The following is a 144,179-nucleotide window of genomic DNA, read 5'->3' on the forward strand; positions in this document are numbered from 1 at the left end:
AGGAGTGGGGGATGTAGCCTTACCTCACCATTGCATATACAATGGCAAACAGGGCAGACAGTCATGCATGTGATGATGAAGTATGGGACAACATTAATGTAGAAAATAAACAGATGGCCATCCAAGACAGATGACAACACATGTTGCAAACTGGTCATGGAGGCTGCATGACAACATGCTGCAACACTGAAGGACTTGCAGAAATTTCTAGCAAGTACTGACTGTGCAGTACCTGTGTCGACAATTGCATGGAGTCTGCATAAGGGTGGGCTATGGATTAGGGTAATCAGATGGAAGAGTTGTTCCACAGGAAACACCATCCAGGTCTCTCTAGAGGTAGTATATGCATAACATCAAAAGTCTCCCAAAGGCATGTGTTGCAATGTGTAATGGTGTACCGAGAACAAGACTGAAACCTTCAGATAGTATTAATAAAGATACATGTGCAGCACAAGCAGCACCTCACTCCCCCTCAGGCCCACCCTCCCCATCTTTACCTTGCTGGTGCCAGTGTACATCTTTAGGTTTGCTGTTGATTAGCAGGAACTAGGCCGGTAGACATGGTATTGTGAATTTGGGACACTTCAAACTGACACTCATATGTGGCACAAAGTTGTCAAGCATCTGCCAAAAGGCTGAGGATGGGAAAGGGTGTCATCCTGAAACACAACAGTGAACTGAAGCATATGTTCAAAGCTTGCCAAGAATGGCTGTATCTGAACACAGTCAATGTCATGAATTGTGCCTGACATAACCTTGACTCCACAGCAATAGTGAAGGCATTGTGTGACCTCCAAGGGCTGGTCACATGAGTTGACCTTGCAATCTGGCACAGTTGGGGGACATTTTGTAGTGCAGAGTGACCAAATAATGGCAAGTGCAGATGGGCCATGCTAGTATATCCCTTCCAGGAATAGTGACTGCTGTAGTTCACTTAACAGGTGCTGCAACAAACCATTGTGTTAAGGGTGTACACACTTATGCAACCCACATGTTGTATGCATCTCAATCAGCATCTGCACAGCTAACACATTTGTTTGATACTGCATTGGATTGCACAGTTCATATGTCACATATCAGGTGTATGTAATGCTAGCATAGTCAGTATTGTGGCCCCATGGCATATCAGGGAAGAGGGTGGCATACCAATAAGGGTGTGTATACTCCTCATAGCCACAGTAAGCTTTGAAGGTTGTCAGTATAATTGTATTTTATTGCTCATACATGCACTGCTGATGATGAGATCTGCAAATCAGACATCAGGCATTCAGTATTGACATCTGTCCTCATATCCCAGGTATGTGTCAGACAAACACACAAGGGCTGAGACCAACAGAGCAAACATAACTGCCACACATATACACATTCAGCAATGGTGTGTACACCCCTGAGGTATGGTGCACAGTATGTGCTAGGGTGCTGAACAGGTACACAGCAATACTGTGTACATGGGTGCAGTGTGTTCCAGGGGAAGGGGCATCACCTCCTAACACAGCTCATGCATCACAGAGATGTATACTTTTAGTAACAGGGATTGAGTATAGCTGCAGTGCACTCTGTTGAGTGCCATATGTCATGCATGTTGACAGTTGGGTAATGAGAGGTCTGTGTAATATCTTTGTGCCCCATCATCTGTAAGTATGTGAGTGTGTGTGTGTGTGTGTGTGTGTGTGTGTGTGTGTGTGTGTGTGTGTGTGTGTGTGTGTGTGTGTGTATGTGTGAAAGTGTGTAGAGGTAAGCAATGACGTACAGATCTTAAAATTATGTATTTTGTTTTCCCTTTACAGGTGGCGAGGTGGGTCAGGGACCCCCCTGCAGGCAAAATGATGTTAGTATACTCTGATAAAGGCATATTTAGCCAAGGCGATAGAATAGATAGAGATAAGAAGTTCTATGGATTTGTTTTATTAGATATTCTACAAAATCGCTTTGAGACTGGTCTGCATGTTTGTGGTTCATCATATTTTCGTGTACTAGAAGTGGTTAACATAAACTGATGTTAGTGTCCATACAGACTCTGACAATGATGATAGGTATGGTGAGGCACAGGCAAGGTTGTCAGGAGCTGAAGCTGTGCTATCGGTTGACATCCCACTGTTATCCTCCCCATCCCTGTCCTGCACACAGTCACATTGCCTATACATACACCATCACCAGTGGCCATAGATGAGGGACAGCTGGCAGCTGGTGGCATGGGACAGGACAGTGTGGTGACTATGGCAAGTGTGCCTGGACACAGCAGCCATAGCCAGATGCCTGGTGAGCTACCACACAGGCAGATGTACAGGAGTGCTCATAGGAGGGCTGCTGGCCATCATGCCTCTGGCATGTTTCGGGCCATCAGGCATGTATGGAACATTATACCAGAAAGAATCTCAGGCTCCAGAGGGCTACTCATTCTGCTGTTATTGACAATATCTGTGATCTTGCAAGTGCCCACCGTTATTTTGCAGAGGTCCTGGATAGACGGTTGGGTGAGATGGTGGGACTCCTTGATCATTCAATGTCTGTATTCGAGCATATGGTGGGAGTAGGGAGACAGCCATGTGGATGTAGGTCAGCAACACCAACAGGTGGAGGTCTATGTGGATGTGCAACAAGTCACAGCCACTACCATAGTGGCAGTACCAGCACCAGCACTGCAGGGGGGCTGGTGTCCACATCACAACATAGCAGGCCATGTGCACATGGCCCTAGCCAGTCCCAATAGGGACCCGCATCCAGCGGACATTTGTCATCCTCAGGGGAGAGTGCCATATCTGGCCTTGTACCTGGTAGTGCCCATGGAACCCCTGGCAGACACAGTTCTCATGTTCATGGCCAGAGATGGTGAACTGCACACCCTGCCATGTACAGTCTGCAGCTGTTCAAAAAAACCCTGTATAGGGCAGCCACATGACAGAACTGTGTGCATGCATACACACACACACATCACCAACACAGCTAGGGCAACCCCATACCTACACACACCAGATCTGCACAGCCCACTAAATAATGAAATCCCCTAACACGCACACATGATGTCAACCAAACTGCTTAGCATAGATCTCTGGCAAACCCACAACACACCCTCTGCATATGATACCTGTGCCACATCCCTGTCATCCATAACATTGATGCAGGGGCAGGCTAATATGGCTCTGATGCACAGGGTGAATGTAGTAAGGTGTACCAATTTAATGCTGTGTAACAATTTCAGCAGGAAAGTTTAATGCTAACATGTCAGGATGTGTAACTGTCCAGCCATGATGCATTATAGCTGTTATTAACAATGACTGATTGTGGTCTACATAATGTATTCAGTTTGTGTTATAGGTGTCTATGTGTCAGCAGGGTGTAGGTCTGCTGTTGTTTCCTACAATGGGTATGGCACTGTGATGACACCTTGACTGTGCCATATCCTGGGTACAGCTGAACACAAGTAACAGGTCTATATAACAGTTTCTGCATGTGCAAGATAGCTGATAGGTTTGAGGGGTGTATACAGGTGAGTGCATAGTGGCTGATGTCAGGGCAGCCCTTCTACAGTTGACAATGGTAAGTGTATTACTGGGTGGCACACACCACATGTTTGTGTTTAACACACACACACACACACACACACACACACACACACACACAGAGGCTTTGGTGTTGATGCAATACACAGAGAATACTGTACACATGGATGTACTTACTTTTGCAGTGAACCCATTTTAGCCTATGTAATTCCACCAACACAAAATAGGCAAAACATCACATCACTAAATAATCAGTTGCTAGTTTAATGTCATTGACGATGGTACTGGGGGGTATATGTCCCCTTCCCCAATGTAGTGCAATCCCTGGAGTTGATAAACATGGGTGTGTCAGTGTGGGTCGCACAGCCCTTCACTTTGGAGGGTGTGGGGTGGTGTAGAACTGCACATAGTGTGACTGACTACTTAACCTGTTAACATAAACTGTACAGTATTACAGCCGACTAAGCAGGGGGCTACACACAACAATAACCCCAATGAGGGTGGCTGTGTCCACAACATCCACACCCAACTATATATACCAACTCCAGTATTGCTGTACAGCTATACAATGATGAAGATGGCATTTACACATATACGACTAGTTTTGATGGAATGAATTTCCACTAGATGATACCTTTGAAATGTTAACAATTGCCAGTCACTTCTCAGACAGATGACCTCCTGAGACATGTATTTTCTGAAAACTGAAGTGGATCCCTTCACATACACACACACTTATTTGGCAACACTGAGAGTAGAACCCCTACCTAGGTACTTATTGCTACTACTGTGTTTGGCCTTAATTGCACACACCACACAGCTTTTAGGATGAGGTATGTACCGAGCTTCTTGTTAAGTGAAAAACATCACCAGGCCTTGTATAGTATGGTAATGGGGGATGTACTGGTTGTTAATGAACAATACATAATGTGACATACTGCCATATACACATTGTCAAACACATAGCAGTCATAGACACATCTGAGAGACCTGGGTTTATCAGTGCTAAATACCTTGTCATTGAGTCCATTTTGTTACAGATAATTTGCACACAGCACATGCATCATTGGGCTGGATAGTGTAATCAGTTACATGGATGGTTGATGGTGGCAGTGGTCCTCACACAGTGGACCTTGGGACATGTACTGAGGGTACCATGGTGTAAAGACAGTATACCTAGCACCCACACCCCACATTGGATATTTTACTTACTGAAACCCATGATAATACTCTGACATACCCATAATCACACATTGACAAAGACTGCAATACAACCCCTGGTCTCGCTCATCACTGCTACTACAGGGATATGCATCTATTGCACATGCCACAGGGATAGTAGGGTGATGGTTTGTCATGGCTCTCCTACTGTCAGCAATATCACTATCCCTTATACTGTATGGCAAGGTGCATTGTATTTGGAGAATGTGGCCTCAGAATGCTGTATCCTACAAATATACACACTTGCACACATACACACACTTGCCAGGACTCAGAGGGTAACCCATGCCTATCTACCCATTTGTACAACAGTGTTGTGCTGGTACTGCAAGCTTCAGGTAGCCCATAGGGTGAAGAGTGTGACACGGTACACTTAATGTCCATTACAGCAGCAGCCATTTCTAACTATGGCAAGGGGGGTAGTGTGTGAGAAGCATACCTCTCAACATGGAAAAATCAAAAATCTGCACAAAGGCTCTTGAAAATAGGTATAAATCTCTACACTGATTAACATACAATTTGCCTACATAATTATGTAACCCCGCCTGCTTCAATGGAATTGTGGGATGCCAACTTTCAAATGCAAACTGAAGAAAAGACAACCAAAATATGGCCCTAGAGTCTCCCTGCAGCCTTGCTGCCATTCCAATGTACCATTACCTGGCTATTTCACCCCATTTACCATAAATACTAATGTGCATACTGCTTTACTTCTACAATGATTATTTGGATTTTATTTTACATTTCATAGCACAAACACTAATAGACATCTGCTAATCAAAACAATACAGTCTCACAATGAAAATCGACTTAGCATTAAAACTTCTCGCCCTTGAAACTCACATTCATTGAAACAGCATTGAAACCCACATCCAAAGTAAATGCATCTACCCAGTGGTGGATAAAAATTACCTTTGGACTGTTTTCATATCATAGATCCCTTGCACATGAAACAAGAAACATGCATGTGTTCTTTGATACACCTTCCTGACTTTATTAAATTATATTCCTTGTATAATACAGCACACTTGTTAGAGCACATATTAAATTTATTGTTTGAACATTTTTTCCAGTAAGCAATGAAACAAAAAGCATGAACCAATAATGACAAAACTGCCCAATTCAGAACATTTCCATCCTAAAAGTCTACTCAAACTTCTAAAATCCACCAATATCAGTAAATATGCACAATCTCTGCAGAAGTAAAAGTCATCTAAATTCCATGTTAGAGAGATCTGTAACTAGGTTGCTGCTAGTAAACAACTTTATATTTCATTATTTCATCTACAAGTAAAGTGCTGTTCTTGAAGAATAAATTGCCTATGTTACAATAAAAAAATGATAAGCTAGTAATATTTCAATATGGAATGGATGGCAAATGGATAACAGGTTCATAGTTAATAGGTATCTCTGCCAAAGGAGAACATTCCAGGACTGCAGCATCCACCCCCTTTAAAAGTATAACACAATACAGTATCAACAATCCTACAGACTATGGGAGTAGAATCCACAGTCTTCTGCAGCAAAAGCAAGTATACTACCTGTTGTGCTACTAACAATGCAAGTAGACTTTGCATAAGCAGCACTAAACTTATCTTTACATGAAGAACTGTGCAGCACAAGAAATTAGGAAAGAGACAACATTTATTGGAGGGAGGGCAAAGGTCCAAAACTGGGGACACATTTTAAACATTGCTTGTATAATCTTAAAAAGTTGCTAGAAGAAAACCTGTTACCATGTGTTTCTTAAAAGATAGGAAGACAAATGTAAATGGCTATCATTATTTAGTGAATTCAGTTCTCACTGATTTGCCTGAATAAAATAAAATTTATGTTTTTTAATTTGTTTACTGGGAAAGTCTGACTAGAACTAAGCTCATTTTCAGCAGAGGCCTGGGGAGAAATGCTTCAGAAACATATCTTTGTATTGTGGGAGGAAACCGGAGCACTCAGAGGAAACCCACACAAAGACAGGGAGAACATGCTGACTCTACATAGAAAACATTTCAGTCAAGAGTTGAAGCAACTACTGTGAGGCAACAACACTGCCACTGCACCATCCAAATTTTAAGAGACACAGAGCAAATGTATGAGCCAAACACATTCCAACCAGACATTATGTAAAATGTTGTAAAGTTGAGAGCTATAACTCCTTCAGTCAGAAGGGTAGGGAACTCAGGCTCTTGCTTTTTGTACCTAAGGTACAGGATTTCAGCTTGAGTAACACTAATCACCAGGTATATCTATCTAGGGAATTTTACACACTCCACTTCTGAAATCTATCCTGAATAGGGATAAAGCAGTTTCGATAAGACCTGAATCTACATAACTGCAGGCATCCACCTTTACTTTCAGTGAACATGTATACTTAATCAATGCACATACTCAAAAAATCAGTGACATGGCACTCAGCCATCAAAAATATACATCAAAGAGGACAGCACCCTGTTTTCCATGCAGTGGTAGACAACTTCAGCCATCTTGTTTTCAAAATCAACTCCTTCTTCTGTTAAAGCCACATTAAACTGTATTATCCTTTGATCAGCACATTTGTATGAAGTTTCATTTTCCTGTATGTTTTCATTGATGAATGCTGTAGGTTCAATTTGCATACAGTTTACTCAAGTATAAATACATCTGTAGCAATTATATTCACTGTGTTGACCTCTGTTCTATGGGTTCCTCCACCTTCTGTCAGTTTATATCTACAAGTTTTGCCAGTATACACCTCCATGTATTTTAATTTATAGATTAATTGATTGATTACTTTTCTTTACTGTGAAAGTCTGACTGGGTTCGACTCCCATTTTCAGGGAGAAAAGCTCCCATTATGAAAAAAATAAGACATGCACATGAAATTGTTATGAGGAAAGAAACTTTAGTTACAAAAATTATACATAAGAGCTCTATATTTACAGGAAAATATTTCCGGCATTTGCAGTCTTTTAATAACAAAGTATAGTAATAATTAAAAATCAGCAGCAGAACAAAAAAAAATTCCATGAAAGGCATAGAGGAAAATTAGAGGGAAGAAAGAGAAAATGTGCCATCCAGGTGCAATGCTAGAAGTTGGATAAATGAGATATTGGCTGTATTTTAAAGGACTGCAATGAATGTTCTTGCTTTATTGTTATTGGGATATAATTCCAGGTTCTGGATACATAGAATAAAGGGAAGTCTTGCTGGATTTGAATATGAGCAGTAAGAGATTATCAGGGAAGTAAAAGGGCTTACAGGGAATATATAGCTGTGTATGATTCACAAAAGATGGACAATGGTTTGTGGATGAGATTGTGGCTAATAATAAGTTATTTCTTAAGATGATTTTAGTGACACATTTACTTTTCATATTTTTCCCTTTCCCAAGAAGTCCAGTCTATCCATCATGCAGTCTTAGTGAAGTGTTTCTTCTGCAGAACATATTCTGTTTTTGATACTAAATGTATGCCCTAGAATACATAAAATAATCCTGAATCTTATGACATGACTTTGAGCTACATGCACACATGTCATGGAGTCTGCTGTTTTCAGCTTTGTACATACTGTCTGTACATTACAGTCCTTCATAAATGCATATGTCTTTGTTACTGGAGAGAAGCAAGTGGCTTTGAATGAAAGAATGGCATGAAGAAATAGTGGACACTGACGTAATTGGGTAAGCAGGTCATTACTGTAATCTTACTGGGGGGGTGTTATTGATGAATAAGTGAAGAAATTAGTCATTTCCCACACTTGGGGTACATATAGTATTGGTAGATATCATTTGTGTGATGTTTAATTGTGACAGGAATGTTCACATTTGATTTTCTTTAATTTAAAGAGCATTGATTTTAGATTCAATTTCTCCCAGAATTATGACTTTTTTGCATAACTGACATGCATTTGTTAATGTGTCTTGCAATTGGACAAAGGGAGCTGAAGGAGGAAAGTACAGCACTTCTGATAAAATACATGCACGCAGTGAACACAATTCAAATTGCGAGCTCGTACTCATTCCACTTCTGAATGGCAGGCAACGGGTCGGAAATTAATGCATGTTTATTGTGTATAAAACCTATTCTGTTGTCTTATTTAATAAAATTTGTATATTCTTGTTGTTTTTAGGACAAAATAATGTTGATCCCCTACCACTCATAACATACTTTGATAAGAAAAATATGTTCTTCAATTCTTGTGCAAATTTAACTTAATATGCTTATGATCAGGATTGTACCTTAATATCATAGCTTTTGCAAGGTCTCCCATGCAGGTGTTACTGTATTTAAAATAAATGCAGCAGCTGCAGGTCAGTGCTTTACCTGGAAATATATAAATGTAGCAGACGCAGTGCATCTTCTGGAAGAACAGAATGTGTAAACCACTCAGTGTTCTGGTTTCGTTCTTGTCTATAAAGCTGCTCACTGTTCATGTGCAGGCTTTCATCTGTCCCGCCCCTCTTGTAGATGGGTCCAGAATAATTCCAACAGGCTGAACGAAGCTGACATCACTGCACATGACCCCGCATGATGTCAGGTTGAAAACATTTTGGAAAAAGAATTAAACAGAAAAAAACCCCGGGAAATTCGGAAATTAAGGGGTGCCACTCGGGAATCGTGGCACCCATTATCTGACCTCAAAACCGGGGAAAACCAAGAGATTCAGTATGGTTGAGAGGTATGGTGAGAAGACCCTCAGGGCATTATTCAACTACAAGTTTACAAACACATAGACACTGTTATTCTCAGTAATGCACACTGACACATTTGTCAGTACTGGGGTCCATAGATGCAGCTGTTCCTAGGTGTGTACCAGGATATTGTCCATGGAGATAAGAGAAGAGTAGGGGATGTGGGTACAGTGGTATCATGCCATCTGACATTTGTCAGCAGGCCATCTATCAGCTGATGCCATGTGAGTGCTCCTCAGGGTGAGAGTTAAATGCAACATCCAATCATCTGGTTGCCTCTTGCAGAGGCCAGTGAGGTGCTACAATTGACATGTATGTAACATATATTACATATCATGGCCAGTGTCTATGTTGGAGAACTGTACCCAAGCATGTTTTGTTGACTGTGGTAATGTAGTTAAGGTATCCATGGCATGTGGTCCATACAGGGTGGGATTTCCTAGCTGTGGAATTCATAACACAGCTGTGCAGGCATGTCAGCGTCAGTCAAGTATAGATTGTCTGTAAGCAGTGAAGATGGATACCTGACATCTGCACATCTGTACAGAAGACAGACAGATATCAGTTAGCCAACACGTTATGCATTAGGATGAATGTTTGGACAGATAGACGTCTGACACTGATAAGTATGCCATTACTACATGACAGCAGTCCTCAATGACATGTCCTAAACATATAGTAGTCTACAGTTAATATCCACATATCAGATCAATATCCAGTAGCAAATACTTAATAACATACAGCTCACACACCAAGAAGATGATAGTCAGTACTCAGAGTCCTTCTTTGCATGCAGGGGTGTTTGGTTCCAGTACTACAATCTGCTCTTACTTGGGAAAGCACTGTTAACAGTAGTGACGTACTGATACACTACATGCCAGTGTTACTGCATATAACCTGGGATACTAACCATGTATGAAACACATTCAAACAGAAAAGATTGTTGTACCAGCCATATGTACTCAGGTGTCCTAGACAGTAGACTCACACTCCTTGTTACTGTAATGACAGCACATAAAAGCATGTTATGTACATGGAGTTAAATACACTTATTAAAGATGCCATTACCCTACTGTTTCATCAGACTGGAATGTGATCACTGCTTACCAAGGCTGAGCCATGCTTAGCAGGTTCAGCATTGCTTAAATGTAAATGCTAAGCAGATTTGCACAGTGGTAAGCAAAGCTTACATGGTTTAAGAGCCTTTTCGTTTAACCATGCATTAGCAGCGCTTACCATCAGGCAAACCCACTTAAAGCTGCTCAAAACTGCCTTAACCACTCTGTAGCCAACAGTTCTTGTCCTGCCTAGCAACACAACAAGCAGCCCTTGCAGGTTTTGAACCCAGAACCCTGTATACTATAGTCAGAGCAGTTAACCACTAAGCCATCACAGCTGTGAAAATGCTTGTTGTTTTTTCTAGTATATCTGTCAGTACACATACTAAATAGTGGTGAACAACTGCTTTGACTTCTACAATTGTGTAGTACTTGTTAGTGAAAATAGTGTTGAATCAGTATGTTGTTATATCTATATAAACACATATCAGATAAATATGGTGGGATACGTCTGGGAAGGTATATACAACACTCATGTTTGCACATAACAAGGATATGGATATATATATATATATATATATATATATATATATATATATATATATATATATGTATATGCATTTACATACACATATATATTTATATATGTATTTATATATGTCTGTGTATTGCTTTGTGTATATATATATATATATATATATATATATATATATATATATATATATATACATATATACAGATCTATCTGTATATATATATATATATATATATATATATGTAGATATATATGTGTGTGTGCGTCTGTATATATATATATATACATTTACATACACATATATATTTATATATGTATCTATATACATCTGTGCATTGCTTTTTATATATATATATATATATATATATATATATTCATATACAGATCTATCTGTATATCTATCTATATATGTGTGTGTGTGTGTGTGTGTGTGTGTGTGTGTGTGTTGTGTGTATATGTATATATATATATATATATATATATATGTATATATATATATATATATATATATATATATATATATATATATATATATATATATATATATATATATATATATATATATATATATATATATATATATATATATATATATATATATATATATATATATATATACATACACATATATGTATAACATATGTCCATAGCATGTAGTGGAGTCATACCTCAGCACCAATAGTCACAACCTCTTAGTGCAAGGGGATGTCATGTAAGTATTGCAGGTATACATGTAGAATGTTGCTACAGTAACAGGGGTTGTTTTAACAGAAATGTTGTGTGGGAAGCCATATTTGATACTGACATGTACGCCATCAGTTACTGACAGACATCATAAGATCATCATAGTGCAGTACCACAGATATCACAGTAATGATGCTGTGGAATACAGCAGAGATATTACCAATAAATGTGGACAATCTGACAAACTCTGGTCAGTCCAGAGGTATAGAACTCCTTAGTGCATGACGTGTAGACCAAGCCTGACAAATTGGATGTTTACAGCCATGTAAATGGGAGTATCACAAAAATACTGGAATAGATATGCTCACACAGTTTATGCATTCACACACTCCTGTCTGTCCTGACACATATTAACTGGAGAAGCAGAGATCACAAGCCCACATACTACCCACCAGTTAGTGACATACATCTGTACAGCATCCCACTGCTTTGTCAGAAATAGACAACAGTTTTGGTGGCACGGCAACAGTACATCTGACAAATATCTGGACATAACATCTTACTAGGTAAATACACTGAGCTGCTAGGCATGTCACAAAACACTGTGCAAACTACAGGCAGACTGCCACAACACTGGCCTATGTTTCTTATTGGGGAATACACATGTACTTGAAAATATAGCAGGCACTACAGGCATGTAACAACATGAAGTAACAGACGCCAGTGTGAAAGTGCATATCCACAACCAATCTGAACACAGCCACAGTCACATATGGTAAGCCTAATTAATATTACAGTATATGGACTGTGTGAACAACACCATCCTCATATGTGCCACTCACACATTAACCCTACATATACTGGGTCAAAACACAGTGTAGTCTGATGCCTGACTGTGGTATGGGAGATGTGTCAATCTGGCCCTAAAAACATGTATGTCGATAGGGTACCATACACTGGAGCAGCATGCAACATCAGATAGAATAAGACCAAGAACAATGACATCTACCACAGTCTGTACACAGGCCAAGTTACATATTCAGAATACACACTCTGTCAACAATCACCATTAAGTACACATACCTCACTACTGTACACACTACAACAGAATGTCCAGGTTTTGTCCTCAAATATAAGGCCTACTATACATAACATGTCTAGCAGTCTGATATCTCACTGGCTTGTTATTAGGTATGATGTCAATAAATAATGATGTACTGAACATATGCACTTCTTACTGCATGACATATGGACAAAGGTTGACAGACTTGGGGTTTGAGGCACAAACACAGGGCCAATATTGACATGTTGCTGTGATAAACTCATACATTTACTGGTGTAACAGGGTTTGTTGTGACATATGTCTTCTGAGGGATATGAAGTCAGTAACTCACATGGACATCACCATGTACTGACTGCAATCATCAGAGTATGCTACTGTATTTCTAAAGATAGGAAATGTGTGAGTAACACAACACATGTAAGACTCCAAACTCTGGCCAATATGCAGATAGCCCTATAGGTGAGAATTTCCTCAACCACATAACACTGTCATGCCAGATATTAAATCATTTAGAACAGCCATATCCACGCAAACCCTCTTAAACCAGCATTACTTCAAATGTAGAAGAGGAATACTTACATTCTGTCCCCATGTCTGGGACATCCCCCTCCTGTTTGTTGGCCTGTCTCCACAGTGCATGTTGTAAGAGGTATTTCCAGCTACCCTCTGTGATGCTGTTTGTCAAACACCCACATGATGGCCTGCTCACAGTGAAGGAAAAGGGCCAACACCCACATGAAGTGCTTAGTTATATTAGTGTGTTTCCATGTAATTGGCTATAGGAATGATACCACAGCTGTTCCACATGCAATTAGCAAGTGGGGGACTGCAATTCGTGCACAGGCCGTCAGCTGATCATGAGCATCACTTACGAAACTCAAGCTGCTGCCTAAGCAAAGCAGATGTACTTTTCCACATCCACCAGAGAGAGAGTGAGGGAGAGAGACAGAGACAGAGACAAAGACAGAGACAATGTAAGAAAGGAAGAGAGTAGGAGAGTAAAAGTCAAGTGTGTTTGTGTATGATCCATGGGTGGGGAGTGGTATCTAGGCATTATAATGGTTGCCTATATTGTGTACTAATCCATACTGTCACATGGTAATTGCACATGGCTATACACATTTATGGCTGAGGATTGTCTACAACAATCTCTACAGTGTTTGGAAAATGTTAGCCTTGTAATGTGGACAATGGGACATGTAGCTCCTGAATATAAAGATGTAGCAAAACTCACACTGCAATGGATCCTGTCATTACACAATCACCCCAACACCCAAACAGGACACTGATGACACACACTTACCAGTACTGAGTTTCAAACCCCTACCTATGTATTGCTATTACATTGTTATGCACTGGCCTGTGTTTCTTATTGGGGAATACACATGTACTTGAAAATATAGCAGGCACTACAGGCATGTAACAACATGAAGTAACAGACGCCAGTGTGAAAGTGCATATCCACAACCAATCTGAACACAGCCACAGTCACATATGGTAAGCCTAATTAATATTACAGTATATGGACTGTGTGAACAACACCATCCTCATATGTGCCACTCACACATTAACCCTACATATACTGGGTCAAAACACAGTGTAGTCTGATGCCTGACTGTGGTATGGGACATGTGTCAATCTGACCCTAAAAACATGTATGTCGATAGGGTACCATACACTGGAGCAGCATGCAACATCAGATAGAATAAGACCAAGAACAATGACATCTACCACAGTCTGTACACAGGCCAAGTTACATATTCAGAATACACACTCTGTCAACAATCACCATTAAGTACACATACCTCACTACTGTACACACTACAACAGAATGTCCAGGTTTTGTCCTCAAATATAAGGCCTACTATACATAACACGTCTAGCAGTCTGATATCTCACTGGCTTGTTATTAGGTATGATGTCAATAAATAATGATGTACTGAACATATGCACTTCTTACTGCATGACATATGGACAAATGTTGACAGACTTGGGGTTTGAGGCACAAACACAGGGCCAATATTGACATGTTGCTGTGATAAACTCATACATTTACTGGTGTAACAGGGTTTGTTGTGACATATGTCTTCTGAGGGATATGAAGTCAGTAACTCACGTGGACGTCACCATGTACTGACTGCAATCATCAGAGTATGCTACTGTATTTCTAAAGATAGGAAATGTGTGAGTAACACAACACATGTAAGACTCCAAACTCTGGCCAATATGCAGATAGCCCTATAGGTGAGAATTTCCTCAACCACATAACACTGTCATGCCAGATATTAAATCATGTAGAACAGCCATATCCACGCAAACCCTGTTAAACCAGCATTACTTCAAATGTAGAAGAGCAATACTTACATTCTGTCCCCATGTCTGGGACATCCCCCTCCTGTTTGTTGGCCTGTCTCCACAGTGCATGTTGTAAGAGGTATTTCCAGCTACCCTCTGTGATGCTGTTTGTCAAACACCCACATGATGGCCTGCTCACAGTGAAGGAAAAGGGCCAACACCCACATGAAGTGCTTAGTTATATTAGTGTGTTTCCATGTAATTGGCTATAGGAATGATACCACAGCTGTTCCACATGCAATTAGCAAGTGGTGGACTGCAATTCGTGCACAGGCCATCAGCTGATCATGAGCATCACTTACAAAACTCAAGCTGCTGCCTAAGCAAAGCAGATGTACTTTTCCACATCCACCAGAGAGAAAGTGAGGGAGAGAGACAGAGACAAAGACAGAGACAATGTAAGAAAGGAAGAGAGTAGGAGAGTAAAAGTCAAGTGTGTTTGTGTATGATCCATGGGTGGGGAGTGGTATCTAGGCATTATAATGGTTGCCTATATTGTGTACTAATCCATACTGTCACATGGTAATTGCACATGGCTATACACATTTATGGCTGAGGATTGTCTACAACAATCTCTACAGTGTTTGGAAAATGTTAGCCTTGTAATGTGGACAATTGGACATGTAGCTCCTGAATATAAAGATGTAGCAAAACTCACACTGCAATGGATCCTGTCATTACACAATCACCCCAACACCCAAACAGGACACTGATGACACACACTTACCAGTACTGAGTTTCAAACCCCTACCTATGTATTGCTATTACATTGTTATGCAGTTATTGCATGTGCCATGGAACTTACATAGGTTCATAGGTTCATAGGTAGGTACTAGGCTATTGGCTGTAGGGCCTATATAAGCTTATCCAAAAAGGTACCCTGGTTTTTGCCACCCAAGAACATTATTTTCCTGTGCCCCTGTCGAGCAGAGTCACAGAAGTGATCCCCGGGGTGAGTTTCCTATCTCCCATCCAATCATCAAGTTGGACAGCTGTCCAAAGGTATCTTTAAAGGTGAGTGACATCAGCAACAGTGATAAAAGAGGGATAAGGGAAGTGTAGTACATGTGGCTGTCCGCAAAAGCAGATGTCAAGGAAGACACACCCACAGTCTTTCCAGGAATCACACACAGTAGAACAGTTTACAGGATTAGGATTAGAACTCTTACCTAACTAGTTTGTTACATTACAGTATTACGCAGTTCTCACAGTCGCCACAGAGCTTATCTGGATGAGATATGGCCAAAGGGTTATTTCAAGGTGACTGACATCAGCAGGTGTGCTACAGTAGGGCAATGGGAGGTGTAGTGAGTATGAATGGCTTCAAAATCATTAATCTTGACACACACACACACACACACACACACACACACACACACACACACACACACACACACACACACACACACACACACTTACCAGTACTGAGATGCATGGGTTCATTGCTTCACAGGTGTGTAGTAGGTGACTATGCTTGAAGGCTGTACAAGGCTAGGCAAAGGGAATACCTTGGCATCAGGCCACATGACAATGGTCTCCAGTGTGGCTCAGGGGTGTAGTTCCTGGATTGGCCCCCACAGGTGGGTATTGTATTCACCATCCACTCATCTAGGTTACTATTGTGGGTGGCCAATGCTGTGCAATGCTTGCCATGTATGTGATCTATATTACATAACATGGACAGTGTTGGAGTTGTGCACATGTCCCACATGCATGTTCTGTGATGTGTGGAAGTGTACTTGTGGTCTCTGGGGCATGTTGTGTGGACAGATTGTTATCTTCTGATGTGGCATTCCTGACCTCATTTGGTGAGACCTGGCTATGGAACTGAGGTCATGCTTGCACCTACATTGACAGCATGGTACAGGTATTCAGTGGAGTTAGAGGCATCTGTCCATACAGGGTATGTATATAAGGCCTGGTATTCCCTTTGTGGGTTACATTTGCAGACTGTACAGTTGTTGCAGGTGTCCAATGGGAAACATAGCAAAAGGACCACTGTAAGCATTTATTTGCCTACTGTAGGGATGGAACAGGGTGCCATGTCCTTCTACTTGCTGGATAACACACACTCAAGTCAGGAGATATAACACATCACAGTACTTTCTGCTGTCATTGGCACTGTTATGGCCAACAGGCATGTAGTGCACTGCAACCACACCATGGTTACTATCTGTGAGGCCAAGGAACTATCAATATAGTGGTTGTTGGCTAGCCAAGTGTGTTTGTGTATGAGACTTGGGTGGAGAATGTCATCTGAGTAATACAAGGGTTGCCTATATTGTTAATCAATCAATAATGTCACATGTAGGGCTATGGATTGTCTACACCAGCTTCTCTGGTGTTTGACATCTGCTGTCCTTGTAAGATGGACATTGTGACATATACTAGGTCCTCAACATAATAATTTAACAAATCCCACCACATAATGCATCCTATTATTACACAGTCACAGAGACACACACTTGCCAGTACTGAGGTTCAAACTCCCTACCTAGCAATGTATTGCTACTACAGTGTACCACATTTATTGCATGTACCATGGAGCTTATGGGATGGGTGTTGTTCCAAGGTACTTCTACAGTGAGGAACATCACCAGCCCTTGTAAATACTGGCATTGAGTGATGTAGTGGGTGAGAGATCCCAAACATAATTCCATCCTACACACACATTTGCATTTGCCAGGGGTGAGGTTAAACCTCTACCGAACAATCTTTATGGACCATTATGTTACACATTTACCACATGCACCACTGACCTCACACAGTTTAGGGTTGGCAACAGGTACTTCTCAGGTGCATGATGTCTGCAGGACTGCTAAAGTGAGGCTCTCAGATATGTACTGGGTGCAGATGGGGCCAGAATGTTTGGGATACACACAAACACTTGCCACAGATGAGATTCAAACCCATACCTGTGTAGCTACTGCTATTACATGGAGCTGTATTTATGACACATGCCACAGAATTTACAGGGTTGACCCTTGTCCAAAGAGGTATTTCAAGGTGATTGACATCAGCAGGCTTGCTAAAGTAGGCAATGGGAGATGTAGTGACTGTGAATGGCTTCAAAATCATTGATCCATACAAACACAAACACCCACACACACAGTTTCAATGTCTGGGGTTAGCACTCCTAACTAGTATGTCACACTATAGCATTATGCAATTATCACATGTGCCACGGAGCTTACGGGGCTGAACATTCTCCAAAGAAGTATTTCAAGGTGACTGACATCAGCAGGCTGGCTAAGTAGGCAATGGGAGGTGTAGTGACCATGACTGGCCTCAAAATCATTGATCCCTACACACACAAACACAGTTTCAGTGTTTGGGATTAGAACTCCTCCCTAACTAGCATATCACATTTTAGCATTATGCAGTTATCGCATGCACCACGGAGCTTACAGTGCTGAGCCTTCTCCAAAGAGGAATTTCAAGGTGACTGACATCATCAGGCTTGCTAAAATAGGACAATGGTTTCTGGGATTAGAACTCCTACCTAATTAGTATGTTACATTATAGCATTATGCAGTTATCACAGGCACCACAGAGCTTACAGGGCAGAACTTTCTCCAAAGAGGTATTTCAAGGTGACTGACATCAGCAGGGTTGCTAAAGTAGGGTAATGGGAGGTGTAGTGACTGTAAATGGCCTCAAAATAATTGATCCCTACACACACAAACACCCATGCACAGCTTCACAGTTGCCATGTCTGGGATTAGAACTCCTACCTAACTAGTATGTTATACGAAAGCATTACGCAGTTACTGCATGCACCACAGAGCTTATAGGGTTTAGCCTTCTCCAAAGGGGCATTTCAAGGTGACTGACATCAGCAGGCTTGCTAAAGTAGATTAATGAGAAATGCAGTGTGTGAATGGGCCATAAACCATTCCTCTGGAAACACACAGACAACATTCAGTCACACACAACTTTACATTTGACAGGACTGGGTATACACATGGTAGATGACTACTGATTTGTACTGTCATGTTACACAGTTATCACAAGCACCACAGACACTATAGTGTTGAGGGCTACCAGAATCAAATGTTTACAGTGATAGACATCGGCACATCATGTGATACTGGCCAGCTGGATGTGTGGTGGGTGGGACAGGCCTCATGATGGGAAGCTCTTTGTCACTGTCTGTCTCTCTCTTCCCCACATCTCTGTTTGTGTATGTTTGACCTATTATAGTGTGTTGTCCTTGGATATATGTGTGTATTCCTATCCGATGTGTGTGCAAAGCATGAATAGTGTGCAATGTGGTGTGTGTGCACAGAAATCTGCAACTGACAGATATGCATAGTCCACTGTTGTTGTCAGACATGGGCTTCATTTATCTAAGTGTGGGAGCATGCCCAGTATGACCTTCTGTATTGGTTATGAGAATCCATTCTAGGTAGGTTGTACTCCAGTGCAAGATTCTGTGTTTCACACCTGCAGCTAGAAACCTGTTTCTGCAGGATATATGTAGATAGATTGTCAATATGGAGTCACAATGGGCAAAGGATAGTAAGATATTGTAACTACTGTGTCTGTGCTGCTTGTGTTACATGGTTTTGGTGTTAGCAGAGATATTCAGACATATGTACTGTTTTACACTGTGATGCATTATGTCATCAACTACTGACAGATATACTTATTTGCTCACAGTTATTTCCTGGGGAATACAAGATGAATGAAGTTATTGTGGTCTGCAGCCTACATATTCTTGCACACTCATGCCATTATGGAGGGGGAACTGCAGATACTTGCTGATGGGTCTGTGTAAATGTTGCAGCACCTTGGTACTGTGGTGGCTGAGGATCCCCTGCTTGTACATGTATTGATGTAACAAAATAGCCATATCATGATGTGGCCATACCTCTCGGCTGTACAGATTCACCCAGGTTACCCAGAGGCAGGGCTCATATATCTGATCAGTTCCCCTTCACACTGTGGTTTACAAGCAGATTTATCACCACCCATTACTGGGTTTGCAGACAGGGGTAGTATGGGCACACATCAGAGTTTCAGACTGCACACACTCCATGGTGTCCATGCTTATACACCCCCCATTATTCTATCCTCTTCCTAACATTATGCAAGCAAAATCTGGGATATATCCCTATAGTTGTCCCTTCATCCCAGCAGTATTTAGGGATTGGTCCACAGTTCATGCAGTAGGACATGGTGGGCATGCTACTGGGATTTGTCAGTATGGTCTTGCATTTGTGTTCTGTGGACTGTGTTATGTTGTTAGTTGGCACCCCATGAGATAACATACATTGGCAGTACAGGTGAGGCACAGGTCTTTGAAAGAGGACTGTAGAGCATTTGGTAGTGATGCAGGCCATCTGTAGCAGGCCAATGCATTCTTTCACTCCTACAGTCCCAGGCTGCAAGCCACTGGATTCCCCTGGGGTGACAGGGTAAGTGTGCAAGGTGTTAATGGCAATAGTTCCTGTCCATATTAATCCATTGTTCTGGATGCTGGTAGGGTGCTGCCTACAGCTAGGGACACACCTGCATGGGTCACCTCTTCAGCGTACTGCATTCTGTGGGTATTCCCATACAGAAGTGGGGGGTCATACTCTACTCATTCCCAACAGCAGGGATATGATCTTTGTTAAACCTGTGTCTGATGGTGGTGTTAGCTGAGTGCATGTGTGACATGGAAGCTTCTTGCAGCTGACTCACAGATATACCTGGGACATTCTCTTTATGCTGCCTTGTGCAGGGACATCGGCAGTCTCTCATTACTTCATAACTGTGCCTTTTGTGGTCTGCCAGTGATTGGCCAGACTACATCAGTATTCCATACTACACAGACAACTAATGTGCTGCTAACCTGTATGTACAGTTCCAAAGTTGTGTGCAGTTGACAGTTTCATTTTATTTACTCTGTCTAGGGTACTTCCACCTGAGTACTGTGTGTATGTCTGTGCCCACATTCATGGCATGTCCATCTTTCAGATGGTTACAGATATTACACCAAACAATGAGTATGGATGACTGCTGAATTGGGTCTTGCTGAGATGCATTGTAGTTGCCACTGCAGTTGTCAAAACATGGCTCTGTCATCAACAGTACTGGCCATAGGACACCAAGACACAACCCTCCATGCCTACATGTTGACCACTTCCACACAATATACAACACACAACAACCTAACATATAGAGCCCTGCATATTGTACACATGCAACAATCTATCCTGTAAATTGGACCAGCTCAGTTAATCTATACTCCACTGTTATTAAACTCACACGTACATGTTACAGCAATTCTACATAGGATTGTGGGGGGGCACACCTGACAACTGTGAACATTTGCTATGACTGTACTGGTATTTCAGGTAAACTGTTGGCTTCTCTTTCATTTTGTATTCTGACCTATCATGCAGACTAGAGGCATATCAGTGTAGTACAGATCTTAGGTTTTATTGACCTACATTTCAGTTTCAGATGTCTTACCCTCCAGAACTAACATCCAACTGCCTGACCTGTTGTAGTCTGGCTGTATAGGTCTGAAGGGGGGCTGTTCTCCATTGTCATCAACTGGAGGCCTTAGCACAGCTTTTCTTTGTGGTCATCTACACCTGTCTTGCTGGCTGAGACTGTTGTTAGGTATGTGAGCCTCACTGACATGCATGTGTGTGTCCTATGGACAGACATTTGAGCCACCACATTTACTGCAGTATGATTTGTCACCTTGTGTAGTACTGCCTACTTTGCTGACACCAGTATTTGTTATGGATTTCATGCTGCCCATATAGGTGTCCTTTATCTGCTGCCATCCCATTCAGCCACCCGATTCCCCTGTATACTCACATCCATACCATAAATACAACTATTGCATTAGTAGTATTTCTTAGTAGTTCTCAGCTTGCTAATAAAACTGACTGTTGTAGTCTTGTGTCCCTCCCCCCGCTAGTACAGTAATCCTAACTGTCCAATAGACAGCATACATTTAATTCACATCCCTGTGACTAAATTAACCATCAAGCAGCCCTCTCAGTGCTTTCTGTCTTAGTTTGTGTCACTTGGAGGCCCACCTGTTTATTTGCATCTCTATATATTCCCCTTCATTGCTAATGTATCTCCCTACTCTAATCTGTGCACAAACTGGTTACTAATCAGCAAGTCAATGTGAAGACACACTCCCAACCTTAATAAACTTTGCTGTCTCTTCTCTCCTTCACTTTACAGTTAGTTTGAATTATTACTTACCCCCTCTGAGGCCTTCACTGATTTCAACTGATTCCCTCTCTGGTTTCTTTGCATTCCACCTGGTTTATACCCCTTGTGCTATCACCCTCCCCCAGTACAAAGTCTATTTTAAAATCCTGCTGAGCATGGAGCCATCTTTAAATTTCTAGTCTCCCACCAGGACACAAGTGCTCTTCAGCAATTACATTCTGCTTGCCGGTAAGCCATTAAACCTCAGGAATTTGTTTAAAGTGTTCAGATTTGTAAAGTAATACTTTTTTCTCTTGTCTTGGTTGGCCTTGCCCCGCTCCGTTTGCCCTCGCTAATGCTCGGGCTCTCTCTGCTCCCCTGCCCCCTATTTCCTCCCGCCCCCACTACCTCTACATTTATAGTAATCACAGCCACACCCACAGCTCGCCCTCACATCACCTCCACCAATCACAGCTCTTGAAGTCATATCACATTATACCACACCAACTTGCTTCACACAAAATACTCCCAATCACTCTCATTCCCACTAGGCATTTTTTACATCACCCACACTATCTCCCCATCCACATATAGTGCAACCCTATAATTCCTATTCAGAACCCCCCCCCACCTAGAAACAACTTAAACTTTATAACCAAGACTATCACACAACTAAGTCTAGTCTGTCTTCTCATAATTCTTTATAACACCACAAGTTATCACTCTAGCAATATCCCTAAACTTAGTAGCACAACACTACATTATCCACTCTCGTATACAGACACCACACATTATAATAATATCTGCCCATAGTTATTCAAGAACTACATAATGGACCAATTCAGAACTAAACACATATGCTCTCATTCCTACTCTAAAAAAACACAATACTTTCTCACACTCCTCACCAAACTCCAACATCTGTATAACCATTTTAACTCCAGGCTCACCATAAGTGGGGATATCCACCCCAACCCAGGCCCAAATCCATCCTGTCCAACACAAACTGCTCCAACACAAATGTCAGAACATAACACCCCCACTTTCTTCATCCCTGGGCAAATCAACAACAGCAGCAAAACCAATCATCTTTTAATGCTAAATATTAATATTAGAAGTATCAAAAATAAAATACCTGAACTCCAGGCCACAATAGCACACTACTCCCCAGACATAGTTGCTTTAACAGAAACCTGGCTAAATAAACACATAGCTAACTCAGAAGTTCTCCCTACTGGCTAAATATCATTAGACAAAACGGACCACTTCGTAAAGGGGTGGAACTGCCTTACTGTACAAGTCCAACTTAATTGTCCGTCAGTTACCAAACTCCTACCCCTCCCTCAATAATTGGGACATACTTATCTCACAACATCAACTTCACCCTAAAAAGGTTATCACCACAGTTGTGATCTATATTCCACCTGGTAATACACCTGCTAGATTTGAAGACTTCTTATCCTGGTGTTCTTCCACATACTCAAAAGAAATCCTTATTCTGGGGGACTTCAACCTAGATTGGTTCACCTGTACATCAGAACCACCATGTAATCTAATAAACCTCCATGGCTACCAGCAGCTAGTCCAAATTCCAACTACATGTGATAAAAAATCTAAAAGGGAATCCATCCTTGACTGGGTCCTAACTAACAACCCTACATTGTACCCTCACACAGGCAGTCTCCCAGACACCTTAGGTGACCACAACATAATATACTTTATACGTAGCAGAACAAGCATATGCAAAACCCCTAACTATATATCCATTAGAAACACAGAAACATTTTCTCCTGAGGTCGTCAACACTTTACTCTGTAACTGTGACTGGACCCCCCTAAAAAACCTCCCACTTGATCAGGATGTGTATATTTCAACAAAACATTTCTACAACACCTAGACACTGTCGCTCCATTGCGCAAAATCAAGGTTAGAACCTCTACAAACCCCTGGCTCAGTAAAGAAGCCAAACAAATCCGCAAGTCCAGAGACACTGCCTGGCTTTACTATCAAAAAAACAAAGAAACACAAAGCCTAAGTACCAAGATCTGCACAACCGTGCAAAAAATGCATTAGGCTGGACAAAAAATCCTTCTACACAACATTACAAACTAAATACTAACACAACCCGGAAAAATTTTGGAAAAATGTAAACCAGCTACTAAAATCCACCCAAAAGGCTACCCCCAAACCAGCCACCCCTGACACTAAGTACCCATCGAAACACAATTCAACTCCCACTTTGTGAACTCAGTTCTATTCTTAGTATCACAGGACAGTTCCTTCCTCACTATCCCCCCAACACAAATAACACTAATACAAGCTTTACCCTCAAAACAGTTTCCACCACATCAATCAAAAGCATGCTCTCCAAACTATAAACCTCTTCAACAGCAGCCGACCTACTCCCCAGCTATTTCTTGAAACTCACAGCAGATGCTATTGCTATCCCAGTCTCCACTCTCATAAACAGATCAATTGTTGAAAACTATGTGCCAAACTCTGGAAAATATCCTATGTTACACCCATACATAAAGGCGGGACCTCCACTGAACTTAATAACTACAGACCCATTGCTTTACTCTCCCCCCTGGCCAAAATCCTAGAAAAATGCATCCATACCCAGATGCTAAACTATCTCCTAGACAGCAACATCCTGTCACCTACTCAGCATGGTTTCAGACCTGCCAATAGTACCACTACAGCCCTCCTCTGCTTCACAGACACAGTAAACCATCTCAAAAATGAAGGCATACAAGTGTCAACTCTTTTTTTTGGATATGTCCAAAGCATTTGACACAGTCTCACACCAAATCCTGCTAAACAAACTAAACCAATATCATCCATCAAATTCCACTCTTACCTGGTTCCAAAGCTACTTAACTGACAGGTACCAAGCTGTGAAATGGAAAAATTCTGTCTCTCCTCAGCTGCCCATAACTATAGGAGTCCCACAGGGTTCTATCTTAGGACCACTACTATTCACAATCTTCACAAATGACCTCCATACCTCCACACAGCATGCATCTATTATTCAGTATGCAGATGACACTACCTTAATCTGTGCTGCACAAAACATTCCCACCCTCCTGCAAACAACTCAACTAGCATTCTCTGATGTTGAAAACTACCTTACCAAAGCCCAACTTATCCTCAGTCCAAAGAAAACTCAGCTTATGATTATAACCAGTTCTAAAAGAAACAGTCAATTCACTATCTACTCCACAAATGCTACTCCAATTGCTCCAGTGGCACATTCTAAGCTATTGGGAATAACCATAGACTCCCACCTAAAATTTGATAGTCATCTCAACTTAACTATTAAAAAAGTACATGCCAAACTGGGGTCACTCTACCGAATCAAACTATTTCTTACCAACAACACAAGATCAGTCATTGCTCGCTCCCAACTTCTATCCACCCTACTCTGTGCATCTTCCATTCTGACTAATCTCAACAAAACTGAAATAAGCAAAATGGAAGCCTGCTATAACAGAATTGCCTGCTTTGCTGCAAATTGCTGATATAGAACTCATCACTGTACTGCTTTGAGACAGCTCCACTGGCTTGAACTGCCCAACCTCCTAACCTACAATCAGCTCTGCTTCTGTCATTCTATCTATTACCTCCCCAATAAGTGTTCTGCCCTCAAAAACCTAGTACATCACTCAGCCAAAATGTCTCTTAGATCACCAAACAAACTACTACTAGAAGTCACCAACAGCTACAATAGCTTTGGAGATGCACTATATAGTAGTTCAGTGGCTAAAAAATGGAACTCTGTCCCTACTAGCATTCAAAACACATCATCCAAAGCCTCCTTTAAAGACCTCATCAGGCAACATCTCAAGCAAAGTTGGCAGTGCCATGATTGCTCCCCAGACTAGTGAAAGTGGATAAGGTACACATACTACACCTAGAGTACTTGATTAAGATTGAAAACTATTCTCACAAACACTGGCTAATCAACAATGTATGTACTGCACCTGTGTACTATGTATGTATTCTACCTATGTTCCAAATTTCAGCTGTACACCACAAATCTATTAATTACCTTTATTTTTAAAATTAATATTTTTTTGTTTGTTCTCTCCACTGTAACTGTTTATGTGCCGCATACCACTGTAAAAACATGTCTCTTGTAATTTGTGTGTATACTGATCATGTCTAAATAACTAAATGTGTCTGTAATTTTTCTTTGTGGAGCTTTTCTCCCCAGGCCTCTGCTGAAAAAGGACCTTTTCGGCACAGTCAGACACCCCTGGTTAACAAATGTAAAATAAATAAATAAATAAATAAAACTAGCAGAACATACTACTCCATTCAGCAATTGAAAGGAAGAGTGAGCTACTTGTGGCTGTGCCAGTATTGAGAATGATGCTGGAGAGCTGACTATGTCAGATGCACATAGTACACTCCCTATACATGGTAAAGCACAGGTAGTGTCATGTTTGGCATCCCTTTTACTGTATGTGCGAGTCAGAGAGATAGAGCTGTCATTCCCTGGATTCCTATCATGTCAGTGTATGTGCTATGCATTGCCTCTTTGTCAAAGTCTGGACATACTGGGCATGCCTTCTTCTGCCTACATGGAGAGGCTCAGGTTGTTCCTCCTCTGAGTCACTCTGTGCCTATGCTGGCCTTGGAAATGGTGGGGGGCTGTGTGGCCCTGCCCCGTGCTGTTCCTGCTGCAGTTGTTTTCACAGGATCATATTGTGTAGCATGGCACATGCAATGAAAATATGGGTACATGTAGCTGGAGATTACCACAAGGCTCCACCGGAAATGTCCAGGGACCGGAACCATGACTTGAGCATCCCAAACTTATGCTCTATTATGATTCTCGTTTGTGCGTGTGCCTCATTATGGAGTTCTAGTTCGTGTGTGTGTGCATTTCTGATGGGTGTCTTCAGTCATGGCTCCAGTGCGTAACCAGCATCCCCCACTAGCTGGCCATATGGGATGTCCCCACTGGCAAATCTCTGGTACAGCTGTGTCATATGCCAGACGTGGGAGTGGTGATAGCTATCAGGGCTGCCAGCACACACATTCATTATAATGCCCTCAGCATCGCACATGACTTGGCAGTTGATGGAGAGGAAGCATTTGCGGTTTATGTAGACCCTACCCCGCTCGCCAGTTGGTGCTTTGATGTGTATGTGCGTGCAGTCTATAGCACCCACTACCTCAGGGTATTCTGCTATTTTGTGGAAGAGATGCATATTGCTGGTCAACACCTCATGGGTGTTGAGGAAATATATGTGCTGACTGGCATGTGCTGACATGGCATCCAGGAACTGGTGGAGTACCCTGGATGCTGATGCTGTGAGATCCCCATGATATCCCCAGTTGGCCTTTGGATGGTACTTGTGGCTAGTATTCTTAAGCCTGCACATACCTTGGTATCCACTGGGATGTGTTCCCCTCATTTGTTTCTGTGTGTGAGGTGTGGCTGGCACAGCTCAACAATTTGCTGTAGGATGTCCCTGTCCACCCTAAAGTGCTCCACAATCTCCAGCTCATGTAGTCCCTGGTAGGTTACCCTTGGTCTGTTCACTCTTCTCCTTCTCCTCACTGTGGGTTGGTCGTCAACATTCTCATCCTCACCACCCTCAGCCTCTTCCACACTTGATTTATGTGAGCAACAGCAGCCCCTATCATTTTGTTAATTTTGTCTGGTAAAATTTCCCTGTCTGTATACACCGGTGGTGTAGAGTTTGTGGGAAAAAACAGAGTGAAAGGTGTTTGCATAGTTTATAGTAGTGTGCTGGGCTGGGCTGCTGCCTGTGTAATTGGCTGATTCTGATACAGTTCACCTGCCAGCTATGCTAGTTCGCCTTGATTGCCTTGCTACTGCTGTTTTCCCTTCATATTTCTTTCCTGTTTAAGCCCTGAGGCATGCTGCACAAACCCAGTGCTCAGATGTGAACAGAGCTGCAATTTCCTGTTTTTGTTTTCAGCACACCATGCACACCCGTTTAGGCAATATAAACCCCATTTAGCAGAAACTGCCCCTCCCAGGACACAAACACCCTCTGCATTTCTTGGTATAAGACAATACAGCCTTAGACACACCCTCTGCCTTAGCTGTACTTAGCTAAGCGCAAACACAGGCCAAAGAGCTCCATTCAGCTTACAGCAAGCATGACACACTCCCTAATGAGGTAATCTAGCCCTTAGGTTTACACCATGGTCTTGCTGCACCTACACGGTTGGGTGCAAGCTAGCACTTAGGGAAAATCTGTGATTCAGTGTCATTCCCCTCATTTGCATAGAACTGACTGCTAATGCATGGTTACAAAACTGACAGCCTTCCCACTTAGCAACCACTATTCCATGGTCTTGTTGTCTTATGCATGCCATTGACTATAATTGCAAAATGCATAATCACCTTAAAATTGACTTTTCTCATTTTTTTTATTTTTGGGCCGATCCCTTTTACGCACTGCTGCGCTACGCTTAAAAGGCAGAAATTGGCCAAAAAAAAAAAGTTATTTTTTATAATTTTGCAACTATTTTCCATGCCAGTGGCCATCTATTTGGCCATTGGCATGCCTATTACATTGAATACATGCTTTCTTTCGAGCTGTCATGTCTCCATTTTGTAATTTGCAGAAATGTATTCTGTTAGTCAACGAATACATTTCTGCAGGTTACACTATTCCTGCATGGATGCCTGCCTGCTTCCTGGATCGCTAATTCATCTCATTTGCATGGTTTTCACCAGCAAATGGGGTAATTAGCATATGGGAGCTGTGTCCATGCAGGAATAGTGTAGGAGCACTCATGCACATCCCGGGAGCTTGTTCCTGGATCGCACGTCGGCCATATTGCCTGCAGCAGCTCTTGCACTATTCCTGCACACCTTGCAGAGCTTGCTGAATCCTGGGAATTATTTAAGAAAAAAGTTACTTACTTTTCTTAAATAATGTCTTTGTTGAAGGGCAGCTTGCTGCTCGTTCATATTTTTCCCTCAGTATCCTGGAGCTTCCTTGATGTACTGCGCATGTGTATGGGCTTTTGTATCTTCCACTGTATAACTAAGAGAAACTACACTCAGCAGATATGATTAGGCTATCATTGTGTATGTGTGTGTGTGTGTGTGTGTGTGTGTGTGTGTGTATATATATATATATATATATATATATATATATATATATATATATATATATATGTATATATATATATATATATATATATATATACATATATAGGTCTAGGATGTCCAAAATCCAAAAAGCCGGGCATACTGATGCGAAAGTGCTTTTCACCGAAGAAGCACTTTCGCATAAGTATGCCTGTTGCCGAGGCCGTACTACAGTGTGAATAAGGGAAAATTCCCTTTTCCCCACTGTAGTGTGGTCTTGGAGGGAGAATATTAAAGTAGGGGGGTGTGGGGGGCACAGCCACCAACATGGGGGTGCATGGGGGTGAAGCCCCCCTGCTAAAATGTTAATGTAGTGTTTTTTTTTTTTTTTTTAACGAAAGCGCTTTTTCGATAAAAGCGCTTTTGTTAAAGTGTGTTCGATGGTTATGGATTCGGACGTTTGCTCATTTGAGCAAACATCCTAGATCTATATATATATATATATATATATATATATATATATATATATATATATATATATATGTATAGTTTCACTATCATAATCTTGAAGTGGATTTGGTCGAATCCAGTTTGCATGAAGTCTGAAAGTTGAACGGTGAGAATGTCGAATTCCGATATTGTTGAAGTACAAATCTCACCCCTATCTTGACCCATGTTAACGTTTGTTTCTAGGTCGAATTTGGGATGTAATTTGACAATATTGGAATTTAGCATTGTGACTTTTCACGGACGTGGGTTAATGATGTGCTCATTCAGCTGAGTCCACTTCAATATTATGATAGTAAACTATATATATATATATATATATATATATATATATATATATATATATATATCTTAGTAGTCCGGTTTATGTAACCGTAAATCTAGTTTATGCTAGTTGAGTGAGAACTGGGTATGTGATTATTACTATCGCTCATAGCTCTCAACTAATCGGGGACAAATCTCAACAGAATCAGGGACAAATCCAGAAATAAGCAGGATCACTTTTAAAACGTGTTCTATTAGCTCAAGATTCACAGAATAAGAAAATGTGAATTAATATTCATTAAAAAAATGAAATCAGGAGAGATGGGACAGGAAAAATATAAGGATAATCAGGTACATTTCTCTAGTTGTGCATAACAAACCTGATTATCCTTGTATTTTTCTCTGTCCCGTCTCTCTTACTGTTTTGAAGTCTCTGGTTTTTGTAAGTTTATTTAAAATAAATAAATAAAAAAGTAGACTTTCTGTAGCATATATTTACAGAAAAAAGTCCAGGGACTGAACTTTTTTCCACTGGTATATGCTCGATTTACAACGGGCACGCTGGTTGGGCTAACCAATCAGCATGCTCATTTTTAAATGTTAATGGCCAGTCATTGTATAATGCAAAATATAAACTTAAACATGATAAAAATATTTCTTAAATTTCCAGAATACAAACAAACATAACCCAAAGCTTGTCTGGTATGTTATAAATAACCTGTTACTCTTCGATTGATCCTCGCCAGATAACCAAACCTCCACCTCTCAAACCTCAAATATAGTAGTAGCTCATCTCTCACTTCAGTCATACAGAAGTATCCCCTCTTAAGATCTCAACCTCTACTTCTAACTCCATGGATGATGCTTACCTCTACGCTACTGAAGAACGTAGCATGTCTTTTGCCCAACACATGAAAAATATGTACCCAGTGTCGGAAAAAAAATCATACATCCTCCCAACCAACAAAGGTTGAAACTCCACAGAACTTTCTAACTACAGATGTGTTGCTATCTTGTCTCCACCAGCCAAGGTGCTTGAGAAGTGTATCCAAGCTCAGCTCCTTAATTACATCACTGACAATAATCTAATAACTTCCTTGTGTCATGGCATTCATCTCTACTAGAGCACCACTACACCACTTTTAGGTTTCATTTCCACTTTAAACAAAAACAGAAATGAGGGAAACCTTGTCTCTGCTGTTTTCTTAGACTTTTCAAAGGCATTTGATGTGGTCTCCCATCAGATCCTCTAACAAAGACTCTCTAGGTTAGGACTTGGTATATCTCTAGTTTCCTGGTTTCACACCCATCTTTCTAGTAGAGCTCAAGTCATGAAATATTTTAAATCCTATTTTTCCTTTCCTCCTGTTACAGTAGGTGTACCCCAAGGTTCAATACTTGGACCTTTTTTCTTTAACATCTATATAAAAGATTTCTAAAGGAAAAAAAAAACATGCTACCCTGTTCAGTATGCTGATGACTCAGCATTAATCTTCACTGGTACCAACCTCCACTTCCTCAAGCAAAAAACACAAGACGCACTGTTGTCCATTGAAGCTTAGTTAACCAACTCTCAACTCTTTCTAATCCTCAAAAAGCAAACTAATGCTATTCACCTCTAATCACAGCACAAATGACAAAACTCAGTTCTCTGTCACCTCCTTTATTCACCTCTAATCACAGCACACCTGACAAAACCCAATTCTCTGTCACCCCCTCTATTCACTTCTAATCACAGCACACCTGACAAAACCCAATTCTCTGTCACCTCCTCTGTTCACCTCTAATCACAGCACACCTGACAAAACTCAATTCTCTGTCACCTCCTCTATTCACCTCTAATCACAGCACACCTGACAAAACCCAATTCTCTGTCACCTCTAATCACAGCACACCTGACAAAACTCAATTCTCTGTCACCTCCTCTATTCACCTCTAATCACAGCACACCTGACAAAACCCAATTCTCTGTCACCTCCTCTGTTCACCTCTAATCACAACACACCTGACAAAACCCAATTCTCTGTCACCTCCTCTATTCACCTCTAATCACAGTACACCTGACAAAACCCAATTCTCTGTCACCTCCTCTATTCACCTCTAATCACAGCACACCTGACAAAACTCAGTTCTCTGTCACCTCCTCTATTCACCTCTAATCACAACACACCTGACAAAACCCAATTCTCTGTCACCTCCTCTATTCACCTCTAATCACAGCACACCTGACAAAACCCAATTCTCTGTCACCTCCTCTATTCACCTCTAATCACAGTACACCTGACAAAACCCAATTCTCTGTCACCTCCTCTATTCACCTCTAATCACAGCACACCTGACAAAACCCAATCTCTAGCACCTCCTCAAACAATACTAACATTGACGTCATGTATATCATCTACTTAGCTATGGGGGTAATCATTGATGGAAACATGAAATTTAATATGCATATTAATGAGGAGGTCAAGAAAACCTATCAAAAACTACAAGTTCTATATAGAGCTGTGTCTGCTTTACAAATTACACTAGGAAACATGTTGCATCAACTTTCCTTATTCCTACCTTGTTCTATGCTGTTCTCATTCTGACTAACGTACATGCAGCCTAAACCAGCTTACTAGAGCAATGCTACAACATAGCAAAATTTGCACCAACAAGTCTTACAAAGCCCATCATTGCTGGGCATGTAAGCAACGTTCATGGCTAGAGCTTCCTCCCCAGGTAGCCTTAGCCCAAAATATCATAGTTCATAATTTAATTGGCTATCCAACACTTTGCTCTAGCCTAAATAAAATCCTGCAATTGTAATCTCCCAAAAGAGCTCTTTGCTCCACCGATAAGCTTCTTCTGGTAATGACCAAGTTTAATAATCATCCCGGTGACAGCCTTTACTCCTCTTATGCCCTATACTTTGGAAACCCTTTACCTTTACCTGAACAAAAACAAATCCTTTAGAGACCATCCCAAAATCTGCCTTAAAAGCAAGTGGCTATGTTCTTCCTCCACCCCTGACTAACTAAGCTACACTATACCTTCTCCTTCTTGCCTGTTCCTGCCACAACTCTTAACTTTTCCTTACTGTACATTTACCCTACAAATGATCACTTTGGTTGCACCATCATAGGACTGATAATCTTAACTGTACTTCACTACCTCTATCTCATATTTGATTTTGTCTTACTCCACTCTATCTCAGCTTACTAGGAACTGCTAATTATTTTTTCTTTTCTTCTTTTCTCTTCATATCTTTTATATGAAAACATTTATATATAAATTTCCAACATCTGCCTGTAAATTGATACTACTTGATATAAATGAAACATTTTCTCTGTAACTGCACCTTAGACTTTTATGCAAAAGTTTTGTTACTTGATGTATGTGAAAATGTTTCACTCTAATTGCACCATATATTTAGTGTATAGTGTTTTTAGATATTATGCTCCCTGGGCATCCACTGATGTATCTGATAATGTTCTCTGTAATTGTATTTGTGAACTTATATGTAAATGTATTTTTTGGAGCTTTTCTACCTGGAGCTCCGAAGAAATGGTGTCTTTTTGTGCCCAGGTGGACCATCCTGGTAATCAAATAAATAAATACATAAATAAAACAAAGAATTTGAACTGCCCTTGTGTGAATTAAGCCTGATTCAGCCTGCTGTATGAATTGGTTTTAAGGTGTTTTTGAACTGTTCAATTGTCTGGTTGAACAAATAACAACTGAATGATTACTATATTAGGAATGTATCATGTTTATTGCAAAAACTTGAAAACTGTGAGTGTAAATAAATGTATTTTTTGGTTGCTACATACATTTCCATCCTATCTATCTATCTATCTATCTATCTATCTATCTATCTATCTATCTATCTAAATCGTGCAGTTAGTGGCTGGCCTTAACAGGTCTTGTGAATTCTCTTCATGAAGGGGAATAACCAAAGTGGGTATTTACTTAATTATGGGAGTACTGATGTTTGATCCATTGAAGAACAAAATACTGTTCATGCAGTCATCCGTTGTAGTGTTAACACTCTTCATTGGTGATATATGCATTAAGGACCACTTCAAAAAGACAATAAAGATCAGTTGAACAGCTTGTGTCAGAGAATACATCAAAGTCTCAGTTCAGTACCATCCTTAATATGAAGACATGATTTACAGGACAAATGACATCAACAGACTTCATTTTAATAGTATTTTTATTCATTGTTACAAAAATCTGCTAATTAAACAATAAATAGTTGAATAAATATAAGAACATCAATAAATACATATATATCATCACATTGCATAAAAGCTGCACTCACATACTTCAGTGTTTAAGCCTTATTGCTGCTATTCTTTAGTAAGCTGTCTCCTTTGTATGAACGTATACAATAACCATAACATTAGTCAGCACAGATGTGCAGCTAACAAGTAGTGCTTTCAGAGGGCTCTGTTAGGCATCAGCTTCCCAACAATCTCATAGACATTTTAGAACCTTGCTTAATGCCATTTATCGACACCACTCAGCTTATAAGTAGATGCACAGACCAATGTAAGTGCACAGAAGAAAACACATAGCTCAAATGATTCCGGTGCTTAATACCTTACAACATACTCCTCTATTGTATAAACTAAAGCAAGCCACAGTTTTGCCCGTCAGTCTCATTACTGCTCTAGCTCTTAGACAGGGAAAAGTGTAGGCTTAATACATAACACTCTTCATCTTCTTTTGGTTCAGTGTATGTCTTTCCGGCAAGAAGGCAAAAATACCACCATTGATCTGGGTGTACAGAATACCAATTCAACATATATTTAGAAGTCTAGAACACAGATTCTCAGATTTGTCAAAGGAAGTCCATTAAACCACACAAATAAGTCCTTCATCTCCACTGTTTATCAAAAGAACAGTTGTGGACCTCCCCATATATAAACACATATGCTGCACTAAAACAGCAGACTGATCCACAAGTCAAGCTCCACTCGAGTAACCCGCATGTGCGGCCTCAATCTGGTCTGTGACATCAACAGGACTTGTTGGCAGGACAGATTTGTGTCCCAGAGACTCCCCCATCTGAGCAATAGACTCCCTCTCCACATCAAGCAGAGTACCTCTTTACCCCTTTTTTAAGCGGAACATGGATAACTGGATGGGAAACAAAAAATACACCCCTGGGATTCTACCTGTGTCCATGCTGGACAGGGGCATCGGGTGCTGACTTGTCTAAACATGGGCTAAACTCTTGGCAAGGCTTATAAGGGCCTCAGTGCTAATAGCCTAGTAAACTCCAATGATCCTTCTAGACACACACACACACACACACACACACACACACACACACACACACACACACACACACACACACACACCACAACACGCACATACACTTAAACCCATAACATAGACATTGACTTGAAATAACTAAGATTGTGGGAGCCATTTATCCAGTGAAATGTTTAAGATGCTGAGACAGCAGTTGTCAAAAATGAGCCCTTTTTCTCCATATTAGTATCACCTTGGAGGTAGTTTATATGAGAAAGATGGTGGGGGGGGGGCATCCATGTTAGCATTAAGGAAGTACAGCAACATGAAAAATCATTTTATTTTTGTAGGCTTCGGCATGGCTAAATCTTACTGGATGTTGTTTTGATGAATTCTGTTACGGTGAGATGTCATGAATGCATAAATTCCAGCAATTGTCATAGTGCATTTTTCTTTTTTTACTAATGATACACAGTCAAATACACATATTAACTATTAGATGCCCAGCTTTAGCCTGATCCTATATGAAAACAGTTCCAAGTGCTAAACTTCTGGAGTGCACATATTTTTAGGAGCAGTAGTTTTACCTTTTAAGAAAGACCGATCTACAAGATGGATAACAGGGATGCCCAATGGATGACTGAAGAACAGCTTCTAATCATATGTTGTATCATCACAGAGACAAATCCACATGCAATAAATAAGGTTTCTCAAAATATATAAAGCATATACCACAGTTTTTAAATAAGAGGTTTTGAAAAACCTATTCTAACATACTGTATTTATAAATATACTTAAGTTAATCTTGATATGAACATAAAACATTCAGTAACAACACTGCAAGTATTCTCCCAGAAAGTGTTAACAAAATAAAAATTATGATATAAAAATTCAGCTTATATGCATCACCATAAACCCATTTAAGATGAACCTACTTAATTTTGTTCCTACGACAAGAGGGGCAAGCATCATAACACATTCTTAATCTATGATCCCTGGAAGACCATGCTTCAGAAGAAGAGTTGCTGTAATCATGTTCTTCATGGGTGCATTTTGATGATAATTAATGGAGAATTTTTATTCAGATGTGAGGTAATTCATCACCCTGTTAATAGTAATTATACGCACTCTGAAGGATTGCAGTGTTTGGCAGAGCGTGAGCCGGTTTTCAAATGTAGACAATGGAGATCTGGCGGCTGATGGCAGAGGAAATTTTGTAGTTTTTGTAGGATTTGTAGCCTGTTAACATAAAATCAAATCCATTATTGCACTTGAAAACTCATTCTTTTTTATTTTGTCTTATCTGCCACTATTTCAGTTCTGATATTAAAAGCAACATAATCTAATATGGTATTTTCAATACCTTATATGCTAAATAAAAAGAAGTTAACTGAAATCTGGGCTTTAGAATCTGCCAAATGTCTGGTATTAGGAAATGACAAGAAAGAAAATTAATGCATCTTTCATGTGACCTGATTTCCTGAGCAAAATGAATTAGAAGTTCTTCTAAATCCTTCCTCAATCTACTCTGGCTATAGACATTGTATTATTGCATCTATATCACGTTATCGAAATCTTACTACATTGAATCACTAAAGGTCGACCTCTAGTGATCGATGTAGTAAAACATCGAATAACGTTTAAAAAAAAAAAAAAACAAACAAAAATAAAAACTAACTAGCACCCCCCCCACTTAAATATTCCAACTCCGAGACCGCACTACATTGAGGTAAACGGAAATATCCCCCTATTCCATTTACCTGCAAGATGTTCTGCGCTTTTGATGTTCTGGTGCTGACAATATCAGCTTCGATATTGTCGGCTTTCAACATCGTGAAGTAGAACCATATTACTGGTGCACCCTTCTAATGAAATACGCAAAAGCATGAAATGTTGGAAATGTGATGTGGGTTCCCTTTGTGTTAAAGGTATAAATGACAAAATGTCTAGAACTATCCACTTTATAGAATGTTCCAAAATTATATTAAGTAGCATCAGGGTCTTATGCTATGCTCTACAGAATTGTCAAGCTTCTAAACAAACTCCAGAGAATGCAACAACAACTGAATAGATTCCTTTATTTACCACAAGAATGAACAAAGGGAATAACTAAATGTCATGCTCAAAACTTTCTAGTTTATTGCCTTTGTGATTAGTTAGGTAAGGTCTAATTTGTTGATCAAGTCACTGATTTATCTTAAGGCTTTAGAAAAGCTGCTATAAAAAGTTGGTTTTATTTGCCACTTGGAATCAGTATGACAACATCAGGGACACGTTATAACAATTCTTTTGATGCTGTTGCAGCTTTTACTGTGACAGAGGCCAAGTTTATAATCTGCAATTCCCAACCAATAACTGAAATTGAAGTAATAAGCTCTGCTGGTCATACTTATTTTACTATTCTGAATTCAGTACCTTGCCTATAACAAACTGAATTGAGAAGGAAAAATTAAACTACATAAAGATATAAAACATACAATAAAATAGTATATAATAATTAATAGTATACTATAATAATCAATAATACCATAATAATATTTTATTATGCATTATTATTGTAATATAATATCATTAATAATATCATAATTGTATATCTTGATATAATAATATATATATATATATATATATATATATATATATATATATATATAAAATAAAACAATATAAATATAGGATTAGTATAAAAGTTATATAATAAAATATGGAAGCAGAGGCAGTCAGCAGTAGCAAGTACTCTTAAAACTGACAGATGATAGATAAGATGGGTTGAAGATGTAGGAAAGAAAAGTTTTCTCACAATAAGTCAAAACTTTGACCAGTGCTAATTAATTTGACTTCTACCAATATTGTCATGCATAAGGAAAGGATTCAACCTACATAAAAGGCAACTGCAATCATTTACCGTTTGTATATTCTGTGTAAGTTTAATAATATATTTTTGTCAATATTAGGAGGAGCAAGACTTATCCATGTTTCTTTAACTGTCATAGTTACTAGAAAAGAATATTAGGAAATTTATATGTTTGTTTATATATATATATATATATATATATATATATATATATATATATATATATATATAGGTCTACTTGTAAATTTAGAACTTTCAAAACGTCGACTTTTTTATGACCATAAGATCGAAGTTTTGACACTTCGAACCATTTAAGTGGAGATCGCCATACAGCGTGGAATAGTATATTTACTGTTTTCCTCACTGTAGTATGATCTTGGAGTTGGTATATTTAATTAGTAGGGGATGTGGGGGGTGCAGGAGGGCTTGCCCCCTGGAAAAACATAAAAAAATATTTTTTTTGTTTTTATTTATTTTTTTTTTATTTAAATTTCTAAGTTTCAAAACTTTGATCTTATGGTCTTAACTATAGGAAAGTAGACTTTTTGAAAGTTCTAAATTTATATATATGTGTACATGTGTGCAAGCGCGTGTGTGTGTGTGTGTGTGTGTGTGTGTGTCACTCTCTTTTTTGTTGTGGATGTCCAGGGCTATGTTTCTGAGTCATGGCTAACCTCTACAACTGATTCAGTAACAGAAATATCTTCCCTGAGGTCTTGAATTGCTTGAATCCTTTAGACCATGGCTATACATTACCCTTTTAGCTATCACCATTTTATAGGTGGCTACTAGAAGAAGGAAGGAGTGGGCATTTGGTATATCAGTAGGATGTCATCCATAGAACAGAAAATGAGAATTTCTTATTTATAGTGAGGAGGTGGGAGGTAAAGGGATATCAAGCTCCAGCTCGGTCTCTTGTAAACCTAATACTTCTAGCGAGTGGAGGCCACAGTTGTATGCCAGTGACCTTTTTCACTCTATCAGCTATCACTGCACCACTATGTCATCTCAGAAAGGAAAGAAGGGAAAGTCATTGTTAGATATTTTATACTCTCAGCCTAAACTTAAGATGCCTAAGCATTTTGACCATGGAGATTCTGCATGTGCAAACAAAAAAACAAACAAACAATTTTATTAGTAGACTATTTTAATGAGTATTTTTAGCAACAGCTGAGAACAGAAGAAAAACTAAAAAATGAAAGTCAGTATCTTCTGGTGGTAGAGTTCACACTAAAAGATGTTGTTTTTTCCTGGTGTGTGTGTGTGTGTGTGTGTGTGTGTGTGTGTGTGTGTGTGTGTGTGTGTGTGTGTGTGTGCGCGCGCCCATGTGTGCGCTTAATCCAGAACAATTATGATTAACAGAGTCTGATAATGACAGTGGAGAAAGTCACAACAGCATAGAAACAACATAAGACCTTGTGAGGGATCACAGTGGCAGCAAGCTGGAAATGGTTGACTAGACGTCCATATGCCCAGCAGCAGTCTTCTGCTCTTGCTGTAGAATCCCAAGCATTCTTATACAAACTGAGAGAAATAATCCCTCCAGTGTGCTCAGGGTTTGCCTAAGGTTCTTTTCTCAGTGGACTTGGTTTGGCATTCAAAGGGCATCTTCACATGATGCCTGACCTACCTTGACTGATTTCTTTTTAGATATAGAAGCAGAAGCTACTCCCTGAGAGACTCCTGGATTGCCAGACTCCTCATACTGTCACGTAGGGTCTATATTACAATGTCAAAAGATGAGTTCACTGAACACGTCTTTATTCACACGTAAATATTGACCTTTTGAAATGCCAAATGGCTGCTTCAGCAGATTTTTTTCCCAGGGGGGAAAAAAATCACTTGGCCGTCATCGGGGATTTGCCTTTTCCCCCACTGTAGTGCGATCTCAGAGTTGGTATATTTAGTTAGGGAGGTGTGGCAGCACAGCCCCCCCACTATGTAGGGTTTGAAAGTTTGGTTTGTTTGTGTATGGCTGAGCAATTTTTTCCCTAGGAAAAAATTTGCTGAAGCACCCATTCAGCATTTGAAAAGGTCAATATTTACATGTCGATTAAGACGTGTTTGGTGAACTTGACTTTTGACATCGTAATATAGTCCTGTCAAGTAGACTAAGCCCAGCTAATCTACAACGAAACATAATTTCTTCTGCTTGTTTCTGTGATCTCATCCTCTCAGCCACTATCTGATGCTCATGACCACAGGGGAAGATGGAGGCAGAGAATAAATACTTTCCATGACATTAAAATGTCTCCAGTTCCTTTCTGCATTTCTCCCAAACTTAAAATGAAATGAGAAAAAATAATGTATAATAAAGAATAATATCCAGTATAAAAATTTGCAGGAAGTTATGCATCTTAAGGTCTGTGTAAATTATTATTTTCTTTCAAGCTTTGCTCTTGAGTTCACAGTCATAGATTCACAGGTTCATAAGTTTATAATAGGCTAACAACCATTGGGGCCTTTATAAGCGTAGCCATGCAACTCAAATGTATCCCACAAGTTATTCTGCCTTTGAGGCTATTTTAAGGACTATGCCTTCTGTGTGGAGTCTGCATGTCCTCCCCGCGGGTCGAGTGGCGTTCTGAAACACATGCGTGAATGGGAGTGCCTTCACTGAAGGTTGGGTGTTGAGCTGGCAACTCGGCACCATGAAAATCTACTGCCAATCATTAGCAGACCGGAGTTCCACTGTGGCGACACCTAACTGAGAAAAGCCGAAAGACAACATGTTAATTAGGGAATGATTTAACAACTGCCACTGTCAATCAGAGACATAGGTCTTGGACCAGGGATGAATTTCTGGTTTCCCATCCACTAGTCCAGGTTGCACTTCAACTGGCGTTCATTTACATGAGACAAAAATAGCAAAAAGATGAAATACCCGAATGGAGAAATTTTCCCAGGGTAAGTAAACATTTGCCAAAATATAAATGAAATGCACACCGAGGTAGGTAAAATCCAGATAGGTGGAGGGCTATGACCCCCACACATTCCCAATGTGGGGGGCTGCACCCCTACACCTCCTAACCATATATATATATATATATATATATATATATATATATATATATTTACCAACTCCAGGAGTACACTACAGAGGAGAAAAAGGCAGGTTGGGCAAGTGTTTACTTACCCTGGGAAAATTTCACCATTCGGGTATTTCATCTTTTGCTATTTTTGTCTTGTGTAAATGAATGTCGATTATATGGGCATCGAGATTTTGAAGTAGACCTATACATATATATATATATATATATATATATATATATATATATATATATATATATATATATATATATCAGTACCTGTGTACAAAAACATATGAGAGGGTGTGTGTGTGTGTGTGTGTGTGTGTGTGTGTGTGTAGTGTATAATGGAGAACTAGATTATATGCCTGTGTATGTTCTTTAAAGAATAACAAATCAAAATGGAAATTTTGTGTAACTGTATATGTGTGCCTCTCTCTATATATCTGCGTGTGTGTGTGTGTGTGTGTGTGTGTGTGTGTGTGTGTGTGTGTGTGTGTGTGTGTGTGTGTGTGTGTGTGCATTTAAACACAGTCAAGTACTTCTGGTTTCATTTTCTTAACGTTTTTAATGCAAGAGCACATAGTAAACGTATGTTAAAGTAAATTCATCTGTATATTATGGTTGCCATCAATGGTCACATTTCCTTTGTGGACTACAAAATGCTCATGTACTCTAACAATGTAAGAACTGTCTCAAAGTCCATGGGAATCTCTTACCATCGATCTGCATGTACCAGATATACATCCTCCTCTGGGGGGATGTCACAAAAAAGCATAAAAGACCTTTTTATGAACATTATCAGTGCCCTTAGTTGATAAGGTTACCACCTGTCTCTCTTTCTGCAGTTCTGTCTTGTGTGTGTGTGTGTGTGTGTGTGGGGGGGGGGGGGGGGGCTTGAAAATGGTAAATGTGTTGATACTTTACAAGAAAAATTATTTTCTGACTTTTTTCTAAAATGGGATAGAAGTCTTTGATGCTACATTTAAGTCATAGGTTCATAGGTTGGCATTAGGCTATTCGCCTTAGGGCATATACAACCCTAGCCATAACAATTCCCTGGCTATTACTTCCCTGGTCCCCTGTCTAACAGGGTGATTGACGTGATCCCTGGGGTGAATTTCCTATCTCCCATCCAGTCGTCAAGGTTCTTTTTGAAGAGGGCCAAAGAGGCGCTCAGCTTGATATGTATGGGCAGTCTATTCTAGAGTATGGGGAGTCTCTGCATCATCAACCTATCCCTTCAGCATGTTTTGTTCATTGTGATGACCAGGTTTAGATCTCTGGAGCATGTGGCTCTGAGGGATTGAGATTTCTTTAAGTGCAGCATGTCCAACAGCTTTGGGTTTGACATGGCCTCATATGTTAAGCATAGATCGCCTCTGAGCAGGTGATATGCAACAGAGTATAGCTGGAGTTTTTAGATGGTCAGCATAGGGCATCTGCTTTAGGCTTATGGTTCTTTTAGTGAGGTATTTCTATGGCCTTTCCAGTTGTTGCAGATGTCTTGTGAGGTACATACCAAACAGGGAGTTGTACTCTATAATGGGTCTAATGAGGGATGAGTACAGTGGGACAATGACCTTGTTTCTGGATGAAAAGCCCTTAATGATGAGGTGTGCTACATAGAAGGATTTCCTGACTGTTGTGGCAGTGTGGTTATCGAAGGTGAGACTGCTGTCCACTTGTGTCCCTAAGTCCCTTATCACACTTTTGGTGTTTAGTGTACTGCCACTTATTTGGTAATTCATGGGTACATGTTTTTTTCCCAGAGGGGATAACTGTACATTTCTTGGCATTGGGCTTGAGCCCATGGCACTGGCACCAAGCTTCTGTTTCTGTAAGGCCCTTTTGTAGAATATCCACATTATTTGGGGATTCAATAATGGCTCCCAGTTTGCAGTCATCTGTGAACTTTGTTAGCCCGAGTCCATTAGTGCTGGCCTGTACTTCAGAGAAGTAGATGCCAAACAAGCGCTGTCCCAGGACTGAACCCTGAGGTACTCCGCTTGTCACTTGTCTGGAGCTGGATTTTGAGTCGGCTACTTTTACAGTGTGGATTCTGTCATCTTAACATACAAACTATTATAAATAACCAACATTTAAAACTTAGCATTTCAATAGTGTGTTTCTGCTTATGTAAATTTGTCAGAGGAGGTGACAATTGCCTTTAAACCCCTTACTGACCTAATTGCTTTGTTTTTCAATGAAAGAGTAGTGCTAAGTTCTCCTCCTTTCTGCATTAAAAACAGTGAAGAACAGTTCCACAGCTTTCTGTCTTTTTTTATATCAGCTGGTGTGTTCCTGATATTAGCAGGATTAATTACCTATCTAAAAATGACAAGATAAACTGCAGATTAACTGTGTCTATGATGTTACTCAGGTGGAGATGAATTTCTCTGCAAAGTATGTGAAAAGTTAAGCTTAAAAAAGTAGATAGGCTTTCCTTTCTATTGATTCCAATGCAAGGAAATAAAAGTTGTAAAAACTACAAGCAGGTTTCTGGTACCTACACAGCATTAGAACCATATTGTAGGGAGAAAACAAAAACTAAGACTTGAGTTAAACTGTAGGAGAAGGCAGAGTTTTCCTTTAATAAAAGACCTCACAAACATAGAAGCCATGTACTAGATTGAATTTATTAATGTGCATAATAGTATTAGCAGACTGCAATGAAAAAAAAAATCAGTTCATATTATGTTTAGAAGTATTTTCTAGATATATGCATAAGTACCATTGTTTATGTATATCAGGACTTGCAACATACATCATCCAGTCTTCTTCAGGATCATAACCGGAGCCATAGACGAGGGCAAAGCCATGCATACAGCCTATCTTGACTTGGCCAAGGCCTTCGACACTATCCCACTATTAGGCATCATTGACAAACTAACTCAGTTGAACATCAACCTCTGTGTTGTCAGGTGGGTTGCAAACTGGCTCACAGATTGACAACACTTAGTCAAAGTGGGAGACTTTACCTCTAACAGCAGACCTGTCATCAGTAAAGTCCCACAATGGTCAGTGCTGGGCTGCCCTCTTGTTTGGTATATACTTTTCAGAAGTCCAGGTTAAAAAAAATGGAAGGGCTGTGGTTAACCAAGTTTGTGGATGACTACAAATTAAGTGCTATCACTGCATCCCCTTTAAACCCCTTGCTGATACAAATTAAGTGCTATCACTGCATCCCCTTGCAGCGTACATCAAAAGGGGCTTACACAAACCAATGAATGGTGCCAAAGCCATGTTCTTAAACTAAATGGTAAAAATGCAACATCATTCCTTCTGATAAAAACAATGTCCCTACTGATTATAAAATAATAATACCCTATGTGACAATTCATTAATGAGAGACCTGGGAACACAAGTTGACTGTGACCTCAACTTTGACCACTATGTGTCTACTGTGGTGAGGAAGGCATTCTACATTGCTCATCTGATTAGCAAAGGCATCTCCTCAAGAGCCAAAGAGGTTATAACTCCCCTGTACTCATCCCTCATCAGGCTTATTACTCAATATAGTGCTCCATTTGGTATGTACTGTACCAGACACCTGCAGCAACTTGAGAGACCTCAAAGATTTCTAACTAAGAAAATTCAGGGTCTCCAGCACATGTCTTATATGGATAGACTGGAGTCACTGTCACTGTACTCAGCAGCGTATAGACTACTCAGAGGTGACTTATGTCTGGTTTACAGGACTATCGCTGACCCAAATCTAATGGAAATGCTGCACATTTGTAAGTCAAATGGGACTAGAGTCACCCATTCAAGGACCTCAATCTAGCCTGCGACATAAATAAGGCCTGTTGGAGAGACAGATATATCTCTCAGAGGTTGTCACTTCTCTGGAATAGGCTTCCAATCCATATCAAGCAGAACACCTCCATGACACTGTTTAAGCACAAACTGGACAACTGGATAGGAAACAATACATTTTTTCCAGGGATTGCCCTGGTTTCCCTCTTGCACATGGGTAGTCATTGCTAGAAAAATCTTGGGCATAGACGATATCTCTCAAATAGTATTATATTGGGATTTAATGGCTAGGCTTGTAAAGACTCTCGGGTCAAAAGCCTAGTAACATCCTAGGAACCTAGGAAGCTATTATATTGCATTTTTATAACAGCTTGAGTCTTCAGTTGGTTATATCAGTTAGAGAAATATACTGTTGTGATGCTATTTCTCTTACATGTGTGATCTGACCGTTCTACTTTCTAGAGAAAGGGAGAGTAAGACTTTACACTTACTGCTAGTGATCATATTGACTCAAATGCAGCAAATTTATAGTGAGATTAATAAAATAACTGGAGGGAACAGAGGGTTTGCCCTTGCAAAAATGTTTTTTGTCTAATGCTACATTTACTCATGTTATTCAAAAGTTGATTGCAATCCAAGGTAGTGAACACATGAGCTCCTGCACAATGAGTCACTTTTATGGAGCTTTTGTGTTCCAAACTCAATGAGTTGAGTAAACATACTCATTTCCATAACTTCTCCTTTCAAATCTCTCTTATCATTTTTAAGCTACGTTCTACTTTTCTGTCTGTAAATTATTGCTACATTCAAAAACAACCCAATCCGATCTTTTCCATGCAGCAATCATGCTATAAATAAATTAATTATTGTATGTTATTTCTCTACTCAGTAATTAAATAATTTATGTTAATTTCTCTCCTGTTTTTTGTGTTAAAATGCTATGTTCACATAAGAAATATCTAAAAAGATTTAAAAATCATGTAAATAAGCTAATATATAGATGTTTTTACTCTGTAACTATAAATGAACATCATATTTAACTTAAATGTACAGCTGTTCTCCCCGAGTCTCCTCTGAAAATGGGTTTTGCCCAGTCGGACTTTTCCTGGCCAATAAAGACAAACAAATAAATAAATAATACCAGAACTGTATGCTAGGTATATTAAATTGCTTGGTCTGGGGTCTTTCTTGTCTGTATCCCCACTGATATCATTACTCATTTGATAATTAAAAATGAACGTGGTACACAAAGCAACAAGACGTGCCCCCTGGTAGTAATTACAAGACAAAGATGATGAGGCTTACCTCCAGCAGCTGCTTAATGGTTTCAGTAAGGTCACTCAGGCTGGACTCCTCAGAAGAGCTCTCCGAGATACTGTCAAGCTTTGCCTTGTATATTTGTAGATCTCTTGAAATATTTCCTAAGCATAACATCTAATAAGAAAAATAATATATCTTACAAACATTGCCAAAGTAGGAGAAATACCTAGTATGAAAATATAACATTAGCTTGAAGGAATTTCATTGTTGAGGGTAAGATTTAGCTAAAGGGTTTAATTGTTGAGGAAAATACATCTTATCAGTTTTGCTCCTTCAACTTAATTATTTTTGTATTTCCTTATATTTTAACTATTATGTTTGCTCCACTATTAAACATTGAGCTACAAAAATATGTCAGTCTTGAATAGAGTTTAATGACTATCTTATTCTCTTCTTATACTTGTGATCCTTTAGTTGGTACTATACAAGTTTGCCAGTTTTGGCAGAATACCCACATTCTATTAACTGTGGTAATATAGAGAGGGACTTCTGAGTCCTTCCCTGCATTACACTGTATTTTTGATGATACAGACAATTAGCCCATATAGTCTGCCCTTTTACTGAATTTAACATATTATATCCCCTTCCACTCCTATTTCCTTTTCACCTTTCTCTGCCTATCACATGCTTTCTTGAGTACCTTCATGTATTCTATTTCAACCAAATATTCTGGTGGATTGTTCTATGGCTCTACAACCTTCTTCATGAAGACAAGCTTTCAGAGATGTTGTAAGTAGTTAATCGCCATAGTTTGCAGCCTATGCCCCCTCCTTTGCAGGTTTTCTTTTCATAATAACCCTTCATATCTCTGAGACATAATTTTGAGCAGATGTATCATCGCTCCCTGATCCTTCTGTTCTTTAGTAATGTGAGTTCCAGGTCTTGTAATCAATGGTCAGTCTTATTTTTTATTAATTTGTTAATCATGTACCCCTGTAGGCACAAATCTCTTTTTAGGGATGATCAAGGAGAACTGTCTGCTTAAGTGGTTTGTTCAGGATCATACTGTAAGCAAATGTACTTAATTTCATCCCACATGCCTTTATAGAGTGGAATGTAAAACTGATGGCACATGGGATAAAACTGAGTACAGATATACAGTTGTTATTACAGCAAATGTAGGAAATCAGAAGAAGCAGAGAACTGAGACAGAAGGGAAAATGGTGGAACAAGTTAACAGCTTCATGTACATGGGAGGGGTGATTGAGGAGAAGGGAAGTCTGAATGAGGAGGTCAAAACTAGAATCAGAGAGGCTGCAGCCAACTGGCTCAGAGTGTCAGGAGTAGTGTATGTCAGAAGAATGCCAAAAATTCTGAAAAGTAAGGTGTACAAAACAGTGGCAAAACCAGTACTACTGCATGGTGCAGAAACTTGGGTAGTGAAGACAGAGCAGTTGAGGAAGATAGAGGTGATGGAGATTAAGTGTTTGAGATGGGTGTTAGTATGCACACTGGGATAGATGAAGAAGTGAAGCCATCAGACTAAGAAGTGAGGCCATCAGACCAGAATCCCAAGTAGCTTGAGTGGCATAAAAGGTCAAAGAGAACAGATTATGGTTGTTTGGGCACATGAACCAAAAGACAATCTGGTGAAGAAGATATGGGACAGATAGGAAGAAGGCAAGAGGAAAAAAGGATACCCATCAAAGAGATGAATGGATTGTGTTCGAGAGAACCTGTATCAGACGGGCAATAGTATCAAAGAAGGTAAGAGAGTGGCATTGAATCGATTGAGATGGCAAGAGTTTCATGACACACCAACCCCATGTACAAAATGGGAAAAAGAGGTTTGATGATGATGATGATGATGATGATGACACAGTGGGCAAATGGAGGTTTAGGGAATAAATATCACTCAGATATTCCCTAGTGTGGAGATAAGATCTAACTGGTGGAGGGCTTCACCCAGGCAACCATGGAGGTTTTTGTGCCCTGACTTGTATCTAACAGTGCCAACAATGAGGATATTTTTAAGTAGGCCATAACCACACCTGTTAAGGTTGACAAGAGTATTCACATCATTGTGTGGGCATGCTATGACCTCACCATGAATATGAATGCTTACACCTTCATCTCAGTGAGAACTACTGTTACCAGCTTGGTAAGCCAAGTCCACATCCTCATTTAACAGCTGCAGCTTAGCTGCTTGCAAGCCTCCTTTTTCATGTGGCAAAGCAGCCCGCCAGACCACTATTCCCTCTTCACCTGGGAGAGATAAGCCAGCACTACCTGCTCATTCCTGTCTCTTCCAGTACTTGAGCAGATCATTACAGGAATAGCCAGGGGATTTATCATTCTAGGCCATGAAACCAGGGTACATGCAATCACATATTAACAAATATATGTGTGCCTATATGTGAGCACACACATATGAATGTGGGCATGTATGGATATATTGGTCTGCACACACATTTAGGATGCTGTATCTTGAATGGAACCAACCATTAGTTATGTCTGTAAGCACTTAATGACATTGTTAAAATGTGGCAGTATTACTGAGTAACTACAATCCTAGGAGTATGCAGAGTTCTTAGGTAGAGTGGTATACTATGATCCATTCAAAGTACTCACTCTCTTTTTATTGTTCTCTTGTAGGTCTACGCTCCATGGCTAAGACATGGGATGTTTGGGGCGGTTGCCAGTATCATATGGGAAAGTAAGTTTGATTGCCTAAAGCTTTGTTTTCTGTTATGGCAGATGCAACCTTAGAGTAGTAGGATGAAAGTGCAGACAATGAGTTCACTATGTAAGTACTAGGATACATTGTGTAGCATGATACATTAACATTCACATCCTATGAGACTGGCCCAGAGAAATGAAATCTTATAAGAAATAGATGCTGAACTGCTGACAGCCCTAGTTCCATTAAGTTTTTGCATGCTTGGAATGTATAACATGTTCTTTATTTGTTTATCAATGTTAGTGTTGCTTGTTCTAGTTAAATAATTTGCTGTCTGTGAAAAAAATTATGTATAGGGAGCCTGTGGGGATCAAATTCTGGCTTATAGAACAGGCTTCACTATTTAACTAGTAGAAGTATCCATGCATAATTGGTTTTAAGTAGCCGGTAATTGGCACAAATAACAGCAACCCACTTTTGATACTGGGAGATGAACAGTATGAATATTTAAGAATATATACAAAAGAAGAATGAATTAATGAATGTTTGTGTGTGTGTGTGTGTGTGTGTGTGTGTGTGTGTGTGTGTGTGTGTGTTGTATTCAGCACATCAGTTTATAGAAGGCTCATCAGTGCCTTTAAACTGCAGTCATGGGATCATAAGAAATGAACATTGTTGAATGAGAATCATAAGTGGGGTATGTAATGTGTGTTGAATTCCCAGAAAAAAAAGATTCATTTGGACTAAAGAAAATCCATAGCACCTGTTCAGATGATGTACAGTGTTCTAGAGTACCTTTTGAAGCCTCATTGTTCTTGAGTGGGTGTGGGTGAGTGAGTGGTTAGATGGGTGACCAAGTAAGCAAGCTGTGACTTGGGGCTCTCCAGTTTGAATATTGACTGATTAGCAGCAGGGAAATATGGTGGACAAGGTATGAATCCACTCCATCTGATGAAGAAAGTTAAACTTAGAGGACACTTCCAGCTTCTTCTTCCTTTTGGTTCATCTAACAGTTGTTTTTTCATATGCAGTAAGAATTTTGTCAAATAAACCATGATAAAACACACTAACTCTTAAATCATCTCTTTCCCACCACAGATATCAGCAAATACACATATCACCTTGTTTCATTTAACTAAAATGTTATGATATTAACTGTAGGAATTTGTCTTTGCCGACATGAAATGTATGGGTCACTAGTTCAGAATGGATGCTGGAGATCTGAAGAAAGCCAGCCTGAGCAGGTTTCTGAAGTATGAAACAGTAGCCACAGATAACTGAGAAGGTTATATAGAGAAATGAGGTAGCCTCACCTTTGTCAGGAAGAAGTTTTAAATCTACCTTGAAAGGCAGATTCCATTAGGTTTTTGCATGCCTGGAATGTATACCATTATCTACTTTATCAATGCTAACTACGGATGGCCATATGGGCAGAAGTACTGTATCTGTTACTACAGGTGACTCATGTTGTTTGGTTTAGCACAATAAATCAGTCAACAGAGGCGCCAACTATTTACTACTGCCATTGCAAGCAAATACAGAGACAGAGCTTCTGAATTTGTGTTGTTTAGGTCTTGTTATGTTATTGAGACACAAAGTACTTTCTGGGAGAAAGAAGTACAAAGTGAAAGATGAAATTACATCAATATGGCACTACTATTAGGGCATTTTAGGGTGCAAAAAATTACAAAATAATAACCACTTAGAATGAAGCATATAGATTAGCAATGCTTAAAAGCTCAATATATAATTAAATATATCTTTTTTGGGGGGGCGGGGTCTGGGGACAGTTGTCTTTTAAGATTATAAGAATGTCTCTGAAGATAAATGTTAAAGAACTTGCCAGAATTATTTTTAAGTGGCGAATATGCTGAAATGTGTCTTAGTGAAATAACTTTACAACAAATCAGGTCATGGTTTTCCCCTTCTGTTTGACAAAAAAAATATTAATTTCTTTTCATGTAACATTTAAACTGCTGTCCTTTTACCCTGTCATAAGAAAAACACAGAAACAAACCACTATCTAACTTATAAGCATATATTTTTATACTCAGAATCAATGATATGAAAGTTAGGAAATCATCTGCTTGAAAATATTTTAATAGCAGATATATTGCCAGATTTTCGGTGATGTCCATGCAGGTTTCTGGAGGTTTGTCAAAAATGTTCCTACAGATCACACTCACTTTATTTCCACAAATGCAACTGCACCTTGGTTTTGTTCCTTTTTCCCCTTCTGTTTACTTTGTGTTTGAAAATAAAAATAACTTGTCAGCTTACAACATTGGTAAGATTTACAAACAATGCTTACATTTGCTAGTTGAAGTTTCTGGTTATATGAAAAATCAGTAATATAACCAGTAACTGAAATAAAAAATGTTTTTCCTATCATTGTAGCACATTTAAACATAAACATTCTAATACAGCATTGGCATTAACATGACATACATGTTCACATAACAATATCAGGAAACAGGCTGTATTGAATGTATTCCATGCTTTATGGAAAATTGTGTCAGCAATGTTGAGCAAGCCCTGAGTAAATATTCATAAATTTATCTTAATTTAGACTACAACATACAGGCCTGCCACGTGATAATCATTCAGTAAGACAGAGAAGCCTTGGTGCATCATATAATTGCTGTTTTTAAAGTCAGAGGCAGTTTCCAACTATCCACACTTATGACTTGCAGCTGAATTCAATAGACACCCCATAAACAGCCCCCACCAGCTACAGAGTTTACTAAGTTACAGTAAAGAAGCAGATTGCCAGGCATTGCTTCTGTATCACACATGTATTTGCACACACACTTATGAACAATTTAGAGCGTGCCAGTTGACCCACTGCATGTCTTTGGAATATAGGAGGAATCTTAAGTGCCTGGAGAAAACCCCACAAGCACAATGAGGATATGCCTACTGTGCACAAAATATGCCATAGCTGAGCACTGAATTGGAAAACCTTTAGTGATGTGATGAAGTAGTGTAGCTGCTTTTAAAAGTGAGCTCAGCCTTAGGTTACATCTATCTAAGGCTTCTTTGATTTCTCAAACTATGGTTAACCAGAGCTTGGAAATCCTTCCATTCATCCATTTATCTGCATTCACCCTCTTATACATCTATCTGTCTAACTATCTATCTATCTATCTATCTATCTATCTACCTATCTATCTATCTATCTATCTATCCATCTATCCATCCATCCATCCATCCATTTATCCATCACATTTCCAAGCATCTTGTCCTGGTGAAGGATGTGGCAGTAGCAGGGCAGACCAGAATTCCAAATCCCCAGCTACATTTCCAAGTTTATCCTGCAGAGTCTACATATGCATACTGACTGACAATCTCTCCAGTCTGTCTTGGGTTTGCCATGGGGTCTCTTTCCAGTTGGATGTGCCTCTTCTAACTGCAATGGAAGCTGCTGAGGGGTATCCTCATGAACTGACCACGTATCCACAAGTAACTCCACTCATCCCAGTCAAGTGGCTGCTGCACTTTGAGATACATGCAATGTCTTCAGTACTGTCCCTATTGCACTCATTTACTGGTCAGTTTCCCCAATCCTCTCGACCCACATTCATGAACAAGGTCTCAAGGTACTTAAACTTCTCACTTGGAGTAGCTCCTCTCATCTAAACTTGCAGGGCTCCTTTCTGGGACAAAACTTTGGCCTCTAAATTGGAGTTGCTAATTTTCACTTCAGCTGCTTCATGCTCAGCTTCAAAATGCTTGAGGAAAAGATGCCAACTTTGCATATACCCAACACAGATGCAGCCCTTGTGCAACCAAACAGGAAACCCCTGAAGCCTTAGATATGCCTTGATATCCTGTATTTGAAAATCATTATGAGGAGGGAAGATGAGCTGTATTCTTGGCAGAGGCCAACTAATACCATGAATGTATTTGATTTATTGCTGAGAATGCAGATATAATACTGACTGAATGGAATTCAGTAGCCTACATGGAGCCCCATACTATTTTAGCACCTCCCACAAGACACTCTGGTGTACATGGTTATATGCCTTCTTCAGGTTCACAAAACACATGTATATAATACTGTTGAGCTCTCATGACCCCCTATATCCACACAAAGCCAAACAGTTGATCTACTAGGGAAAGGATGGAATTGGAATTGCTTCTCCTGAATCACAGGTTCTGTTAGTAAATAAAGTTTATTTTCCACATTATTGCATAGACTTTTCTAGACAGCTTGATGATTGTGATCCCTATATAATCTAAATACATCCTCCAGTTCTCATTGTTCAAAATGAGGATCATCATCTTAGGTAGCCAGTACAGAGGTATGGTTCCACAATGTCACAACACTGCAGCTATAAATATTTGAACTTATGGCTTGATCACAACCTTTCTTTTGATTTGTATATAGAAACAATTGCAGATAGTTGACAGTTAACAGTTGCTATAAGCTAGTTATACATCTAACATCTGAGACAGGGAGAACAAGAAGTATAAATGTATTAAAAGGTGGACTGAAATAATGGCTGCCACTGTTCTCCTTACATTTTCCACATAATGCCATCCTTCTCCAAGCCACGCTTCATAAAATGTGTCATTCAGTTCCTTTCAGATGCAATAAGACATTATTGTCTAGCCTTCAGAAATGAATGGTGGTTACCTATCACAGACCAAGCTGCCTTGCTTTTCAATACAGTGACATTCAAATTATTGCTTGTGCAGTAGTAGTGCCTGTTCTTGCTGCAAAACTGACATCATCTACTCCCCACCTCTGTCTTCTGAGAAGCCCTGCTCAAATTGCCTTTTCTCTGAGAAGGTTCACCTTCACGCAGGCCCTGGGGAAATGTATTAAAGTTCCACACATCCACTGGAACAACATGCCTGCATAACCTGGACGTGAGCAAAACCTATTTGCATTAAAAAATAAAAAAAGATTATCTGCTTGATGTATATATGGGTCAGTGTTTTATAGATTAGCTTAATGAACTCTTAACTGTTACTACACTGTATCATATTGTTTTCAACACTGTTAATCATATTTACATGTGCAAATGATTTTTTTGAGCATGAACACAGGATTTGAATTGACTAGACACAATAAGGCTTTGTTAAGTTTAATTCAATTAGCTACCATAAAGCAATTACTTGAAAATCAAAATCAGAATCTAAACTGTTTTTGAAATACTGAATATTGTTAAAGATATGAAAGAAATGGAAGTAGGATCTATAGAAAAGGGATGCAGCACATTACACAGAAAGAAATGGAATTTGTGGGAGCAATACATGCAGAATAATACTGAGGAGGAGTGAGGTTTATGAGAGGGCAGGAACTGAGCAATTTATGTAATGTTGTAATGAATGACAATTGTTATAAAGAAAGAAGACATATATGCAACGCGCAATGCATAAAAAATGTTAATATGGTTTGTTTTTCACTTTCTGTTAATGCATATTTGCCGATGTCTTAAGTGATAATTTAATAAAGGTGTTTAAACAACTGTTAATCTAGGATGCCCTGCAGTGGAGATACTAATCACTGTCATTTATTTCTATTTTTGTACTTTCATTCATATGTTTATAGTTGTGAGAGCTACGTGTTATTGAGGGGCATAATGTGAAATGTTATGGTTGCAGACAGAGAACTACATCATCACTGCCCACATATAATACACTAAACTTGAAATATTGCTAGCTGTGTTTTAGTAATTATGAAGATATGCATCATTCTATTATCTACATTAAAATTTCGAAAAGAAAGTGAAATTATTGCATGGCGTCAGGTATGACCTTAGATGTTATTGAAGAAAACTGCCATTGATACTTGAATATAAATTGTACACCTTGAGAGATATTTAGTCATTAAACTGTTAATTATGCAAGTTAACAGATTATTATGTATTTCTGCAAATAAATCATATATCAAATGATCAAGTCAGACTTAACAAAAATGCTCTGATTCTATATATTTCGGCTGTATGATTTCCAATATATGAAAACTAAGAGCTAATTATAATTCAAGGTTTATGTTGTCATAATACATTACAGCATTGATGGAAAAATGCTTCCATTATGACTCATCAGGTTACAACTCCATGAGCAGCCAGCTCGCTCAATATAACTGGTTGAGCAATCAACTTCATGAAAAAAAAATTAACTGCAAGCATTTTCTTTTTTGGGGTGGCAAATGACATTACATCCCATGAGAAGGTTAAGCTCCCTATAACCCAAACTTATACATTCAACTCCACAGTCACAGAAAAGTGAATCCCCTCAAAACTGGCATATGTCTGCAGACTACACTGGCAGTGACTTTATTTATCTTTGTTTACTGGGAACATCCCACTGGGATAAAACTAATTTTCAGCAGAAGCCTGGGGAGAAAAGCTCCACATTTAACACCAGTTTTAATATATACATACAATACAGTTTCAAGATATCAGAATGAATACAAAATATAAGTGCACATACATGAGAGAAAAAGCTTTACAATAGCTTACATAAACATCATTTAGAAACAGAGCACATGCATAGCTTGCACAGGCATATACAGTGTTAAACATTCATTAGAAACAGACACAGGCTTACATATAGGTTCATCATTTCAGAGATGTATACTAGGCTACTGACCACTGGTGCCTTTACAAACCTATCCATGCAACCCAAATGTATCCCATGAGTTATGTGCCTTAGAGATTGCTTTAAGGAGCGTGTATTAGTTAGGGCATGATTTACTGGCAAAGAGAGATATATATTGCAAAAGATACTGTAATATTATCTTATTTCTATTGAAAAGAGCAATCAGGGTGTTCAACTTTACCGAGTTGTAATTGATGAATTGACTCCTCATGCACGTTGCATTTAAGAAGCAGTACAGCAGACATAAAGACTGTGAGTGTAGTGAATATTACCACTGTAAAGAATACGTTTACTGATAAGGTAAGTGATTATACCTTTCTAATAGCATTTACTGTTCACAGGGTATTAACTATTCTTTGGGATACGCTTTTGCCATTATTTTTCAGTAAATGCTCTGGTATATAAGGATATGTGTAGGCTGTTAAGAGGTATGACATTCCATATTCATTGTACTCCCCTTAAAACAACACCAAGTTAGTCTTTTAAAAGTTTGAACAGAGACAGAGTCCCTATCTCTAAACTGACTGCTCATACTTTCATATTATTAACAGAGTTTAATGAGTAAAAGAAATGTGTACCACCCAAATGTCTACTAATCCACACTGTTCTAATACTGGTTCTAAAAAGTCACACAGTTCGAAACATATATGTATTGATATATCCATGCCAATGAAGCATATTTTTACCTACCATATTAAATGGTATTTTCTGCATCTTCTTGCAGTTATCACTCTGTGGAAGAAACATTAAGAGATTATGACTCCTGTTTTGGGCTGCAAGTTTAGTTCATGAACAAGTATTTTTTTATGTATCACTTACTCCTTTTTCAATATGTGAGACACACGAAGCAACTGTATTAGTGTCAGTGATGTCTTTCACAGAGATTTCATCCAGAGTGCAGTTAAATCCATGTGTCAAATTTTTCTGTTAGAAAAAAATAAAGAGAAGGCCTAGTTCAATAGATTGCATTCGGAAAAGGGGTACAAATGCATTAAGCATACAGTAATAAGTTTTGCAGGGCTTTGAACCAGGAATTAATATCACTAGATTGTTTTATTTTTTTGTACTATACACGTTTCCAGAGTTTGAAAATGTACTACTATCCCAGAATATTATGTTAAGAAAGCAAAAGAAAGCACTGCATTTTTGAATCTAATACTCCATATCAGACGAGAAGGTATTTCCCTGCCAAGATTACACCTTCCTACATTTCTGTCGTAGAACTGTATTTTCTTTCAAGATAAGAATGTGAGGCTTTATTGAAATTACCACTAGCTTGATTGACATCATGTATCTGACAGTGAGAGACACAGAGGAGAAGAATGTTGCTCTTCTTTCTAGATTAAACTGGTGGTACCAAAGCATTACAATTGCTGTACCACTGTATACATACAATAGCTAAAAAAGCTACAATTTCCCTTAATGGTATTACTAAGACAGTCTTTTTATGCACTTTCTAATTTATGCCATTGTCTCCTGTTTTCTCACGTCCTATGTTAATGGTATAATAGTTGCAGTGCAAGGTCTGTACACATCCATTATCACTGCAGCTAGTGTTATTTTTATTTATTTATTTTTTTTGCCTGTGCCACTGGTCTCCCTAAACCACTGCAAGGTATCTGACTTGGTGTTTTAGCCCTTTCTGTTCTTCTGATTCCTCCATGACCTCAGGCACCAGACATGCCTTTCCACTCATCAGTAGGGAGATCCTGTGGGTCATGCAACTATTAGGAAGTAGAACTGTGAATGAATGAGGAGCAGCAGACAGGAGCTAACATCAGCTGTAAAGAACTCTAACCAGAGGGAGGAGACGTTCTGATGTCATCGTATGCTTGTACATACTATGGCACATTAACAGCTGCATGGCTTATTTTTACCCCTTTTGTCTATGCTAGTGTGCCTACTTGTGTAGCTCCTGGTATTCAACAGAAATCCCCTCCAGTGGTGCTGGGCACCACACTAACTCCTTCGGATAGGACAACTGACACTCAGCCACATTATCCATGCCTCACCAGCATGGAAAATGGAAGCCTTACTTCTGAGCCACTAGACCAGCATGGGTGATGTGTTGATTCAGGTAACAATAAGGAATATATACCTTCTAGGCTGAAAACCTCTAGTGGCAGGTAATGTTGTAATTGCAAAGTGGTTTCATTTAGTTGGTGTCCCATATAAGTTTATTACTACATTTTTTTCAGTCAGTAGACTTGTGTATAAAGACTGCAGTTCATCTGACTTCTGTTACAAATAACCAACGTGATGCAGTGGTTGTCCCTACTGCATGAATCTGTAATGGTATACTGCATCTCTGCAGCATGGCCTAGCATTTAATCAAGGGCGACATCCATTTATTGTAACTAACAAACAGAAATGCTCTCAGAGTGTCCTATCAGCAGTGGCCAGTAAACAGGTATCACAATATATTTAATATTGCCTTACCATAGTAGAGAAACATTTTGCTCATAAAATGGGCTTCTGAAATAAATAAATCAATTTGTGTAAAACACATCACGTTGTAAGGTGCTTAAATCTTTGTAAGGACAAAGTTATCCTGCTCTTAAACCACATAGGTTCATAGGTTCATAGGTTGGTACTCGGCTATCGGCCCTAGGGTCTATACAAGCCTAGCCATAACAATTCCCTGGCTACTTCTTCCCACAGTATTTACTTCCCTGGACCCCTGTCTAGCAGGGTGACTGACGTGATCTCTGGGGTGAATTTCCTATTTCCCATCCAATCATCAAGGTTCCTTTTGAAGAGGGCCAAAGAGGCACTCTGCTTGACATGTATGGGCAGTCTATTCCAGAGTCTGTGAAGTCTCTGGGTGAGGAACCTATCCCTCCAGCATGTTTTGTTCATTGTGTAGGGACATCGGCCTTGCTTCATCTGCTACTACATTATGCAACCAGTGCGTGTCAGACATTGCAAACAAGGCGTCTGCCTTTACTTGTGATAAAAATCTTCAGCTGTGACCTAACATTAAAGCTGAACCAGTAATAACTAAAACAAAGCAATCAAGGGTTGTTTCTTTGATCATCACATTCCCTTCGCATCCATAACTGTATCAGAAAACATAGTAGTATGCACAATTTTTTTATTGCAGATGTTTCTCTGCTTTTTAAATGAAGCTGATTAACACTTTATGATTCAACAGTAAAATTTAACAACAAGTGCGACTATAACGAAAAAGATTGAGCAAATGGAGGCAAAGCAGTACAGAAAAGGAGGAAAGTGAGAATAATGCTACCAAAGCTAACACAAGCATCTTGACTTATACTGATACTGGAATAAAAAAGGAATATAGCTGCATTATTCAAAACATGTCAGGCTCTATTCATGAACATTTGGTGCACTCTACAACCCATATGCCATGCCTGTAAAATTCATAAATGCCCCTTAGGCGCCACTGAATGGTACGGACTCAGAAGTTTACTATCAAAATTTAGATGATTGGCACTTAAGCAAAGCTGGGAAGGTCGAAAGGCTGTTTTCAAGTTTTCATAATCCAGAAAATGTTGAAATCCACATTAGTGAATGGTAGTGTGCATTCACTAATGTGGAATCGACGTTTTGATAACAGATCGCACTACAGTGGCAATCAGGAAAAGTACCCTTTTCTCACTGTAGTGCAATCCCAGAGTTGGAATATATAATATGCAAGGAGTGTGGGATGTGCAGGGGGCTTGCCCCCCTGAAAAAACATTACTGGTAACACAGACTTTCAACACTGGAACTTCCGGTGTTCAAATGTCGATTACGGGTTACCATTTCTGAAATTTTGGTCATTCATTATTACCAATCTTGGCAAACTGGTTCGATCAAAAGGTGGAGAATTATTTTGATTTTCCACATTTTGATAGTAAACCAGACTGAGGGCATACTAAGTCACATACCTGGAGGAGTCCAAGTATGAAATTGGTATGCAAATGGGAATCCACAGATTAGTGTGTCATTCACAAATCTGTGAGTGGCATATTATGGAAAAGAGATAGGGATTTACTGGATTACATCTACAGATCTAATTCTTGCTTCATAGCTGCCCAATTTCTAATGATAAACAAATGTGATGTGTTTCCCAGCATAATATAACTGTGCATCACCACTTCATTGTATAACACTCCACATAACATAGAGAGTAAATAACAAGACACTAGCACACATTCTGACACTGTCTACAGTGCACACAAGCACACTGCCACAATAACACACTGCCTACCCCAACGCAGTGTCAGCAACAAGCTCCCACCAATAGGAGCACCGTCAACACCAGATCTTTTCATTATAATAATAATATCCAAATTACCTCTATGCCACTGTCATGATGAAAGAGCCTAATCTATTACCAAGCATCTATTCATATGACTGTAGAGTAGGGAGCAGACCTTGTGTGCCACTCCCTCCCCCTAACAGGAATGAAAAGGGAATATCAAAAATTAGTGCTCTCCTGAGCCTGTGAGTTTGTGAACAGAATGTACCAGCTAGGGGATGGCTTCAGTGGTGTTCTCTAGTAGTGCAGAATATATTTAAGCAATAACCCATGCCTGGGTGTGGGTAATGCTGGATTTACCCACGGTTGGTGTGGTTTGGTCATGAGGGAGAAGCCCGAGTGGCCAAACAAAGACAACCGTGGGTAAATCCAGCATTACCCACACCCAGAAGTGGGTTATTGTTATTATACAATGACATTATTTAAGAAAAACAATACTTACTTTTCTTAAATAATGGCATTGTATAATGCCTCCTTGCTGCCCTTCCGCAGCTGTCCAATATTCTGCTGCAGTTCTGATGTACTGCGCATGCGTATGGTTACGCAGTACATCAGAATTGTGTGTGGAAGCAATGGAGAAAGGAAGATCTCCATTGCTTTTAAAAACGTGTCTCGCAATGTTAAACTCATTTAACATAGCGAGACAGCTTTAAAAAAAGCAACAGAGATTTTCCTTTCTCTGTTGCTTTTTTTAAAGCTGTCTCACTATGTTAAATGAGTTTAACATAATGAGACAGCTTTAAAAAAAACAACGGAGAAAGGAAGATCTCCGTTGCTTTTTTTAAAGATATCTCGCTATGTTAAACTCGTTTAACATAGCGAGATAACAGCAACGGAGCTCTTCCGTTCTCCGTTGCTGTCCAGCAAAAAAAAAAAGACTTATACTAATGGAAAAAGTCCGTGCGACTGGACCATTTTCCATTAGTATAAGTCCTGATTTACAATGCGCATGCTGACCAATCAGCATGCACGTTTTGGAATATTAATGGGGGGGGTCATTATATAATTAAATTAATACAACAGTGCCTTTGTCTAAGTAGTGGAATTTACTCCAATATATGGACTCAGTATTCTGTTTTATTTTTTTTGTGTGTGTGCTTTCCACCCTGTTCATGTTTGACCCCATCTGGAACTCTTATAATCTGAAGTGACAAATGCTGTGACTGGTGACAGTCATGAAAGCAGGATTATGCTAGGTAGGAGTATTACTTTACTAGGAAATATTAAGGAGGTTTGTTTCTTTTATTATTGCTGTGTTCTAATTCACTGGAATTGCTGTAGTAGCTATCATAAACGAGTTATTTTGCCTATAGAGAGACATGTTAAATCCATTTTATTACTTATTTACCATATTAAAATATAACTGAAACTGGTGGTTTGCGAACAATACATTTGAAAGAATGTACTCCTTGTATTTAGTAACCGAACTGTTAAAATCATAGATAAACCAAAGTATTGTTCTAACCATATCTGTTCTCCTGGACTATCCATGCTGCTGTAAAACATTCAGCACTATTTAATCTTGAGGTATGATGTACTTGACATAGGTGCGCAATATACACAAATGTGTACTAAAAGTGGTTTGTCCACTATTCAGAAAGGATGTCCAATGGGACATCATATGGAATTTTTGCATCTAACTCTTAATAGTGTGATTTTTGGGGGATTTTGTGACTGTAAGGTGATAGTGCCTGTCATGTTTCAGCAGAAATGAATTCAGTTTCTGGAATTACATCTTGAATTGTTATTTGTTTTCATGCGTAGCACGCTCAAACAATGGTCTAAAAAAAAGATATAGGTTCTGTTGAGAAACTGACAGTTGAGAAACTTAGAAAAAAAAAAGTCTATCCAGGACCCTGATTTTTGTGAAGTTGACTAGAGGGCATTCCAGTCTAAACTGATATCTACGTTATAAGTCCAAGGTCTCTTAATGAAGCTGAGTCTTTTGTGAGAGAATGTCTGTTAGAGCCTATCCAATCTAATATATGGCCCAATGTCTAATTTCAGTCACTTGCTAATATTACATCATTCTCACTGCTACACTAGCCTTTGGCTATCTGGGCTGATTACCAAAGCTTATCCGGTCTTGGAGGACAAAGGAAGGAGCTCTTGGAGAATAGTCCTATAAAAAACAGTCTTGGACCTGGAAAAGGAATCCAGTTTGTAATGCTTTGTAAAGGTGTATATAGAGGAGCACGTAGTTGCCTCTAGAGTGCTTCTTGTGTCTCCCACTTTCCAATATGCCGTCAGAAAACAAGGTTCTATTAGAATGTGCCTTAATTCTGCCTGGAAATGTTTCACCATAGTGCAAATAACAAGAAAAGATATAGTAAGGCACAACCAACTGGACTGTCTGAATTGATACACATTTTCATTTTCCAGTCTCATACTAGGAATACAACAGCTGTATAACTTTCCTAAAGGGCATAACACTGACAAGGTAATACCCAAGTTGCAAAAGAAGGACCAATCAAATTTTGAAAGAAATGAGGGAGACAGATGGCTAGATTTAAGGTACACTGAAAGTAGTAAGGGCATATGTGGGGGACTTTTTTTATTTTCTTATTTTATTTTTTTTTTGCAGATAACTCCATAAGCATTGAAAAGCAAAAGGAATAGCAACTCATAAATAATTGCAACCTGGATACTCTCTGGTAGATGTCAGAACAATAAACCGGTTAGTCCCCCAAAGGAATGAACCCAAAGCAGCCAGGATATCTGGTTCAAATGCAGAGAGAAAACTTTCACAACAGAAAGAAAAGATCTCACTTAATTGTCACCTGAATAGCAGGTGAGCTTAGGCATCAGTGGACAAACCTCTTAGCAGGACAGCTTGACCTATGTCTGAAGTGAATAAGAGGATCCATGGGCAGATATGCCAAAATGATTGACAAATACCCCTTGTTGAAGGAGTGAACATGCCATAGGATAGTAACTCACACAAATGTTTGAGAACCAGTGGTAATTATCCCAAACAGGACCCTGGTTACAGGTGAGGCACCAACTAGAAAATGTTCACCACTGGTTAACATAAGATTTACTAGTAGCAAGATTTCTTGCCTCTTTTAGTTCCTGCTGTAAATCCTCATGAAAGAAATGCCTGAAAGGTTAGAACTGAATAATTCAAGGAGTCAGTTGAAGTTGTTTGAGATAGGGGTGTATTAAACTCCTCCTGTTTTCTGTGAGTAGATCCAGTCTGTGAGGAAGCTTGCAGTAATTGCCCCTGGACAATTCCATAAAAAGGGAGAACCAATGTTGTCCAGACCAGAAGGGAGTCACCACAATAGTTTTGGAAAATCCTTCTGAATGTTCAGAATGAGCCTGGATATCAGTGGAAAGGGTGGAAATGCATAAAGGAATATTCGTGACCACAGAAATGAAAGTGCATCTGTTTTCCAGGACTGTCTGCAAGATGTCTTGGTGCAGAATTTACTCAGTTGCTTGTATTAAAAGGAGGACCTATCTATTTAAGGTGATTCCCCACAACTGGATCCATTCCTGAAAGACCCCTTTCAATTTCCATATGAAGAGGTCTGTCCTGTTCCTGCTCAGCTTATCTGCCATTATGTTTTGCTCTGGCAGGAGATAAGATGCTTGGAGGTAGAGCTAACTCCCAAACTATCATAGTCAGCATGCACAGGGGGTAAGACCTGGTGCCCCCCCCCGTTTGTTTATGTACTACATCACTATACTGTTGTCTGTAATTACCTGTAATGGTCCAGGGGACCACAGGTCATGAAGAGATTTGATAGACTGAGGCACAGCTAACATCTGTTTGACATTCATGTACCTTCATCTGTCTAAATTGTCCTAACGGCCTTGCACCTTTACCCCATAGAAACTGCTCTCCAAGCATAAAACTGAGGTGCCTTAATGTTTCTACCAATACAGATCTTTGTTGATACAGCCCAAAATAGAATCTGAAAACCCAAGAGAATGAAAGTGTTCGGTCCACAGTTTTTAAACATTGAGTTTTTAACTTGGCAAGAGGAATCATGAGAATCATAAAAGCCATAAACCTCAATAACATGAGATATTCTCTGGCTGAAATCTCAGACTGATTGGATAACAACAACAGGAAAGTTTCCAGATACCAATTTACTTTTCCCTTTGTTGGAAATGCCTTTGAAAAGATGTAGCTAGAAGGCAGTCTATAAGCATGATCCTGTGTGATGGAGTTAAGAATCATTTCTGAATATTTATCTGGACGCCCAGATTGGTAAGGAGCGAAGAAACCTTTAAGGACTCCTCACATCCTACAAAAGACTCTGCAAAGTTCAGTAAGTCATCTAAATAATGAGCTGTGAAGATATGCATCTTTAAAATCTAATATTACAATAAAACATAGAAGAGAAATGACTGTTAACAAACTCTGATCTTTCATTCTTTGAAACCAGAAACCTTCTGGAGTAGAAGCTTTCCTCCCTTTGGTCTAAAGGCAGTGGTAGTATGAAACTTAAGATAAGTGGGTATCCAGGAATCTGAGTTAAACTCTCTGGTTTGCAGGGTTGTGAAGAAAGATCCTGAAAGGTGATTTGTGTATCTAGTTCCAACTGTAACCTTCCTGAACCTGCATTAGTACCTAAGAGTTTGAAATGAAACAATCTGTTGCCAAATGGAAAGTCTGAGTCAGTCTATAGCACAGATTTAGAGATTGGGGGGGGGTCTGGTAAAGTCATTCTGAATGTGTCTTGCCTTTTCCTGAAAGGATCCCTGTTTTTTATTGTTTGTCTCTTGCCATCTCCTGTTTGTTCCCTTTTTGCCAGCAGATGGCAGGGAATTATTATTTTGTCTTTTGTTAAAGACAAAAAGCATAGGATTTGTAAAATGTACGATGTGGGGCTTGACAATTTCTTACTAAGTCCCTGAATTAACTTGACTCTGTTATCAAACCATTTGAGAACCCAAGTAGCAGCAGAGCTAAACAAAACGTCTCTGTCTGCGTTAAAGTTTAAAATCTGAGACGTTACCTCATCCAAAAACTTTTTAGTATGTCTTCAGGTATGTCTTCTCAACACAGTGGCAGTAGTAATATCCCTAAACACAGTATCTGCACTATTGCTCACATCCCTCAAAGCAGGTTCCAACACCTGAGACTGGTCAGAAATTGTAGAATTCACACAGGAGCTACATTTTGAAGGAAATGTGGCAGAACTATCCCACAAATTGTCAACAGCTGATAGAATAGATAAGAAATGTCATTAATACCTTACCTACTTGTTAATATGAGTAGGGTTGGTATTAAAAAATATACTTCCTTTTTGTGGTGGACTGAAGGCTGAGGATCAGGGTTATTGCAGGCTACATTTAACACATCTTAAAATGCTGGCATAGTACGAGGAAAGCATGAGGTAAATCCACCTGCAGCATATCAATATCTCCTCAGTTTGGGGGCAATATCCACTTGTTCCCAGAAAATATATGATTCATCCTGGAACAAGTTTTAGAAAGGGGCACATTCTCTACTGACGTTGGACAGGACAGACTCTCCTCCGAATCAGAGTCTTGTGCCTGGGCATCAGACAAAAAAGGTCCTGTCTCTGTCTTGTCTCTGCCAGAATCCTCTGACATATTTTCCTCAGGAATGATTTCTGCTCTTCAGAACATAAAGCCTTCAATAAACACCTGCCTAAGGTTAAAAAAAAAAAAAAAAAAAAAATCTTTGGATGATCAGAGTCTAACCTTTAGTTTTGTTTTTCTAGGGACATCCTAGGAGGGAGACCAAGAAGGTATATCATCCTGAGCAAGAGGTCTCTTTTCCTGGCCACCTTGAGAGGATCGGTGATTCCCACACCTAAAATGGATGGTTCTCCCATGCCTTCATCAGACACTGGAACAGCTGAAGAGATGTGTCTGACCCCTGCTCCATAGTGGCTGGCAAGGTTTCACCCCAGGGATTCAAGGAAACCAGTAAATGGTCTGAGGGACCATAAACATCCACTGCAGAATCACCTACCATTAACTGGGGAGTTGACAGAGCCCATGCTGAAGGCAAGAGCTTTTGGTCAACTGTTTTTTTCTTTTCAAGTACATCGGAAAAAGGAGCAGCAGGACCAGTGTAACAATCCATGCTGTAGCAGAGAAAGAAGCCTGATTGCCAATAAGAGTTGTTGGGAAGAGTCAGTGGGAAGGTAAGTTATCAGACACGTTCACTGGCAACACACATGCATGCACACTTCCTACACAGTCCTTCAAAATTCAAAAGTAAAAGCACAAGCAGTGCACTAAAATCCTGTCATAACTTTTAAGTCCCTTTCACAGAAAGTGCACTGAGTGAAAACAAGAAATGAAAAGATGTCATGAAGTGTACTCAAACATCAAATACAAAATACACTTCTAGCCCTGAAATACACTTCATACTACCGAAATATAACACCTTCAAGCAAAATGTCTAAGGTGGTGAAATAATAAAGGCAAGTTGCCACAAAGTGCATACAAGCAAAAAAAAAATAAATTCAAATAGTGATTTTAAATACACAAAAACAATTCACAAGTTTTAAATCTTTACACTTCAGTTAAAATGTCTCAAATGCACGTTTTCTTAAAAAAAAAGCCCTGATCTAAAAATAGCAGTTTCTGACTAAAAACTTCTGATATCAATAAAACTGCTTGCATTCTCCAGAAAATACATCAAAAGATTTATAAAGGCAATATTTTATTTATGGAATGTTTCTCCTGTGGGGAGTTATCTGCCAGAAACTAAACCTGTACCAGTTGCTGTCCCCTGTGAAGCCTCTCAGCTATTGTTCTTTGAACACGTAAGAAAGTTCTGAACTAATTTTGATGTAATCTTCCCTTGAAATGCTACTTTCCCCCAAAAGTGGGATGTCCAATCAAGATTCAGAGTGAAGATGTGGGGGGACAGCCAGAACTTTCTGAAGCTGGCTGGTTGTTGTATCCTGGGTAGGATACTATCCAAATAGCCAAAGTTTATTGCAGCAGTGAGAATGATGAACATTAACGAAGGTAAGTACCTACAATGCATGCACCATGCACCTTTTCCAGATAAAGATGATAAGATGTAAACTAATGACATGACTGATGTGGTATATCTCCACAAACTGAACCAGCAGAGGTGTTCTAATAATGTAAAAATAAAGGAACACTAAATCTGCATTTTATCCCTGCTGTGAAACTGTAACATGAAATTAATAGGTAATGCACACTGGTCATAGAAGGCATTTATCAGGAGGTACTTTAAGACACACGTGTCAGATAATTCAAAACAGATTAAATAAAAATTTCAAACAAGGTAAGAGTTTCGCCAATGCAGCCTCAAAGTGATATTATGAATGTCAACATAGACTTACTAAACAACAAAACTGCTACTGTAAAGTATAACATTACAGAGAATATTAACAAAATCCAATGCTATCTAAGTGATTAGATTGATCATTATTAAAAAATGTAATAGGAAACTTAACTACAGAATTATGAATTCCAGATAAAAACAAAAAATAATTCATCCAAAGCAACTTGTAATACTGTCATACTGGATACACAAAAAAGTGTTAGGCGCAATGTTAGTTTTAGACAAAAAAGTGAATCAGACAGCTATTTAAGAAAGTATAGAAGCATAACCTGAATATAGAGCAAACTGAAATTCATTAAGTATATTGCACTGTCGGGTTAATATAGCTCCGTACTTAGATTTTAGCTTGCATAAGGCTAGTAATTTAATTAGATTTTAGCATACATAAGGCTATTAAATATTGATTAAACCAGTCCTGAGGATATTTTTTTTAGTGGGTGGGGGAAAGTTATAGGTATTCAGCTTCATTAAATAATAGTTGAACTTCATCCTCAGTGGTGCCCATAATTCATAGGGAACCATGCTTACAAACTTAGGAAATGTAAGCTTAGTGCTCAGAGAATATGATCTGAGGTTTGCATTTTTCATAGTTTCATAGTTTAGTACTAGGCTATCTGCCCTGGGGCATTTGTAAGCCTAGCCATAGTGATGTGGCTTTCGCCACCCCTTGAAATGGTACAAAAAATGCACAGAATAGATTTAGAATACTGTGCCTCTGTCTAGTAGTGACACAGTGAAGGTCCCCTTATATAATAGAATTAGTTTACTAGTGACCCTGTCTAGTAGTGGCACAGATGTGACCCCTGGGGTAAACTTACGATCTCCCATTCACTCATCAAGATTTCTCTTGAAGAGAGTCAGTGAGGGGCTTTGCCTAATATGAACTGGGATCCTGTTCCAGAGCATGGGAAACCTCTGGGTTATGAATCTATCCCTCCAGCATGTCCTATTCATACTTGTGCCGAGGTTTAAGTATTTAGCTCTTGTGGTCCTGATGGATTTGGATTTTTTGAGGTGGAGCATGTCCATCAGTTCCTGATTGGACATGGCCTTGTACATCAGGCAGAGATCACTTCTGAGCAGGCAGTATGCTACTGAATAGAGCTGGAGTTTCTTTAGTCTGGCAGAATAAGACATATGTTGGAGACCCTTGATCCTCTTGGTGAGGTACTTTTGTGGTCTCTCCAGCTGTTGCAAATACCGGGTGAGGTACATACCAAATGGAGCATTGTACTCAATCATGGGTCTGATGAGGGAGGAGTATAGGGGTACAATGACATCCTTGGATCTGGATGTGAATCCCTTCATGATAAGGTGTGCAAGGTAGAATGTTTTTCTAACCACTTTGGCAACGTGGGTATCAAATGAGAGGTCACTGTCGACTTGGGTCCCTAGGTCTCTGATTACTTTTTCCATACTCAGTGGGTTGCTGTCTATGTGATAATTTGTGGGTACTTTGTTTTTCCCAAAGTGGCTGACTATACATTTTTGGCATTTAGTTTAAGGCCATGACTCCGGCACCAGTTGTCCGTTTCTGTGAGGCCTTTTTGTAGGATGTATGTGTCTGCTGGTGTATCGACTATGGCACCTAGTTTGCAGTCATCTGCGAACTTTGTCAGCCACAACCCTCCCATGTTTGCTTTAACATCTGAGAAATAAATGCCGAACAAGAGGGGTCCCAGGACAGATCCCTGTGGGACACCACTTGTGACTGGCTTTGAGTCTGACATTGCTCCAGCAATTTTAAATTTATGGGTTCTGTCCTTTAGCCAGTTTGCAACCCATGTAGTGACATAAGGGTTTACATTTAAGCTGTTGAGCTTATCTATGATGCCTGAGTGGGGTATTGTGTCGAAGGCCTTAGCCAAGTCCAGGTAGGCTGTATGGACTGCTTTGCCCTCATCAATGGCTCTAGTGACTGTTTCGAAAAAGTCAACCAGGTTCAAAAGGCAGGATCTGCCCTTTACAAAGCCGAACTGGGTGGGGTCAAGTGTCTGTAGGTCCCCTATGTCTCTGTTTATGGGTTCCATAATGATTCTTTCCATAGCTTTGCAGACCAGGCTGGTTAAGCTTATGGGGCGGTAGTTCCCAGGGTCTGTAGAGGTACCCCCTTTGTGGAGTGGGACCACTGTTGCTGTACGCCAGTGTTCAGGTACATATCCTGTAGTAAGGCTAAGGTTAAATAGCATTTTTATGTGCGGGTTTAGCTCCTCTTGGAGTTCATGTAGCACGCAACCCCAGATACCGTCAGGTCCCATTGATGCTGTGTTTTTAGCTTTGTTGAGGGTGGTTCTCACTTGGACATCTGAGATGACAGGGAGATTACATTCAACTGGGATAAGTATTTCTTCTTTTGGGGGTGAGGGAGGGGAGAAATTTGCACTGAACCTGTCAGCCATGTTGGCAATATCTGTGGGTTCAGTGTATTTTTTGTTGTTGTGAACTAACTCTGAGCATATCTGAGGGTTTCCGCCCAGGTTTCTAACATAGCTGAAGAAGGCTTTGTGGTTATCTTTAGTGTCCCTAGCGATATTTCTCTCAAAGTTGGCCTTGGATGTTTTTATGAGAGAATGTAGTTTTCTGCTAGTGTTGATCAGAGATGTCTTCCCTTTATGGGATTTTGCTCTGTCGTGCAGTAGCTTCCTTCTTTTGTTATACAATTTGTTAATGGCTGTGGTCCACCAGACAGGACACTTGCCTTTGGTGGAGAGGGACTTGGATTTATTTGGGATTGCATGATCCATGCATTCTTGGAGATGTCCATAGAAAGCATTTGTGAAGGATTCGGCATTGTGGGATGTGGTATCCACTGGCCCAGTGAGCTTAAAGGATACCATCTCAGTCTTAAGAAGAGTGAAGTCTGCTTTTGAGAAGTTTTTCACTGTGGTCTTTTGTGCTGGAGGTGGAGGTGGGATATGTATATCCAGAGTGATTAGTTTGTGGTCAGATCTCACTAGTGAGGGGTATACCTCTGGTGTGGAGCATTTTGTCCCCATGTTTGTGATGATCAGGTCTAGTATATTATCTCCCCTAGTGGGATAGGTGACTAGTTGTTCCAGTGCATTTGAATTTATGAATTCCAGGAACCTTTGGGCTAGGGTGTTAGGGCTGGAATAATGTACCCAATCTATGTTTGGGTAGTTGAAATCTCCCAGTATGATGGTATTTTGTGATACATTCATATCCTCCAATGTCTTCAGGAAGGCTGAGTGGGGTTCCTGAGATTGGGAGGGTGGTCTGTAACATGCTACCAGTTGTATAGCAGTTTTGCCTATGGTTAGTTGCACCTGTATGGTCTCTGATGCTTCATGTGTTGCTACTAACCTGGAGGTGTGGGTGTCCTTGATGAATATGGACATTCCCCCTCCCTTTGTGGTTCGGCCTGGGTTTTGGGGCCGAAAAGCATGATACAAGGTATAGCCTGGTAGCACTGGGGTGCTCTCAGGAGCCTTGAACCAGGTTGCAGTTACTGCACAGACGTCGATGTTCTCCATACTGAAGAGTGCATCGAGTGCCTGCATCTTGAGATTTAGACTTCTGGCATTGAGCAGCATTACCCTTAGTTTTTTTCCATTTTTGTTTTCTAAGGAGGTGGGTTTGTCTTTTGAGCCTTGCTTAAAAAAGGCACTATGGGGGTGGCAAGAGCCTTAGCCAATATCCGGAAGCCCAGTGGTGACAGGTGCAAGCCGTCCCTTGCGAAGCAGCGTGGCTTGTCCAACATGTCATCCCAGGCAGACAGACATTGGATCCCCTTAGAGTGACACCAGTACTTGAGCCAATTATTAAAGCTGATCATCTTGTCTTTGTATTGTGGCATCATTCTTGGTGAGGGCAAGATGCTGCTCAGGGTCAGGGTCATACCAGCCTGAGCTACATAATCAGAGAGCTCCTCTATGTCTCTTTTCATGTAGTCCAAGGAGGTACGTCTCAGGTCATTCATGCCAGCATGGACAATGACGGAGTTATATTTGTACTTGCTTTGGAGTGACCTGAGTGCGTGTGTTATGTGGCGGATCCTAGCTCCAGATAGGCAGCTCACAGTCACCCTCTCCTTGTTCAGCCTGGTAAGCGGGACATCAGTGTGTCTGACTATAGAGTCACCTATTACTAGTGTATCAGGCATGGTGTTTGGCCTTAAAGGGGCTGTGATTGATTGACACACTGATTTATTGAAGTATGTGTTGCATGTGTTTTGTTTTGAGGTGGTGGATTTTTGGATGTCTGCTTTGGGAGCCTCTGTTGTTTTGGTAAGTTTTTTATTAGAGCCTCTGAGTATGTCTTTGTGTTTTTATGTGTTTGGTTTGCAGTTGTGGTAGGTCCATGTGGGACTGGGTTTGTTGTGCGTGTGGTTACCATCTCCTCCTGTCTGGTCATGCCAGCCCTGATTTGAGAGAGTTCAGCCTCCAGTTTGGCTATATAGTTGCATCTCTCACATGTATTTGTGTTTGTTGGGAGGAGGAGAGGGTTGTCTGTGTACATGAGACAATTGTAGCATTGTCTCAAGATACCCAGATTAACCAGCTGAACTGGAGAGGACACCAGTAATCTACCACTCGACAGGCTAGAACAGTATAAGGGAGGGCTGTGCCTTTAAGGGAAGTGGATATTCACAGGGGTGGCAGGTGGATGTAGTGCTTACTTAGTACGAGAGTGCTTACTTAGTAGAGAAGTTTTGAGAACAAGTGCTAGGCTTATAATATAGCGAGAAGTCTGATTATACTAAGAGTAGAACTTCCTTAAGGGAAAATTTGAAGAGCAGATTTGGCAGAGCCAGAAGAAGTTTAACCTTGTTTAAACGGTGCTGGGCTATGCGCACAACCACGGAAAGCCGTGCAAACGCAGATTTTAAACAGGGAACTTCAAAAGAGCTACAAATGGTCCGAAACAACCAATTACTACAGCTCTTGTGCTGAGGTCACTTCCTACAGGGACAGGTAGGCTGCTCAATGCTCCCCACTCCCACTGGTGAGCAAAGAAACTTCCTTCTATCCAAGTAAGGTATTGGACAACACAGGAACTACACCACAGCCCAGAATACAGCAATGCCTGTAAACTGGTCTAAACTAGTTGAGGGGAGGTGGGAAAACAAGGATTATTTTTTTGTTTTTTTTTGTTTTTAGATAGAAACACACAGAAAATGCAGAAACAGTAGTAAATCAGTTACACAGGCTAGCACACTTTAGTGGACAGCCTCAACAGTTAAATTAAATAAACAAACAAACTTTCGATCAAATTCGACTAAAAAGTAACTTTAAGTGCAGATTTTAAAATAATGTAGCAAACAGTTAAAAAAATAGTTTAAGCTTGTTTAGGGTAAGCTAGAGAAGCTATTTCAAGTAAAAAAACAGCAAAGATACTTAAATCCAGAAAGTAGTCACTTTTCTGAGTTCTCTGTAGCTAGGACCACTCTGCAGGACCACGAGGAGCTTGTCTTGAGTAGTATAGCCAGAAAAAAATGCCCAGAGGCGGATTTTAAACAGGGAACTTCAAAAGAGCTAGAAATGGTCCAAAACAACCAATTACTACAGCTCTTGTGCTGAGGTCACTTCCTACAGGGACAGGTAGGCTGCTCAAGGCTCCCCACTCCCACTGGTGAGCAAAGAAACTTCCTTCTATCCAAGTAAGGTAATGGACAACACAGGAACTACACCACAGCCCAGAATACAGCAATGCCTGTAAACTGGTCTAAACTAGTCGAGGAGAGGCGGGAAAACAAGGATTATTTTTTTTTTTTTTGTTTTAGATAGAAACACACAGAAAATGCAGAAACAGTAGTAAATCAGTTACACAGGCTAGCACACTTTAGTGGGCAGCCTCAACAGTTAAATTAAACAAACAAACAAACAAACAAACTTTCGATCAAATTTGACTAAAATGTAACTTTAAGTGCAGATAATAAAATAATGTAGCAAACAGTTAAAAACAGTTTAAGCTTGTTTAGGGTAAGCTAGAGAAGCTATTTCAAGTAAAAAAACAGCAAAGATACTTAAATCCAGAAAGTAGTCACTTTTCTGAGTTCTCTGTAGCTAGGACCACTCTGCAGGACCACGAGGAGCTTGTCTTGAGTAGTATAGCCAGAAAAAAATGCCCAGAGGCGGATTTTAAACAGGGAACTTCAAAAGAGCTAGAAATGGTCCAAAACAACCAATTACTACAGCTCTTGTGCTGAGGTCACTTCCTACAGGGACAGGTAGGCTGCTCAAGGCTCCCCACTCCCACTGGTGAGCAAAGAAACTTCCCTCTATCCAATTAAGGTAATGGACAACACAGGAACTACACCACAGCCCAGAATACAGCAATGCCTGTAAACTGGTCTAAACTAGTCGAGAGAGGCGGGAAAACAAGGATTATTTTTTTGTTTTTTTTTGTTTTTAGATAGAAACACACAGAAAATGCAGAAACAGTAGTAAATCAGTTACACAAGCTAGCACACTTTAGTGGGCAGCCTCAACAGTTAAATTAAACAAACAAGCAAACAAACAAACAAACTTTCGATCAAATTTGACTAAAAAGTAACTTTAAGTGCAGATTTTAAAATAATGCAGCAAACAGTTAAAAAACAGTTTAAGCTTGTTTAGGGTAAGCTAGAGAAGCTATTTCAAGTAAAAAAACAGCAAAGATACTTAAATCCAGAAAGTAGTCACTTTTCTGAGTTCTCTGTAGCTAGGACCACTCTGCAGGACCATGAGGAGCTTGTCTTGAGTAGTATAGCCAGAAAAAAACACCCAGAGGCGGATTTTAAACAGGGAACTTCAAAAGAGCTAGAAATGGTCCAAAACAACCAATTACTACAGCTCTTGTGCTGAGGTCACTTCCTTCAGGGACAGGTAGGCTGCTCAAGGCTCCCCACTCCCACTGGTGAGCAAAGAAACTTCCCTCTATCCAAGTAAGGTAATGGACAACACAGGAACTACACCACAGCCCAGAATACAGCAATGCCTGTAAACTGGTCTAAACTAGTCGAGAGAGGCGGGAAAACAAGGATTATTTTTTTGTTTTTTTTGTTTTTAGATAGAAACACACAGAAAATGCAGAAACAGTAGTAAATCAGTTACACAGGCTAGCACACTTTAGTGGGCAGCCTCAACAGTTAAATTAAACAAACAAACAAACAAACAAACAAACGTTCGATCAAATTAAACTAAAATGTAACTTTAAGTGCAGATTTTAAAATAATGCAGCAAACAGTTAAAAACAGTTTAAGCTTGTTTAGGGTAAGCTAGAGAAGCTATTTCAAGTAAAAAAACAGCAAAGATACTTAAATCCAGAAAGTAGTCGCTTTTCTGAGTTCTCTGTAGCTAGGACCACTCTGCAGGACCACAAGGAGCTTGTCTTGAGTAGTATAGCCAGAAAAAAACGCACAGAGGCAGATTTTAAACAGGGAACTTCAAAAGAGCTAGAAATGGTCCAAAACAACCAATTACTACAGCTTTTGTGCTGAGGTCACTTCCTTTAGGGACAGGTAGGCTGCTCAAGGCTCCCCACTCCCACTGGTGAGCAAAGAAACTTCCCTCTATCCAAGTAATGTAATGGACAACACAGGTACTACACCACAGCCCAGAATACAGCAATGCCTGTAAACTGGTCTAAACTAGTCGAGGAGAGGCGGGAAAACAAGGATAATTTTTTTTGTTTTTTTTGTTTTTAGATAGAAACACACAGAAAATGCAGAAACAGTAGTAAATCAGTTACACAGGCTAGCACACTTTAGTGGGCAGCCTCAACAGTTAAATTAAACAAACAAACAAACAAACAAACAAACTTTCGATCAAATTCGACTAAAAAGTAACTTTAAGTGCAGATTTTAAAATAATGCAGCAAACAGTTAAAAAACAGTTTAAGCTTGTTTAGGGTAAGCTAGAGAAGCTATTTCAAGTAAAAAAAACAGCAAAGATACTTAAATCCAGAAAGTAGTCACTTTTCTGAGTTCTCTGTAGCTAGGACCACTCTGCAGGACCACAAGGAGCTTGTCTTGAGTAGTATAGCCAGAAAAAAATGCCCAGAGGCGGATTTTAAACAGGGAACTTCAAAAGAGCTAGAAATGGTCCAAAACAACCAATTACTACAGCTCTTGTGCTGAGGTCACTTCCTATAGGGACAGGTAGGCTGCTCAAGCCTCCCCACTCCCACTGGTGAGCAAAGAAACTTCCCTCTATCCAAGTAATGTAATGGACAACACAGGTACTACACCACAGCCCAGAATACAGCAATGCCTGTAAACTGGTCTAAACTAGTCGAGGAGAGGCGGGAAAACAAGGATTATTTTTTTTGTTTTTTTTGTTTTTAGATAGAAACACACAGAAAATGCAGAAACAGTAGTAAATCAGTTACACGGGCTAGTACACTTTAGTTTGGCAGCCTCAACAGTTAAATTAAACAAACAAATAAACAAACAAACAAACTTTCGATCAAATTAGACTAAAAAGTAACTTTAAGTGCAGATTTTAAAATAATGCAGCAAACAGTTAAAAAACAGTTTAAGCTTGTTTAGGGTAAGCTAGAGAAGCTATTTCAAGTAAAAAAACAGCAAAGATACTTAAATCCAGAAAGTAGTCACTTTTCTGAGTTCTCTGTAGCTAGGACCACTCTGCAGGACCACAAGGAGCTTGTCTTGAGTAGTATAGCCAGAAAAAAACACCCAGAGGCGGATTTTAAACAGGGAACTTCAAAAGAGCTAGAAATGGTCCAAAACAACCAATTACTACAGCTCTTGTGCTGAGGTCACTTCCTACAGGGACAGGTAGGCTGCTCAAGGCTCCCCACTCCCACTGGTGAGCAAAGAAACTTCCCTCTATCCAAGTAATGTAATGGACAACACAGGAACTACACCACAGCCCAGAATACAGCAATGCCTGTAAACTGGTCTAAACTAGTCGAGAGAGGCGGGAAAACAAGGATTATTTTTTTGTTTTTTTTTTTGTTTTTAGATAGAAACACACAGAAAATGCAGAAACAGTAGTAAATCAGTTACACGAGCTAGCACACTTTAGTGGGCAGCCTCAACAGTTAAATTAAACAAACAAACAAACAAACAAACAAACTTTCGATCAAATTCGACTAAAAAGTAACTTTAAGTGCAGATTTTAAAATAATGCAGCAAACAGTTAAAAAACAGTTTAAGCTTGTTTAGGGTAAGCTAGAGAAGCTATTTCAAGTAAAAAAGCAGCAAAGATACTTAAATCCAGAAAGTAGTCGCTTTTCTGAGTTCTCTGTAGCTAGGACCACTCTGCAGGACCACAAGGAGCTTGTCTGAGTAGTATAGCCAGAAAAAATGCCCAGAGGCGGATTTTAAACAGGGAACTTCAAAAGAGCTAGAAATGGTCCAAAACAACCAATTACTACAGCTCTTGTGCTGAGGTCACTTCCTACAGGGACAGGTAGGTTGCTCAAGGCTCCCCACTCCCACTGGTGAGCAAAGAAACTTCCTTCTATCCAAGTAAGGTAATGGACAACACAGGAACTACACCACAGCCCAGAATACAGCAATGCCTATAAACTGGTCTAAACTAGTCGAGGAGAGGCGGGAAAACAAGGATTCTTTTTCTGTTTTTTTTTGTTTTTAGATAGAAACACACAGAAAATGCAGAAACAGTAGTAAATCAGTTACACAGGCTAGCACACTTTAGTGGGCAGTCTCAACAGTTAAATTAAACAAACAAACAAACAAACAAACTTTCGATCAAATTCGACTAAAAAGTAACTTTAAGTGCAGATTTTAAAATAATGCAGCAAACAGTTAAAAAACAGTTTAAGCTTGTTTAGGGTAAGCTAGAGAAGCTATTTCAAGTAAAAAAACAGCAAAGATACTTAAATCCAGAAAGTAGTTGCTTTTCTGAGTTCTCTGTAGCTAGGACCACTCTGCAGGACCACAAGGAGCTTGTCTTGAGTAGTATAGCCAGAAAAAAACGCCCAGTGGCGGATTTTAAACAGGGAACTTCAAAAGAGCTAGAAATGGTCCAAAACAACCAATTACTACAGCTCTTGTGCTGAGGTCACTTCCTTCAGGGACAGGTAGGCTGCTCAAGGCTCCCCACTCCCACTGGTGAGCAAAGAAACTTCCCTATATCCAAGTAATGTAATGGACAACACAGGTACTACACCACAGCCCAGAATACAGCAATGCCTGTAAACTGGTCTAAACTAGTCGAGGAGAGGCGGGAAAACAAGGATTATTTTTTTTGTTTTTTTTTGTTTTTAGATAGAAACACACAGAAAATGCAGAAACAGTAGTAAATCAGTTACACGGGCTAGTACACTTTAGTTTGGCAGCCTCAACAGTTAAATTAAACAAACAAATAAACAAACAAACAAACTTTTGATCAAATTAGACTAAAAAGTAACTTTAAGTGCAGATTTTAAAATAATGCAGCAAACAGTTAAAAAAACAGTTTAAGCTTGTTTAGGGTAAGCTAGAGAAGCTATTTCAAGCAAAAAAACAGCAAAGATACTTAAATCCAGAAAGTAGTCGCTTTTCTGAGTTCTCTGTAGCTAGGACCACTCTGCAGGACCACAAGGAGCTTGTCTTGAGTAGTATAGCCAGAAAAAAATGCCCAGAGACGGATTTTAAACAGGGAACTTCAAAAGAGCTAGAATTGGTCCAAAACAACCAATTACTACAGCTCTTGTTCTGAGGTCACTTCCTACAGGGACAGGTAGGCTGCTCAAGGCTCCCCACTCCCACTGGTGAGCAAAGAAACTTCCTTCTATCCAAGCAAGGTAATGGACAACACAGGAGCTACACCACAGCCCAGAATACAGCAATGCCTGTAAACTGGTCTAAACTAGTCGAGGAGAGGCGGGAAAACAAGGATTCTTTTTCTGTTTTTTTTTTGTTTTTAGATAGAAACACACAGAAAATGCAGAAACAGTAGTAAATCAGTTACACAGGCTAGCACACTTTAGTGGGCAGCCTCAACAGTTAAATTAAACAAACAAACAAACAAACAAACAAACAAACTTTCGATCAAATTCGACTAAAAAAATAACTTTAAGTGCAGATTTTAAAATAATGCAGCAAACTGTTAAAAAACAGTTTAAGCTTGTTTAGGGTAAGCTAGAGAAGCTATTTCAAGAAAAAAACAGCAAATATACTTAAATCCAGAAAGTAGTCGCTTTTCTGAGTTCTCTGTAGCTAGGACCACTCTGCAGGACCACAAGGAGCTTGTCTTGAGTAGTATAGCCAGAAAAAAACGCCCAGAGGCGGATTTTAAACAGGGAACTTCAAAAGAGCTAGAAATGGTCCAAAACAACCAATTACTACAGCTCTTGTGCTGAGGTCACTTCCTTCAGGGACAGGTAGGCTGCTCAAGGCTCCCCACTCCCACTGGTGAGCAAAGAAACTTCCCTCTATCCAAGTAATGTAATGGACAACACAGGTACTACACCACAGCCCAGAATACAGCAATGCCTGTAAACTGGTCTAAACTAGTCGAGGAGAGGTGGGAAAACAAGGATTATTTTTTTTGTTTTTAGATAGAAACACACAGAAAATGCAGAAACAGTAGTAAATCAGTTACACGGGCTAGTACACTTTAGTTTGGCAGCCTCAACAGTTAAATTAAACAAACAAATAAACAAACAAACAAACTTTCGATCAAATTAGACTAAAAAGTAACTTTAAGTGCAGATTTTAAAATAATGCAGCAAACAGTTAAAAAAACAGTTTAAGCTTGTTTAGGGTAAGCTAGAGAAGCTATTTCAAGCAAAAAAACAGCAAAGATACTTAAATCCAGAAAGTAGTCGCTTTTCTGAGTTCTCTGTAGCTAGGACCACTCTGCAGTACTACGAGGAACTTGTCTGAGTAGTATAGCCAGAAAAAAATGCCCAGAGACGGATTTTAAACAGGGAACTTCAAAAGAGCTAGAATTGGTCCAAAACAACCAATTACTACAGCTCTTGTGCTGAGGTCACTTCCTACAGGGACAGGTAGGCTGCTCAAGGCTCCCCACTCCCACTGGTGAGCAAAGAAACTTCCTTCTATCCAAGTAAGGTAATGGACAACACAGGAACTACACCACAGCCCAGAATACAGCAATGCCTGTAAACTGGTCTAAACTAGTCGAGGAGAGGCGGGAAAACAAGGATTCTTTTTCTGTTTTTTTTTGTTTTTAGATAGAAACACACAGAAAATGCAGAAACAGTAGTAAATCAGTTACACAGGCTAGCACACTTTAGTGGGCAGTCTCAACAGTTAAATTAAACAAACAAACAAACTTTCGATCAAATTCAACTAAAAAGTAACTTTAAGTGCAGATTTTAAAATAATGCCGCAAACAGTTAAAAAACAGTTTAAGCTTGTTTAGGGTAAGCTAGAGAAGCTACTTCAAGTAAAAAACAGCAAAGATACTTAAATCCAGAAAGTAGTCGCTTTTCTGAGTTCTCTGTAGCTAGGACCACTCTGCAGTACTACGAGGAACTTGTCTGAGTAGTATAGCCAGAAAAAAATGCCCAGAGACGGATTTTAAACAGGGAACTTCAAAAGAGCTAGAATTGGTCCAAAACAACCAATTACTACAGCTCTTGTGCTGAGGTCACTTCCTACAGGGACAGGTAGGCTGCTCAAGGCTCCCCACTCCCACTGGTGAGCAAAGAAACTTCCTTCTATCCAAGTAAGGTAATGGACAACACAGGAGCTACACCACAGCCCAGAATACAGCAATGCCTGTAAACTGGTCTAAACTAGTCGAGGAGAGGCGGGAAAACAAGGATTCTTTTTCTGTTTTTTTTTGTTTTTAGATAGAAACACACAGAAAATGCAGAAACAGTAGTAAATCAGTTACACAGGCTAGCACACTTTAGTGGGCAGCCTCAACAGTTAAATTAAACAAAGAAACAAACAAACTTTCGATCAAATTCGACTAAAAAAATAACTTTAAGTGCAGATTTTAAAATAATGCAGCAAACTGTTAAAAAAACAGTTTAAGCTTGTTTAGGATAAGCTAGAGAAGCTATTTCAAGAAAAAAAACAGCAAATATACTTAAATCCAGAAAGTAGTCGCTTTTCTGAGTTCTCTGTAGCTAGGACCACTCTGCAGGACCATGAGGAGCTTGTCTGTGTAGTATAGCTCATGTATAAAGAATCAGTACAAGTATTATCTGAATATGGTATATGTATGAAAATTAAAACTGTATATTTTATACATATATATATATATATATATATATATATATAGATAGATATATAGATATATATTTATATATATTCGCACTAGCATGACTAAATTTACTCTGACATACGCTAGATGGGCAAGTCAGGATGTGTTTGTTTATCTAATGAAAGCAACTAGTAGTGCTTTTAAGGTGAGGAAACATCAGTGCAATTTGCTGGACACCTGAAATAGACAACATAGTTAAATGCTTTCGGGAGTGTAGTCAGAAAATATCTCTGTACTCACAGTCCCACAGTGTCTATCAATGCCCCCCAGCCTGCTTTGTATGCAGACATTTACGCATTTCTCCATATGCAGCTCCCATGTGCTTAAAATGTATGCATAACTCAGCAATTGTCTCCTACAACTACAGTAAAGTTTGTTTTAAAGGAATATTCTTATGGGTTTAATGTACTGAGCTATGTATCACACCTGAGTTTAGACAGTTGTAGTTAAAGGTTTAGACCGCTGTAAAAATAGTCGAAAGCCACAAAGTTTTGTGAGGTAATTAAAAATAATAATAATCATTTTAGTATGAAGGTTTTGCATGGCTATACCCTTCTCGCTGTTGCATATGCATGTGCGTTTGCATCTGGTAGGTCACCTTTAATGTTTCCTAACAAATCAATAAACAATACTTTGTAAAATCCATTTGTACAGCAACACGGCGTGACCACAAAGCCTTAATACAGGGAAAAGGTGCGCTCTACAGGTAATGGACCGCAGCAGCTAGTGAGTTACAAGGCTGCTAGCACGGGTGAAAGGGGTCGTTATCTAGCAGCAGTGGAAAACCCAAAATCCATAAATCGTCAATAATTTATGAAATATATCCATACTTCCCAATGCAACAGTGCACGTTGTACACACAAGGTATACAACATGGTTCTTTTGCTGGAACTGCGCTACTAAGTTTAAGAGCATAGCTCTCAATCTTTCATCTCCAAAATGAGGAACACTGCCTCTCATAATGTGGAACAAATGTACACAATGTGGAACACTTACTAATGGCTAACTAACAACTTCAACTAGGAAGCTCATAGGATGGCTAAAATATGGTATTTTTAATTGTAGAATATGTCTTTAATGAAATAATATGATTCAATACTGTTTACCATTGCTATCAGTTAAAATACTGCTAACACTGAATGTGTGACTGACCCGTTCAATGTGGAACTTCGAGGAACATGAACTTTTTAAGACCCCAAATGAGGAACGTTCCTCGAAATGAGGTAGAATTGAGATGTATGTTTAAGAGAAGCACACCTATTATTTACTTTATCTTGCGTTTGTTTACCGGAAGATCCGACTGGACAAGCTCTCTTTTTTCAGTGCAGGCCGGAGAGAAAAGTACCACATTAATACATATAGAGATTTTACAAAGATACAACAATACAAAGACAGAACATGTATACATACACAAATGGATCAATGTGTATTACGACACAGAGCATACAAGTACAGCATTATTACATTGCGAACAATACAGCATTTTTACAGTTTGCAAGGATTTACACTACGTTTTCTTTACAGTAAACATAGCCAGAGAGCGACAAGGCTGAAAAAACAGTTTATAAATACAAATCTCAAAATGTAAAGCAGATTTGTATAACTGTTCCTAGGGTGGCTACTAAGTGAAGCCAGTTTGTAGCTGTCTATTTTGAAGACAGTTTGCAATTAGCCATAAAACCATATAGCTCAGCTGGTCTTGACTTTGCAGATTGTCCCTAGTTTTGCTTCATATTTTTGCATTGACCCTCACAAAATTTTTGACCTACCGATAAATCATCGAGGATTACAGTCAGTCAATAATACTTATTAATTTCTTAGAAATGAACGTTAATGCAAGAAGTGCTGTTCTATTACATTTTTTAAATGAAGAATATTTAAAAATGTCCCTAATTTGGGGACTTTGTACCCCCCATTATTGTTGGCTTTGTCTCTGATTCTTGAGCAATTTGAGAGATAGGAGCAGATGTTAATAAGGGAACTATGTTTCTGTTTCCAATACATGGCAAATAACTCACAGACCTGTGCGTTAAATACCCACGTTTTATAAATATGTTTTGCTCATTGCCTTTTTCCAGATTTTCTACTAGAAGGGCAGTCTCTGGATCAGCACACCTAACTGGTTACAAAATATAGAAATAATACGCAGATATATTTGGAATGGGCTAAGCCTCAGTGAACAGTGACAAAGACAGTACGGGGCGAGTGGTAAAAAAAAAAGCACTAGAAGTTTTTTATCACCTGAAGCGTATGATCCACCATCTGCAGTAGGTACTTGGATCGATTCCGGTACTCCCCGATGTTGATTTCAGCGTTAGGCTTTGGCCACCCGGATACACCTTCAAGGAGACAGCAGAAAAGGAGCAACAAGCCACAGCCTGAAATAATAAGAAAGAAAAGCAAGACTAAGAACCAAGCACATGTAACTGCACTAGGTGTGCTTGTTAGTTGCTAACACTGCATCATTTCTATACTTTTTGCCGGAATTCCTAAGTGTCATTTGAACTGTGACTGGGTCTCCCGGATAATATCTTTACTTTTAGTAAAAATCTTAGCTTAAGAAAAACAAGTACCAAAATGACCATAATCAATACCTTACACCCAAAGAATGTCACATTTAAACATCTGAAAACAGTTTGAGGCAATCGCATTAAGTGATGCAGAAGCTGTGTCCTTGCTGCCATTAACGGACCGGTCCCCTATGGCAGGGCCCCCAGTCTCCAGACCCCAGCTCACTGGCTCACAAGACCCCCTGAGTGACCAGCCTTTAATCAGCTGTGACTTACCATTGCGAATCTGACTAAGGAGACCAGCCTTCATTGTTTCTTATTCAGTTAGATTAGTCTGAAGTGACACTTAACGTCTCCCTTTGACTCTCCATCCTTATATAAAGCGGTGGGGTCAGAGGGCTTTCCCCAAGAGTGTGCCTGGAAATCAACACTGAGCTGTTCTGAATCTGAAGCTTTCAGAGCGCATCGAAACTGCAGCAGCGGCACTCTGCAGGAGCTGTAAAACGCAAGTTTCATTCACTTTGTGGGACTCCTTTGGCGCTTTCAGTGGTGGAGGAGTAGGAGGGGAAGCGGTTATGTCACTGGAAGTATCCTCTTCATCATCATCACCACTTTCACCTTACTGTCCTGATTTGGACAGTTGCCAGCTGCCATAAAAAAGGAAAACGCTGATGCGCTGACGTTTTTTTTTGTTTCTTGTTTATCTCAACTGAAACACGTTCTTATTATGTGAAACAAGCCGTGGCGTTTCTTAACTTTGATAAGTAATTTAAGTCCGTTACACTTGATATGAAAGGATTATCCTGCATATGCATGGACATTTTACTAAGAAACGTTCTTCTTTTGGGATTTGGAAAGGTTGTAACTCTGTTGCAGTATCGCTGACATTTTTGTTGGCAACTTTAAGGAGTAAATAGATCATTCTTGTAATGGATCTTTTAAGAAACAAATAATTGGACAGAGTAATAACATCTGGATTCGGGAAACTCAGAAGAAAGTCAAGAAAACTTAATAAATAAAGCCATAGCAGTCAGCATAGCTGTCAACCTTCCATGTCCAAAATGAGGAACACTAGCCCTCATAATGTGGAAAATGGGCAAAATGTGGAACACATACTAATGGCTTACTAGCAATTTCAACTAGGAAGGTCATAGGATGGTTAAAATATGCTGGTTTTACTTATAAAGATTATCTTTTAATGAATTAATATGATCCATTTCTATTTACAATTGATTTCACTTAAAAATTACTAATACTGAATGTATGACAGAATCTTTCAATGTGGAACTTTTAGGGAACTTCGAGGAACATGAACTTTTTAAGACCCCAAATGAGGTACGTTCCTCGTAATGAGGTACACTTGAGAAGTATGTCAACCTTTTAATTCATGAGTGAGGGCAAAATTTAAAACTAAGTTAAGGCAGCAAGTCAGTTTACAGTAAAGTGTGCAAAGTGATTATTGTTCACTTAGAAGGTAAGCTACATTGCAAGGTGCGTTAACATGTGATACACCTGTAGCCTACAGTCACTTCGACCAGAAGCCCCACTCCCCCAACCTTCTACAGACTTTGCACAGTGATCATAATGATCACGTAGTGATCGTAAATGCAGACGACATAAAAGTCGTCCTGTACAACTGTTTTCCTATACTCTCTCCAAAGTTGCAACCTGTTTTGTTTATAATACAGTGGTATGTAGAATCAATTTCATTAGGCAGGAAGGTCATCAGTGCAGAGATACTTTACTGAATATTGCTAAATTATATATGATTAATTTTTATTTTTGTATTTATTTATTTGTGTATTCATCTGTTCATCTAATTTATGGCACCAATTAAATTCATTTACAGGTCTTCTAAATGCTCTTGCCTCCATACCTCAAGACCTCCTAGTGCAAAAAATCTGGACAAAGCCTAAAATAATGGGGGAGGGGGGCAAACGCCCAAAAGTAGAGACAGATTTTAAATATTGCTCTTATAAACTTAGAAAGTTGTTAGAATAACAAGATTTGTGTTTGCAGCCCCTCACCCAAAATGTATTTGAGCATGTAGAGGAATGTTTTTTTACAGCGTTGTCTCCTCCTTAACCCTAAAAAGACTAAACTGCTGTTTACTCCCACACAAAATTCCTCACCACTTCACTTCACTATCAAATCTAAAAATGGTATAGTTATATCCCCTGATACTAACACTAAACTCTTAGGAGTGACTATTGACCATAACCTCCACTATGATACTCACACCGTTACCACAATAAAATCAGTTAACTGAAAACTAGGCTCTCTCTACAGAATTAAACCCTTCCTTACTCCCAGTGCCAGAACTACCATTGCCCACACCCACCTAATCTCAACACTCTTTTATGCCTCTCCTATATATACAAACCTATCTAAAAGCAAACTCAACAAGCTGGCAACCTCTTACAACAATATTGCCAGATTTGCTACCAGCTCCCCGTTTAGAACCCACCACTGCCTAAATCTTAATCAACTGGGTTGGCTAGAATTGCAAAATCAAATTCTTTTTCACCAACTGGTTATGTTCCACAAAATACTGTATTATCCAGGCAATATACCAATTATCACAAGTCTAATCAGCCCATATAAAAATCTAACAAACCTGCACTCTTCAAACAAACTATTCAGAACTACCCAAAAACCTAATAATAAAGCAGGAGAATCCCTTTTCTCTAACAATGTGGGAAAAAAGCTGGAACCTACTTCCTAGTGCAGTCACATCTCTTTCTTCTACTTCTTTATTTAAAAAGCAACTCAAGTCTTACCTTACAACCCACTGGCTATGTCCCTGTACCAACTTCGTAGAGTATCTCTTACTGTTACCCTAGGCTACTACCACTTATATCTCTCTTCACAGCCACTGTAAGGCCCCTACATTAGACGTTCACTTATTGCAACTAGGAACAACTGAATTGGCCTTCTTTCTGCTTATCTTTAGTCACTACCCTTATACTAATTCTTCCAATTCTGTTATTACCTGGCCTGTTCTCCTGTTCCTGTTTATTACTTTGCTTTGGTACCTTCCCACCTTTCTAAATCCCCTCTTTATTTTCTTCTTCTTGCACTCAAAAAAAAAAAAGGAATGGAACACCTGTTATTGTCTTACAAGTATCCTGTAATTGTAGTTTACTGCTCTGTTTTTGTGCATGTATTTTTATGGAGCTTTTCTCCCCGGGCATCTACTGAAAATGGACATATATCCAGTTAGACTAGCCCGGTCAACAAATGTAAACTAAATAATAAATAGGTATATTTTATGAAGGATATGAAGTCTGAAACTCAAATGTATGGCATTATTTAACTACTTCAATCCTTGGTGATTTGTCAGAAAACCACAAATCTTATGAGGAACAGGCCAAAACTATAGGTCAAAAATCTGGCCATTCTGTGAAAATCTGGACAGTTGAGAGGTAGGCTTGACCCATTAATTGATACTATTTTAAACCAGTAAAAGCAAGATGCCTAAGACAGGTGAGATATCTTTAAGATGGTCTATGTATGGCAATGTATTGAAATCTCTGTTAAATGCTCTTACTTGAGAGTAAGTCTGTAATTAAACTGCTGGATGTTAGGTGTGCATTCTGAGTACACACATGGGTTGGGGACTGGATACCTATGGGAAAGCAAAGCCCTGTACATTTCAAATGCATATGCCTGCATGTAATCTAAAGAAAGAGCACTTCCTTGAAAATGGAGATTGAGTGACTGTGTGTGTGTGTGTGTGTGTGTGGGGGGGCACTGTGCTAGTTTGGCAGGGGGGGGGGTCAATTGGTTGGGAACTTTGAGGTGGGAAATACAGCTGCTACAGGAATAACTGAAAGTCCCAGTGGTATCCACAGAGATCTATGTGATGTATTACCTCTAGACAAAAATGTGTTTACAGTCACCATCAGCCTAATCATTTGTACTATTACACATGGAGCTTGAAAATAACACACCCTGATTTTTGTTTCCATGACTCATCAGCAACACAGGAGCTCATACAAGTAATGGAGACAAAACTGATGTGTAGCCAACTTTTTTTCTGATTTGTGGGTAAACACTGATTCCATATTTATCAGAACTAGCACTAGTTCCATTTAAAAAAGTGAAGTCAACACCACAGAGTGTACTACAACAAAAATTCCATATCCCCAAGTACACTGTCAAATTACACTGGTAAGGAAAAACTTTCTTATCCCTCTTGTAGTATTTAAATGACAGTTTTCAACAAAATGCAAGAATTAAGAAAATATATGTTCCCTATTTCATTAAAGCAATACTTGTAAATGTAATAACCGTGAATCATACAACATTAATACAACACTGAATGAAAGGAGACATTTCCTGACTCTTCTTGTTCTATTTTAATGGACAGTTTTCAACAAACCACTGGAATTTAAAATTATTTCCATGTTGTCAAAAGACTGCTTGACAAAGAGCAGGACTGGACTCCTCTGTCCGGCTCCTAGTAAAGACCAGAATTTACATACAGTTATGTGAAAAATACTCATTCCCACCGGACACATATTTCATTATTTTAATAAACTCAAAGAGAACTATGTCTGAACTTTAGAGTTAGTTCTTTTTTTCTTCATAATTTAATGATTTGTTTTTTAAAATAAGGACATGATTAAAAAAACAACAACAACAACAACAACAAGGACATGCTTTTGTTAGACTGGAGATAAAGTTTTGGGGATGATCAATAAAGGTTTATACAAAGATACTTTAGAACAATCATTTGGGAATAATGGTTTAACACATGGAGTGAATGGTGGAGAGCTTATAAAGAAAAAGTTAAGAAGGAATATTTGCTGTTGGAGGTTGAAGATAGAGGGTTGCAAGCACAAATGTATATGGAACAACATTTTATAGTTACATGAAAGTACTGAGATAGATAAGCTGCAAACTTATAATAAAGAATACTTGTTAAAAGAAAATGAACAGATGCAAAGTGGTTAAAAAATAATACATAGTGGGAAGAATAAAGAAGTGTGCTATTGTGGGAAAAGGGGTACAAAAGAAAAAAAAATCTGCATATGCAAAAATTGACAAGGAATGAATTCATGGAGAACTAGAGTGTCAGATAGTGAGGGTGGAATTATTTTGGCAAATTTATGTAAAAGAAAGGTAGGAGTTAGAAGGGTGTTTGGAATGTAAAGAAGTTAGAAAGGGGAAATGTTAAGATGCAGTAGGAAAGATTATGATAGAATAAGTAAAGAAAGTGTTATGCAAAGTAAACCAGGATAGGATAGTGCAACAGGAATATATAAGTTAACTTATGTTTTTGTAGGTTAATGACTAAGAGCAACTAAGGGTTTTGAAAGAAACATTAATCGCATGATTGATAAAAAAGAAAAAAGAAAAGTGTATAACAATATAATTAAATTCATATGGATGGGTAAAAAAGAGGGAAGTGATCAATAAATGGCTATAGCAAAAAGAGATTACAGAATTTAAACTAAAATTCTGCAGGTGACAGTAGGTGAAACAGTGACTAAGACAATAAGTAATGAGTTATATGGAATTTCAAATGAAAAATATAGAAAATGCATTATTATTAATAAAGAAATTGTATAAACTCTAAGAAAAGCAATGGTATTTTTTGTCATATTTGGCAACATCTTGCAATAACTTAAATCGTAGTGTAATTTAACAATTTTAAGAAAAGACAGGTTTGGAAGTTTTTTAGACTGAAAGAAGAAATATGTAATAACTTGAATTTGGTAAGATGTGGGAAGCAGTGTAAAAATGTGTAATTGGGTAAGGCAGGGGTGTGTTCTTAGCCCTTTGTTTGTTGGATTGGTTATTAATGCTATTATATTCAGATATAAAGGGGTGGAAGCTGTGAAAAGTGGATTATTGTAAATTAAATTAGTATATGAAGAAAGCCTCTGCAGGAACGGCAACTGCAAGGTCCCAAACCAAACATATTCCAAAACAAAATTGGACCAGCAGACTGTTGCAAAAAACAATATATTTATTATTATGTGCTACAAACACATAATGTAGCAGGAGAAAGAGCCAGACCTGCTTCGGCTGATAAATCACATAGCCTTCATCAGTGCGTGTCAGAGTCTGTCTCTTTCCCCTGCTACATTATGTGTTTGTAGCACATAATAATAAATATATTGTTTTTTGCCACAGTCTGCTGGTCCAATTTTGTTTTGAAATTAAATTAGTATAGCATTATTTTTTTCTCATGCAGATGATATCATTTTGTTGTGAAAGAGGTTATTAAAATAATGTATGCATGGAGAGATTGCAAAATATTTTTAAAAGAGATCGGACTTGAACTGAGCAGACATACATATAACACTTATGGAATTGGTAAAAGAGATGTTCTCTTTCTGTAGTAATGGCATTGAAGTATTAGGGATTAATTTTGGTAGTTGGAATGTAGCATGGGGGTTGGAAAAATATTAAATGAAATAAAAAGTGCAATTGGGAGATTGAAGGTATATAGCATAACTTATAATAAGAAGGTGCATATAGTTAATTGTTAGGGAAGTCGGTATGATGTGTCAGTGTACTTTTTACTTGTGAACTTAAAATGGAACTTATTATTGGATTACGACTTAGTGTGTACTGGGGGTCAAATGGGTCTGACAATGACACATCTTGTTTTATTTTTGTGCTTGTTGTATTTTAGGGAAATAAATATTTTTTATGAAGGTGTTGGATCACCACAGAGTTTGATTAGAAGAAATTGTGAAGATTTTGCTGCTGAACTAGAAGACAATAATTCAAAGATATTGTAAAAAATTCAATATGATTTTAAGATAAAATATAGTATGTCGAAAGAAGAGGTTAAGACAGATTCTGGGGATATAAAAACGTGGTATGGGAATAATTTAGATATGTTTTGTCATAAATAGTTGGGAAAACTAGAAGGGAATTTAAAAATGAATATTTTAAACAGAAAGGAGAATTTGAGAGAAGAAAATATTATATGGGCTTGATTGTGGAGACTTTCCCATAAGGAAAATTCTGTTATAAATGAAATGGAATACAAAGTTAAGGAAGAGTTTAAATGCTAACACATTGGAGTGAAGTTGAAGAGACAGTGAAGTGCTTACATTTGCGTCACAATTTTTAGAGGTGCAATACCACCCACAAAGCACTTCAGCTTTTCAGTCCTGACCACAATTACAGTATTGACATTGGCATTCAGATGTAGTGCAATAAATCCTCATCGATAACCAGCATTCCCACCCCTAACACCTTGCACTTAGGGACTGGATAAGCCTGAAGGCAGTTGATTTGGTAGTGGAGTGCAGGTAAATGTGTCTTTAATAATAATTGTGCACCTTTATGCAGTCACTCCATTCTTAAGATATTGCATCGTTGTTGGGCAACTTGTATATCAAATCAAATATATTAGAACAACTAGTAAGCTGACAAGTCACTCAATAACCTGTTAGAAAACTGTTTTCTAACGGGTTATTGAGTGACTTGTCAACTTGTATATCAAGTATATGTGCTTTAGCAAAGTCTCTTCTAAACTAAGAATGTTGGAGTCAAAGTGAGAGATGGACTTAGGGATAGAGAGGTAGGAGTTTGTTGCACATGCTTCTGATATTCATGACGAAAATGTATACATTGTGTGAGATGTTCCAGCTATGAGTGTACAATGAGCACAGAAAAAGAATGTCAGTTATTGGTGAACTACGACTGGGGTGTGTATCACCAAAAGGAGTGATGTGATGGGATTTTGTAGAGTCAAGTATTTTGTGTGTGGCCACTTAAGGCGGATGTTTTTCTTTCTTTGATATTGGTCTGATTGTATATAATTTTTGTTTTATGTCACTCAGACTAATTATTGGAAGGGTACATTTTGATATAGTTGCATGATAATGGTATGTGTAATTCTAAAGGAGATGGTTCATGTAGTCATGTTTTAGTATCTTTAATAATGTATAAAGTTTGAGTGTTGGGGTATGCGGAACTGTAGTTTGTTATTCTGATGCATGTGTTTTTGCCCTAACTGTACATCAGCATTCATTACTTAATACATGTATTGCACAACTGACCAATCAGTAACTGTGCCCCTTCAGACCTGGCAACTGTGGCAGCTACTCCCTTCGCCCCCTACTGTCTATGCTGCTGTGGTGAGGTGCTTTATGTTAAGAAATACAATGAAGAAACTAGGTTTGGAGAGGTGATAAAACACATGCATATAAGACATTTAAAGTGTTAAATGTAAATACAATGTAATGTTATTTGAAAAAGAACTGGGTGTGATGAATATCGGATGTAATGTGAGTACTTGCTGATGTTATAGCAATGTACCTCTTTTATGGTTTTAAAGATGTAGAAAGTGAAAGTCTTGATAACGTTGTGGTTATTTCAGTCTGATCATTGTGGCAGGGGAAATAGGCGAAAACTCTGTACAATAAGAGACTGGGTAATGATTTATGTATGAAGCAAATGATGACTCAAACATTTTTGAAATATGTATTAAAAATAAATCTGTGCTTATGCGAAAAATAGTTCTGGTGCACCAGGCTGAATGTTAATTAAGCACCCCTACTCTGTTAAGTGTAGTGGGATCTTTTACATCCATTTGAACTACCACCAAATGATGCAGAGAGGCCTTGGGTGTATATCTATTCTGAATGATAGCACACTCAGGAGAACAGCACTCTGTTATGCTGGACTGCAGTGTCATTAAGGGAAAATGAATCCAAGCACCTAGTGTGGGAATATAACCCACATACTTCTGATCTTCCAACTTTTAAAGTGTCCTTTAAGTCCTACAATCTATGTCCTATAACTTGCACTAAGTAATAATCATCAGATAACTGTTTAGCCATGTGCATAAAATGTGACTGATTATTTAACAAGATGTCTGAAATGATCCTTTGTGTGCTCTGTTGTTTCACAATATAAGCTACAAGGGTAAGGGTAAAATATAGCTACAGATGAATACATATATAGGAATTTTAAGGTAGCTAGTCATCACACAGTGTGTTTGAAGGAAGTGAAAGGAAACCAAATAGCCAGAGAAAACCCAAATAAATGTTGGTAGAACAAGAAAACTATAGACAGACAATAACCAGAGGTCAGGGCTGAACCTCAAGCTCTGCAGTTGTGAAGCAGGAAGTATAACCACAAGACTTCAAATATCTTTAACTCTAACAGTCTGTGCAAACTAGATAACACCTTTTGGAAAAGGGAATCAGTGAAAGGTCCCATGGCACAGAACTAGAAGGAGGTGGAAAAAAAGGTGCCATGAGTAGTCATTCTTTCAAGAAAAAGTAAGTACATTGAATGGATTCTTACTGCTGATATTGAAAGGAGTGAATTGTTATGAACTAGGAGCTACAAGAATACAAGAATCTAACTAATAAAAATGAAGGTGAGCTGGAGAGAAACCTTGTTTTATAAAGTTTTTAGCAAACAAAGCTAAATTAGGAAGCATTGGTGTGACCAACATTCTTTGCCAACCATTATTTTTGTACTTCTGAGCAAACGTAAAAGAAACAGAGAAAAGAAAAAAATGTCACAATATAGGACTCTGTGGTGAGGTAAGCCTTCTATAAATGTACTTCACTAACTATTGCAAGTAAAAGCCCTGTGGCTTTTGCATCAAAGTAATCTGAGTAATGTACATACTTTATAACCAAAGAAAAAAATTCTATTACAGTTCAACTCTGATCACCAGACGGGAAAGAGGAAATATGTTATACTTTGCTATTTAATAAAATTCTGACAGTAGGAAGTGAACATAAGCATCACATTACTAAACAGAAGTGCAGACTGTTCATCCTCAGATTTCCAAGAATCATTTATATTTCCTGTAACAATACTGGAGTTTAACATGTACATGTGTGTGTGTGAGCTAATAACTCAGCACACAAGACTGCTAACTAATCTGGATGAGAACTGTAACTTGTTTGAGCATAGGCTTTGTCCCCCTGCACCACCTTATTAATGTGGGTTAACCATATGGCTTTGCCCCTAACATCACCTTACTAACCCTAACATCATGTTTGTCCTTAGCCCCAGGCCTATGCCTTCCCTTACAAAAAACCCTTTCCATAATATTACCTCTAAATACAATGCTTAGTCACAGTTCAATTGCACCAGCATGTATGTACAATACAAAGGCTCAGATTCATGAATGCCTACACTTTGCACTACTATCTTGTGTGTGATGAGCAGTGGTGAGCACACTAATTTGTATTCATTAAATAGATCTGCACATTGTGTGCTGCTTAAAAACAAGGGTAAGTTGTAGAATATGGTAATGAAGGCATAAGTAGGTGAAATACATTCTAATGAAGCATTTCAACATGGCGGAGCAATTCAGGAATGTTTAAAACCATCGTCTTCATGCTGTGCTCCATTTAGCTCTGAATTCCAATACTTATGTGGAATATAACCATGAACACACTTAGAAAAAAATGTTAGGCGTTGCAGTTGCTATCATGAATCTGTATGTGGAACAGGCTTTAATACAAAATGCTGCAGCTGCTTCCAGACCAAGGTAAATGATGTAGCTGTAAAGAGATAAAAATGGTTAACCCCATATGCAAGTATTTGTCATGAAGATAAAACATGGGTCAACTATTGAGGAATGTCAGACAAAACTCCTGAGTGATATATACACCACAAACAGCAATATATTACAAGGAATACAACAATGCCCCCAGTGCTTATAACTCTAAACAAAGTTTTATAATATATATCTGTATTCTCCCACCCTCTCTGTCCCTTTCCCTCTCTCTCTCTCTATATATATATATATATATATAGAGAGAGAGAGAGAGAGATCAATAGCACACTTGGAGTGTCTGCAGTAGACACCCCTTGGATGTCTTTCACCTCTGTACCCATGTCCTGCACAACATTGGGAAAACCTTATCAGCTAATGAACTGGCCAGAAAAAAAATATGCATTTATGTAGGCATCCATTAAAAACATGCAGTTGTAAAACATTACTATAAATTCCACCCCCTTCTATCAATAACAGATGTGAATAAGGGTAATGAAATCTACTAATCTGGAATATATGACAGTATTACCAGTGAATGAAATGTATAGAATGACAACTGTAAAAACAAATGCTTTCAATTTTCAAACATCTCTTAAAAATGCTAAAAGCATGTGACCAGAGCAAAACTTTTGTATGTAATACAAGTGAATGATCCTTTTGTAATAACAACTGTTAAACCCACCTTGCACAAAAATAATTTGCCAATTGTACACAGCAGTCAGTTAAGTAATGAAAATGAAAGAAGCACCATTAAATAATACTTGTTTAACACTCCTGCCACTTTGATGTAAATGTATAGAGTACATCAGTAAGAACACACTTACAAAATAAGTTTGAAATTACATTGAATTACTTAGGAGATTAGCTTTATAACACATTTAGGAATATATCTATATCTATATATATATATAATTCACCGACATGGCAGATCATTGACAACTGAACTGCCAACTTTTCCCACATGGTAAGTAACTGTTTGGCCATCTACCTTCAAAAACCACCAGCAAAACAAAGTCAACAAACCCCCCCCTAGGTGGGGGCCTTCGGCTTCCACAACCCCCTTAATAAATATTCCAACTCCAAGAATGCACTGCGACGGGGGTAAAGGAAATATTCAGATTGATGGACAAAATGGTTACTTACCGTGTGGGAAACCTCGGCTCCTCAGTTGTCGATGATCTGCTGTGTCAGTGAAGTCGGTTTCGATGGAATGGGCTGTCGATGTACTAATGGCAACCTATATATATATATATATATATATATATATATATATATATATATATATGTTTATTTATATATATATATATATATATATATATATATATATATTTATATACATCAACACTCAGAAATACTATACATACACACTGGAATATTCTATTGGCTAATGATGACCTAAGGACAGTATTAGGGACTACATGTCAGTTTTCATTTAGGAAAGGTAAAACATTAGGGTCCCACTTTTCACATTTCAAACATACCAGCAGTGGGGGGTGCTATTTATAAACAATTAACAGTATCCGGGGATAATTTGATTGGTATGTTTCCCTGTGGACATTGTTCATTGTGCCGATATGCTAGTAAACTTAAAACAGTTTACCAGCAAAAACATCAGCAAAGTTTATGATATTAAGTTTTTTGTGAACCGTGGGACCGATTGGGCTATCTATCTGGCCACTTGTAAATGTTCATTCTTTTATGTTGGTCAGACATCACGTGCACTTAGAACAAGAATGTCTGAACATCGCAGTGATATTCATAACAAGCGTGAAACCAATGCATTGTATAGACATTGTATGACACATACTAATGCGGAATTCCATTTCCTGATTATTGATAGAATTACTGGGAATAGAAATAATCAACAGGGATGGCACAGTATCATCATCTTCTTTCGGCTGTTCCCGTTAGGGGTCGCCACAGCAGATCATCTGTTTCCATTTCTTCCTGTTCTCTGCATTATGCTCTTTCACACCAACCACCTGCATGTCTCTCTCACCATATCCATAAACCTCATCTTAGGCCTTCCTCTTTTCCTCTTACCTGGCAGCTCCATCCTTAGCATCCTTTTCCCAATATACCCAGCATCCCTCCTCAGCACATGTCCAAACCAACGCAATCTCAACTCTCTTGCTTTGTCTCCAAACTGTCAAACCTGAGCTGACCCTCTCATATACTGATTCCTAATCCTGTCCATCCTAATCACATCCAGTGCAAATCTTAACATCTTTAACTCTGCCACATTCAGCTCTGACTCCTGCCTTTTCGACAATGCTACCGTCTCCAATCCATATAATATAGCTGGTCTCACTACCTTCTTGTAGACCTTCCCTTTCACTCTTATTGGTACCTGTCTGTCAAAAATCACTCCTGACACTCTTCTCCACCCATTCCACCCTGCCTGTACTCTCTTCTTCACCTCTCTTCCACACTCACCATTACTCTGAACTGTTGATCCCAAGTACTTAAGCTCATCCACCTTTACCAACTCTACTCCCTGCATCCTCACCATTCCTCTACCCTCCCTCTCATTTATAGACATATATTCTGTTTTAGCCCTGCTGACCTTCATTCCTCTCCTCTCTAAAGCATATCTCCACCTCTCCAGGGTCTCCTCAACCTGGTCCCTACTCTCACTACATATCACAATGTCATTTGCAAACATCATAGTCCACGGGGCCTCCTGTTTAATCTCATCTGTCAACCTGTCCATCACCACTGCAAATACGAAAGGGCTCAGATCTGATCCTTGATGTAATCCCACCTCCACCTTAAACGTATCTGTCACTCCCACTGCAGTCCTCAACAATGTCACACTCCCCTTGTACATATCCTGTACCACTCTTACATACTTCTCTGCCACTCCCCGACTTCCTCATACAATACCACAACTCCTCTCTAGGCACCCTGTCATATGCTTTCTCTAAGTTCACAAAGACACAATGCAACTCCTTCTGACCTTCTCTGTATTTCTCCAACAATACCCTCAGAGCAAATATTGCATCTGTAGTGCTCTTTCCTGGCATGAAACCATACTGCTGATCACTAATCATCACCTCCCTTCTTAACCTAGCTTCCACTACTCTTTCCCATAACTTCAAGCTGTGCCTGATCAATTTTATCCCTCTGTAGTTACTGCAGGGATGGCACAGTATACTAAATAAAAAAAGAAAAATATTGGATCATTAAGTTGGGGGGGCTATTCCCTCCTGGACTTAATGACCACTTATAATGGTGCATTCTTAATAATATTTTTCATGGGACATATTTGGTCTGGACCAGGTTTGCATAGTTCTCTCTTTTTTATCATATATTGGAAATTATATATCTTGGTGCATATTCATATGTATATTATTTTCTTGACTGGTGCTGATTTGGTTATAGACTAACCTTTTTGAACTATTTGTGTTTTATGGAAGGAGTGACATTTGGCGTTATAGTGGGCAGGGCTATTTTTGTATTGGGAGGGGGGACTATTTAGGTAGGATTGTGTGTTTTGTTTTATAATGTTTTTCCACTGATGAAGGCTTTGCAGCCGAAACTGGTATGGACAATAAAAGGGTTTAGCCTTTTGGCTTAATCCAAACGTTTTTTGTTTTTTTTTGTGCCTTTTTCACCTACATGCTGGCTATTCATGTTTACTTAAGGATTTGGTTCAGCCTTGCATTGTTGTACGTGCAGAGTGCTTTTTACTGTGCATGTCATATCATTGTGCCAGAAAATTGTATGTATAATTAGTATCCGCCATAACAGTGAGCATGGTTAGAGGTGACCATATGTACTTTGAAATGTAATTCAGATATCATAATCAAAAAGCATTTGAGAATTTCACAGTAGATGTGTAAATACACTGAGCATTAATTACACCTGAGCAAGCCTCACTGCCATAGTTTATACCTGCAGTGCAGTTTAAAGCAATCATGCCAAATTTCTCTGCATGGCTATTTATGTGCTTTCTATTGTGCAAATGCAGTTGGCAATGTTATCTGTCATTACTCACAGGCTAGTGCAGGTGAGATCTGAATGCGGCACCAATTTACTGCCATATTTCTAGACATCCGTCAGAAGATATCATAGATATAAAATCTACTTTCTGTAGTATTAAATACCATTAAAATTTCCGTTTTTGTAATGGATGTCTTTATTTGGAATGCATGTATCCAGACTGACCACTGAGGATAGGACCACCATACCCACACAGTTGGCTGTGGCACTTCACCACAGTCAGCACAGACACCTAGAACATCTGGGTCACAACCTGTCAAGAGTTACTTGCTAGTGGAGTTGACAATGTTATTACCCATCAGGAATAAGCAGAGCTGGTGGAGGACATTATGGAGAAGGGGTTTGGTTCCCAACTTGGAAGAATAGAGAAAGTCCTATGTCCATAAGCAAAGCTGATGCCCCATCCAGTAATGATGCCTTCTGATTGTCCTTAGCCTGCAAGGTTATCCTGACCTCAGAGTTAACCTTGATGGACTTAATTAGACCTCTTAGTTTCTTCTTTAGTTGTTTATGTTGTTTATTTGTATAAGAGAGCACTTGCCTTTAAGGGAGTTACTTTTCCTGATTTTAGGTGCAAGTTTTTGTCTTTTATTATGTACCCTACTTAGGTGAGGATTCTACCAGCAAGGTTTGTTTTTAGTGCTTGTTTTGGGTTTATTTCTGGTGGGTATGACAGAATCTATGCAGCCATTCACATGTTTGTATAGTGACTCTAAGAGTAATTCTGCATAGGTAGCTGAGGTTTCAGGTTTGAGGGGAGCCTTGAATTTTGACAAACTGTTGAATAGTTCCTAACTGTTAGTGGTTTAGCTGGATTTTCTGGGTTGATTTTTACTTCAAATAAGACAGCTTAGTGATCTGACCTCACTAGTTAGGACATGACATGGGGAGGTGCAACACTCCCATGTAATTGAGTACCATATCCAATATGTCTGATCCTCTGGTTGGAGTGTAAACAAAGTCCAGGAAGCATTAGACCTGTGAGTTTGAGTCAGTGTACAATTCCCAGTCTATAGAAGGGTAGTTAAAGTCACCCATGAGCAGGGTGTTTGGTTGGATGGTGAGTGTGATGCTCACCACTGGTACCAATATGTGGTGGGCATCAATATGTGTCATCCCCATGCTGGGCCAGTAATCATGGAGCCTGAATTCTCACCATTGAAACTGGAGAGGGATGTGCACTTGGAATACAAATGGATACAGTCAGTATTTCCAGATGCAGACCTCTCTGCATCAAGGACAATTTCCCTTAAAAGCACACAGGGAACATACTCAGCCCAGGTTCTGGATGTGTCTATATCTGTCTCCCTCCCGATCCCCAGTAAGAGTCCCCACTGATACAGCTGTAAGGTTAAGTCCTCAGCCAAGTGTCCAAGCCAAGCCCTCCAGCACCCTCTTTGTAAACCCAGTGCTTTGTGCCCCTGTCCCAAGTAGCTGACACACACAACCTTTGAGAGATTTGATTTACAGACACACACACACACACACACACACACACACACACACACACACACACACACACACACACACACTTGGGAAAGGCTGGCACAGCTCTACTAGCTATGCCTCCTTATGCCCAGACTATAAGGTAGTTACCACTTCCACCAGACACTCAAAAATCAGCTACTCTAATGCCCTTAAAAAAGGGTGTCCAATTATACTGTGCAATATTAATACTAATACAAATGGTAGTAGTTCACCAAGATGGTTAGGCCCTCTGGAGTGGCCCACACAGTGTCACCAAATAAATATAAGTACTCTCAAAGGTTAGATTGTCTCTACAAGAACCAGCATGAGTATCGTATTAAATATATTTAATAATAAATAATAAAAGTACATGAAAATACTGAATATATATTCACAGTAAACCACAGAGTTTAGATCACAGGAAATATTGAAAAGAACATTGAAGGACATACTCAGACAAATAAAGAAAACAATATCTAAACTAAGCTTCACTGTATTCCTGACTGAATGTAAAATAACTTTACTGTTCCCTAGTAACTTACTTGTGCAAGGCAAGATGAAATATGTGAGCAGTCTTTCTAGTCAGGCTCCCAAATAGAATACTCTATCCTATGAGATTACTCCCTGTAACATATAATATCCAAGATGACTTGCAGAATGAACTCATCTGGTCATCTGACTCTAGGTTCCCACAGTATCTCCTTTTAAAGTTTTGAGGCAGGACTTTAGCAGACTGCTACAATACATATTTAGAGCTTTTATGGCAATGCCTAGGAGCCAGAGACATTTACAACACTTCCCCCTTCTTTACAAATGTTAATAGATAATGGCTGCTCTCAGACCTACCTGTGTCCTGTATTACAACTTAGATACCATAATACATGTACATTTCTCCTCATTTCAGCAGGGTGCACTGTTGATACATTTTAACACAACACAAGCAAAGCTCACAAATACATTTTCAGCACAAGCCTCTGTGCAGATTTGTTTGATGTACAAATGACATATAATTATTTACTAAATTCCAGCTAGCTGTACTCGCACAAGTCATACATCCACTGCCCTGCTTCTCCCTGGCATGGCTGGCAGTACCTCCTATCATCACATCTCTTCCCCTCTTTGAAGACACAACCTAGTTTTTGAAGTGACCCTTGAGAAATGTGGTTTGAGAAAATAAGCCTATCTGGGAATATGTTAACCCCATTCCCTGTCTCGAGATTCCATCTGTCTTTGCATTGCTGACCCCACTACAGTGTTGCACTGTCATATTATGTGCTTGCAACCCTAGGCTCCTCCATAGTAACTGGGGATTTTGCTGGCTGGTTCCCTTTAGCCATAGATCCCCCTCAGACTCCTCCTGCCTCCTTCTGCAAATACTCAGCACATGGGCCTCTCTATCATGGTAAGGCTTCATCATGTTAACATAGTACAATATGTGTCCCAGCCTCCTGCCTAGCAGTTGTACCATGTAGTTAACATCACTAACTTTACTTACCACCTTGAAGGGCCCCTCCCAAGCTGCCTGCAGTTTATTGTGTCTTACAGGAATGACCACCATCACCTGCTGTCCCACAGCATACTCTCTGGCTCAAGCATTCCTGTCGTACCGGCCCTTTTTCTGATGTTGTTTTCCTGCCAGGTTCTCCTGGGCCAAGCCAATACACTCCCGAAGCCGTGTCCTGAGGTTTAGGACATATGCCACAACAGACTCTTTGTGGGGTTCACACTCACCCTCCCACTCATTATGAATCAAATCTAGAGGTCCCCTCACCCTATGCTCATACAGCAACTCAAAGGGTGAAAAGCCTGTGGATTCCTGGGGCATGTCTCTGTAAGCAAACAATAGCTGGGGCAAATATTTTGCCCACTGTCTCTTAAACTGGTCTGAAAATGCCAGTAGCATGGTCTTTAGTGTAGAGTTTAACCTCTCCACAAGACCATTAGTCTGGGGCAGTAGGGGGTGGTCTTTAGGTGCTTCACACCACAGTGTTCCCACAGACAAGCTAGCAGGTCTGACATGAAACTGACACATCTGTCAGTCAGTATTTATCTTGGGAAACATATGCTGCTTAAAATCTCTAGTAAAGCATTTGACAATTTCTCTGCCTCAATGGAGGACAAAGCCACCACCTCAGGGTATTTAGTAGCATAATCCACTACCACTAGGATATACTTCTTCCTTGTGGAACTTGGGGTACACAGAGGCCGCACAATATCCATAGCTACCCTCTAAAAAGGCTCCTCTATCACAGGCAAAGGCATAAAAGGAGCTTTGACCTTGTCTCCTGCCTTGCCTACTTTTTGACACTGCTCACAGGTCCTGCAGTACGTAGTTACATCCCTGGCAATCCCAGGCAATAAAAGTTGTACATAATACATCTCTTGGTATGCTTTATGCCCATATGGCCTGTGAAGGGAATGTCATGGGCTATGGCTAGAAGTGCCAGACAGTAGGCTCTGGGCACTGCCAATTGCTGTATTACCTTACCTTCTAGCACTCCCTCATGGGTCCACTCTCTATACAGTGACCTTTTGTTCCAGTATACAGAGTCCCCTTTTTCTTGAGAATCAGGTGCAACTCTGGCTACATCCCTCAAGCCTCTGCCTTCCATTTTCTTTCTCTTCCAAATGCCACAGTCTTTCTTCTTATTCTACTTTGACCTCCAAATGCCATGGTCTTTCTGCTGATTCTAGTTCCAACTGTTTGGCCTCCAGGTCAAATCTCTTTAACTCTAGATGGATTTTTACGTCCTCTGAGGAAAAGTTGAATTGTCTTGTTTCTGGGAGTTGTACATCCACAGTGCCAGTCTGGTTGTCTTTCTGGTTGCTGGTCTGTGATGCAGCTGTAATTAAGGCTGCAATAATTTCCCATTTAGTTAGGCTGGCATGTCCCAGTCCTTTGGCTTGGCACATCTCAGCCAATTGGTTTCTTGTCAGCTTGCTGTACTCCCCTGCTGACATTCTTGCCTGCTCTCTCTGACTAACTAAGCTAACAATAAATAAATAAATAAATAAAACTATTGTGATATGAAACTCTGAAAGTCTACTTTGTGGCTGCTTGAGAGTACAAACACCTTTTTTAGTGACCACTGCTTACAGGCTACAGGAATTCAATAGTCACACATTGCTCAACAATATGTGACCATGTAATTATCCCACTACAGTGCCACCAATTAAAATGTGATGCCCACCACTGCTACCAATATATGATGGGCACCAATATGTGTCATCTCCATGCTGGGTCAGTAATCAAGGAGCCTGAATCCTCACCACTGACACTAGAGAGGGACATGCACTTGGAATACAAATGGATACACTCTGTATTTACAGATGCAGAACTCTCTGCAAGTACAGTTTCCCTTATGTGCACACAGGGAACACTCTCAGTATGAGGTCTGGATGTCTCTATATCTGTCTCTCTCCAGATCCCCAGTAAGACTCCCCACTGTTACAGCGGTAGGGTTAGGTGCTCAGTCAAGTGTCCAAGCCAAGTCCTCAAGCACCCTCTCTGTAAACCCAGTACTTCATGTCCCAGCCCCAACACAAATGCTGAGAGATTTGATTTACACAAACACACACACACACACACACACACACACACACACACACACACACACACACACACACACACACACACACACTCGTACACGTACACACACATTCCTGGGAAAGGCTGGCACAGGTCTACTAGCTATGCCTCCTTCTGCCCAGACTATAATGTAGTTACCACTGCCACCAGACACCCCACAATCAGCTACTCTAAGACTGTAACAAAGGCTGTCCAATTATACTGTGCAATATTAATACTAATACAAATGGTAGTAGTCCACCAAAATGGCTAGGCCTTTTGGAGTGGCCCACACAGTGTTACCAAAAAATATAAGTATTCTCAAAGGTTAGATACTCTCTACAAGAACCGGGCATGATAAAAGTATTAAATATATTTAATAATAAATAATAAAAGTGCATGAAAATACTGAATATATATTCACAGTAAACCACAGAGTTCAGATCACAGGAAATATTGAAAAGAACATTGAAGGACAGACTCAGACAAATAAAGACAAGTGATATCTAAACTAAGCTTCAGTATATTCCTGACTGAATCTAAAAGAATGTTACTGTTCCCTAGTAACTCACTTGGGCAAGGCAAGATGAAATACGTGAGCAGTCTTTCTAGTCAGGCTCCCAAACAGAATACTCTATCCTCTGAGATTACTCCCTGTATACTATAATATCCAAGATGACTTCCTGAATGACCTCATCTGGTTACCTGACTCTGGGTTCCCACAATATTTCTTTTTGAAGTTTGAGACAGAACTTTAGCAGACTGCTACAATGCACATTTAGAGCTTTTATGGCAATGCCTAGGATCCAGAAATATTTACAACACTTCCCCTCGTCTTTACAAAAGCTAACAGATAATGGCTGCTCCCAGACCTACTATATCTGGGCCTACTCAGCACTGTGGTATGCCATTTAATGATTTAACAGCTCATTTACATTTCCCTTATTTTTATTTAAATAAGCCAGCTGGTTAACCATAGCTGTGCCAGTGTCTTCTATTAAAACATATACATTTAATTCAAATACAATAATACACGTACATTTCTCTTCATTTCAGTAGGGTGTACTGTCAATACATTTTAACACAATTAACACAAGCAAAGCTTACAAATACATTTTCAGCACAAGCCTCTGTACAAATCAGTTTGATATACAAATGACATATAATTATTTACAAAATTCCAGATAGCTGTACTGGCACAAGTCATACAACCACTGCCCTACTTCTCCCTAGCATGGCTGGCAGTACCTCCTATCATCACAGTGAGCACCTCTTGTTGGTTTAGGTAAGAGTTGTGAGACTCTAGGGGCAGATATGGAAACCTGTAGCTAGCCATTATAAAGTGAGGAACCTTACCTATGATGACTTGCATGTAGATGAGCTCCATGGTATCATCCTGTTTAACCAATATGTAGGTGAGTTTGTTGCTAACATAGATCAAAACACCTCCACCTTTGTCCTCAGTCTGTGCTGTTGCAGGTCTAAATATGTGGAAGGCATTGTAGCCTTGCTCTTCTGGAGAACTTTCTATGGCTTCAAACCAAGTCTTGGTCACAGTACAGATGTCTGCATTCTCCAGAGTGAGGAGGGCTTGAAGGATGTGGAGTTTTTTTGTTTAGGGTCTGGACATTGAGCAGTATCACCTTAAGGTTGCTTGTAGATGCTGGCAGTGGTGTCTTTTTGGCATTGCCTAAAAAAAGGCTCTAAGTGGGTAGATAAAGTTTTAACCAATATCTAAACGCCTAGGGAAGAAAGATGCAACCCATCCTTGGCAAAGCTACATGGTCTAATGACTATGTTCTTCCATGCTGACAGATACTGGATCCCCCATGGAGTGACATCAGAAACTAAGCCGATTATTAAAATCAATCATTTTGTGTTCATACTGTGGCATTATCCTTAGTGAGGGTAGAATGCTGCTCATTGCAAGACTCATACCTATCTGTGACACATTTTCCAAGAGATCCATTATGTCTCTTTTCATATAGTCCACTGAAGTTTGTTTCAAGATATTCACACCTACATGGGTGATAATATAATCATATTGGTACCTGGGGTGAAGTAACTTGAGTGCATGTGTGATATTGTGTATCCTGGCTCCAGATAGGCAACTAACCATTATCTTTTGTCCAACCTGGTGTGTGGGGCATCTCTGTGTCGTATAATGGAGTCGCTAATGACAAGTGTATTAGATAAAATGTATGCTTGCCTTATGGTCTTTGCATTTGAGGGACAATAGATGTAGGCTTATATGAGATGCTTGGTGTTGCTGTTAGTGTGTGCTTGCCTTATGGTCTTTGCACTTGGGGGACAATAGATGTAGGCTTATATGAGATGTTTGGTGTTGCTGTTAGTGTGTGTTTTGGTTATTGCTGAGGAGCAGTGCTGCCATTAGGTGTCTTTGGAAGTCTTTGAAATTTGAGAAGGTTTGTTTTAAGCTTCTCAACATGACAATCTATGTGTGTGATGAATGGTATGTGTGAGGAATGTAGTGTTGATATTCCTGACAACCTTGTTTATATGCAAGACTTTTGCCTCCAAGGAATTTGTGTATTTACATCTCTTGCATATCGTGTTATTTTCTTTAATGATTAACTGTTTGTCTGAGAACATAAGACAAATGCAATATTTGCACCTGCAACCTACCCTACCTACTTAATCCTGTTATTCATGAACACCTTCCCCAGCAGTCCTATTTCTCATTTGTCTCTAACACATATGACAAGAAGGCTGGGGTTTTCCGTTAAGATGCTTTAATACATAGAAACACATCAGGATGGATAGCAGCATCATTAAATTCGAATGAACTAGTTAACAAACAGACCTTGCACACATACATGCTTACATCTCAACAGCTAACTACAAAATGTCAGTCAGGCTTGCACGTGCTCAGTATTTATACACTTGTGCAAGCCCTTGGATAGCTTCTTAAACGTACATACATACATATTGATCTACTTGCTCCCTCTTACAAAGATTGCCCTATATACAAAGCAATATCAGAGTTAGGCATGCACTGTTATATATATCAGAAACAAAATGTAATGTTCATGTCCAAGTTGCTTCATATCTGCTACAGGGTTTAGATATTCAGCCATATCTTGTAACATAACAGTTGGGACCAAATTTAGCAACAGGGACAGTGTGTGGTGCACAACTCATATCAGAAACTTCTGGATTTGTCACAAGAATGGGAATGCCCTCTGGAACTAACTCTGGAATTGGAACACCGGACAACTCACTCGGAGATAAAGAGTCTTTCTCACAGGCTATCTGCTGTGGTATAGGCTCAGACACCAGTATCAAACATTTCTGATTCCACCTAAAGATTGCTCCTTCTGATTCCACAATGTACAATCTCAGCTCTGGACCAATATTCTACATGATGCCAATCCAATCATAACCTTTGGACGTTTGCATCCTTACCACTTCTCCTTCTCGTAATGGATTGCGCTGTATGCTGGTCTTACTGTAGTAGGACTTCTGGGTTAAGTGCTTCTTCAACAGATTAGCTTTCACTGATCTGTTGTTGTTGACACATGGAACCAACAATTGACTACTGATTGGTAATGTGGTTCTGGTTTGTCTCGACAGAAGTCTCTGAGCAGGTGAACCAGGATGTTTAACACGAGAAACATTTCTGAGATTCAAGAGATTCAGGAAAACATCACTATTATCTCGTTTTGACTTCTCTAGTAACTATTTTGCAATTTGAACTGCATGTTCTGCCAAACCATTTGACTGCGGATACTCAGGACTACTTGTGACATGAGTAAAGTCCCATTCTTCAGCAAATCCTCTGAACTATTGGCTTGTAAACTGCATGCCATTGTCAGAAATAACTTTATGCAGGCTAGCATGTACTACAAAATGACACTTAATTTTAGTAATAACTGCTGGATGCTAGGTTAGAAAGTAAGTCAATCATGAACCAATTGGAGTAAGAGTCTAGTAACACCAAATAAGGTTGACCTTTCCACTCGAATATGTCGGTGGCCACTATTGACCAAGGTAGTTCCAGAATCTGGTTAAGCTGAAGTGATTCCTTCTGTTGATGTGGCTTGTACTATTACACACTGAACAACATGAAAGTGCTCTCTCAATGCCTTGTGACGTAGAAGGCCAGAATACTAGTCCTCTCTCCCTTATTTTGGTAGATTTGGTTTTTGGGTGACCGCAATGCAAGATACTCTTGTTGCAAGGACTTTGGAACAATTACTTTTGGACCTTTCACAATGATAACTTTGTCAGCCAAAATCTCATCTCTTCATGGAAAATATGGTTGTATTTCTTGAGGTAAACTGGATTGTTTCAACTGCCGTCCTTGACTGATAAAGTGGTTAAGCCTCTGTAAAACTAGATCTGTGGCTGTGTGATCTCTCAGCTCAGCAAGACATGTGGAAGAAAAATGTTTTACTTCCATGACTTCAAAATCAAGATTCTCATTCTTGTGCTGTTCTGTGCTATTTCTAGGTGATCTGGATAATGTATCAGCAAGATAAAGAAGTTTGCCTTTTTGCAGACAAGATTGAAATTATACTTTTGCAATCTCAGCATCATGTCTACGAATAAAATACCCTAGGGAAGCCAAGAATAAATGGATGACCAGGTAGGCTGCCTTAATAAAGGTACGGTGGGATGTCAGTGAAAAAACTGGGCTACCGGTAAAGCCTTGAGAAAGGCTGTGCATACCCGAGCGATTGTGGTTGAAGGCTGAGTGAAGCCTTTAGAAAGGCTTTGTATACAGGTCGTAGTTCCGGCTGGTCAGGTCGCCTGCTGAGAGGAACCACTAGTATGACAGCTAGAAATCAAAGATGAAACTCACAGAAAAAACAGGCAAAACAATGTAAATGTGGCTTGGCTAAGGAGCTCTGCTCACCGTGGTGGCAAAAAATCAACATAGTCGAATTTCATATTCTAGAAGGTCGTACTTTATTGAAGTAAAAAGTACCAGAAGTACAATCAACATCGAAGCGTAGTTCCATCATACATTGCAGTCTGGCTGGACCTGAATGTATAGGCTTTCTCAGCACTGTGACTAAAGGTTGGTGGTCTGTTTCTATCTGGATAGGTCTACCATAAACATAATCATGGAATTCCGAACATGCAAACACAATTGCCAAAGGCTCTTTCTCTATCTCAGCATACTGCATCTCAGTCTGGGTAGGAGTTCTCAATGCACAGGCAACAGGTTGATCCTCTTGTAGAATGACTGCACCAAGACCAAATTTCGAAGCATCACAGGAAAGTGTAACTGGTTTGTGAATATCACAGTATCTGAGAGTTGGTGGACTAACAATTGTCTGTTTCAGGACATCAAATGCTCTTTGATGTTGCTCTAACCAGGACCACGATACATCTTTATGTGTCAGCTCTCTGAGTGCTGCTGAAAGTTGGCTTAAGTCCAGAATGAACTTGGCTAGGTAGTTGACTGTGCCAAGAAAACGTTGCAGGGCTTAAACATTGTCTGGGGCTGGCATCTTGAGAATGGCTGTTTGCTTTGAAGGGTCTGGTTGTAGGCCTATACTTGTAAATAAATGACCAACATAAGTAACTTCTTGTAGTCTGAATTTGCATTTGTGTGGGTTGAGCTTAAGATTCACTAGACGTGCCCTTTCTAAAACTTTTCTGAGGTTTCTGTCATGTTCTGCTTCATCACTACCTCCTACTAGTATGTTGTCTACTATGATAGCAGAAGGATACCCAGAAAACATTTGGTCCATTCCACGTTGAAAAATGTCACTTGCAGAATTTATCCCAAATGGCATTCTCAAAAATCTGTACCTGGCAAATGGAGTACTGAACGTAGTGAGCAATGATGATTTCTTGTCAAGTTGAATTTGCCAAAATGAATTCTTTGCATCTAAGACAGAAAAAATAGTGGCATTTGGCATCAAGGCCGAGACTTCTTTAACTGTGTGCATTGGATTATGAGTTTTTTTAGTGCTTTGTTCAAATCTCGTGGATCAACACATATTCTAATGTCATCTGAACTTTTCTTATGACCTACCACCATGGAAGACACCCATTCAGTTGGAGTTTCAGCTGGACAGTTCATGCTTAGTTGCACCATTCTATCTAACTCAGCTTTAACTCTGTCCTGCATGGCTAATGGAACTTTCTGTGCCGGCCTGATAACTGGACTGACCTCTGGATCTAACTTCATGGAGTACACAACTGAAAGTTTGCCTAGTTTGTCTTGGAAAACATCAGCATAGGTAGAAAAAAATATGCTGGCCAAAATTAGAGTAGTGGTCTTTTAAGATAACATGGTGGACTTGCTTGTTAAATGAAAGCAGACCCATTTTCAAACTGTCTCTGTGCCCTAATAATGTCTGGATGTGCCTCTTGACCACATAAAATAAGTCATAGTAACATGAAAGCACTACTGAGCCTTCAGTTTGAATTTATTCACCTCCATAAGCAAAAAACTTTGCACACCTTGCCAAATCAAGCCTTTCACCACGGCACATTCTAGCAAATGTTTCTGCAGACATAACATTGCACTTGGAACCTGTGTCAACTTTGAGTTCTATGGATTTGCCATTTACCGAACAGTGCAAAATACTTCATTCTTTGCCCTTAAATCTACTGCATTGACAGTTTTATGAAGCACTGACACACCATCAACGGAACTTCCATTGTCTAACTGATCAACTTGCATGTTAAAATGTTCCCTTTTAATAAAATAATGTGGGCCATTTGATTTACAAAATCTTTTGAAATGATTCCATTTATTGCAGTTGTGGCACTGTTGACCAAAAGCTAAACATTTCTCCCTTTTGCATTCATGACTTCCACCACAATTTTGGCAGTTGGCAATGAATTTAGATTGGGGCCCATGCTTTGAGTTTGCTGACTCACTCTTATGCTTCACTGAGATTGCGAAAACTCTGGAATATGCTATAAAGCTCAGGATTTTTCCAGTGAGTGTTGCAGGGGTTACAGTTGCTGCCACATGCTTGGGCCTGTTTCTATTAACCACATGCTGCATGCTATTGACATGAACTTTATCACTGTGCCTTCTAGAGCTACTCTCATTTGTAAGTATATCTGTGTGCTTTTCTGTGAGCTCATATATCTGACAAATCTCAATGGCCTTATTCAAAGTTAAATCACTGTCACAAAGCAAATTCTTTCTCACAACACCATCTTTTATGCCACACAAAAATATGTCCTTTATCAATTAAGTCACCAAATCTGCACATTTTAGCTTTATTCGTCAGTTATATATGCTGCAAAATTTTCACCAGGCATTTGATCCCTTGTATAAAATAAGTGCCTTTCCATTGTAACATTTGTCTGGGGGGGGGGGGGTTACACAATTCTCTAAATTTATGTTTCAAGCACTCAGGGTCCTCCCTTGACTCAGTTGGTATAACAATATGACTGTTTTCCCCTCTCCTGTATAGATAGCAGGTGGATGCACAAATGAATGTTCCCTTTCAGTGGCTTCTGACCCAGCTAAATTAAGCAGAATAAATGCCTTTGTACAGTCAACTTTATCAGAAAATGCAGCCTGTAGGAAAATGTCATACTCTTGCTCAGACACTCTCCAGTTTTCAGCAATATTATTGTCAAACAAAAGTGCAGTGGTTTTCCAAAATCCATCTGCTATGCACAAACATACTGAAAATATGGCCCTTGTAATTATGTATGAACAAACAGTTCTGTGAGCTTGTAACAACATTCAAATGCACAATAAACTCTTCAAAATACTGTACTTTGCGAAATATACTCTGTAATGACTGTTCTTTGTGAAATATGCCCTATAATGGCTGTACTTTATGAAATAACTTTACTGTAGTACTGCACAAACATGTGAGCACTTTATACACTTCTGATAACTTGGATATCTTTGCTTAATATGAAAATACATGCTTTACAAAAATGCAGTCACCCTTATTTTATTAATTTTATGCAATTTGGACTTTATTTCAAACATTTTCCATTGTAATTTGAATATTTTTATCAATATTGTACATATCGGTTTATGCAAATATAATTTAGAATGTTTTGTATGCCCCATTTCATATTTTACAAAAAATAAATAGTGTTGAGCAAGTTTTAATATCTGAAATTCATTTCTGACATGTTTTGCGAAGTTTGTGCATTTTAGGGATGATCCACTTCTGTATATTCCTCCAGCTCTAAGCAAGTACCTTAAATTGTTTTAACCATGCCGTCTCTAGATTCATGTCCTTTGGATATGCAGGTTCTGACTCCATGTCCTTTAGATATGACACTTCTTACACCATGTCCTTTAGATATGCCTCTTCTTACACCATGTCCTTTAGATATGACACTTCTTACACCATGTCCTTTAGATATGACACTTCTTACACCATGTCCTTTAGATATGACACTTTTGGCACCATGTCCCTTGTTCATCTCTAATACATATAACAAGAAGGCTGGGGTTTTCATGTAGATGCTTTAATACATAGAAACACATCAGGATTAATAGCAACATCATTAAATATGAACTAACTAGTTAACAGACAAACCCTACATACATACCTGCTTACATCTCAACAGCTAACTGCAAAATGGCAGTCAGGCCCGCATGTGCTCAGTATTTATACACTTGTTCAAGCCCTTGGATAGCTTCTTCAAGGTACATACACACATATTGATCTACAGTCCTCTCTCTAACAAAAGCAGAAAACAAAAAAAATTAGAACCTGCCCGACAAAAAAATACATGCCATACATAGCTCTCCATTTTGGCTATATAGCTGTTTGACACAATGGATTTGGTCCAATTGACTATACAACAGTATTCGGTTGTTGTCATGCAGCCCTGGTGTGGTGACGATCCAAATTCATGAAATTCTTGCCACAAGTATACATTCATCTTATGACGGAGTGGATATGCTCTCTCACCACCACCACCATACTGCACATTCCTTTATTCTTCCCCCGGTGACCTACCATCTGCTTGCCCCCCATTTTCACCACTGTCCTACCCATCCCCTTTTCATGCATTTAATCAGTCAAACAATAGAATTACATACAATACAGAGATGGCTCATAAAACAACCTTAAATCTTTGTCTTCACCCCTTCCGTGATGCTTGGCATCATGCACCAGTGAGGAGTGACAGTAAATGGATTTCACATCATATGGTAAAAAGTGAATATTTTACCTTTGACTACATTTTTATGATTATCTTCATGTAAAAGTGTTTAGCCCTGCTGTACTATATAAATATTGACTGATAGCACTATCATGAGACAGTTACTGTTACCTATTTATTAGGCTGCTGGATGTAATGTATACCTTATGGGCTGTTACAATAGTCTTTACTGTGATGAAGTCTAATGCCTACATTCTCTCATCTCAGGGTTTTGTCACTGCCCCTTCAAATGTGCAATTGTAACTTTGTGAATAAGAGTTCTTATGTGATGTGCTTAGATAATGCTCAGGTCTCTAGACTGCTTTTTGCATAGTGTCAAGGGTTCAAATCCAGACGAATGTCAAACATTATTTAGTGTTTTTTTCTTATTAGTATTGCATGTGTAACTGTTGGCTACATACATTATTAACCCACCATTATCCTGCTTATGTCTTAGTTAGGATGACAAACCTCAGATTAACACACCACAGCTTGGCCAGGAATGGCTCATAAACAAAACTGTTTTTATGTCTCTCTCTCCTTATCTCTCTCTCTTCCCTCCTCCTGTTTCATCATCTTTGTTCTAAGCATTTTGATGAGGCCTGGTACCAAGTAGCAATAGTAACTGATGGTAAATGACAGTTCACTTCTTATGACAAAAAACGGTGAGTTTACATGTTGTACAGCTGGGAGAGTTGAATGTACACCACATGAAACATTTCAGTTGTCATTACTGTTATGAGCTATAATGCACATGTACTCCCTTACTTCTCACTTGTTTTCCTAGACCCTTGAAATATGTGTGTGTGTGTGTGTGTGTGTGTGTGTGTGTGTGTGTGTGTGTTTTAACAACTGACATTTGACTTCTTTTGTGGTGTGATCAACTAATGATCATGTCTATAGACTGGCAATGCTGAATAGAAGGTGTTTGAATCCAGCATGACGTCTAAAATTATGAACATTATCATTTCTCATTACATTTTTCCCTGTGAAAGTATGGATACAAATGTTATTTCACCAGTAGAATTAGCTTCAGCAAGGTTGGCTTTGCCAACATTCATGCAATTGAGTTATTAACCTACGTGCAGAGGATAATAACATTTGTCACAGGCCAGTGTACAGCTGATATATGTGCAATGTAAATTTTCCACAGGTCACTTACTAATACATTACTGTTTTACATGTATTACTCTTGTATTTAATAAGGCTCACTTCAAGGCTGCATGTCAGGTACAACATGATGCTATACTACATTCACATGTGTACTTTGTTAGGATTTTGTACTTCAACATATATGGTATGGCAGTTACAGCAGGAAGGACACATTGTATAATTGATTACATCCCCACAAATGCATTACATTAAATTATTTATAATGCAACAGTTGATGTATTCCCACTGTAGCTGATGTCGAAAAAAAAAATTATTTATGATGCATTTCTGGCTAAGCTATGGTGTTTTATTCTGAGTTATGTCATCACAGTAATTCTGTCATGTTGTGTTTGTCTGGGTTATCTATCCATTTGTGTTATACACAGACATACATAAATACATCCTGTGCATTGTGAAATACTGACATTCCTACACACACAACCCATTTGTCAGGAGGCTGAGTACACAAGAGTTTTACCTTGCTTTATGCATGTGTTAGCATATGTCACATGACCAAACCCCTCATTTTGCAAGTACATACATCTCACATCTGCTATAGTTAGACATAACATAACATAACAGTTAGACATAACATAACAGTGTTATGTTGCTATGCTTGTCAAAGTGACAGTTCTGTATAAGTGTCATGTTCTTCTGGATTGCATTACACATGAACAGCCATGCTTTCTACTATTCTACTATTCTACCATTCACAACATGCAAATTGCTGCCACAAATGCTTTTTTTCCTGAATTAATACCATTATTGGAATGATTACATGTGACTATGATTCTTTTCAGTAGTTCCACATTGTTACAGGTGTGTACACTGCCTTTATAACTTCAATATTGTGACCTTCATACACACAAGGCACTGAAAGGGTTACAGTTCTGTAACTTGTATGTTATGTTCTAACAACAATCATGTGAATGTAGAGTTGATATAAATTATTTCCTTTACTTACTCAGACAGTATACTTCACAATGGTAGAGCTGTCCATATATCTGTACCAAGGATATAGCTAGGCATATTTGATGTACTCCTGTGAGTGCAACATTTTTCTGAGTATGTCTTTGAAAATGTATAGGGTAAACCATGTATTTTTTTTATAACGGTATAAACTATTGTATAAAGTAGATTCATATACAATACATGCTTTGCTAAGATAATTTGATCTTTAAAATAGCCTTTTTATTGTTTACAAGTACCAACAACTGACAATAAAAAGTTGCTTTCGGAAGTGAATAGGGCAACTGTTTTAGAGTTGAGTACACTTGTTTTACTTGATAGATGGGGTGGGGTGGCTAACAGTATAATATTTGTTACAACATAAAACTTTCTGGATATACAATTGATGTGCATTACCCGGAGTATATGCAATATCTCCTAATATATCTACTTTCTTTGTCAACAGTTACCTCACCTCTGCAGTTTAACTGAATTTGCATGTATCAGATTTACTCCCTTTGCTACACTCTAGCTGTGACCCTATCACATCCTTTTTGTCTACTTTTTACTTTTTATTACGTAGATATGTCCCTAAATTGACAGGATTACTTACATAAGTTATCATTAATGTTTAATTAGTGATGTTTGTACATTAATCTACTAATATATAAATACATGTCACGCATTAAGCTCTCCCTGCCTCTTCATTATGTACTTGAAGCTGCCTTTGTCTTGTATTGTACTGTCCTCGCATGCTCGCTTAATGGGGATGAGTGTATTTACAGCCTGTTGTTTGTGTTATGTGCTTGAGTCTCTCTCTGCACCTCAGCAGGTGTTCTGGCCATGAACAGGTTTAACATGTACACTTGCTTAGCGGCTTGCATATTCAGTGAGCACTACTGCTGATAGCACTAGCAAATAAAACATGCAGGCTTAGCCCGACATGTGATCGCATGTTAATGAATTCCCTAACTCCTTCACTAGCCCGTACTCTAAGCCACAAACACTCGCATTCACACATGCACACACTCCTTAAAACCCAATTCCACACTTAGCATAACCACAAGGACTTGATTTTCATCCTTTTGACCTCCAACACTTGATAATGAGTTGTTCTTGATTTATTAGCTGCTCAACTGACAAACTGAATATCTGACAGAGTGACCTGCACCTATATTAATAATAATAACAACAGCAATTTGTTAACCAGGAAGAGTCACTGGACACACAATCCCTTTTCAGGGGTGACCCAGGAGCAACTGGTTTAGTGACTTGCTCAAGGTCACACAGTGGGCAAATGACAGCTGAGGGAATAAAACCATGTGTCACAGGAATTGCAGCTCACAGATTTCGTATATATTGTGGCATACTGTGGTATTCTGAGGTCATCAGTTCAAACACAAGAGGCACTTAACCATGTTCTTCAACATTTTGTCTTGCTTCAGATGTAAACCAGTCTACTTTTCAGTCAAAATGCATTCAGTTTGAAGGAAAGTCAGCAGTAATGCATTACTGTTTTTGTAGTTATAATGATGCAGTGAATATTTATAGATTTGAGAGGTGGTGATATTATTGTACATACTGAACTAGCGGAATACAAATGAAGAAATTATTTTCGAGCAGATATGTTTTCAGCTTTAAACACTACAGCAAGTATTAAACCACTGTTGAAATTTAAATATAAATTGTGAAATTATAATTATATATGTATATACATTTATTTTTTTAATGTTTTGAGCTTTTATATTTTATATATGTGTATGTATGTTTGTGTGTGTGTGTGTGTGTGTGTGTGTGTGTGTGTGTGTGTGTGTGTGTGTGTGTGCTTGTTCCTTTAGTTTGAATGACAGGGAGTTTGGTCAACATTTGTTTAACTGAATGCATTTGGTTGACTATACAGATAATCGACAAGTGAGCAAGACTGACAATTCTTGGGTAGGGGAGTATTCCCTTTCACTGGGGATTGTAAGATCTCAGAATTATATTTAATTTGTGGGGGTGTGGGAGGTGTAGGGGGACATTCCCCTTGCAAAAAATGATGTTTTAAAGTTACATGCACCAAGGTACTTTCTCTGCACATGACTACCAAGAAGATAACATTTCCATTTTCAACATAGATTGGTTTACCTTCTGGATGTTGACATTTGCGTTAGTTAGGCAACTGAAGGTAAATCATATATATGTATGTGTATACACACACACACACACACACACACACACACACACACACACATACACACACACACACACACACACACACACACACACACACATATATATATATATATATATATATATATATATATATATATATATATATATAGTTTACCATCAAAATAAGAATCAAGGTTCAGTGAACATGGGATTTTGAATTACGGTTGGCTGAATCCTGTGTTGCCAAACCTTCATGTTTGCAAGTCTCCGGATTAGTGAATGCACTGTGTATTCGCACATACAGTATGTGTTTGACCTTATTACTAGAGATCATGTTACAGTTCAGATTGGGAAAATTACCCTTTTCCCCACTGTAATGCAATCTCGGAGTTGGATTATATAATTTGCAGGGGGTGTGGTGGGTGCAGGGAGGCTTGCCCCTCTGCCAAAATGTCAGGTTCAGTGTTGTGCTGTATATTTGGGTGAAGGGGGGGCTTGCCCCTCTGCAAAAATGTCAGGTTCAGTGTTGTGCTATATGTTTGTACTGCTGACAACCAGAACTTAACTTACTGTTGTAAACAGTGCTGGGGAAATGGTATGTTGAATAATGCCATATATATATATATATATATATATATATATATATATATATATATATATATATATATATAAAGACATATATATATATATATATATATATATATATATATATATATATATAAGTTGATGATAAACGTTTGAAGTATCAAAACTTAAAATTCCTGTTATACAAGTAAAACTGTTAAACTGGTTGAATAACAAAGATTTCAAATACACTCTATTTTGACTTACAAAGATTCAAAAAAGAAAACAAAATCTTTTTTTTTTTTTTTTTTGCTTTGAGGGGGAAGCCCCCTTGCCCCCCTACACTCCCTGCTAATAATATATTTTCCCAATTATATATACCAACCGTTAATAAAAAACTTGGCTCCCTATACAAAAACAAACCTTTTCTCACCCCTCTAGCTAGGACTGCCATTGCCCGTACCCATCTGCTTTCAATTCTACTCTATGCCTCATCAATACTCACTAACTTGAACAAAACTGATTTCAGCAAACTCTCCAGCTGCTACAATCAAATTTCCAGGTTTGCCACAGAAACTCCCAACAGGACACACCATTGTCAAAACCTAAACTTCTTAGGATGGCTAGAACTCCCCAGGCGAATTCAATATAATCAACTTACTGTAGCATTCAAGGTTATTAATCATCCAGAAAAAAACGCCTTCCCTTAAAAACATGATCCATCCGTACAAAAATGCTAGGTCGCTTCATTCCACTACAAAAATTTGGTTCAATCTATTAAAGCTAATAACCTACCTGGAGAATCTTTGTTTGCAAATTCAGTAGGCAAAACCTGGAATTTGCTCCCATCTGACCTTACTCTGAACCCTCACTTAATCAGTTATAAAAAATCTAACCCAGTATTTCAAAACTCACTGGTTATGTCCTTGCTCTAACCCTGACTAAAGCCTAATCTACTTCCATATCCCTGCAAGTTTTTATTCACAGCGACTTACCTCTTACACTAAAAGGTTTGAAAAGAGAGACTGTAACATCTCTGTAGATACTCTGTATATAGCTGCACCTATAGGTTTGATAAGACAAACTGTAACATATTTGCATATATTTCTGAATATAAACTGTATTCTTCATAGGCTTGAAATGTGAGACTGTAACGTATGTTACTACAATATGTTTGTGCATATACTGTAACTTGCTTTTCTTTATCTGTTTGTTACTTTGCAGCTAAAATGGACATGTTATCCTGATGGACTATTCCAGTCAACAAATATAAAATAAAATAAATAAACAAATAAATAAATAAACTGTGAAATCACACTACAGTGGGGAAAGAGAAAATTCCTGATCATCACTGTACCTTGATCTCATACTGAAAAAAAGCCAGTTTGTGCGATCTGCTTATTTTTAGGTGTACCACTTTTTTCCATTCAGAATGTTGCCATTTCAATAGATTGTAGACAGCCCACATACATATATTTGTATCTATATGTCTATCTATCTATCTATTCTATCTATCTATCTATCTATCTATCTATCTATCTATCTATCTATCTATCTATCTATCTATCTCTATCTACCTTATCTATCCATCTGTCTATCTATCTCTTCATACACACACACACACACACACACACACACACACACACACACACACACACACACACACACACACACATATATATATATATATATATATATATATATATATATATAGTTTACCATCAAAATAAGAATCAAGGTTCAGTGAACATGGGATTTTGAATTACGGTTGGCTGAATCCTGTGTTGCCAAACCTTCATGTTTGCAAGTCTCCGGATTAGTGAATGCACTGTGTATTCGCACATACAGTATGTGTTTGACCTTATTACTAGAGATCATGTTACAGTTCAGATTGGGAAAATTACCCTTTTCCCCACTGTAATGCAATCTCGAGTTGGATTATATAATTTGCAGGGGGTGTGGTGGGTGCAGGGAGGCTTGCCCCTCTGCCAAAATGTCAGGTTCAGTGTTGTGCTGTATATTTGGGTGAAGGGGCTTGCCCTCTGCAAAAATGTCAGGTTCAGTGTTGTGCTATATGTTTGTACTGCTGACAACCAGAACTTAACTTACTGTTGTAAACAGTGCTGGGGAAATGGTATGTTGAATAATGCCATATATATATATATATATATATATATATATATATATATATATATATATATATAAAGACATATATATATATATATATATATATATATATATATATATATATATATATATAAGTTGATGATAAACGTTTGAAGTATCAAAACTTAAAATTCCTGTTATACAAGTAAAACTGTTAAACTGGTTGAATAACAAAGATTTCAAATACACTCTATTTTGACTTACAAAGATTCAAAAAAGAAAACAAAATCTTTTTTTTTTTTTTTTTGCTTTGAGGGGGAAGCCCCCTTGCCCCCCTACACTCCCTGCTAATAATATATTTTCCCAATTATATATACCAACCGTTAATAAAAAACTTGGCTCCCTATACAAAAACAAACCTTTTCTCACCCCTCTAGCTAGGACTGCCATTGCCCGTACCCATCTGCTTTCAATTCTACTCTATGCCTCATCAATACTCACTAACTTGAACAAAACTGATTTCAGCAAACTCTCCAGCTGCTACAATCAAATTTCCAGGTTTGCCACAGAAACTCCCAACAGGACACACCATTGTCAAAACCTAAACTTCTTAGGATGGCTAGAACTCCCCAGGCGAATTCAATATAATCAACTTACTGTAGCATTCAAGGTTATTAATCATCCAGAAAAAAACGCCTTCCCTTAAAAAACATGATCCATCCGACAAAAATGCTAGGTCGCTTCATTCCACTACAAAAATTTGGTTCAATCTATTAAAGCTAATAACCTACCTGGAGAATCTTTGTTTGCAAATTCAGTAGGCAAAACCTGGAATTTGCTCCCATCTGACCTTACTCTGAACCCTCACTTAATCAGTTATAAAAAATCTAACCCAGTATTTCAAAACTCACTGGTTATGTCCTTGCTCTAACCCTGACTAAAGCCTAATCTACTTCCATATCCCTGCAAGTTTTTATTCACAGCGACTTACCTCTTACACTAAAAGGTTTGAAAAGAGAGACTGTAACATCTCTGTAGATACTCTGTATATAGCTGCACCTATAGGTTTGATAAGACAAACTGTAACATATTTGCATATATTTCTGAATATAAACTGTATTCTTCATAGGCTTGAAATGTGAGACTGTAACGTATGTTACTACAATATGTTTGTGCATATACTGTAACTTGCTTTTCTTTATCTGTTTGTTACTTTGCAGCTAAAATGGACATGTTATCCTGATGGACTATTCCAGTCAACAAATATAAAATAAAATAAATAAATAAATAAATAAATAAACTGTGAAATCACACTACAGTGGGGAAAGAGAAAATTCCTGATCATCACTGTACCTTGATCTCATACTGAAAAAAAGCCAGTTTGTGCGATCTGCTTATTTTTAGGTGTACCACTTTTTTCCATTCAGAATGTTGCCATTTCAATAGATTGTAGACAGCCCACATACATATATTTGTATCTATATGTCTATCTATCTATCTATTCTATCTATCTATCTATCTATCTATCTATCTATCTATCTATCTATCTATCTATCTATCTATCTCTATCTACCTTATCTATCCATCTGTCTATCTATCTCTTCATACACACACACACACACACACACACACACACACACACACACACACACACACACACTCTCTATTTATTTAACTGGGGTAGGGCACATATGGGTACATTTGAGGCTGAACCTGTGTGTGAACAATAAATAAAACGGCAAAAAAATAAACCCATCTCTTGAATAACATAGAGAATGTAAATTTATACAATATGAAAACTACTTTTTTTATGTTTATAAAAATGAATAACATTTTCATAACAAGATAATGGATAACGAGCGTTGGTGCAAGTTGTTGAGTAATTACAAAATTTGCTTGAGGTGGGCTAACAGATGTTAGTATGGTTAGCAGAACACAGGAGAGAAGTCATAGAAGATGGATTTGGGTAAAGCTTTGGGGCTTATTAGTGGTGCGATAAGAGCTGAATGAGGACAGTTAGTATAGAATAAATGATGTGATGAGATAGTGAAGGAGGAGATGGTGATTTGTGATATGTGATGATAAATGACTGTTTATTTTGGATTAGGTTATGTCTTGGTTAGTGAAATAATGCCATGTGGCTTTTTGGATGGGTGAGTTTCGAGAGATTTATATGAAGCTGAGGTGACCCCCTGTATCCCTTTATGGCATGGGGGTTGGGTTGTCCTGCTTTAGAGCCTAGGACAGAAAATCTATGGCTATTGTGTTTTTTGGCTGATGTGATTATATGAAGTGTGGGAGCATGGTTTACCTGTAACCTGAGATTGTATGTTTTCTCCCTTACAGTGAATCTGCTGACCAGATAGATGAAGGCATTTTGATTAAGAAGTTTGAACAAGTTGGAAATGGGGAGGAGATCAATCCTTTGGTGGGTGGAAAGTCAGTCTTTTTAAATACTGACCAGTGATGCTCAGAATTGGTTGAAGGGTAATAAAGAGACATATTTTGTCGATGACAGTCTTTAAGATTGTAAGGTTTTTATTTTAATTAGAGGCAATAACTGGAAAATAATATTCCAACAGAGTTGCCTTTCCCTATGGCTTGTTTCCCTGCTGCTGACATGTCCAGAAAAGTGTCTGACCTTTTTTTTGAATGTATAGTTGGGAGTTGAGGTTCCTGTTAAGTCAAAGCCCACATATTTAAATACTTTAGCAGTTTCTAGGAGAATGTTGTTGTTGTCTTTGATAATTTAGTCTAATGGACTCTATTTCAATTTTTGTGAGGTGCAGACAAATATTAACTTGTTTGGGTGAAGGAGTAGTTTTAATGAGATGAACTGTTCAGTAATGGAGAGCAGGTCCTGGAGCAAATATTTAATGGTCCTCCAGGAAGAGTTTATCCTAAGGACGATAACGTCATCCGCATGCATTAGGATTGGTAGATAGGAATAGCTGAGGACAGTTTATTATTGTATATGGAAAATAGTAAGGGCAAGAGGGCTGAGCACTGGGAGATGCCATTGAGTAGAAGGGCTTTAAATAATAGGTTGGATTCAAGTTTCACACAGAAAGTTCATGTAAAAGTAGTTGATGGGCCACTGTGTAATGTTACTGCAAATCCCACAGTTTAGTAAGGCCTTGTAGTGGAGGAGGTAGTCTATTATGTCAAAAGCCTTGGTAAGTTCTATGAAGATGGTGTATCTATACCTAAATCTACATATAGGTTAGACCTAAATCTATATGTATTTATAGTGATTATTTTAGAGTTACTAAACAGGATGAAGGAGTTGTTAGACAACTAAACAGGATGAAGGGCTTACTAGACAGGGTGAATAATTGGGTCTATATTATATAACCAAAGTTTTATAACTTCAAATACCATATGGTCAACCCCATATGGTCAAAGTTATAAAACTTCGAACATGTACAAAAAAAAAAAAAAAGAAAAAAAAAAGAGTAACCTGATGGTTTAAAGCAGGGGGCAAGCCCCCATGCACCCCCATACCCCCACTCTTTAACTATACCAACTCCAAGATTGCACTACAGTGCAGTAAAGGGAACTTTTCCCTTTACTACATTATAGTGCAGTCTCGGAGTTGGTATATTTAAAGAGCAGGGAGTGTGGGGGGTGCAGGGGGGCTTGCTCCCCTGCTTATAACCCTTAGTTTTGTGTTTGGTGTTTTTATTTTTTTTATATATTTGAAGTTTTATAACTTCGACCATATGGGATCGACCATATGGTATTTGAAGTTATAAAACTTCAGTTATATAATATAGACCCGAACAATTAGTGCTAATGTAAGAGTTCTTGATGTAGGCTTTGATTATAGATAATATGAACAAGGCATAGCAAAAGTCCAAATGCAGTAATAAATCAGAAAGACTATCTGAAGTCTAGTTCTCATGTGAATGTGCAGCCAAACAGACTTGGAAAGAGTCAAGAAGTGATGTCTGTGCTGAACAAGTGATATGCTGACAGATTTTGCACAAAGTTTTTGGCAGTTGTTTCAGTGTCTTTCCAGATGTGGCAACAACTACAAGAAGGGTGTATTATGTTAAGAACTCCTTTGCATAGTACTTGCCTGGCTTCAGAGGGAAGAAGATTCGTTCATTGATGATCTGATCAATGACCATTTTCGGACATAATCTAGGCCAAGAAGCAATAACAACTTTTCAAAACAGCATTTATAACATAGATTACCTTCTGAGTTTCATTTTATGCCAACATTTTATAGGTTCATAGGTTGGTACTGGGCTATCTGCCCGAAGGCATACATTAGCCCAGCCATGTTGTGCGGTATTCACCACCCCTTTAGTAGTTCCCTAGACCCTTGTACTAGCAGCTAGTACCCTTGGCCCCTATCTAGTAGTGCTGTTGGTGTGATCCCCGGTGTGAACTTTCTGTTACCCATCCTCTCATCAAGGTTCCTTTTGAAGAGTGATAGTGAGGGGCTCTGTCTTATGTAGATCGGGACCCTGTTCCATAGTAAGGGAAGTCTCTGCGAAGGGAATCTATCCCTCCAGCATGTTCTATTCATTGTTGTGTTGAGGTTTATATCCTTAGAGTGTGTAGCTCAAGTAGATTTGGTTTTGCTAAGATGAAGCATGTTCAACAATTCTGGGTTGGACATGGCTCTGTACGTTAGACAGAGATCGCCTCTGAGAAAGCGGTATGCAACAGGGAACAGTCTTAGCTTTTTCAATCATGCTGCATAGGGCAACTGTTTGAGGCCAGTAATCCTCTTGGTTAGGTACCTCTGTGGTCTCTCCAGCTGCTGGAGATGTCTAGCCAGGTACATTCCAATTGGTGCATTGTACTCATTAATGGGTCTGATGAGGGAAGAGTAGAGGGGCACCATTACATCCTTAGATCTTGATGCGAACCTTTTCGTGATCAGATGGGTCACATAGAAAGATTTTCTAACCACTTTGGCAACATGGTTATAAAAGGAAAGCTGACTATCTACTTGGGTCCCTAGATCCCTTATTTCTTCTTCAGATTTCAGGAGATTACCTCCTATGTTGTAGTTTGTGGGTACTCTGTTTTTTCCAAAGGGGATTACTACACATTTTATTTGCATTTAGCTTGAGACTTTGACACCATGCATCAGTCTCATTTAGGCCCTTCTGGAGGATCTCCATGCCGGCCGGAGACTATTATAGCACCCAGTTTGCAGTTGTCTGCAAACTTAGTCAGCCACAGCCCTTCTGTGCTTGCCTGTACTTCTGAGAAATATATGCCAAACAGGAGGGGCCCCAGGACAGAGCCCTGAGGCACACCACTCGTTACTCATTTTCATTCAGGTTAAATTTTAACTAACATTTGCACTTTGGTAACTACCAAAGATCAGTTTCTGAATAAATATTTACACAAATCACTGCATTCTCTACAAAAGAACTAACATTAATACACTCCAGTAAGTAGTACAGTTGTGATTTTATGAGAATGTTATTTACACCATCCCTGTATTATATACAGTGATGTTAGCACTACATTTTTACATATTTACATTGGTTACAGAGCTATATGTATGTATCATTATGCCATGTGCATTACTAAGCGCTAGCTTAATTATCTAAATCACTTGATCTTATATTTTCTAGAAAGGTATGTTTTCAAAAAAGTGTTGGTTTGCTGTCTTTTTATATGTTGTCTGGTACAGTATGTAATGGTACAACAGCAGTTTTGAAGATGGCTGTTCCTTCACTGGCACAGTATAGTGGGGAGGTCTTTGTACCTGGAGGTTGTCCTGATTTGTAAGGTTATACTAGAAACTTCTGACTGGCAGTTTGTTTTTTTAAAAATATGCAGTAGCACTCATGTAATAGATTGTAAGTTAGATTATATATTAAAATCTGTTCCTGCTTCAGCTGGTGGCCATTTGGATTTTTGTCTAGTTTCACAGTGGAGTCCCCTCTTATATGATAAATCAATGATTCCGGGTATGTTGCTCTGATCTGTTTGAAGGATAACAACCACTGCTAAACCCAGTGAGAATTTAGGCAAATTAGTGGTAGACCACACTCGTCAAGGAATAAGGTCATTGTTTGCCTATACATGCTTGAGCCTAACTAGTAAGCATGTGAGAGATTCTATAAAATACTTTGTTGTTTTAAAAATTTGTCAAACTACATATCTGCTAAATTATAACTTGTTCTTCATAGCCAGCCTTAGGCATAGGCCAACTAGGTGGCTGGTTAGGGCACCACTCTAGCAGGGGGACTTTTCCAGTAAACAGGATGGTGTAAATAGACCAGGATGGGGGCACCAAGTGGTATGGGGATACTGTGGAGCCCTTTTGTCTAGGGCACCACTTGACCTTAGGCTGACCCTCTTGTTCTTTATCATAATTCCCAGATACCTCTGTAGCTTAATTAGCATATTAGAGAATGATGAGAGTGTTGCTATTGGATATTGACAATTATATACCTGCTCACACATTAGGACTTGCAGCTCTGTTTCCCATACACATTCACTTGCTTCAGAACTGGTACAGGTTAGAATGAATATGGGAAGTTGTTTTACTGTTTTACATTTCTAGGTCATAAGAAGTGGACAATGTTATTTATTGTGAATAAGAGAATTTCTAGGGCTGTTAAATGATAACTAGGTTTGTGAAAACATCATCCAAGGTTGCAGTTTTGCCTCTGCTATGATTGGGTCTGGTACTTTCTGTCACAAAATGCGTCAAACTGTCAAGCTAGATTTCTTTGTAGTTGTTGTGGTATCTGACTTCTCCAGTCATTGTTGAAGTCTCCAAGTATTGTCAGTTTATGCCATTTGGTTTTGGATAGTATAGTGTTTGGGGTCAGTTCTTATGGGTTTTTTAGTTTCACCAAGTGTCCATTCTATTATAGTCCAGTTCATTCTACTATCACTGGTGACATTATTAATAGGAACTAGTTTGAGGTTGAGGTTGGGTCCTTTATCAGCTAATGTTATTATACCTTTCTAAACTCTCTCACTTAGTCAATTGTCTGTTGAGATGTGAAACTTTTAAGTAATACAGGGATACATCCAGATATATTTCTATTCAACCAACAGTCAGTTAAAATATTATTTTGGGAATATAGATAGATTGTTATTGGGCTTACTATGTCCATGTATGGTAAGGCTAGTTCTTTTATTTTTGCTGTTGTCCCATAAGCATTTATAGACTAGTGGGGTTTACATATTGTTTGTGGTGTTTGGAGTAAAGAATAGATCTCAATGTAACTATCTCCTGTTTGTAGTATTAGTCTTATTAGTCTCCTGCTTGCGTACATTTTAAGGTCAAACTGGGCATTGTTTTGACAGTCCCTTAATACTAATACTAATACTAAATAATAAATACTAAATACTAAATACTAATACTAATACTAATACTAAATACTAATACCAGTGGCGGCTGGTGACTTCAAATCAAAGGGGGGCTGCAGGAGACAGCTGAATGGGTGGGGTCAATGGGAAGGGGTGTGGCCAACTAGAAAGGGGAGGGGCTATGCTCAAAACCACAAAAACTAACAAAATACACTGCCCTGGGTGCCAAACCGTCATTATGAGAGTCCAATCAAGACAAAATGAAGTGTAGAAGAATAAAAATATTTTAGTGCATTGGCTGCATGACAGCTTACTTAATATCTAGATGGAAACAAAAAGGTTGTGAGGCATGAAAAAATAAATTACTTTTTAAATACATTAATGGAATGCCAGTCAAAATCAAGTAGCACTCAACTCAAACCAGTTCTTGCACTGCAGTTTTAATTATAATTTATATTCAGCTTTATTAAAGTACCAAGTAACATGCTGAAAGTAGAAATGTCTGATGCCCCCACTTGTAAAAATGTTTCTTATCCAAAAAAAGACGTGCTGCCTGACAACTATCTACTTGTTTCATGGGGAAAACATGATCAAAGTAAAAAATGAAAAGCAAACAAGAAATAAGCTCAAGATACATTACTTAAAAGGATTACTGTACAGGTTATGGACCACACAGTTGGCATTCTGTTTAGTTTACGGGTAAAGCCTGCAGAGATGACTGGAAGTCTTCAAGTGTAATGAGCTTCTTAAAATAATGTAATCTGTCCTTTATTACAAATACTGTCGTATGCATTTCAATACCCAAAGCTTATACATTATCTAGTTAAGTATTCTCTACATGGCAACAACAGAAAGGCTTTCAATGTTGGCAGTTCTTTAACAGTATGCTTATTAAAGCTTGCTTGCATCTTACGATCTCAGCCAAGCTTACCTGATGGTCATTAAAGTATTGCTACTTAAACACAGAGCAACAGGCACTTTGAGTAATAAGCATAAGTCAACAGTACAAAAAAATATGACAGAAACCAGACCATTCTGCAAAAATCAAGGACAGATGAAAAGCCACTCTAGTACTTGTGTCTACCTTGGATGGGGGCGATACTCTGCACATTTACACTGCATAACTACTCCTTGCCTTGCTTCGACACATCCAGTGTCACTACATGGGGGAGTGGGGTGCAAGAAGTATGTCACAATTTGAAATGTCTCTGGCTGACTGTGATGGCCCTGACACATTTGTCATACCTCTCGACCTCAGAGCAAGAAATCTAGACAAAGCCATACAAAGAAGTGGGACAATGGCCCAAAAATAAGGACAATTTTTTAAATATTGCTCTTATAAACTTAGAAAGATAATAGAATAGATCTTGCATTAGTATGAATTTTCTGAATGGTATGAAATCTGAAACTCAAATGTCTGCCATTATTTTCTTATTTCAGTCTTTAATGATTTGTCACTAATTTGCCAAAAAAAACCACAATTTTGCCAAAAAAACACAATTTTCTGAAAAATGGACCAAAAATGTGATGTAAAATATAAAATAGCCACACAATACAGCTGGGAACCTGTCAAAGAAGGGACACTTTAATATTAGTACTGTTAACTTGAGCAGCTGACAAAATAAAATAATCTACATGCATTTCTGAAATAAAAGTAATCTATAACTCTGATTATTACAGTTATTTCTTAATTGTAAACCCCCCAGGTTTTCTTCCAAAATTGCTATTTTGCAGAGGGATTACTAGGGTGAAGAGCAACATTTTGAGCCAAAATCAGGGACAGTTGAGAGGTTTGGCTATGCCTAATTCTATAAAGCAATTTATTTGCATGCACCTCTCAACCTGTTAATGCAATAAATCTGGACAAGGCCAAATACATTGGGGGAACATATAAACAGTACTAAAAATTGCTCTTGTATAAACTGAGACAGTTGATAGAACAGCAGGTCTTACTTTAGCATGCATTTTTCTGAAGGTTATGAAGTCTGAAACTCAGTGTGTCATTATTTAGTGACTTAATTCCTAAATGATTTGCAAGAAAACCACAAATTTTATGAGGAACAAACCAAAAATAAGAAGCAAAAATCTATTAATTCTTTGAAAATCTGGACAGTTGGGAGGTATAGTTCAGCTGGGGCTGTCTTTAAGTTTGCCACCCTTCCCCCTCACAAAATCATGGTCGAATGGAGCATCCCCCTGCAGCCATTCCAATGATCCATTACTTGGCTATTTCACTCCATTTACCATAAACACTAATGTGCATACTGATTTACTTCTATGATGATTTGGACTTCATTTGAAAGTTTTATTTTGCATTTTACAGCACAAACACTAAGACATCTGCTGAACAAACTTAGCATTAAAACTTCTCTGCCCTTGAAACTCACATTCATTGAAACAACATTGAAACCCACATTCAAAGAAAATACATTTTACCAGTGGCAGAACTGCCCAATTCAGAACATCTTTCCAGTAAACAATGAAACAAAATGCACGCACCCATAATGACAAAACTGCCCAGTTCAGAACATTTCCATCATAAAAGTCTACTCAAACTTCTACAGTCCACCATTATCAGTAAATATGCACAATTCTACAGTCCACCATTATCAATAAATATGCACAATTCTACAGTCCACCATTATCAGTAAATATGCACAATCTCTGAAGAAGTAAAAAAGTCATCTAAATAATTCCACATTAAATACATCTGTAACTAATGAAGAGGTTGCTGCTAGCAAACACTTTTATATTTCATGGTTTCATAGAAAAATAGTGTCTGATGCCCCTGGGGAATAAATTGCCTATATTACATTAAAAATGATAAGCTAGTAATATTGCAATAGGAAATGGATAGCAAACCGATAACAGGCTCATAGTTAGTATCTTAACTTTTTCAGTACGGCAGCATTCACCCCTTGTGGGAGTAGAACCAACAACCATCTGCATTAAAAACAAGTACACAACCTGCTGTGCTATTAACAATGCAAGCTGACTTACCATAAGCAGCACTAAACTTCTCTTCCCCTGAAGCTCTCAGCTTCTTGTAAAATCTACTCAATACTCAACTGCATCTCAACTTCGCAACACAAGAAATCTGGAAAAAGTCAAATTTATTGGTGGGGGGGGGGGGGTCAAAAGCCCAAAAACCAAGGACACATTAAACATTGCTTGTATAATCTTGGAAAGTTGCTAGAATAAAATGCTGTGTTACCACCATACATTTTACTGCCAAGGTCCCTGTGCAAAAAAGTCAGAGCAACATACCACTACACCAAATCAGCTGCTTTGTGAAAGAGAGGAAGACTGAAACTTAAATGGCTATCATTTAATGAATTCAGTTCTCACCATAGCTGTCAACCTCTTAGCACAAAACACCTAGACAAACTCAGTAATGAGGGAATACAGCCCTCAAAAGATATTCAGTGAATTCAGTTCTTGCTATAGCTGTCAACCTTAGCACAAAAAACCTGGACAAAGCCAATAATGGGGTAATACAGTCCCAAAAATAAGGACAAATTTCAAATATTCATCTTATAAACTTACAAAACTGCCAGAATAGAAGGTTGTGTTACTATGTATTTTCTGAAGAATATGTAGTCTATAATACAAATCCTTGTGTATTCTCCTTCTGATGGAACAAAAAAATTTTCAGCAGAGGCCCAGGGAGAAATACTGCAGACACGTGTCTTTGTAAAATGGCAGGACACCAGAGCAAATCCACACAAACACAGGGATGAGATGCAGACTCCACACAGAAGGCACCCCAGCCAAGAATCAAACCAGAAAACCTATAGCTGTGAGGCAACAAGTCTACCATTGCACTATCAAATATGTACAGAATTAAACATTCAGAAACCTGAAGTCTGAAATTCAAATGCCTGTCCATTTTATTTAACATTTGTTAATCAGGACAATTTGACTTGGAGCAAAAAAACAATTTTCAGCAGAGGCCCAGGAAGAAATAATGCAGATATGTCTTTGTAAGTAACATAGGACACAAAAGCAAACCCACGGAGAAGATGTAGACCCCACACAGAAGGCACCCCAACAAAGAATCAAACCTGAGAACCTGTAGCTGTGAAGCAACAATACTACCACTGCACCATCAAATATCAAGCATTGCAACATTTAGAAACCACAGATATTATGAGGAACAGATCAGATGAAATATGAGGCAAACATCTGCAATTTGTTTTATAAATGGTGGTGGGTAGGGAATTCAGGTCCTTAACACCTGAATACAAGGTACAGGGTTCACACCTGGGTATCTCTACCCACCACCATTTGTTCTCTCTAGCCACCAGTATATAGTAACTGGGGCATTACACACACACACACACACACACACACACACACACACACACACACACACACACACACACACACACACACCAGCCCAACGATCAGCTCCTTCAGCGACCTGCACACTCCTATCAGCGGCCTGCTACTTCAGTAATCCTGCACGCTCCTTCAGTGACTAAATCCGACCTGGTACTGCAGTAATCCTTCAGCGACCTAGTATGCTAGTAAATCCGTCAGCCCAAATGACCGATCAGTGACCCAGTACTCCTGCATGCTCCTTCACCTACCAGAATTCTGTGACCGAAGCCCGCGCACTGAAAAAGCCACTCAGTCCTTTCATTGGCTCTGACTGCGGCTGAAGCAGTCCGGAGCTCCTCTGTGTGGTGCGGTTGTCAACGCACAGAGTCCTGGTATCTCACAGCAATGATTGCTGGGTACCTGTTTGTCCCTATCTGGACTGCTTGTAAGGCAGTCGTGAATTTTTTGTTTAACAGATTTTTTTTGTTTTTTTCTAGGTGGGGGGGCTGCAGTCCGGCAGTCCGATAGGATGAGCCACCCCTGACTAATACTAAATACTAATACTAATACTACTACTAATAATATAGTTCCATCTATTGTTGGCTGGAATGTTGGTTAGCTTGAGTCCTCCACCATATGTACATATTAATATGTCTTTTCTTACTGGCTCTTGGGAATGCATAATCTACAGGAGCCATATACTAAGAGACAAGGTATCTTTTACATGTTGCTAGTAAAGAGAGAGACTAGAATGTTTAAAACTGATGCAGTAGGGAAAAGGGTTTAAGTGGAACGGAGGCAGAGTAGGACTGCTAGAATTACTTTTGCAGAGAAAATTTTGAAGTGAAGAGGAAGGAAATCTGTAGAACATAAAAGTATAGGAATAGAGGGGAAATGAATTAGTGGTACACAGTAGTTTTGTTAGTTCTTTTAGTTATCATTGGCAGCATATTCAGGTAGAAGCTTATTTGATTGAGTTTGAGGATAGACAGGACACAGGAGCTATAAAAGAAATGGTATGTCAGTGTGTGCATGGGAGTAACAGGAGGATAGGGGAGTGAAGCACAAATGAGCACAGTAAAACCTCGAAGAGGGGGTTATTTCATACTTATGTTGCAATGGCTCCTGAGAAAACAATCAGTGGTCCCTGAAGGTCAGTACAGGAAGAAGACTGAGTCCTCAGTATTGTAGTCTGGGCAAAATACAACCATCATACATTTGAAATAAAATTTACTTCCAGGTTTTGATATTTTAGTTTTACTCAAAAGTTATTTCACATCAAATCCTTTCTTAGCTTGTGTGGTCCTTGCTATATCCTTATAAAAGACCTTTTAATATTTAGAGAGGAATGCTTCAACAGCAACAGTAGTACATGCTTGTTTAGTTGTGAGTGAGAAGTTTAGAAATTTTTAAGATGCCTCATCTTTGTTTTGTGCCTGGAAATTATCTTTTGTGATTACTGTTCCACCCAGGTAAACAAACTTAATAAATAAATAAATACATACATACATACATACATACATACATACATACATACATAAATAAATAAAAGTGACCCAGGAATGGGGACCCAGCCACCACTAAACCCAGTGCATTACAGGTAGGTGAAACACTATATAATGCCTTTTGGCTTTCCCTTACTCTAAACAGTTGCTGCTAGATAAAACATTAATGTCCTGTTGGGAAGGGTGGAGGGGGGCAAGTGGGCTGTCATTTCTAGGGTAAACTTCTTGTTATTCCAGTGATCACAGCTGGCATTGTCCCTTTGTGCCTGCAAAAATAAAGTAGGGCTAGAGTTGTAAGATTTTACTATACTGTTCTGCAGCTTATACACAGTGGGTCAGTATTAAGAATGACAATAAATATTTAATGTCCAAAAGTCTTTGTGCAGTTGTGAGATCAGCCTACGGAAAGCAACAGCAAGCACAGCATGGTAGGAATAGAACCAGGTATCTGTGATAGCCATAGATTCAAAAGGCACTTTACTGCAGAAGGAGGTTTCAGACAGCCCTCCATACTGCCTCAATCCCTACATCTGGGGAATGGAGTTCTGGCAGGATAAATGCAGCGTACACTGTGCTCATACACCATCTAACAGACTATCATAATGGTTAGACTGTCAAGCATTTAACTTCTTCCCAGCTGGGCAGATGTGTCTTCCACCTCCAAGTTTTCTCCTTCTGATTACTCTCATATTGTCAGAAACACATTCTATCCCTTAGTAATTATGTGAATTTCTGATTGTAACTCAGTAATGTACAAATAATTATTCCTCCTCTATGTGCCCTTATGCTGAGTGCGCTGTGGTTCATAGGTGATTACGAGGCTAATGAACCCAAAGGACCCTTTTAAGCCTAACCATGCTTCCCAAATGTATCTGACAAGTTTTAATACCCTAGGGTTATTTTAAGGGGGTACACGTAGGCTTGGGCATGGGTGGTTAAGCACTTACAGGTTGTCTGTGTCTTCTAGAGACATAGTTGCCAGACCAGGGGTAAATTTCTGAATCTGTATCTGGTGATCAAAGTTACGCTTGAACTGGGTTAGAGAAAAACTCTGCTTCACATGAATGGCAAGACTGCTGTAGAAAAGGAGTAGTGCCTGAGATAAGGTTTAGGTGCCTAGGTTGGGTAAGTCTGATACTATTTAGTTTTTGGATGTGTAATAGAGTCATCAAAGTGGGATTTGAAGATTCTTTTTAGGTCAGTCATAAATCGCCTCTCATCAATCTGTAGGAGACCGAGTTCAGGGATAGGGATTTAATGTGGTCTGTTTAGGACACATTGTTTAGACCATGTATTCATTTTGTGAGGAACCTCTGTGGACACTCCAGTGAACACTCCAGTCAGGTACATACCAAAGGGGAATTGTATTCAGTGATTGCTTTGATAAGGGCTGAGCACAGTGGAACAATAACATCTTTGGACCTAGATACCATACCATTGCTTATAAGTTGTGCAATATATTATGAGGTATGAGGGTGGGACTATGCTCCTTCAAAGAGACAGACATACAGGCATCCCACATTCATTTCTACCTTCCTAAGCATACTGAATAAGATTCAAGGAGTGCTGAATTATGAACTTGCTGAGCTATTTAGAAACAAGCCATGCATCAAGGACGCATGTATCCTCTGCTCAAATGGGCATGTGTATTGCATACAATGAGTAAACAAACAACAGATAAACTTTGGGAATAGAAACTCCCTTTATGATGTAGGTCTGTACTAGAACCATGAAATTGAAAAACACAAAGGTTAGACGGTATCTGTTACTAGAGAAGTAAGGTAAATCAAAACAATTACCTCAGCTTTATGCATTTTGCTCTTAAAGCTACCATTGTATTTAAGTACTAAGTCTCAAGGCTAGCCAGGTATGATCTTATATACCTGAGCTTTGTTCAATGCTAGCTTGGAACACCAGTGTGAAACAAGACAGAACAGAGTAAAACACTCAGTAAGTCAGCTAAGATTATAAGATTATGTTTACTTACTTAGCAGATAATAAAATCTAGAGGGGCATTTGGGTGAGAGAAAAGGGGGAAATTTTGGCTGCCATTTCTGTATATGCTTCTCTCACCCAGATCAATATGGTGGTAGGTAGCTTGCAGATCATTAGCTTTAAGCGCAGACATTGGTGCATGCAGAAGGAAGTACAATGTGGAGTTTAAACACACTCAAGATTATTTTAATTTGGTACAGATTCAACATTACAACCCCAGGTGTAGACACAAATCATTCTCATTTATCATGTTTAGATGAGCTAGTTTTCGACAGAACATAGTCCTAGTTTTATTAAGGCTAACCTGGAGATCCATCTAGCTTAGGCCTAGGCAGACTTAAGCCAAAGTTTCCTGTCTGAGATAAGGGTGTGTGATTATTCTCACTATGACATAATCATATAACCAGTGCAAACTAGCTTGTTTATATGTGGAAACCGAAGAGCAAGTGCTTTAAGAAACATGAGAGGAAAATACAGATCCTAGGACTCTCCTCTGGAACATATCGCTCATATGGCATTGCTCACAAACAAGAGATATGATGCAGGTTCATAGGTTCGTAAGCTAACTGCCCTTGCGAGCCATTTTAAGCCTAGCTAATTATCCCTTGTGAGACTCAAACCCTGCACTTTGAGTTTGTAAGACAAACACCTTAACTATTAGGCCACCCACATGAAATGTCTGCTTTGCAGGTAGCTAGTGAACCAAGATAACAGACAAGCATTCAGGCTAATAGGAGACAGCACTGTTTTTAAGGATCTTGTTTAGGCAGGAGAACAGCATAAGCCACTTTTCATATCTCTGGGTAGCTTCCAAACTTGAAGGAGGACTTGATGATATTCAAGGGATATGCAAGAGTGGTTCTGGGATGGAAGCATCACTGGCAGATCGGAACTTTGGGTAAAGGCAGCTAGAGCTAGCTAGAGAAAAGATAGGGATTTCTGTGCGGCACTAGTTCTTTTTAGAGACAGAATTAAACTTAGTAACATAGAATTTTGTAATGAGGTAAATATTCTGTCTTCTGATATCTTAGCCAGAGTTGTGATGATCAGAATCAGATAATAGTAAATGAAGTGGTTTTTAGACTGTAGGAGTCACCATTTCTGGGAGAAAACCATATTTCATCAGAATAGTAAATTTTCAGTTTACCACTCATCCTTTCTTTTTCCTTGACTTCTGAAAATAAAAAGGAGAGAAGAAAAACTGTCATTCTGCACCTCCTGCTGTAATACAGAGAATTAGAAAACCTTAAACGACAGAGAAACTAATACTTCTCGAGCAAGGAAGTTGCTGATTGAGACTCCTTAAAACCAGGAAAAAGAACAATGAAGTGTAGCCACTCTTAACTGAGACTTCAAAGTAAGCAAGCAGTAACATGTTGAGCTGGGGTCAGAAATGTATGCCACAGGCTGTTTGGCCAAGCGAAAGTAGGAGAGGCCTCATCTTTCACACCTGTTTGGCATATCTACTCCTACTGGTAGATAATATGTTATACCTTATGTGCTCTACTTTTTCCTAGGTAGCCAGTGCCTAATTGATGCAGACACTTTATATACCTGTTGTCACTGGCTATGCACAGCCATTAGTACATCACCTTATCTGTGACGTGAAAAGTAGATGTTATTTACCAAGTTTAAAATGGGCAAGAAGTACTAACAAATACATGACAATCAGTCAAGTTATAACCATTAGGTATTCTACTGTTGCAATCATAACTGAATGTAGTTATGACCATGTTGTGAGCTATCTAGTGGTCACAGTGGCCAGGTGTACCTGCCTTGTATCCCTTATATCAGATAATGTGTCACCCTTTCCATTAAGGAATGAATATAACTGTCTGGGGATGTATTAATTACAAGTGTGCTCCAAGACTCATGAAAGGACTCTCATGTGGCAGATCTAAGATAAATTACAACACTCCTATTTTAGTATACTCCATTTAATGACTAAACATGTCAAAACAGGTACGTTATAAGAGGTAGGCAGCAACACTTGTCATGACTTATAGTTATTGTTTTAAAGACAGATGTCTCCAATATTATGATAGTCATGTGGAAGTCGTCACAGCTGTAATCCCTATCATGTACCTAGTGTTAGCCTTTTCTGTGTTTATTTACTGTATTATTGCATTGTTTAACCTGTTTTAACCAAATAAAACAAAATACTATCTTGTTTGCTTGTTTCCCACCTTTCCTAGCTAGTTTAGCCCAGATCCAAGGCTTTGCTGATTTCAGGACTTCATTTTCTGTGTTCATGGCTACCCAGACCTTGCTGTGGTAGAGGGAAGTCCTACTGCTTAACAATGGGAGTGGTGAGCATTGTACTGCCTATCTAACACTAGAGGAGTGGTTTTCAGCTCTGAAATTGTAATTAGCCAGGCTGATTTCTATCCCTTTCAACTTTCTGGCTTAAAAAGGCATGTGTTTGTGTGTTTTTCACATCATGCAGCACTGGGGGGCTACAGTTAAACTATTCCAGGTGCCAGAAAGTCTGCTCTTCACATTTTCCCCTTAGAACTAGCTGTTTCCTCAGCAGTAGCACTAAAATCTGAACCCCTGTGACCAGCACTTGCTCTAGAACCTGCTGGAAAGCACTAGAAAGCCTTAAACTGATACAAGAACTCATCTCTTCTTGTTAATAAGGAGAAATTAATCGTAGTCACTAAACAGCCTATAATTGCAAAGTATCTTGCAAAGGTAAGGGAAAACAGCTCTTGTACTTTACAAAAAAAGCACCTAAACAGGCATGTCCAAGGGTCAGCTTCAGGTGATTTCTCCTGTCCCCCTGGTGAATCTGGCCATACTGGGGCAATGCAGCAACTGTCTCATGTACACAGACAACCCTCTCCTCCTACCACCCAACACTACAACCTGCGAGAGATGCACTTACATAGCCAAACTGGAAGTATAGCTCTCTCCAGCCAAGATTGTGCTAGACAGTCAAGAGGAGAAGGTTAACACCTGCACTACACCTCAAGCAACACATAGCCCTTCATAACCCATACCATCAACACCCACACATAGCAACACTAAACCCACATATACGGAGGCCCTTAACATTAACCTGCCCAAGCAACAAGGCCCTCCGAAGCTGAAATGCAAACAGACACCAGTCTCAACCAAAGTGACACATAGCTCACAACACCAGTGTGTCAAGGCAAGACAATGTACCCAACACCTTAGTCATAGGAGACTCTATAGTCAGAGGCACACTGATCTCCCACTCACCAGGCTAAACAAGGAGAAAATTACAGTCAGCTGCCTGTTGGGTGCCAGGATCCGCCACATAACGCATGCACTCAAGTCACTCCACAACAAGTACCAATATGACTCTGGCATTGTCCGTATTGGAGTGAATGATTTGAGGCATACCTTGAGGTGGAAGAAATCTCGGATCATGTGGCCCAGGTAGGTATGACCCTAGTCCTGAGTAGCATCCTGCATTTGCCCAGAATGATACCACAGTATAAGGACAAAATGATTGACTTCAACAATTGGCTAAGCTTCTGGTGTCATTCAAAGGGGATCCAGTATCTGTCTGCCTGAGATGACATGATCAACAAACCACGAAGCTTTGCCAGAGATGGTCTGCACCTGTTGCCCCTGGGATTCAGGTTACTGGCTAAAGTTCTTGCCACCCCTATAGTGCCTTTTTTAGGCGAGGTTCAAAGGACAAAACCACCACCGTCACAGATACAAGCATGCAAAATCTGAAGGTAACGCTACTTAATGCTAGAAGTCTAAACATCAAAATGCACTCTCTCAAGGCACTCCTAAAAATGGAGAACATTAATATCTGTGCAGTAACTGAGACTTGGTTCAAGGGTCCAGAGAGCACCCCTGCAATACCAGGCTACAACTCTTACCACACTTTCTGGCCACCAAACCAAGACTGAAACAATAAAGGTGGAGGAGTACCCATATTCACCAAGGATATTCACACCTCCAGGCTAGCTGCCCAACACAATGCATCTGAAATTATCCAGGTGCAACTAACACTAGGTAAGACTGCAATCCAAATTGTAGCTTGGTACAGATCCCCCACCATACCCCAAGATTCTCACTACACTTTTCTAAACATACTGGAAAATATTAAGATACAACCAAACGCCCTAATACTGGGTGATTTCAACTACCCTGCCATTAACTGGGAAAACTACTCAGATACCAACACCTTTTCCTAATGGTTCTTGGAATTCATAAATTCCAATGCCCTAGATCAACTAATCTATTGTCCCACCAGGGGCTCCAATATCCCAGACCTGGTCATTACCAATGTGGGAGATAGATGCTCCACACCAGTGGTCACCCCCTCATTGGTCAGGTCTGACCATAGGCTGATCACCCTTGACATCCACATCCTACCCCCACCCCCCCAGTAAGAAAACCTCCGTAAAAAACTTCTCCAAAGCCAACTTCATGCTACTCAAGTCAGAAGTGACAAACCTCATGACACCCATGCAGACGGGAGCTGAAAGTTCGACTGCTGAATCCTACACTAAGGCACTGTACGAGCACATCCACTTGTTCATGAATCATGGCATCCCAAATTGAACCAAGATGCTCTCCTCCAAAAAAAGGAAGCCAATCTGGTGGTCCCCTGCCATAAACAAACTATACAAGAGAAGGAAGAAACTGTTGCAGAAAAGAGGAAAATCCCAGGATGCAAAAAAACTCCTGTACCAGCCTCAGTAAGAAGCTGAGATCCCTCATAAAATTCTCCAAAGCTAGTTCCGAAAATAAAATTGCCAAAGATTCCAAAGACAATCACAAGGCATTCTATAGTTATGTCAAGAATCTAAATGACAATGCTCAGCTCTGCTCTGAGCTACAACAGAATGGTATTAAATATTCTGATCCCAAGGATATTGCCAATATCCTGGCAGATCGATTTAGTGCCAACTTCACCCCCCTCTCACCCCCTAAAGGGCCCATCTCAATACCAAAAGATTGCCAAATTCCGGTAATCACAGCCACACAGGTAGAAACCACACTCTCCAAAGCTAAGAATACAGCATCCATGGGACCAGATGACATCCCAGGCTGTGTACTACATGAACTACAAAATGAACTGGCACCTCACCTAAGTGTCATGTTTAATCATAGCCTCACCTCAGGCTTCATGCCCACTGAGCGGCGCACAGCTACAGTTATCCCACTCCACAAGAGGGGATCCACCTTGGATCCTGAGAACTACTGTCCAATCAGTCTGAAGAGCCAAATCTGCAAGGGGGATGGAACGCATTATCATGGAACTTATAAACAAAGACATTGGCAACCTTCAAACACTGGACCCCACCTAGTTTGAGTTTGTGAAGGCTAAATCTTGTTCCCTGAACCTGACTTGACTTCTTGAATCAGTCTCCAGAGCTGTGGACGAGGATAAGGCGGTCCACACAACCTATCTGGACCTTGCCAAGGCCTTCAACACCATCACCCACTCTGGAATCATAGATAAACTTACTAAGCTGGGCATAAATCCCTACATCACTCGATGGGTTGCCAATTGGCTTACTGACAGAACCCACACTGTAAAAGTAGTCAACTCCAAATGCAGCTCCAGACAAGTAAAAAGTGGAGTACCTCAGGGTTCAGTCCTGGGACTGTTCTTGTTTGGCATCTACTTCTCTGATGTACAGGCCAACACTAAGGGACTCTGGCTAACAAAGTTCGCAGATGACTGCAAACTGGGAGCCATTATTGAATCCCCAAATTATGTGGATATTCTACAAAAGGGCCTTACAGAAACAGATGCTTGGTGCCAGAGCCATGGGCTCAAGCTTAATGCCAAGAAATGTATAGTTATCCCCTTTGGGAAAAAACATGTACCCATGAATTACCACATAGGTGGCAGTACACTAAATACCAAAAGTGTGATGAGAGACTTAGGAACACAGGTGGACAGTGGACTCACCTTCGATAACCACATTGCCAAAACAGTCAGGAAATCCTTCTATGTGGCACATCTCATCACTAAGGGCTTTTCATCCAGAAAAAAGGAGGTAATTGTCCCACTGTACTCATCCCTCATTAGACCCATTATAGAGTACAATGCCCCATTTGGTATGTACCTCACAAGACATCTGCAACAACTGGAAAGGCTGCATAAATACCTCACTTAAAGAATCACAGACCTAAAGCAGATGCCCTATGCTGACCATCTAAAAAAACTCCAGTTTACTCTGTGGCATATTGTCTACTCAGAGGTGGTCTCTGCTTAACATACAAGGCCATGTCAAACCCTGAGCTGTTGGACATGCTCCACTTAAAGAAATCTCAATCCCTCAGAGCCACATGCTCCAGGGATCTAAACCTTGCCATCACAATGAACAAAACATGCTGGAGGGATAGGTTTCTGACCCAGAGACTCCCCATACTCTGGAATAGACTGCCCATACATGTCAAGCAGAGTGCCTCCTTGGCCCTCTTCAAAAAGAACCTTGACAATTGGATGGGAGATAGGAATTCACCCTAGGGATCACATCAGTTGCCTTGCTAGACAGGGGTCCAGGGAAGTAAATAGTGTGGAAAGAAATAGCCTGGGAATTGCTATGGGTAGGCTTGTACAGGCCCTAGGGCCAATAGTCTAGTACCGACCTATGAACCTATGAACCTATAAGTGGTGTTCTACCACAGGAATCAGTGAGTTAGCAGTAAACACATATGTTATATCAATGCCTACTGCATAAAACCTTTGCAGAATTGTCTAGGGCACATGGAAACAATATGACTGTATGGGCTACCTAATCCATGATAGGATACTGAAGCTTCTTGATCAGTAAATATAAACAATATATTAATCTGTCCATAAATGTGGCGAATATAGATAAATTCATATCTTGCTATTTAGTAGGTATAATATAAAGATAGGTCCACTGGTAATAGTCAAAATAAAATAAAGATAGGTCCACTGGTAATAGTCAAACGTAGTAAAACAGAGCAGATATTGCAGGCTATAAAATTAACACAAGCTCAGTCTGTGGTGAAAGGGTCACTGCAAATGTGTGGATTATTGTTGAAAAAAGACAATCTAAATGTGTGAAGCTAGGGTTAAATTATAGTGAGTTCTGAATCTTTTCAGGAAAGGAAGGCACCATAGCTTCAAGTCCCATAACCTGAGCCTGGGAAGATTCATTACAAAAATTTAGAGGTAAGAGTCTGGCTGGATGATTGTGTTGATATAAAGGAAAATGTATAGATTAGCCTTGAGAAAAAGCATCCTTTTTCAGTTGTTATTAAAACAGATGCAAGCAAATAAAATAAAACACTAAGGAGTCTAGAGCACCTAGCTACCATAACAGAGCGGGGATTTTATCATATCAGTGAAAAAATAATATAATGAAGTGCAAAAATAAACAAAACAAAAAAAAAAATCACTTTAATAAAATAATAAAATGACTCCAGTAAGTGCTTTCATCTGTGTTAAGACTTCTTTAGACTCAGAGTCTGAAGAAATCTTAACATAAACAAAAGCGCTTACTGGAGTCATTTTATTATTTTATTAAAGTGATTTTTCATTTTTTTTGTTTATTTTTGTATTTTTGTTGTTAAAACCTGTTTTCCTCTCACTGTTACAAAACAGTATAATGAAGTGCATTCATGTGGTTAATTCCACTAAATAATAAATGATGTGCACATAAACTTGATATTGACACCAGAAGAAAACAAAGCAACAGGTTTAGCAACATTGAACAATGAGTGTATGTAATCCACTATTAAATCCTTGTATAAATTACTGGAATAATGTTTTAAAACTCTTATTTTTTATATTTTTTCCCCAACAGATTTGTTTGTTTTTCAATTGAATTGTACAGGTTATAGGTCACATTAAAGGTGGGAAAAGTTTTTAAATGATTTATTGTGGTCTCATTTTTTTTTTATATCACAAAAACCTGGCATTTTAACAGAGGTGTGTACATGTTTTATATCCGCTGCAAGTAAAAAATATCATCAACTAAGCAAAAATAGTTTATATTTTCATCAAACCTCTTTTTTGCAAATGCATTCTGCTTCAATTTTGTCCGTAAGTTAGAATATAAAGGGATACTGTGCCAGATCATAATATTACAGAACAGACAACAGTGCAATAAGTGCATAATAAAGTAATACATCACACTCTGTAACCCTTCTGATATAATATTCAAGTGATTTTGACTTTGTATTTATATATAGGCTTTATACATCTTGGATTATCCATCATTTACTGCTTGTCCATATAAAACCATGTAATTTCTTAAATAAATCAGTACTGTTTCATATTTAAAATTGTAAAGGAAACTTATAGTGAAACTTATAGGAAACTTATAATGCTCATGTTCCCACCCCACATAACTAACTTGGCAATCTCCATCTTCCTCCCTTCTCCTGCTTACACCACAAATTTACTATTATTTTCACCTAACTCCTACATTATTATTATTATTTCCTATGGTATTTCCTAAAATTCACTGGACTGCACCTCCTAATGTGTATGCTTCCTAATATATAATGTCTTTTCAGTATTTACTTTGCAACATTCCTTTCTTAGTCTGTATCATATCTTAGTTTCATCACAAGTCTGTATTACCTCTAATGTTTCATGCACTACTGCAATTGTTTGTTTGAATCTGAATTTTTGTATAATAACTTACTGTAACCTAGATTATTTGGAGCTTTTCTCCCCAGGACTCCATTGAAAACGGGTTCATTTTGGCCCAATGGACTATCCTGGTAAACCAACTGCAAATAAATAAATAAAATAAATAAATATAGGATCATAGGATTATAGGAGGTTATTAAGCTATTGGCCCTGAGGCCCTTATAAGCCTAGCCAAGAGTTTAGCCCATGTTTAGACAAATCAGTACCGAATGCCCCTGTCCAGCAGGGACATGGGTGAAATCCCAGGGGTATATTTTCTGTTTCCCATCCAGTTATCCAGGTTGTGCTTAAAAAGGGGTAAAGAGGTACTCTGCTTGATGTGGAGAGGGAGTCTATTCCATAGATGAGAGAGTCTCTGGGACACAAATCTGTCCTGTCAACAAGTCTTTTCGATGGCACAGACCAGGTTGGGCCATGCGTGCACGTTACTTGAGTGGAGCTTGACTTGTGGATATGCAGCAATCCCATCAAGGTGAGGTCCATGATTGCCTTGTATGCCAGACAGAGGTCACCTCTCAGGAGTCTGTATGAAACTGAGTAGAGGGCGAGGGCTTTTAGACTATCTGTGTATGGTAGATGTTTGAGGCCCTGAATTCCTCTGGTCAGGAACCTCTGTGGTCTGTCCAGCTGCTGGATGTGCTTTCCGAGGTACATGCAAAAGGTGCATTGTACTCAGTAATGGGCCTTATAAGAGAAGAATACAGGGGTATTATGACCTCCTTGTCCCTGGATGAGATGTTCTTACTTATGAGGTGGGCCATGTAGAAGGTTTTCTGTACAACGGAAGCAACATGGTGGTCAAAAGTCAGGTTGCTATCAACCCCCGGTGCTCAAATCCCTCAAGACTGATTGAGTGTTTAGGATGTTGTTATTAATATGATAATTTGTGGGGACATCAGTTTCCTCAAAGGAGATGATGATGCATTTTTTGGTATTCAGCTTGAGGCCATGTTTCTGGCACCAGACATTTTTCTGAGTGAGACCCTCTTGGAGGATGTCCACATCACTAGGGGGATTGATGACAGCACCCAGCTTGCAGTCATCTGCAAACCTGGTCAGCCATAGCCCACTGGTTTTGGCCTGCACCTCAAAAAAGTATATCCCAAATAACAGAGGCCCCAAGACTGAACATTAGGGTACGACACTTGTTGCATGTCTACTGCTTGAGGTGGCTTCCCCTATTTTGACTTTGTGGGTTCTATCAGTGAGCCAGTTTGCTATCATCTGGTAACATATCGATTGATGCTTAGTTGAGAGAGTTTATGTATTATGCCAGAGTGGGAAATAGTGTCAAAGGCTTTGGCCAGGTCAAGGTATGTGGTGTGCACCATCTTCCCCACATCCATGTCTTTGGTGACTGTCTCAAAGTAGTCGACCAAATTTAGCAGACATGACCACCCCTTGATGAAGCCAAACTGTGTGGGATCAAGTCTTTGGTGGTGGCCAATGTTCTTGTTAATGAGGTCCATGATAATCCATTCCATGGCCTTGCAGATCAGGCTTGTTAGACTGATGGGTCTATAATTTCCCCGATCGATGGATGCTCCACCTTTGTATAAAGGGATGACAGTGGCTGCCCTCCACTCAGCTGGGATGAAGCCAGTACTCAGGCTTTGGTTGACTAGGGTGCCTAATGGTATTGCAAGTTCCTGCCTGAGTTCACGTAAGATGCAGCCTGGCATGTTATCGGGTCCCTTGGAGGCTATATTTTTTTGCCTTTGAGAGAGCAGTGATGACCTGTTCCCTAGATATAAGGGGAAGGGGGCAGGTACTGGAGATGTCCTGATCTACTGATGGGGGGGCAGAGGGGTAACATTTTTTGCTGAATCTGTCATCCAGCAAGCTTGCTATATCTACGGCATTTGTATATGTTGTGTCCTTGACAACCAGTTCTGAACAGATCTGACATATGTGAAGAAGGCCTTATGATTGTCTCTAGTAGATGTGGCCAATTTGGACTCAAAGTTTGCTTTGGAGGAATTCACTAGTGCTCTTATTTGCTTGTTCATGCTAAGGAGACATTGCTTCCAATTGGGCACCCGCTCCAATTGGGTACCC

The 144,179-nt window shown here is 39.1% G+C and overlaps 1 long non-coding RNA gene across 1 annotated transcript; it reads right to left on the reverse strand.

Annotated features, from left to right (window-relative positions):
- Window positions 1–82,516: 82,516 nt before the first annotated feature.
- LOC122801404 lies at window positions 82,517–83,305 on the reverse strand. Its single transcript, XR_006364708.1, has 2 exons — window positions 83,062–83,305; window positions 82,517–82,653 (listed from the first exon to the last, which is right to left on the reverse strand). It is a non-coding gene; the product is annotated as an uncharacterized LOC122801404 (long non-coding RNA).
- Window positions 83,306–144,179: the final 60,874 nt, after the last annotated feature.

The sequence above is a fragment of the Protopterus annectens genome, chromosome 4.part1, assembly GCF_019279795.1.
Source record: "Protopterus annectens isolate FY-2018-M chromosome 4.part1, PAN1.0, whole genome shotgun sequence".
Classification (NCBI taxonomy): domain Eukaryota; kingdom Metazoa; phylum Chordata; order Ceratodontiformes; family Protopteridae; genus Protopterus; species Protopterus annectens.